At 39.0% G+C, this 138,031-nt stretch overlaps 2 protein-coding genes across 3 annotated transcripts; both read left to right on the forward strand.

The window, feature by feature from the left end:
- Positions 1-2,374: 2,374 nt before the first annotated feature.
- On the forward strand, positions 2,375-11,396 carry HAUS3 (HAUS augmin like complex subunit 3). Of its 2 annotated transcripts, none has more exons than XM_082051783.1 (5): positions 2,375-2,548; positions 4,300-5,342; positions 6,443-6,879; positions 8,401-8,629; positions 10,061-11,396. In XM_082051783.1, the coding sequence occupies exons 2-5, from the start codon at positions 4,419-4,421 to the stop codon at positions 10,325-10,327; spliced, it is 1,857 nt and encodes a 618-aa protein (XP_081907909.1). In that variant the 5' UTR covers positions 2,375-2,548; positions 4,300-4,418; the 3' UTR covers positions 10,328-11,396. The 2 variants fall into 2 exon arrangements, with proteins under 2 accessions (XP_081907909.1, XP_081907910.1); XM_082051784.1 differs by lacking the exon at positions 2,375-2,548 and adding an exon at positions 3,175-3,349.
- Positions 11,397-11,536: 140 nt separating this feature from the next.
- Positions 11,537-116,482, forward strand: POLN (DNA polymerase nu). The gene is made up of 24 exons (XM_082052182.1): positions 11,537-13,043; positions 17,189-17,208; positions 21,433-21,921; positions 22,396-22,586; positions 24,416-24,528; positions 26,311-26,468; positions 33,037-33,105; positions 34,522-34,582; positions 34,780-34,844; positions 35,645-35,728; positions 36,160-36,249; positions 38,787-38,843; positions 39,666-39,719; positions 39,947-40,012; positions 57,102-57,159; positions 58,695-58,772; positions 59,200-59,314; positions 78,946-79,028; positions 83,074-83,205; positions 86,446-86,556; positions 90,073-90,151; positions 102,713-102,780; positions 112,806-112,867; positions 114,940-116,482. The coding sequence occupies exons 1-24, from the start codon at positions 12,914-12,916 to the stop codon at positions 115,006-115,008; spliced, it is 2,502 nt and encodes an 833-aa protein (XP_081908308.1). The 5' UTR covers positions 11,537-12,913; the 3' UTR covers positions 115,009-116,482.
- Positions 116,483-138,031: the final 21,549 nt, after the last annotated feature.

The raw sequence follows: 138,031 nt of genomic DNA on the forward strand, positions 1-138,031 counted from the left end.
AAGGGCGCAATGCACTATCTGCAAGACAATTTGAAAACCTGAGATAGCTTAAATTGCAGCTGCACATCAGGCTAAAATCTGATGGGGAAGGAACTCAACACTATGGGTCTTTTTACCCATGAGAACTCACTGCCAGGTCAGGGATTAATTTAAAAGTGTCTTGCACAGACCACATTATACCAGAAATCAACATACCGCACTTTGCAGGTGATATAGGCGCTGATTTTGATTTAGAAAACCTCATGTGAATTAAGCCTCAGCTGTGCTGAGCTGCGAGGTTGCTCATTTCCCTGGGTTGATTCATTTCAGCAATTGCGTTAAGCGAGATTAGAGAAGCTGCACATTTAGGACACGTAGTGGGAGGACTCAGCCACCCACATACAGACTGGGTCAATGCCTCATTGGGGTGAACCGTAGAGATAACATTTCTGGATGAAATACATGGTTTCTTTCTAGAATAACTGGCCTTAGAAACTACTACAAAAAAAACCCCAGCAAACAACAAACCCACCATTCTGTATTTAGCGGTGCGGAAGATCTAATTCAAGAACTATTAGTGGGTGAGCTGCTCCATAGTAGCAACCACATTATAATTAAGCTTAACACTGTAAGAAGAGAGCAAGACAAATAAAGCAGACAGATACTCAATTTTAAGAAAACTACGTATGTGAAAATGGGAGGCAATGCCAGAAAACCCTAAATGAGTTCAAAAGCAAGAAGCATACAAACACCCAGAAGGCTTAAAACCCACTGTACTAGAAGCCCAGGTAAAATGTTTGACACAAACATAAACCTGTGGCCCAAACCTCCCTCCTACGTGTCTCAGTGAGAGCATCAAGGAGGCTATTGCAAGGTGAGCTGGGGAGCCCAGAAATTGTGGCACATGAAACATAAGCAGGAGACGGATAAAGGCGAGGAGTGGCTGACAAAGGATGATGCTCAGATTGCTAGTGAATTTTACATAATGCTCAGAACCAGCCCTCGCAACGCAGAATACATCCCGTGATCATTGCCCAGAGCTTTCTGGGGGCTCCGTGGGCAGCAGCAACCAAACAGCCAAGAAAATGGAGCATCGTTGGAGAGAAGGATGTTGTAGAAAACCTCGGTGCAGCCACACCTCAAGGAATGGGCGCAGCCTCATCTCTGCACCTGGAGTGAGGTGCAGTGATGTTGTAGAATGTGCAGAAGACAACTGAGATCATCAGGGAACGGAGCACTCGCTTTGCCCAGAGAAAATCATGGAACCCTCCAAGTCGGAGAGAAGAGCTGAAGGGAAATTTACCGGTGTTTTCTAAATAGCTCTGGAGGCCACAGGTAAAGTAAATACAGCAGGGCCATTCACCAACCCTGCAGTGCTACAGCCGAGGGTCATTGGATGAGATGATGAGGGGTCTGGAGCATCTTTCTTGTGAGGAAAGACTGAGAGAGCTGGGTCTGTTCAGCCTGGGGAAGAGAAGCTGAGAGGGGATCTCATCAATGTTCATAAATATCTCAAGGGTGAGTATCAAGAGGATGGACCAGACTCCTTTCAGTGGTGCCCAACAGTAGGACGGGGGGCAATGGGCACAGACTGAAGCACAGGAGGTTCCATCTGAATATGAGGAGAAACTTCTTGACTGTGAGGTGCCAGAGCCCTGGAACAGGCTGTCCAGAGAGGCTGTGGAGTCTCCTTCTCTGGAGACATTCAAACCCGTCTGGACACCTTCCTGTGTGATCTGCTCTGGTCAACCTGCTTCAGCAGGGGGGTTGGACTGGATGATCTCCAGAGGACCCTTCCAACCCCAGCCAGCCTGGGATTCTGTGGGAGGGTAGGAAAGTGCTTGTTTAAGCAGCAGGTAGTGATGTTCAGGAATTTGTTGCCTTTTGAGGTGTATCAGCAGGTTCAAAAAGAGGTAAATTCATGGACCTCAAGTCCGTGGAAACTATACTAAAAGGACTGGGCAGGGATGAATCGCTGTTACAGCCACCGTGGGCAGAGGGGGGTGGCCACCGTCAGCCATGTCGCTCCGCTCTGGGGAGGCTGGTGGCCACACAGGCCTGTGGCACCGCTTGGACCAAAGCTGAGCGACGCCGAACCGCAGCCAGGCCGCCCTCAGCCCCTTCCTCCCACACGCGGCCCCAGCACGACCCCGGCGGAGCGGGTCGGGGCAGCGGGACGGGCTGGACACCCTGAGGGGAGAAACCGCCGCCCACAAGCGCCGCCCCGCGGCTGTGGAGAGCTCCGCCCCATCGCCCGCCTACGTGACGTCACCGGCGAGCAGGCCGGCCCCGCCCAATCCCCCCGCAGGATCCCGTCCCCCACTGGCGGGCGGCGCGGAAGGACGGCGGGGAGGAAGAGGCGCTTTCGCGCAGGCGCAGTCGGCGGCGGGGCGGTGGCACGCGGGCCCTCGCGGCGGGGAGGCCGCGCGAGACTTAGCGCGTGGCGGGCGTTTCGAGCTGTTGGCGCCGCCGGCGTCCCCGCCCCTCCTCGCGCGGGCGCCTCCTCAGCCTTCCCGCCATTTTCTGCGTCTCTTCTCCCCTCAGCGCTCCGCCGGGACACAGCACTGTGGTGAGTACCGAGGGTGCGGGGCCGGGAACCGCTCGTACCGGGGTCGGGCAGCCGGCGCAGCGTGCCCTCTCCCCTCCACCTCCTCGTCCTGCCCTGCCCGGGATCGGCTCTTGGCCGGGAACGCAGCTGCCCCAGAGTTGGGATGTGGCCGGCGGTGTTCGGACGCGTTGGCGCTGAGAGAGAGCCCGTGAGGGGCCCACTCGTGTGGGCGGAGCTGGCTGTGACCATGGGGCTTCCCCTTGGTGGGGATCGTGGGTGGCTTCCTCAAGGGTCCCAAGATGCTGTGTTTGGCTGGGAGGGCGACGAAGCTGGTGAGCAGCCTGGAGCGCAAGTCTGATGAGAAGCGGCTGAGGGAACTGGGGCTGTTTACCCTGGGGAACAGGAGGCTGAGGGGAGACCTGATCACTGTCTACAGCTACCTGAAAGGAGGTTGTAGCATGGAGGGTGTTGGTCTCTTCTCCCAAGTAGCAAGTGCTAGGACAAGAGGAAATGGCCTCAAGTTGCAACAGGGGAGGTTTAGATTGGATATTAGGAAAAAAATCTTCACAGGAAGGGTTGTCAGGCACTGGAACAGGCTGCTCAGGGCAGTGGTGCAGTCACCATCCCTGGGGGGGTCTAAAAGGTGTTTAGACGTGGTTCTTAGGGACATGGTTTAGTGCTAGAGTTAGGTTAGGTAATGCTTGGACTCGATGATCCTGAGGGTCTCTTCCAACCAAAATGATTCTATGGTGTTTGATGGCGGCTCAGGCAGCAGTGTCAGCGTCCCTCAGTGATCCACATACAGAAAGCGGTGTGCACTCTGTAAGTCTGTTTCTTACATAATCTGTAACTCTAAGATAACTAAATACACAGAATTTCAGAAGGATGCATTTACTCCTTTAGCACTCATGCCCTCCAGGCCATCTGGCAAAGTAGGGTTTTCTGGTGGAATGTATGTTCTAGAAACAAAAGTATTAAGTAATACCAAACTAAAAAAAAAAACATGGATGTTACCAATGTATTGCAGACAATGCCTAACTTTCTTGATAATTTCTCCTATTCTTAGCTATCTGTTGTGCTCACTTTAGGATCCGAAAGCTGATGATTTATATGCTAGGAAACAGCAAAACAGCAAACTCTTTTATCTTATAACTTTTAAGTTGTGACTATTACACTGGAATCCTTACACCGATCTTAGTTTTATATTTTATACTTGATAAATAAAGTGCAGTATTATGTTGAGAGTTTTTTATGGTAAAGGATTTCTTGCTCCATTTTCAGAGGAAACTTTAGAATGGAGGTTTGGAAGACAAGATTCTGCTTGCTGCTGAAGTAAAAAAAATGGCTATAAGCAGTATCTCGAAGCCTAGTGTAATGTCACTGTAGTTTTGTTTTTAGAACAAACTGAAAGTTCCTCTCATTTTGGAAGAAATAAAATGATTGTGGGTGGGGGTTTTTTATTTAATGTGAGGAAACTATATAAGTAAATCACTTTTGCAGGCTAGTGAATTACTCAATATTTACACCTGTTGCTTTTAAATTCATGGTAGTATTCTGTTTTAATAGTAAATTTATATGAATTAAGGAAAAACATTAGTGTTTGCAAAGATCAGGGCTTTAATCAATGTAAAAATATGTCCCCTGATTTGATAAACAAATTCTATTAAGACATCTCTGAAATAAAAATTTGTTTCTAGTTTTCCAATAGCAACTCTAAAGCAGAATAGCATTCAGTTTTTTGTGTGATCTGACGCTTCCTTTTTCCTGTGCAGACTCTTTTTACTAAAATACTGAATATTCATTTAAAACAACAAAAAAATTACAACTGGAATAATATCCCAGATTTTTTTCATGTATTTGGATCTTTTCTGCTTACAAAAATATTTTAATCATGAGCTGTGGGAATGATTTTGTGGAAACTCTTAAGAAAATTGGATATCCCAAGGCTGATGAGCTTAATGGAGAAGATTTTGATTGGCTGTTTGAGTCTTCGGAAGAGAAATCATTTATGGAGTGGTTTTGTGGAAATGTAAATGAGCAGTGTGTGGTATCTGAAAAAGAACTGCAAGAGTTTGATAGTCTTCTTGAGTCTGGTAAGCCCATTTTGGAAGGAAATGCATTGGATGAAGTCCTTAAAACCTTGAAGCCCGTGGCTTCAAAGAACAGTAGCCAAGAGGAGGAGGATGAAGAGGAGGAACGGAAGAAATTAGAGGATGAGCTTCAAACTCTTCAGAAGTTAAAAAAGCTACAAATTCATCGGCATAATAAGCTTCAAATAATGATTTCTGAAAACAGCCATGTACTACAAACGTTAAAAAACGAAGAGGAAGAAGCACATAAAGATTTGAGAGAAGGACTGGCAGTGTTTACTGCAGCATATAATAAGCTCAGTAATGAACTGCAGTCTCTTATAGATGCAGCTAAGAAACTGGCCTGTTTCTTCACTGCTTCAGATTCAGAAGAAGGGTCAGCTTCACAACCAGTGTTTTTTTCCCAACTTTCTTTGGACAAATATTTGTCTCAGGAAGAACAAAGCACTGCAGCACTTACTTCATACTTAAAAACCCGCTCTTGTCAAGGTATGTCTGAATGGGTTGAAAATTCACATGAAGACAGCTTTCTACTTGCAGATATAAGCAAAGAAGTCACTTCTGATGAGTCTCATGAAATTTGTGAAGAAAGTCTAGAGATGACCAGGCTTCAGACAGCGTATATTTGTGCTCAGCATCAGCTAATTCAGATGCAGGCTAAAGAGGAGAGCATGAATTCAGCTATAAAGTGTGTGGAGAGCATGCTGCAGTCCTTAAATGACAAGGTAAGCTGCAGAAGGTGAGTTTTAAACAGGCAGGCATGTTCTCTGGATCTAGTAAGAGGAATTGCTGAATTATTGTGATTTCAAATATTTTTACATAGTAAAATTGCACTTCTATAAAGTTTTAGTCTTGGCCACAATATTTCTCATGTGAAATAGCTCCGGTTTCTATAGTCAGAAATTCTTTGGTATGGCAGAGTACCTTTAAGTCTGCTTTCCAGAATTACTACCTTAAAAACCCCAGAATTTAGTAGTACCTTTCCAGTTTAGTTCAAGTTTGAAATTTCAAATTCTAACCGGCTCTCAGTTTTTTGTACAACAAACAAAAGCTTAACTTTGGTTGAAATTTTGTGATATTGAGGAGTTAATATGAGAAGTGTATTCCTATCTGTATTCCATAGCATGAACTTGAAATGTTTTAGTTCACCTACTCTTTTGAAACTCGAGTATGTGTAATATGGCGATGTGTTTTAAATACCAAATAAATGAATCGGATAGTTGAAGCCTCAGAAATCTCTGAACAAGTGAGTGATGGGCAGATATGACTACTGGAATTTAAGTATGTGGAGAAATTGTAACAGAAGGCAAAATATTAACTCACGCCAGTCACGGACTAACTTGAGGCATCATGTCAGTTTGTATATTTTCATTTATGGATGACTAGCATATAGGGCTTGATTGATTAGGGTAATTTGAAAAAGATTGATTCTGATAGCAGTGTTGATAGTCATCTGACTAAATATATAAAAAAATATGTTTGCATGTGAGATTTCAGTTAGATGAGCTGTAATTTCACTTAGAACCCAGATTTCAAACATGTCTGTTTTTTTCACAATAAACTATTTCCTGGTGCTGCAATGAAATGAAATCACCATTTATTTAAATACATTTAGTTATATGTACTTTTAAAGTCTGTATTTGCCTTATGTTTTTAAGTTCTGTAAAACGGCTTGTGGCAGTTTTATTTAACTTCACAGATACAAAAGACGCAGTGATTGCAATGTGACTGAACTACATGAATCTGGTGTGAACTGAAGAAATGCATTAGGGAAGTGGCCTGGAGGGAACCAGGAAGAAATTAACAAATATTTTACTTTTTGCAGGATACTGGAAAACAAGAGAACCTTGATGCCAAAATATCTAGTTTAAATGATGAAATTTCAACAATTAAACAAGATATAACTCGGATAAACAATGAAGAGCTGCTTCCCCTTCTGAAAGAGAATGCACGACTGTTCACTGCTCCGGTGGTGAAAAGCTACTTGGATCGTCAGATTGCTCAGCAAGATTATTATGCTTCAAAACAAGATGAAATATGCAGGCATTTGGTAAGACAGAAAGCATCATTTGAACTTATCGAGCTAGCCTGTGAAATGGAGTTGAAGAAACATAAGGAGATCTACTGTCACCTTGAGAATCTGGTAGAACCGCTGAAACAGAGCATTAATGAGTTACAACAGAGACTACAGGTGATAGCTGAGCAAACTCAGCGTGCAAAACCGAGAAAAACTATTAGTTCAAATGATGGTTTCTCTTGCAGGTAAGCATTAGAGTCACTATTGAACTTTGACTTACTTTGAAATAATATTGTGGAGATAAAGCCTTAGGCAATCTAGGCCCTTTCTATTGCTGAGTTCTTAATTACTTGCTATAGCCAATTAGTATTTTGAATTCTCCAGAATTGAAGCCTTCAAGATATGAGACTTGCCTCTTGATTATCCTTTGAAATTCTTTTGAGGTTTGCCCAAGGAAAAAAATCTTCAGTTATCAGTCTTTAATATTGCTGAAGCATTCCCAAGCAATATTCAGAATATAATGAATATTCAAATTAAACCCCGTCTTATGTGGTGTCCTGATATAGGACCTCTTGAAGGTTATTCTAGAGGTATAGATATAGGGAGCTGTTAATAACAATGATTTCCCAGATCATGTGCATGGCCTCTGCAGCTTAGCCTACCAAAACCCCCATGTGGTAGGGGAGAGGAATGACTCCTTCAATATATGAAATGTGTTTAGCTCATTCTTACTGCTTGATTTGCCATCTGGCTTCAGTGTCCTGTCACCCACGTAGAAGTCTAGTTTTTCACCGTCTAAGTAATTAAGTCTTAATAATTGTTAAGTGATAGTTGAGTATGGTCTTGCACAGTGAATAACTGCATTAATCTCGCTCCCATTGTGTGTTTGCATTGGCAGCTTGTAACGTTTTTGTTCAGGTTTATCATTACAAGTCTGAATCACTAAATCAGAACACTGTCTGGCTACTTTTTCACTTTTTTTAAAAAGGCATGTGTTAGTATTCATCATTCTGAAGGGAAGTTGAAAAAGTGATAAACCCCTAAAGGGTTTGCAAGCAGAAGACACGTGAAAGAAACTCAATTACTTTTGAAACATAGCTCCTGCTCTTAGTAAAGGCAGTCGGATTCTGTATTGAGGCTCCAGCTTCCGAAGATTTTAATATGCTGAGGTGGTGGTAGCAAGTGAGCAAAAAGATCTAATCGTATCTAATCTTCTTGATGCAGGGTAAAGGTACAGTTTAGTACAGCAAATATTGCTGTCGTTTGCATGACTCATAACTAATTGGAGAATTTCTTAGCAGTCTCTTCATAGACACAAAATGGGAAATAGTCCAGGAAGCTTGAAAATGTCATAAAGATTTATCTTCTTTCTCATTGGCCATTGAAGTCTGCTGTTTTTTAGCCCTTAAAAAAGTGGGGTCTTAACTTTGTTGTATTTGCAGTGGTGGGAAATAGTTGGTAAAAGCACATTGACAATTTCTATTTGCATTCTTTGTGTACTAATTAATGGTTACTTTGGTATTTCATTGCTGTTAATTTAATATTTTAATATTTTGGAGTCCTATTGATCACATACTAGCTATATATAGATAGAATCATTCAATTAGTGGGAGATACTGCAGAGTTGTAAGAGTACCTTGAGCAGTACTGTCCTTTACTAGTCCTCCTTTACTAGACTTCTCAACATGAACATCTTATCTTGACTAATAATGACAGGAGTGCTTAGGAAACTTAAAAATGCTTGTGTCTAATTTCATTTGTTACAGGCTATATCAGCTTCTGGAAGGAGAAAATAAAAACCAACAGTTGTTTAAAACATACGAAAGCCTGGTACAGATGGCTCAGAAGTTAAAGCAGGACTGTGTTACAGCACAAGATCAGCTAGAAGCATCTTCTCAAGAACAGTCTCTCCTTTTGTCCAAGCTAGAAAGCGATATAGATACCCTTTATGATGCTCTGTATCATGGAGGAAATCAGATACAATTCCGTAGTCAGGTAAGCCATTATCTAGTTATTAAAATTATGACATTAATGTGTGCCTTATCCTTTTCATGAGAAAGATGTGGTGTGAAGGCTGTAGACACACACAGGCACCCACATATCAGCAACAAATTTAATAGCGTAATGATGATGGGCCCAGTATTTGTGTTGTTCTTAGCAAATGTTAGAATTTTGTAAATCTTGTCAGGTAATAATTTTTTTGTTTCTAAGCAAATAATTGCATTTAACTTTTAATGCCTTTCAAAGGTGTGTACAGTCCTGTATGAGTAGTAAGTTCATAGTGTGGCAAATATGTTGTCTGGAAATGGTGTCACTGGAAAATTAGTTTAAATTTCTCCTGATTGAGACAGGTTTTTTTTACCTGTTGTCTGTAACACCTGAATAGTAGAGTTTGGCCCCTTAAAAAGTCTGGTTATAGGTGGCTCATTTGGACAAAATAAGAATATCAGAATTTTGAAGGACAGTTTTAGCAGGACAGTCCTGCTGCAGAGCTCCCAAGTGTTTGGTTTAGAGCCTCTTTTAAATGGCAATAGGGTTGTCAAATGCAACCTGTTTTTTTCTTTAAGTAATTGTAGATATCTAAGAAATGAATTGAAGGAAGTCTTCTGGTACATAATACTCTACTTGGTTAAGTACAAGAAAATATATTTAACACTTCCATCTGTCAAGGGAATTTGCAACATATACAACAGTTTTTGTTTAATAATGAAACTTTGTAACTGGAACAGTACGCCTCTAGGGATAACATTATTATATCTATCAAATACCGTTATTGATCCAAGTTACTTCTTAAAACATAGTGACATCTCTTTCTATTGCTACTGTTTTTCAAGAAAAGTAGTTCCTTTAATTAGGAAATAATGTGCAAATAGATGACTAGCCTACTTACACTGAACTATCATAAGGATGACTTTTGGGAAAATTGTAGCTGGTAATTAATGATTTAATTAAAAAATTTAATTAGCTTTTTAATTAGCTTTTTTCCTGTGTGGTGTGTGGTGTTTCGTTTTTTGGTGTGGTTTTTGTGTGTGTGTGTGTGGTTTTGTTTTCTTTGGTTTTTTTGGGGTTTTTTAAAGATTTGACTAGCTACAAAGACTTGTATCGATTGAAAATCTTATTCAACCATCTGTCTAATTGAGGGGCAGATTCTTATGGTGTTAACTGGTTTAGTAAACAAGTAAATGAAATTACATTTTCATAACTTGATGTGAATACTGTTACATGGAGCTCTAAAGTTACATAAATTGAATGGAATCCTTCATCACCTGTGTTTTGATTTTTTTTTTTTTTTTTTTTTTTTTTTTTTTTTGTAATGACTTTTCTCTTACAAACAGAAGTGGCTACCAGAAGCAAAGAACTTTATTTCTAATTCAGCTAGTGTATTAACAATATAAAAGTAATGATTTTTTTGTCTTTTTTTGTTAGGAACTTACTGAGCAGTTTCACCAACTGGAGGCTGATTTAAAGAAACTGAATCAACTCCTTATGGATCTGCTTGCTGATGTGAAGTCAAAGAGAAACTTTTTAGAGTCCAATAAACTGCATCAGATGGAAAGGAACTTGTATGTGTATTTTTTCAGAGACCAAGACCACTTGAAAGAGATGGTGGAGAAGCTTGAACAGCAGGCTGAGGCTAAAGCCAGTGGTCTGGAAGATGAGAATTTTATCACCAGTGAAGTACTTAATGTTTAAACTTCAATGTACTCTTAAAAAGGAAAACATCTTCATGTAAACTGTCTATAAGTTTATGGAATGATAAGTATTAGCTTATCAAGGCTAACATTTACCTATCATTGCAATGCATGTTTAACTGCGACAGTTACCAAGTTTGGATTGTATGCTGATTTTGGCACCCACCCACCATGCTCAAATCTCAGTTTTGTCAGAATTCTGTGATATGAGGTAATACATTAGTTATTTGAATGAATTACATTCAGACTGCTCTTCTGCTAGCCTATATCTTGATTTCCACTGCACACAGCATAGCAGAAAAAGGAACATTTCATACCCTTGAGATCAGTTTTCTTCAATGCTAAGAACGTCTGATATGTGAACTGAAACATAAAGGCGGAGAAGGCATTCCAGATTTTGGAACATGGATGTAATCTGCTCCTGAACAGGAGAGTTCTGCAAGGCAGACATTCCGTAATTGTTTCTCTTACAATTCTCCTAAGAAGATTTGGTTTTGTTAAAAATGTATTGGAATATGTACCAGAATCTGTTTCAAGTACCAAGACCATCTGTTTTAAGACCATTCCCTTATCTCATAATTTAACTTATGGCCTACCTTCTCCATTTAAACCAGTATTTATTCATACTGGGCTCTTCAAAGAAAAATAAGTTTAAATTTATCTTTTGAACTTTGAGTTTGCTGTATAATTTATAGTGATAGGCATTTCAATTCAGTCCTAATGCTTTCATACTTTATGTTCATGTGCATTGTTAGACTGTTTATCAAATTTTCATATAGCTCCCCAGTGTACCAATGGAACTAAATAGGCTTTTACAGTATGATAACTTCCAGTGTTTAATACTTTGATGGAATCAGCTGTGCTTGCTTTCAAGTGGTGTACATATTGATGAGGGTTAATAAATCAGCTTTAACTTCAGTAGTCTTAAAACTTTTGATGACAGACTTAACTTATGTAAGTATAACTTATTTTTAACTGATTGGTTGGATGTCTTTTATATCTGGATTTCATGCTGCTTAACTCTCTCTATACATTGTGTTTATTATTAAATGCCAAATACTATAAATTCAGTTTGGTGTTGTCAATATTTATGGTAAATCAGTGTGTTGGTTTTAGGTGTGTTCTCATGCATTGTGTCTTGTTTGTGTTTAATCTGCTAGGTTCTCATTTTGATATGCCCCTGAAGCTTTAGGACTGCCACTTCCAACCCTGAGAAGTCAGGGAATGTTTTTACCCTGTGCGAGAAAGAAGCGTTGCTTGCTCTTACAAAAGTCAGGAATAGTTGTGTGTAGGGAAAGATTCTGACTCCTGGAGTGTGATGTGAAAGAACACCATTCTGTCTCTCTTTTGCATGCTTACTGTAAATCTAGAGCTAGAAAGATATAGCCAATGTTAATGCAGCCTGATGGATACACATGTTTGTACTTGTAAGTATTCAAACTTGCAATCTGCTTGTGGTCTTGAGCTAAGAAAAAATTTTCCCATGTAAGCAGAGGAAATATTGTTTACTTGATGGTTAAATGACTTGAAAGTCTACTCATGTACTGCATTTGGGGGTTGAAAACCAGAGTACCAGGACTGCAGTTATTAACTTGTATAAAAATAATGTACTTAACAGCAGTTTTTGGTAGAGCAGTTGACTTGTACAGCTTGAATCCTTCAACTGTTTTGAAAATCTGGGATATTTATCTTGTGTTGGTGGTAAGTTTTATGCATTGTGCTGCTCTAACTATATTATGTCAACAAGGTCATCAGTGTGGACACCGTTGTTTCTAATTCTCCTGTATGTGTTACATTTAGGGGCTAAGTATTTTGTATGTATTTTAGAATATGGCTACAGGTCAATTGGAAAAGCAACTGCTTTTCAAAAAAGGATAAAATTTAGAACAGCAATAGCTGCTGTTTAAGTTTGTAGAGACTTCAGATATTGCTGACCTGTTTCTTAATTTGACAAATAACATTAAAATAGTTACAGTTTATTAATATTTAATAGTACATGAGTACATCAATTATACCCAATTTAAGGAATATAAGTCTTTTATGATAAGTATTTTCTGAAATAACACATCACTGATGTTTGTATATTATGATAATAATTCTTGTTTCTTGCATCTTGTGTTGGCTCTATTTTGGCAGCTACTTGAAAGGTTTTTTCCTTTATAAAATCTTAGTACCAATAACATTAAATTTATGTATGCACTAGATATAGACTAGTTTAAAGATGTTTAGGAAAGGGGAAGTATTTCAGACATAAATTATAATTCTTGGTTTATTTGTCAGATTTTTTTTTTATTAGAAGTTAGTTTTACTTAACAGGACTGCTTAATTTTTGTTGGTGTATTACAACACTATTTCAAAGAAGTTTCATGTAGTTTTCATGCATTATTACAAATTGCTGATTTTTATTTACAATACTTAAAAACTGATACGCATGGCAGGGAGGAAATGTCATGTGCTGTCAGAGAATGAATGACTGAACATGTTCGCTGTATTTTGTCTTCAGTTTCAACAGAATGTGAATGCAGATTGGTGGCCCTGATATCATGCATAATATGTGTGTGTTCTTTGTTTAGGTTTTATCTTAAAAATGGAACAGTACACATCTTACATAGGATGTGAGGCTTCTCAAGTGCCTTTATCTGATATTGCTCAAAGGATTATGACAGCTTTGCAGTCTGTTCCTGTAGGAGTTCAGACTAACAGAAAAAATAACCAGAGTGAGTAAATCTTAGACTGCTTAAGTGTCTCCATTTTCAGTTGAAAAACTGAAACCAAAACAATATCAGATCTCTAGTCCCTATTTTTAAAAAGAAAAAACCTGAGACTTTATGTTTCCAGGTTTACAAGTGAAATGAGGCTGTAACTGATATCGGCTGGGACTTTTCTGATTAAGTAATGCAATATGAGGTCAAGGAACTAAGATATTACCAGTGCTCTCAATTACATTATTTTTTTATTTTTTTCTGTTCTTGCTATGTGGTATAGAAGTAAATGAGGATTTCAAACTGTTCATTAACTAATACTGTAAATTAAATGTATTTGTTAACTTTAGATACTCTAGATACTTAAAAATGACTAGAGGTAATGGGAACCTGCCAGAACTGTGAACTCTCCAGACTCATGTCTATCCTTTAAACACATGTTCATTAGCAACTCACTCCTTGTCAAATTCTAGGGAGATGAGCGAACAGAAGTCCCAGTGGTAGACCACATTAGGTAATATTAAAAGTGCTTCAGCAGGTCTTTGTTGACCCAATCTGGCTCAGAACGTTGTGGATACTAGGGAGGTTTTGTAAGATGGGATTTTTATTCTCAATTCTTTGGATTTCGTAGTTTGACAGCTTTGTAGCTCTGGAAAGAAGTAGATAAAATTTAAGAGTTTTGCTAAATTTCAGTTGTGTGTTTTTTCCTGAGAACTAGATCCTGGAATATCATCTGGTGGATGGGATTAAAATCTAGCATTTGTTCTTGTTTGCAGCCTCAGTGTTATGTAAATAACAGTTCAGGTTCTTTTTTTGGTAGTGAAGTATTGGATCAGTGGAGCCTGATGGTGTAGCAGTGAAAAGGGTGATAGTTCATTGCTGTGTAAATCACTGATACACATTTTAAGAAATGTGGGGTGGGTTCATTTTAAAATGGGACGATATTGTAAGGAAACTCAGATCTCTTTTCAAACTCAGTTTAATTGCCATTCCATTTCTGTCTTAGGCTTGGGAACTGTGTACTGTGCAATATCTATGTCGTTATGTTGTCTGCTCTTGACCCATTCACTCTATATCAAGCTGTAAAATTACAGATTCTCGTTTTTTTTAGAAAACACCATGAAGGTGCCTGGTATCTTTAGCCAAATGAGCTTGCTGTCTTTGTAGTGCTGCTAAATCTTTATTCACTGGAGAGTGAAAGAACAGTATCAGTATTTAGTGGTGGCAGGACACATGACTAGCTTTCCTTGTGCTTGTTTTCCATGTAGTAGTTACAATTGTTTCTAGTGTACAGGCTTAAGAACAAAATTATTTTAATTGCTTTTAGGAAATTGCCTGTGTATATAGATTTAGCTGCTCAGCGTGGATCTGTAGAGAAGAAAAAGTGCCTCCTTTAAAAAAAAACAAAACAACCCCATACCTGTCATGTTAGTTGATCTGTTTCAAACTGTATTGAACTATATTTTGAGAAATCTTTAAAGATTAAATTCTATTTACTGGAAAAACTGTTTGTCTTTAGAAGGTGAATAATAGTTTCAAATAGGACAAATATCTGTGAAGTTCAACTGGCAGATGAAACTCTGTGGTTATCTTGGCAGCAAAGCTTGTAATGGTTCCATCTAGCCTTAAGAAGGAGTTTGAAGGCAAAGATGGGTTTCTGCTGCCATCTGGTGAAACTTTTTTGTAAACCAGAAATTCAGGGTTGCATAGATCTTTAGGTAGCTGTCATACTGAAGGAAAGAAATGTAATTCTCCTCTCGAGGGTGAATTTGTCAAGAAATATTTAGCTGTGAAACAATTAAAAGCACCAAATGTAAACTCAGTTACTATCATTATGAAGTTATAATTTTATTGTTGTAGGAAGTCTCAAGAAAACCAAATCTAAAACGTTTGAAGCTACGAATACAGTTATGCCAGATTAATTGTTTTAACAGCTCAGGTTAGTACTCTGAGCTGGAGATAACTGATTTTACATATACACCAACATGAACCTGCATGTGATACTGTAAAGTAATAAGCTTAGTTTCTTCTGGAGACTAGGCTAGTTAGTCTTTGAAAATGTGGTGGGTGTTTTTGTGTGGTTTGGTTTTGTTTTTTAGTATCAATATTTTAAGTACAGGATCCTGGTTTGCCTAGACAAATTTTTTTTTAAAACAGTTCCAGTAAACAGAAATAGATCCCCTTATGCTTTGTTTGTTATTGGTCATCAGCACATTAGATTCAGAAGGTGTCTTGCTGCTGGTAATGCAGATTTCATAGCTGAAAATGGCAGTGGAGTGTTGTACTCAGTGTGGACTAGGAGTTAGAAGGGGACAAAATATGTATTTTACCCATGAGGTGTCTTTTGGCTGAGTAGTAGAAGAATTGAACAGTCGGACCTGATGATCTTAAAGGTTTTTTCCAACCTAAATGATTCTGTGGTTCTAATCTAGAGACAAAGGAGTCCAACTAATTGCAAACTCTGGAGACACATGTACTTCAGCAGAGTTCTGTTTTTCACTGTTCCCCTTCCTGTGCCTACCAAGTTTGTAATTACTGCTGTCCTGTTGCCCCTTGTACTTTTATCACTTCCTTCTCCTTTTCTTGGGGCTACTGCACAGCGTTGCAGGCATGTCCTAACTGTTTCATTTAGCATGGTGCGGAGTCCTGAAGTGCATTTACTAAGCCTTCCTTAAACTGCAGCATCTTTCTGCTTTCAAAGCTGTAGGGTAAATGTCAGCGGTGGTTCAGCGCTGGGCCCAGGCTGACAGCCGTGCTGCGGCACAGGGCTCAGTCTGAGACCCAGCACTGACAGCTCTCTGGCTTCTTGTAGTGTTAGTCACTACCTGACTTTTCTTTCAGTTGGATCGGTCTGAATTCTCCTTGCTCTCTGCTCTTGTCTGGTCTTACAATAGCTGTTCTACTGCGAGGATGAACGATGTAGAAAAACATATCTTTTGCAGTGAAGCATGGTCAGTTCTCTGTAGGGCATGATATCACAGAATCACAGAATCACAGAATCGACTGGGTTGGAAAAGACCTCAGAGATCATCGAGTCCAACCCTTGGTCCAGCTCTAGTCCGTTTATTAGATCATGGCACTAAGTGCCATGTCCAATCTCAGTTTAAAAACCTCCAGGGACGGCGAGTCCACCACCTTCCTGGGCAGGCCATTCCAATGCCTGACCACTCTCTCTGTAAAGAATTTCTTTCTAATATCCAGCCTAAATTTCCCCTGGCAGAGTTTAAGCCCATGCCCCCTTGTCCTATTGCTGACTGCCTGGGAGAAGAGACCAATCCCCACCTGGCTATAACTTCCCTTCAGGTAGTTATAGAGAGTGATGAGGTCACCTCTAAGCCTCCTCTTCTCTAGACTAAACAAGCCCAGCTCCCTCAGCCTCTCCCCATAGGTCTTATGCTCAAGTCCCTTCACCAGTCTTGTTGCTCTTCTCTGGACTCGCTCCAGCACTTCAATGTCTTTCCTGAACTGAGGGGCCCAGAACTGAACACAATACTCCAGGTGTGGCCTCACCAATGCAGAGTACAGGGGAAGGATCACTTCCCTTGTCCTGCTGACCACGCTATTTTTGATACAGGACAGGATACCATTGGCCTTCTTGGCCACCTGGGCACACTGATGGCTCATGTTGAGCTTCCTGTCAATTAGTACCCCCAGGTCCCTTTCTGTCTGACTGCTCTCCAGCCACTCTGCGCCATATGCTAAAATGTATATGCAAACAGGGTTTTACTGAAGAAAATTGTGGAATAATACTGCCTAAGAAAACAGTTGAGCTGTGTGAAGTGTGTAGAGTTTTTGTTGTTATTTATTTCTTGCCCATTCCCCCAGCTTTACCTCAACCAAGATGCAACGTATTTGCTTTAAAGAAAGAAATATGCATATTTACAGTATGACAGTAATGCCTTTTCTGAAAACTGTTGAAAGTGCTTGTCTGCTTTGTAGCAAATTTGAATTCATTTTTTTCTTAATGGGGACAGATCACGCTTTTGCATATGCATATGTAGGAACCCGCAGGGCCTTTTTAAGCATGCATAATATTAATTTGAGGAAAATAGTTGCCTTGGTAAATGTGTCAGTAATGGAACACTGTATGTAACCCAAGTTATATGCACTGCTTTCAGATTAATTGGAATTGTAAAATGTTTCCCATTCTTTTTTTAAAGGTACAGAGAAGACAAAGGAAAATAAACGTCTGAAAAATGAAAAGGCAAGCACACTTTAAGACTAGAGACCACTAAAAGCAGTGTTTTTGTAGAAGGTTTGAAGTTGTTATAGCCTGGGTCTTTCATAATAAGTTTTATCACAATACAGTGCATACACTCATAGTTAACTTTCCTCTGTCTTATTTTGCACTTGTCATCTACTTACCTATGAGAGTCTTGGCCCTACTTCTGCTTTTCTTGTTACAGGAAGTTAGTCTTTTGTGACAGATTGATCAGAAAAAAATGGGGTTGCCACATTTAGGTATCTAAACCAGGGTTTAAAAAGGTTCTCAGACCTCTGTCACTGAAAAAGTGCTAGCACCTCCAAAAGTCCCTCAAAATGCAGCAAGCTTCTTTTCACAGTAATAGTGAAGTGGCTTATGTTTTGTGAATTGTCATCATCCGTAATTGGCAAGGCCCATATGATGCTCATGTGCTCTACAGAAGAGCCAATAGATAATGTGGCCTTTACATAACCTGTTTGGAGTTAACACATCATTCTGTGTACTAAATGTCCTTATAACAACTGTGTGGATGAAACTTAACATGCTATTTTGTTACCTGGATATATTCCTACAGAAGACCACTCTGCCTTTTCCAGAGTTGCTATTGGCACTTCATTTTTTTTTTTTCTGCTCTGTAGGTGTTGCTTGTATGATTTGTTGTGGTTTAGCCCAGCAGGCAGCTGAACACCATGCAGCCATTCACTCACTTCCTCACACCCAGTGGGATGGTGGTGGGGGGGAAGTAAAATTTGTGGGTTGAGATAAAGACAGTTTAATAGGACAGAAAATGGAGGGAAAATAATAAAATAATATTGAGAACAAGTGATGCACAGTGCAATTGCTCATCTCCCGCTGACCGATGCCCAGCCAGTTCCTGAGCAGCTGCCCCGCAGCTAACTTTCCCCCTAGTTTTATATTCAGCATGCCATTTTATGGCCATTTTATGGCCAGTTGGGGTCAGCTGCCCTGGCTGTGTCCCCTCCCACCTTCTTGTGGTCCATCAGCCTCCTCACTGGCAGGGCAGTATGAGAAGCTGAAAATTCCTTGACTTGGTGTAAACACTGCTTAGCAACAACTAAAACATCAGTGTGTTATTAACATTATCCTCATCCTAAATCCAAAACTTAGCACTATACCAGTTAATAAGAAGAAAATTAACTATCTCAGCTGAAAACGGGACAGATTAATCTCCTTAATTGTGGGTTTGCAGCACTGTAAGCCAGTCTGTCTCGCCACCTATTCCTTCTTTTCTGCTTTTCCTTGTTTTACATTTTTGGTCCTTCCATAGGCTGGTACTTGTCATTACATAAAGTGAGGTGATTGATATGAAAAATTACTTTGTATTAGGAAATTAAATTTTTGGTTTAATCATCTTTCTGAATTTGGTTTTGGTACACACAAGTGAGTGCCAGTACAAGAATGAGACTGGATAACTGGGGTGGCCCCAGCTCAGGCTGTGATTGTAAGATCCATTGAGTTAACTGATGAGTTCTAAGTACTGCAAGTGTACTCCTGTCCCAGCTGCAAATTTCACAGCCTTCCTTAATCTGACTCTGGTGCATGTTGCACACTTCAGCAAGTCAATTCAGTTTGGTCAAGATGTAAAAAAAGTTTTCTTTTTTTGTGGGTGGCATAGTTTCCTACAAATTAAATTGGCTCACAGATTGACATGCAGCTGTGGGTACACATAGATAGTAGTGGAACCTCTTTTTGTGATGATGAGGTGCTAATTCTGACTTGCTGCATCTAGTGAAATTTTCCTACATGCACATAAATTATGAAACTATATCCTGTGAGTTGTTTTCTCTACTTCCAGCCATGTCTTTATTTCTAGTAGAAGATCAGTTTTTCCTGGAAGATGCTGCTTCTCTCTGTGGTTAATTGTAGTTCCAGCTGTATTATTCTGACTTGATAATTAAATTGCTTTGTTCTTATTTTTGAACTTTTAAAAGAGAATTGCTTGTTCCTGACTCTATAATTACTTGAGTGTCCTAATTCAAATTCTACTTTGTTAAACAGTGAAACTATTTCCAGTTTGACTGGAGAATACACTTGAGTGGATTAATTGCCCTTCTACAGCTCTTAAGCATTTGGTCCTTCTGTGCTATTATTTTTCCACTTATGGTAACTTTTTATAATGTCAACTTTTTGATTAGCATTGCCTAAGTCCAATTTATTTGTCTTCTTTCAGAACAACCACTATTCATTTTGATAGCAGCAAAAGCTTATTAGCTCCCTTTTTCTATTTACTTAGAACCTGTTATTTGTATTTTAGCTGTAGAGCTGATCCTGTGAAGTATGATCTCAAGCAGTCTAAACCTTTTTCATAGTTCTGAGGTTTGGGAATATGGGAACTGGGTTCAGGAATATTGCAACACAAGAAAAAAAAAATGGGCTTTGTCATCCTGGATTACTCAGTCAATACTGATTGAATAGAGATGGACGATATTTTTAGTCAGCGAAAATTGTCAACTTGGGGAACGGATGGGAGCCCTGCAGAGCAGTAACTTGTGGTTCTTTTGAAGTGAGAAGGCCTTAGTTTTTGGAATGGTAATGACAGCAGAGGTACCAAAGGAGACTGGCTGTGCTACAGGAGCAGAAAATACAGTAATTATGAGAGACTTCAGTTACTTTTCAGTTGAGTGAATGTTACGCTTATGTATGATGCTGAGATTTAAAATTAGGAGACAACTACTTTGTTCAACTGTTAGACAACTTAAAAGATAAATTGGTTTTTATTTGATTCTGTATGAGATCATATTCAAAATCTTCCTGCTGAAAGATGCTTTGACAGGGACTATAATCTTTCTGAGGCATGAAAAGATAGATAAGTCACCACGTCAATGCTTCATTTCAGAAAAGGAAATTACATAAAAATGAAGGAACTTTTAAAAGAAAATATATGGAGTATCCCCTCTGCAAACTGAATGTTTGTAGGTAGCATAGAGGTTTATTAAAACGAATACTGGATATTTAAAATTAATACTAAAATCTGTCTGGAAAGAAAAAAAAGTATGGCTAAGCACCATTATGAAGCAGACTGCTAAAAACACCATCATGCAAAAGGCTGAACTTACAAGACCTTGTATTCTTTTATAGTTGCCTCATTTGAGTAAGTTGAGTGTAAATATACAATAGTATAGTCTAAATAAACCCTGAGAAACAGCTTGCAAATGCATCATTAGCAATACATCATTTTTTTCAAATGCCTCAGGAGTCAAAAACTTGCCAGTTCCTATAGGGCTTGATGATGATCAAGGCATAAGAGGAGTATTGATGGAAGATACAACTCTCTACATCTGTAAATAGTTAAATACACATTTACCTTGGGGAATCTTGGACCAGTTGCTAGTCCAGAGTCACTATTTATGAAATCAAGGCAGAGACTCTATCTCAGCTCAAGAGGCTGTAGAAGAAACTAGCAAAATAAACGGCAATAAAATACTGGGGCCAGTGGCATATCAAGGAAATTTGTGAAGGAAATCAAGGATGAAAGAGTTGAATTGTAAAATTACCATGCATCTTCTTGCTTAATACTATTTAATAGCATGCTGCCATAAAGGGATCCAGGGACTATCTGGAGTAGGAAAGCTGTTCTGGGCATAGTGGGTTAAGCAGAATAGAATACTTATTCACATACCTCATAACTTCTTCATTTCATCTTTCATGTATATTTTTACGTCTTATAAGTTGTTTGAAGAAATTGGTGGAAATCCAGTTGGCTCAGTGTGCTTGAATTTCCAAAGCAGTCATTATGGTGCCCTTCAAAAAGTTCTTTAGTAAACGAAGCTGTCGTGAAAAAAGCTCTGAATATTGAAGCTGAAGATAGGAAATGGTCTATTCTCTCTTCAGGCGAAGGTCACTAATAACCAAGTCACTATAGAAGACAGGCTACTGGACTAGATGCATCTTAGAGTTGTTAATTCACCATTTTTAGTGTTGGACTAAAATTAGATTTTAAAAAATGGTGGGTTTTGATGTAAACAATATAAATCAACAAAATAATCTTTACTGATAAATAATTGAATTTTGATTTATGTAATGTGGTTCTTCTAAACTGACTTTTAGTTAGTATCAATATTTTTTTTAGTAAAATACCACTTCCTGAAAAGCATATCTAAATTAGCTTGTGTACATTTATTTGTATTTCTCCTAGTAAGCTGAATAATTTGTTCACTAAAATATTTCCAATTTTTCCAGGAGCTTCATGATTCCACAATTGGCTTATTAAAAACATCTGCTAGCCCTGAAAAAAGTACTGCTGGTCAGATAGCCAGGACAGTACATACCAATGAAATGCATGGCTGTCAAGATACCAAAACAGTGAGCTGTTTCCAGGATTTAGACTTGCCAACATGGGGATATAGAAAAAGAAATCTTTCAGTAGAAGCAAAAAACCCAAAGGATGGTGAAAAGAACATAGCTGCTCCTCTTAAAAGAAAGCAAGATGTGCCGATATGTTGTTCAGAGAAAACAAGAAGACTGCCTGTAAAGATCTACACTTCTTCACAGGCAAGAAGATACGACTGTACTTCCGGGCAAACAGAGCCTTCTGAAAATTATCCTTGTGATATCAGGAGTTTGGGATGTGAAGAAAAAAGAAAATTGCTTGAAACTATAGAAAAGGCAGTGGCTTTTGTAACTACTATGGTATTTCAAGATGGTTCTTCACAGCTCAACTCGGAGCAGGTTAGTGGATGATGTGTTTTGTTTAGTCAGTTTTTTAGAACCATTTGGACGGTGCGTGTGACTGACAAATGCAAACCCATGTTCATCGGAAGCCTAGAACCTTGATCACTTCAGTGTATTATTGCTTACCAAAATATAAATGTAAACCAAGATAAACCTTAATATTTCTGACTACATTTTATTTTTAGTTACTATGTAAAACTTGAAAAAAGAAACCGCTTGGCCTAAATGGGTATTTGTATACTTCAAGTGAGGCTGTTTAATTCAAGTGTTTTTTCCTGCTTTTTACCATGTCTATGTCTGGATTTGTGTTTCAAGGCTGAAACACTTGCATGTTCCTGTACTGTGTCAGTGATGTATGTAATAACTCCAGTGTGCATAATAGATTTCATATTGTAAAATATTTGGGAAATTTTTTTTATAAGACTGCATGAAATCTGTCAGAAGAAACACTATTGCAATTATACTTAACAGGTCTTAACCTCATTGGTAAAAGGAGTTGTTGTCTTAGTGAAGAATCAGACTGATCATTGTTGCCCTCCCAGTTACTCTTCAACTGACTGTACTTGGAATGCTGCTAATGAAGACGATAAATTAATTTATTTAAAAACTGAATGGTCATCTCTTTGGGAACAAGAACAACAGGCTCACAAGAAATTTTCTTGGTGAGAGTATGTAGGAAAAAATACTATTTTGCTTTACATATGCTTTTAGCAACAGTGGTGTTGATTACATGGCACAGACTTTAATCTCCTTATACGTCAGGCTCATTGAATTTCATATTAACTGTTTTAGTTCTGTGTCAAGCCTGGGCTAATATAAACCAAATAAGAATAGACTGTTCCGTTGGGTCAGCATATCACTAACTGCAGCCCTGCAGAACTAGATTGGGATTCTGGTAGGAGCTGCTTACATTCACCTAGAAATCCTTTATCAACAGCTTACAGCTATATGGCACCAAAAAATATTGTTTTTCCAGGTTGATCTTTCTTGTGTCTTCCCTTTCCTGAACTGCACTTCTCATCTAGTATGTTTTTGGTGCACATTATTATAGTAAACATCCTTTTGAGCTAATATTTTGTTGGGTTTTTTTGAGCACAACAGTTGTTTTTTTTTTTTTTAATGGCCTTTGAGATCCTGAATGAAGGTTCCTAGTACTGAGTAATAATGTTACAAATTGAATTTTTAAAGTAAATGAATTATGTATCTGTTTAGTAGTTGGACTAAATTTAAAAAGTTAGATTGTGTTTTAAACTTCCAGTTAGTATGAACAAAATCCATTTTTATTCCGTACTATTAACTTTGAAATAGTATCCCATAAAGGGAGAAATGAGAACTGAAACTGAGTCTTAGATATCATAGCTGCATGTTAAAACTTCATTAGAATATTTTATGGCTTTCAGTAATAACTGCTTTATTGTAAACTGCTGAATTGGATTATTAAGTTCCAAAGCATTCACTTTCAAGATGTTACACTTGGTTTTTAGTTGCATCTCTGCCACTGCTCCACTGTGACTTGAAACAAATCACTTCACTTACCTGCACTTACCCAGCTCTAATATTGGAGTTATATGGCAACTCATTTAATAACATATTGTTAGTTTGAATATAGATTGTTTTGAATTGAGAATAAAATATGAATAAAGCATGCATATATGAACAGTATAAATTCGATAATAAACAAGTTGAGTAAGTGTATTAGCATTTAGATAAAACCTATAGGTAATTATTTATTGTAAGAATAGTGCAGTTGTTTAATAGTGGATCTATACTGTATACATTAATACCTTATGGTCTACACCATTTCTAATATGTCCAAAAAACTTAAAACTTGGTACTATGGTTGCATACCATCCAAGATAAATAGACTTGAAAGCTCTATAATAATTGTTTTTCTATATTACCCAAAATAGAGCTTATAAAGCATGACACAAATAATTAGTAAAATCTATATACTAATTTATATAAAATTGGTAAAATCTATTTAAAATAGCATCAATTGGGAATTATAGACACTTTCAAGAGGAATGGAAAAATGTGACAAAGATGAAGCATACTAGATTTAAATAGCAGCATAACAATATGCAATTAAGGAAATTTAGATTGCCTAGTAACTTTGAAATCATTATTTTACAATACTACATTAATTCAGAAGCCTCTGTGATCCTATTTCAGTATATTAAAGCATTATGGGGATACCAGTTGCTGTTTCAGATAAAGATTGCATTTAATTTTGAGTGTCAAGTAAGGATTTGTTTTCTTTATGGATGTGTGATTAGGCCTATCTGCTACAATGTTTAATTTATTATAGAATGAGGCTTCAGGTATTATTGAGCTGAGAATTTAATATTCAAATACAGTATTCTGGTCTTACAGGAATAAAGAAATGTCTTGTGTTAACTGTAGTATTAGGTGCTAATTAAATGTATAAAGTAAATAGATTCACTAAATCTAGTAGCAGTATAGTGTGTGTTAATGAACTACTTCTGTGCAGGCGAGTGTTGTCTCAAATGCTACATTGCAAAGTTCCGATTATTTGCTTCAATGCAAAAGATTTCCTGAGGACTCTACTTCAAGTTTATGGTAATGAAATTAGCTGGAAACAAGGTAACTATCTAATCTAATGTATGATTTAATCCTAAAATCTCTATGCTTTTGATGTTTCTGTTAAAATCACTAGATGTACAAGTAACTAGATTGGTGGTTAAATAATATATTGGAAAACAGAGTTTTAGTACCATGGAAAAGAACACCTTTCTTGGGGAAGGTTGTGACCAGAGGCTTGGCATGCCAAGATGATGTATTTCTTCTGAGAGTAGGAATCAAATAATTGAATAATTTAAGGATAGCATCCAGTGGAAACAAAAGCTCTCAGCACAGTCCTGGCTATAGCTGAAAAGGTCAAACCGCTTCATATTTCATGTTCCCTAGAAAAACTTTCTCCACTCAGGGAAAAGGTTAAAATAAATTCCAGAGGTGCTCATTGTTGTCAGAATTAGGAATCGCTTGAATAAATGGGTCCTTGTTTTTTTGATGCGAACAAATAAGACTCTTTTGTATGGATTTAAAAGCAACTACAAACAGAAAATTTAAGATGTAAATATATTTTTTCCTTGGTTCTATGTATTGGTTTACTGCTGAGTGAATTACAAAAATGTGTGACCTTTCAGGAAGGACTTCCTATACGGAGAGTCTTCAGCTTGTGTTCAGCATCTGAAAAGTTTCATCAGTAAAATCACAGTAAACTAATGATGATTTAGAATGTGGTGTGAAGATCTACACAGACACTTAGCCCTGGGAGTGCAAAGTGCAGGAAAAAACGTTGTGATACTGGCCCTAGTGACAGTTTTGTAACCCGTACATACAGTAAATACTAGATCTAGATTATATCTTGTCTGATGAGTAGGATTTGCATCTGAAGTTTCTAGTATCCAAAAGAATTCTTATCTTTTTTTAAACTTTGGAAGTTGATGCTTCTTCATCTATTATTTGTGCTATGGTAAAAAACCAACCAACCAAACAAAAACACCAAAAAACCCCAACAAAAATAAACCACCAACAACAAAACACAAACTCCCTGCCTTGAAGGTAAAAAGTTCCATCAATTGTAAATCCAGCAAACACTGAAATTTGTGTCTACGTCATTTACTCCAATCACTTGAATGATTTATCTCATTCTCAAACTAGTATCTTAACTGGTGGAATACATACAGGTACCAGTAAAATATGGCATGCTTTGCCATTGGGATTCACTAATGTTTCAGAGTAGAGGGTCAGGACTTGAGAATTAACTCTCAATCTTGAGGAAAGCATGCTTTTATCAGCAGACTCTTCCGTTCACTTCATCCCAGCTTGAGCTGGTTTACTTCACTCCTTCCAGCTTTGTTCTGTCTCAGTTCCATGTGTCCCTCCTCATCTTGAAGGTGTCACAAGAAAAACTGCAGTTTGAAATTTTTCAGTGCTAAGAGAGAGAGGCTTTTACAGTTAATCTTAGGAACGAAAGGTTTACTTATATTTTAATACTTGTAAAAACAAAACCATGCAAAATCCCCCAAAAACCCCAAACAACCAAAACCACACAAACCCCCACAAAACCCAAAGAAAACCAAAATAATAATAAAAAATAAAATAAAAACAAAACGAAAACCACTCCAGAAGCCCCCACAAAAGATGCTCTTCAAAAATACTCAATATTGAACTTAATGCTATACAGTTATGATATTGACAGTTTGTTCCAGCTGTGAATTCAATGTTTAGCATTTTCATAATGTAAATGCTTGTCTATTTATGATGTGTGTCTGCAGGAAAGATGGGCAAAACTTACAAGGGATTTCTCAGTATGGGAGCTAATTTAAATATTCTGACTGTCAGAAATAACTTTTTTTGTAGTTGCTGATAGTGTCGTGTTAGATCCCAGGATTGCAGCGTGGCTGATAAACCCGAGTGACACAGTTCCCTCTTTTGAATGCTTAATACAGAAATATTTTGGAAAGCCTTTTTCTATGGAAACAGTAAATACAGATACAGCACCTTTGAGAAACACATCAGTAAGTAGTTTGGTTGAAATTGTGGTTGGGTTAAAAGGGGAAGGAAATGATGAAATAATTGTTTTTGCTTACGAAATATTGCAAAAAAATTACAGATAATGCTTTTCTGATGGAAGAAAATGATTATATAAATGCTACTTGTTGGAGATCTAATTTGAAAGAAAGGGGAGAAGGGAAGGGTTCACTGCATTCTACCAAGATGAGATCATGTTCTCCAGGAACAGCTGTGAAACTCTACTTCAAAACCATGAAGTTCAGTAACAATTGATATATAAACCGATCTTTTTTCTTTCCACCTTGCTGCAAACTGATTTCCAGCTTTCCTTTGCAAAGCTGACAATGCCTTGTTCTCTAATTCCTGTGAACTTCTAGCCTATACTTAGTTAATTGTAATTAATAATTTTGCTGAATTTCACATCTGATAAAGATGTAGGCTGAGGAACAGTAGGGCGTCAAATGTGAACCTTCAAGCATGTATATGAAAAATGTGTGAATTTTTGTTCTCAATAAGAGAGAATGCTTAATGATTTTTTGAGAAGTTATTCCTGCCACTATAGAAATGTCTTAATGTCTGTTCAAACTTGTATACTGTTATAAAATGTTGGTATTTGTATTTTGGGCGATGGTGATCTACTCTCTCTGCATTAGCCTTCGGAGGTCATTTGAATGATAAAAATCGATGTGCAGCTACCTGACTGGTGTTTTTTCTAAAACCTTTCACTTTTCAGAGGCCTTGGCTGTTCAGACACAAGTATTGTAATATGATGATAGGGCTTCTAGGATACAAATCCACTGATGTCCAGTGAGCTTTGAGCGTGGGCAGAGGTCAGTTGTATCAGCACATATACACATTTCTGAGAAAAAACAGCCTATTTACTGTAAAACACCAGATGTAAACTGCAGTTGTTCATGAATTAAGCTATTGGTGTAGGGAACAGACAGGCAAACAGGCAGGAACTATAAACTTGCTGTATGTGATATCCCCTCCTGTGAGTCAGCATCCTTAATCTTGTCTCTTCCCTTAACTTGACTTTAGTCTTTTGTTCTTCATATATCACATCTATTCTTAGTTATTATTTCTTAACTTCATCATCCTGATTCCCAGCTCTGAGTTAAATAGTGAAGTCTTATTTCCTTCCCACCCTGTTTCAGGTCTAGTTTGTTTCCTTGCCCCAACCATCTCCAGAGTCTTTATGCTGACTTGTTCACCCACGTCCTGGTTAATACCTCCCCCTAACATCCTGTGTTCCATTCCATTCCTCCCCATTCCTTATGCAATTAATTTGTTCCCTGGACTCTTCCACTTTCTTTTTGGCTTCTTGGTTTGCTCAGCAAGTCCCAGCTCTTTCTGTGACTCCTAGCTCTTTGCCAGATTTATCCCTTCAGCCTTCTTACTCTGACTTTACTGGTAGGTTCCTCACAGTTGTCTGTACTCCCAGAGGGTTCCAGGCCAGGAGCGGATGAGGAGTGAGTTGAGAGTGTATGGGTCAGAATTAAGGGGCAGGCTGGCAGGGGTGATACTGTTGTAGATGTCTATTACAGGCCACCAGATCAGGCTGAGGAAGCTGATGAGGCCTTCTATGGGCAGCTGAGAGTGGCCTCACAGTCACAGGCCCTGGTTGTTGTGGGTGATTTTAACTTCCCTGATGTTTGCTGGAAGGACCATTCAGCCAGCCAGCCCCAGTCCAGGAGGTTCTTCCAGTGCATTAGTGATAACTTCCTCATGCAGATGGTGGAGGAGCCGACTAGGAGAGGTGCACTGCTGGATCTCATCCTCACTAACAAGGAGGGTCTGGTCAAAGCAGTAAAGGTTGAGGGCTGCCTGGGTTGCAGTGACCACAAGATGGTGGAGTTCAGCATCTTGTGTGGCAGGAACAGAATAGCAAGTAGAATTGCAACCCTGTACTTTAGCAGGGCTAACTTTGGCCTTTTCAAGCAATTGCTGGGGGAAATCCCATGGGCAAGACTGCTTGAAGGAAAAGGGGCCCAAGATAGCTGGATTTCATTCAGAGATTGCTTCTTCCACGCTCAGGATCAGAGCATCCCCACACGTAGGAAGTCAAGGAAGGGAGCCAGGAGGCCTGTGTGGTTGAAGAGGGATCTGTTGGGTATGCTCAAGCAGAAGAGGAGAGTTTACAGGTCATGGAAGCAGGGGCTGGCCACGTGGGAGGAATATAAGGCTGCTGTTAGAGGATGTGGGAAGGCAGCTAGGATAGCCAAGGCCTCCTTAGAATTACAGCTGGCGAGAGGAGTCAAGTACTGCAAAAAGAACTTTTTCAAATACATAGCAGATAAAACTAATACCAGAGGCAATGTAGGCCCACTGATGAATGGGGTGGGTGCCCTGGTGGCAGAAGATACAGAGAAAGCAGAATTACTGAATGCCTTCTTTTTCTCTGTCTACTCTGCTGGAGGCTGTCCTGGGGAGCCCTGTACCCCTGAGACCCCGGATGAAGCCAGGTCAATGGAGGAGTTTGCTCTAGTTGATGAGGACTGGGTTAGGGAGCCATTAAATAGTCTGGACATCCATAAATCCATGGGTCCAGATGGGATGCATCTGCAGGCGCTGAGGGAGCTGGCTCAAGTCATTGCTAGACTGCTCTCCAACATCTTTGCCAAGTCTTTTATAGCCCTTTATAAGAATCTAACAAGGTGGATGGGTGATGGCAGAGCGGCGGATGTGGTCTACCTTGACTTCAGTAAAGCCTTTGACACAGTCTCCCACAGCATTCTCACAGCTAAATTGAGGAGGTGTGGTCTAGACAATAGAGTAGTGAGGTGGGTTGCAAACTGGCTTAAGGAGAGAAGCCAGAGAGTGGTAGTCAATGGTGCGGAGTCTAGTTGGAGGCCAGTATCTAGTGGAGTGCCTCAGGGGTCAGTACTGGGGCCAGTATTATTCAATATATTCATTAACGATTTGGACGAGGGAATAGAGTGCACTATCAGCAAGTTTGCTGATGACACTAAGCTGGGAGGAGTGGCTGACACGCCAGAAGGCTGTGCTGCCATCCAGAGAGACCTGGACAGGCTGGAGAGTTGGGCGGGGAATAACCTGATGAAATTTAACAAGGGAAAGTGTAGAGTCCTGCATCTGGGCAGGAATAACCCCAGGTTCCAGTATAGGTTGGGAAATTCCATATTAGAGAGCAGTGTAGGGGAAAGGGACCTGGGGGTCCTGGTGGACAGCAGGATGACCATGAGCCAGCACTGTGCCCTTGTGGCCAGGAAGGCCAATGGCATCCTGGGGTGTATTAGAAGGGGGGTGGTTAGTAGATCGAGAGAGGTCCTCCTTCCCCTCTACTCCGCCCTGGTGAGACCACATCTGGAATATTGTGTCCAGTTCTGGGCCCCTCAGTTCAAGAAGGACAGGGAACTGCTGGAGAGGGTCCAGCGTAGGGCAACGAAGATGATTAAGGGAGTGGAGCACCTCCCTTATGAAGAAAGGCTGAGGGAGCTGGGTCTCTTTAGTTTGAAGAAGAGGAGACTGAGGGGGGACCTTATTAATGTTTATAAATATATAAAGAGTGAGTGCCATGAGGATGGAGCCAGGCTCTTCTTGGTGGCAAACAATGATAGGACAAGGGGTAATGGGATCAAGCTGGAAGACAAGAGGTTCCACTTAAATTTGAGAAGAAACTTCTTCTCAGTGAGGGTGACAGACACTGGAACAGGCTGCCCAGGGGGGTTGTGGAGTCTCCTTTGCTGGAGACATTCAAAACCCGCCTGAACATGTTCCTGTGCGACCTCACCTAGGCGTTCCTGCTCCAGCAGGGGGATTGGACTGGATGATCTTTTGAGGTCCCTTCCAATCCCAAACATACTGTGATACTGTGATATATGTCTTGTGCCCCACAACGTCAGTTGAGCTCCCTCTGTATTGTCCTAGTCTTGTCCACCCAGCATAGTACTTGGAATGACTGCTGGTTTATTCTGTGTTTCGCTACTCACCTGCACACTCCTCTAGCACAGAATAGGTGCTACTTGCTGTATATTTGGTGCTGTGCCAAAAGGCTCTGTGCAAGAGGTCATAGTCCATATACCTTGAAACCTTTGCTGAAACAGGTGCTAAATATCACACTGCTCTTGTCATGGGTGCATTTGCTGGTGAGGAATCTTGGTGTCAATTGAAGCCTGTCATTGGACTCACTTCTGCCGCTAGAATGGGATCAAGTGAGCTCTCTGCTGAGAGTGCAGTATTTCACAGGCAGCTTGTTTGTTCCAGAACCAGTGGGTATGGACAAGGTTTACTGGAGACAGGTTGATGGCTTTTCACTGTGGTATGGCCCTGGGGTAGAGAGAAATCCTCACTGGCAGGACTAGACTGTTGTAAAACAAGGATGGTCACCAGTGGATCTAGATATTTCAGCTTTAAAGATAACTTGCTGCGTCCTACCTTCAAGGGCTGATTGTTTCTCAGTCTTGCAGTGTTCAAGCCTGCTGTAGGCAGAGGGAAAGCTTGTGCTGTGTCTGTATTGTCTGCTCACAAATGACCAGCACAAACAGTGCTGAAGTTGTAGAGACAAACAGCTCTTGAGCAGGTGGAGGACCTGCATGGGCTGTCAGGGGGATTCATTGAGCCGCTGTAACTCTTCTGCTGCTGGGGCTGTGCTGGGACATGCTTCCCACTAGCAGACATCAGCTGATGTCAAATCTGTTTAGTTTTGTCTGCTGTTATCCTGAGTAATACGGTAATTTCAAGACAAAACCAACTATGGTGCAGGCTTAAGTGTGTTCTGAAAGACTGCAACACTAGTGCCCTCGCTGTTTTATGATTTGTGGTAGGAAAATGTGTCTGCAGCAAATATTACCCCAGAACTGGGGTAATTCTGTTTTTAGCATGAAACATAACTTCCTGTAGCTAATAAGTGTCTCCCACACTTCTGTTACGCTCCGTACTTCTCCTCTTCTCCTAAAAATTAGTTGGACCAATATGATAAAGTTCCTGTGATGGTTCTTCCCCAGCTGTGTGCCAGAATGCTTGCCTTAGTAGCAATAATGTGTTATAATTTGTCCTAATATAAACTAATTTTCAGTCAGTTCTGGTTCTATTGTGTTTGTGCAACAGCAAGTAATTTGGATTCCTTCTGCATTCTGTTTGGATCAAATAATGGATGTGAAGCATTGCTCTTGACAGTCTGCATCTGTGGTAATGCTTTGGTTCCAGACTTCTGTTTTTCTTGAGATAATGGGGCTGTTTTGCAAACCGTAGGCCAAAATTGTGAGTTTTGTATAGAAGACAGATTTTTATACAGTTTGGAGAATGAATTATGTTTATGTGTTGATTTACAGCTGACGTTTGCACTGTGAGGGCACAGGATTAAGTGTCTACATATGCTTGTGTCTCACTCAGTCCGTACCTGCACTCACTCCCTAGAAACACATCCAGGACGTTCTGAGAGTCATCCTGAAGACAAGGAGGAGATAATGGCATCCAGCTCAGGGAGCAATTCCTGCAGAAGACCCTACTCAGCTGGAAAAAGATCTCCAGAGATCCCTTCTCACAAACTCAGAAGGGTTCTTACCTCCCTGAAGAGAGAGGGAGATCCTCCCCGTCCGTTAATTTAGATATTAATTTATTTTTTTTTTATTTTAGAAAAAACTTTAATTTGGAGATCTCTTTAGACTGTATAGACCTTCCTGTAGGAAGGATTTTGTAGATTTTTCCAACCACTTTGATTATTCTTAGCTGCTTTTGTTTCAAAAAAACTGCTGTTATGGCTGGGCAGATTGAGAGCCCTGAAGGACCATAATGTTCTGACATCAGACCTGTTCTTAAGAAAATGATCTTGGCAACAATGGCAGTCAATGGCAATCTTTCTGGTTTAGGCTACATCCAGTGTAGCAGTGTGACATCACATCTAGTTACATTGCATATACTCTTCTGGATGATAGAATCTTCATTTTGTTCTTTCAAAAATATTTCTTTGAAGCTGAAGCATTGCCTTCATTTTCTACACAATCTTAGAGGGGAGAGTAAATCTGATAACAAGTAGAAACTTCTCATTCCTTTAGTGATTGTGTTCTTGGAGCTAAAGACTGTGTTCTCAGTGTCTCTACACATTTCAAAACGGTGTTCTAGCCAATGGAATGAGGTGGTGTGCCTGTGTGCAGAACGCCTCTAGAACTGAAGGGAAGGGAATAGTTCAGGCACAGAAGGGGGGCAGTGCTGGTAGGAGAAAGAAAACAGCAAGGAATTTTTCTACATTTTACAAGTAGTAGTAGAATTCTGACTTCAGTGTTGAAGGCGGTGTAGTGGTACTATTTCTTCATACTCGAACTGTACAAAAGGCTAGAGAAAATCTTGAATATTAATGATCTGTGCTGCTCTGCTCGTTAATTGTTTGTCAGAGGTCTAAGAACATTAGTAAAATGTTAAATATAACATGAGACACACAGAAAAATGTACTTATAGATTTTAATCCCTTTAAAAATATAACAAATATTTTTATGTTATTATTTATTTTATGTTATTATTTATTATTATTATTATGTTATTATTTTATGTTATTATATTATTTATGTTATTATTTATTAACACCTGATTTTTTTTTAATTTATTTATACTCAGTATCAAAACTTAGGTGCCAACTTGGAGAAACTTTATAATGTAATGATGGACCTTGCTCATGACTTACAGGTAAGAAAGAGGAAGTAATTACTCAGATATAACTTGTGAATTATAATGAATTTTAGAGAGTTAGTGATGTGCTTCTCATTCAGATCAGAATCTCTACTCAAGTTAAACAGAAGGCTTCAGTCCTTATGGGTTTACAGTGCTGGTCAACATTTAAAATAAAGTTGTTGATCAAATTTGCCATTTTTCCCAGGAGGAGGTTAATCTTTACAAGAAACTTTTCCTCTGTAATAGTTAACAAAATATTTAAATGAAGTGTCAAAGAATGGGAAATATTTGGAATATTTTGACTTTTGATATTTTAAAGCTGTATGAAACTGTCAAAAAAGTGTTAACAGAGTTAAGACAGAGTGTAGCTGAGGTTTGTTTTTCGATGTATTCCTCAGGTACAAAAGCTCTCAGCATATCTATTGCTCTAGATTGTATTAGCCCAGTGCTGGCCAAACACTGGGACAAACTTCCCGGAGGGGTGGTTGGTGTCCCAAGCCTGTCAGGGTTTAAGAGACATTTGGACAATGTTTTAACTTTTGGTCAGCCCTAAAATGGTCAGGCAGTTGGACTAGATAATCATTGTAGGTCCCTTCCGACTGAAATATATTCTGTTCTAGGCCTCATTGCAGTTCAGAGCGCATCTCAAGATTTGTGTGTGTGTGTTTATTTTCTCCCTGTAATCACATACCTGGAAAAGTGTCAGAATTCAGGAACATGGAATTCTGGTGGAAGGTACATCACAGGATCAGAGGGGTTTTCCTTCAGATTGATGGTATCAAGTGTAGGACTTAGGCCATTAGTTGATGGAGCCACATTAATCTGGATACCTAACTGGCCCAGCAGTGTGATGAAACAATGTGGGATGGCAACAGGGAAACACCAAAAGCACAGAAACACCGAGAGCCCGTTTATGGGAGATTTTAGACAATTGTTACTGTCTGATTGCTTCAGTGGTTGGAGAAAAAACAGACTTGTTCTTGGTAACTGAATTAGGTATATAGCCCCATCATCATTTATTTTCTTCCTAATGAAAACAAAATTGTGAATTCCAAATGGTTCCTTAATTGTTCAAGTGAAGAAAGAGGGATAACTGTATTTTCTATTATAATGGAGCTTGCTCTGAAAAGAAACTATTTAGAAAAATTAGTTGTGTATTTCTTTATTACTATTCCTGTACAAAAATTATTACTATTACAAAATGTATTGCTATTCCACACAAAATGAAGTGATAATGAACTACAGCATTTAGATATTATAATTCACACTAAGTAGTATTTCATTCCACAAACAGTGTTGTCATATAAAAAGGGATTGTACAAAAAGTGAAATACTGCTTTCTGGAAAACAGATCCACATAATGACACTACTATATGTTTTAAGGTTAAAATTGGCCGATACTGAAGAATTTATTTGTATCTTGCTTTACAGGTTCAAGGTTTGTGGAAATTATTTTGCACATTAGAGCTTCCGCTTATCAAAATTCTGGCAGGTATGAGATTTCAGTTCAAAATATGAATCTTCATTTTGATGCAGCTACTGACTATGCTCAAGTAGAATGTTATACCTAACGATACTAAATATTATTGTAGCCTCATAACAGTTTGAGTTTCCATTTTACAGCCTAAGAAACATGTAAGATTAAAATTGTCAGTTTTAAGTGTTCTCAGTATATAATTTTATTTACAGTGATGGAAACACACAAAATACATGTGAACAAACAAGAACTGAAAAAAACATCAGAGATTCTAGGGGTAAATTTTGGCTTTATCTTTCTTTTGGAAATTACATAGTATCATCTTTCTCCTTTTACTGAGTACAACAGATTAAAAAAGAGGAGGAATCTTTGTTTTATCAAGTTTTACATGACAGTTTGGGGTTTCTAGTATTTTTGTTATTATGAATATAATTAACGCTATTTACATTTTAGGATACTTCTGTGTTTATGTAGAGACATTTAAAAAGAGACCTTTGCTTCTTTAGCCTTGTCCCAAAACTAAAATTACTTTGCAAAATGCACAGGTCCTTTTGGGTTGTGTGTCATAAAGATTGTAATGACTTTTTTTGAACCTACAGTTATCAGTTACCATCTTCCTGAGAAGCAAGAGATGTCTCTGTCTCTCTCTGTAAATAAAACACTCTTTGAACTCTCAGAACACATACATTTTAAAGTTTGATAAAAATAGCTACAGGAGAACCCTATTTTGTAGCATAAAGTTTGACTAGGTAATCATAGTGCTCTTGAGATTATGACTGTATCAGAAAAGTTTACGTAGGTCTGTTTTTTGCAGGTCTCTATAGTATTCAGTAACCTAAATTATTTTCCCAGAAATTTTGGTACTTTTTACTACAGTAAATCCCCTTCCCAGATAATGAAGAAATGTAGATTAATGAGTATATAAGCAATCTATTAAAACGAATGTTGGTAGCCAGTGGTAGCCACATTATCAAGTACCTAATACTTTAGTCAAATATACTTGTTAACCTAGGAAGTAGCAGAATATTAAAGAAAATAACAATGTAAACAGAATAATTCCAATGTACTAATTTATAGTTGCGACTCAAAGAGCTTGAGCAGGAAGCTCATCAAGTTGCTGGAGAACGATTCCTTTTGACCAGCAGTCATCAACTGAGAGAGGTAATACTTATACTACTGATATTGTGTAAGTTGTCAGTTCTGTAAATTGTTATTGATACAGAAGAATTAGAAAACATATAAAATAGTTCTTAAAACTTCAGAATTCTTTTTCTTTCATAATAATTATCTTATTTTCTGATCTTAATGGAGGACATACTAGTTTTCCATAAATCTGGCAATGTTGGATAATCTCTATTTGAATGGATTTACATAAGTTATGCACTTTATTTTAGCAAAAACACTACTTTGTCAATAGCTCAAAACTAAAGATTTCATCTTTTCAATTCTGTGTTAGTTCTCTTCGCCGTAGCATGCTCTGTTTTCCTTGAAATCTGTTTTTAGACTTAAGTGCAGGCACCAAATAATTTTTCTTTCTCTTTTAGCACTTGAAACACTGAAACATTTGTCTTATGGGCTTTTTCTTACTGTAGGTACTATTTGAAAAGTTAAAACTGCACATGCTGTGTGAGAAAGTTCACAGAACTGAAATACAACAACTCGTGTCCACCTCGGAAGTTGTGGTGAGATGGAGAGCGGGTTTAAAACCTTCTGCAAGATTTAGCAAAATGTCTAAGTTACATTCCAGTGAAATTGTAATTTGTCTAGAGTTTTCCTAACAATCTTGATTTATTTTTCTATTGTACTAATCATGCTTCATTTACTTATGCCAGGAATGGAAGTTGCACTCCGTGATGGGAAAAACAAACTAGCTACTGAGGCTAAACTTCAGTTAAAAATTAGGGTTAAAAACCCTGGCATGTATGACCATCCTTCTCACAGGAGGGAGAATTTCTTCCTGGTCAGATTTTGGTAGCTCAGCATGGCTGATGGGTTAGGTGAAAGAGACCCCTGGTAAAAGAAAAGAACATTAATGTAAAATGTGCTGGTGAAGGAAATAGAAACCCAGACTTTCTCTTTGCCATCAGGAGATTTGGGCTAACACCATATTGTCATCTTTTTATGGACCCTTATTCATTCATGCTAGATAAAGCAGTCTGTAAGAAATTACTTGCTACGTGCGAATTAGGAGTTGTGACATTTTTTGTGTGCTCCAGTGTTTTCTTTGTGTGTTTGTGTTGGATTTACTTTTGTGTGTTTGTGTCTGTGGAGGTGCTTGTCTTCAGTAAGAGCAGTTACATTTTTGAGTCAGATCTGGAGGATCTTGTTCCCTTAAAGCAATAATGACCAAGCAGTTTAGATACTTTGGTACACTTGTACAAGAATTCAAGTGTATCTTCAGATTCAGCGTAATAAATATTGTGCATATGAAGCTTCTCCTCTTCTTTCTGCTGTTAGTGTTGGAGCAGACAATTTTCAGCAATGCAGACGTTCGTGTGTGATCCCACACAAATGCAGAAACCTGCCAAAAACATTTATCTAAAAATGATGAAGTCAAGACTGAACTGCAGACTTCTTGGTAACTTGAGGCAAATGTGGATGCCCCTTCCTTTTCATAGAATTATAGAATCATTTCGGTTGGGGAAGACCTTTAAGATCATAGAGTCCAACCATATACTTAACACTGCCAAGTACACCGTTAGACCATGTTCCCAAACACCACATCTACATATATTTTAAATGCTGTCAGGGATGGTGACTCCACCACTTCCCTGGGCAGCCTGTTCCAATGCTTCACAAGCCTCTCTCTGAAGAAATTTTTCCTAATACCCAATTTATACCTCCCCTGGTGCAACTTGAGGCCATTTCCTCTTGTCCTATCACTTGCTACTTGGGAGAAGAGACCAACACCCTCCATACTACAACCTCCTTTCAGGTAGTTGCAGATGGTGATACGGTCTCCCCTCAGCCTCCTTTTCTCCAGCCAGAACGGCGCCAGTTCCCTCAGCCGCTTCTCATCACACTTGTTCTCCAGACCCCTCACCAGCTTTGTTGCCCTTCTCTGAACTCACTCCAGCACCTCAATGTCTTTCTTGTCCCAAGGGGCCCAAAACTGAACACAGGATTTGAGGTGGGGCCTCACCAGCACTGTGTGCAGGGGGACGATCACTGCCCTGGTCCTGCTGAGGTGATAGCAACAGTATAACCATAAAACCTGCACGCTGCTCAAGGAGAAGGAGGTTTCATAGATCAAACGTGTAATCTTGGGGAGTGACAGAGAGCCTTGGGAGATGGGAGGGGTCAGTGAAATAGAATGCATGTCATCTTTTTGTGGGAACATAAGATTTGTTGCTGTAATCAAAGCAATGCTTTTATCCGGTGCAGTACTCTCTTTCTAACAACCGCTGAGACTTGGTCATTTAGGAAAAGGTAGCCTGAAACTTTCCAATAGAAAAATACTAGATAATTAATCTTAATATTTTGTCTCTCCCTGATAGCAAGAGAAAAACCTATGCCTTTAAATCTCCATTTTGGTACAGTTGCATCTGTTTTTTCACTGTGAACTGATGTAATTCCAGATATTTTTGTTGAACTTATAATATTTTATTATTTTCATTCTTTTTCTTTAAGTTTTATGGCAGTTTACAAGCAAATAATCAGAAATGTGCTTTGTTTTATTGCTGTTGGATTTGACAATTTCAGTTTTTGTTAAAGGTCTCCTGGAACTTGTATTAGGGGACGTACTGGAGAAATTATTCTGTTGGATTCCATATGTGTGTATAAATATGCATGTGTGTATATAAGTATTATTTTGAATACTTCTATCCTGTTCTTTCTTGCCTTGGTGCTGTCTAGCACAAAGAATAAACAAAGGACCATAAATAACTCCCTCCCCTCTCTTCCCCTCTCCCATGCCCCAGTGTTTTTAAAGCTGTTGTGGAAAGGTTTTTGTGTCTGCATATTTTTTTTTGTCCTTGTCTGGGGCAGGAAGGGAAATGAAATGGAGAGAGGTAATTTCCAGCCCTCCTGCTGAAGGCAGGAAAGAATGGAGGTTTTCTTGGGCCTAGGGTGAGATTGCTTGAAGCACATTATTCTTTACCCAGTATTTTGTCCATTCAGCTTGGCAAGGAAAAGTTCTTCCTTCAAAACTTATTAAGATTGTTAAATAATGTGAATTTCTGGCTTACTTTTCTGTTATATTGTATTATTTATTTTGCAGCTAAATAAATTGCAAGATCTTCATCCTTTGCCTAAGATAATTTTAGAATACCGTCAGGTGAGCTGATATTTTTCACATAATGTAGTTGCACTGAAGCAAAATTAGCAAAAAAGATAACATATCCACAGCTAAATACATTTTAAAAAGTTGGCTCTAATGTAAATTCATTCAAATTTTCATTTAAATTTTGAAGTTGTAGGTATTAAGTGTTTTCAAATGTCATGTTTATACTTCTGTTTTGCACTATGTTAGATTGTAGCTAGCAAAAAACCCTCTTGCAAAAACAATTAGAAAACTTCACTGTTAAATTTCTTTGGTGCTATAAAACAAAGTCTGAGGGCAAAACATTTATTTTTTGAGTTTGGAGGAAATACTCTGCAGAAAATAAAGGCTATAACTAGTGATGGTTTTTCTAAGGTGACAGGCCTCCTGAAAATACCAAACGACCTAGTTAGTTTGCGTTCACACGTTTGGGTTTTCAGTGGATAAATTTTCAAGGTTTAAAAGAAATAATGAAGTGGTCGTGTGTTTTTCTTTGTTTGTTTGTTTGTTTTTGTTTTTTTGTGTATGTATGTGGCTTTTTTGTGTAGTTTATTGACCTGGGGATATAAGATGTAAACCAATAAATTCCAGTAGTTAATTTACTAGTATCTGCAAACACCTGGCCTCAGCATATAACACATGGCTTTAGCACTCACCTTACTTACACTACTAGATTAAGCTATTAGTGAGTATACATCCATTATTTACTAAGATAAAACTGTCTTTTAAAAAAAGGCTGCAAAACAAGTTAATATGCATTTGGAAATTAAGATACGTAATCTGAAAAATCTGTTATTTTTATAAATGAGCATTTACCTAAATTTTTATGGAATTTAGGTTCATAAGATGAAATCAACTTACGTGGATGGACTGCGAACATGCATGAGAAAGGTAGAAATATAAAAAGCAACCTGTAAAATATGGTAGTTCAAATAAATCATAAAAGGATGTGAAATGATTGCAGTGTTTACAGTTTGAGAACTTCTATGTATGGAAAATTATAAAGTATTTCTTTTTGGTTGCAGTGAGTTTCTATTACTGATACTTACATTAAATAAAATTTAGATGTATGCATTAATCCTTTTTTTTTTTTAATTCTGTGCTTTACTTGACTACAGGGTTTTATTTCTTCTACATGGAATCAGACAGGAACTGCGACTGGCAGACTTTCAGCCAAACATCCAGTAAGTGAGCCTATTACAAGATTTACATTTTAATTAGAATTAGGACATTCTATGATTCTGAGTTGGAAGAGACCCACAAGGATCATCGAGTCCAACTCCTGTCCCTACATAAGACAACCCCACAGTTCACATCATGTGTCTGAGGGTGGAGTAATATTACTTATTAAAGATCGATATTACCTATATAAAATATGTAATTTTAACACATGAAATGTTTGTTTTCGTTGGAGTCTAGCAATTATATTGTATGGAAATGGTGGACCTAAGAAGCTTATTAAATGGGAGTTTTACTCTAGAACATTTACTCTTACAAATATTTTCTGTTATCTGTGGAGCAGAATTTAATATTTTTACCTGGAGCAGAGGGTTAGAATTGAGAGCTATGCATGTACACTCTAGACTTCCACTGAGTACTTCTTGGTAATGAATTCCTGGTGTCCATGAACCACTCCTTCTCAAGGACTGGTGAGCCCTGGAAGGTACCCTGGGGATTATGGAAAAAAAGGAAATGCTTTTCTTCTGGAATTTGGCTTCAGGCCTCAGAGCAGCAAAGGGCTGAGCTGGTTTAGGCTGTTGTTCTGGAAGCCTCGCCAGATGCTTCTGTGGCTGTGACACTTCAGCTCTTTGTGCTTCCCCTCTTGTCTTTGGCTATAATCATTTCCATGTACCCGCTCATGGCTGGAATGTGTTTTATTTGACTTTTTGGACTGCTAGAGGCTTTTTTTTTTTTTTCAACCAAAGCGGCCTTTTAAAGGGCACATTTGAATATGCTTTATTGTACCATTTTACTTGGACTTTAGGATGAAGTGTACTGACCTTTGACTGTAGGGACTGGTGAGGACTTTTGAGTTCCACTCCTGTTGCAGCCTGCAGCTGCATGGATGAGCATGTGGGACCTGCAGGACCCAGTGTGGGAGGGTCAGGCTTGCCGGCTGCTTCAGGGGCTCAAGTCAAGGCACAGGAAACAGCAGTGACTGCCTGCCTGTGGAGATGTTCAGTTTGGTTTAATCATGGCATTTCTTAGCAAAACCTCGCCTCTGGCCCTGTGGGAGAGTGGGAATAGATGCAGAAGTGGGACATGGCTCCTGAAGGCTAGAGGGAATCCATAAGGCCGCTGTCCTTTAGCTTGTGCCCAAAAGTACTGTCAGTTCCGATCCATGCAGGCTTGAGTGCTGCTTACCTGTCTGTGCAGGTACTAGTCTGGAACTTCATGCGTACAAATGGGATTGGAAGCTTTCTGCAGTCTTAGGAGAAAGATCATGGTCTTTCAGAGCTCTATGTAGGAACAGAGATGTCAGACCTAATGGTTGTGTTGTGACCACCTTGCACAGGTGGGCTCATGTGGGTCACCATGACTAGATGGTGAATTTTGGAGTTCTGGCAGAAACCTGTTCTGGGAGGTTCTCATCCTGATAATACCAGTGACTTCCTTAGCTCTTCTTTTACCTGTCTTCACAGTTCAGGTTTCCTTTATATGTTCCTACCCTCATGGTATGTACTTCACAGAATCACAGAATGTTAGGGATTGGAAGGGACCTCAAAAGATCATCCAGTCCAATCCCCCTGCCGGAGCAGGAACACCCAGATGAGGTTACACAGGAAGGTGTCCAGGTGGGTTTGAATGTCTCCGGAGAAGGAGACTCCACAACCCCCCTGGGCAGCCTGTTCCAGGCTCTGTCACCCTCACTGAGAAGAAGTTTCTTCTCAAATTTAAGTGGAACCTCTTGTCTTCCAGCTTGATCCCATTACCCCTTGTCCTATCATTGGTTGTCACCAGGAAGAGCTGGCTCCATCCTCCCGACACTCACCCTTTATATATCTGTAAACATTAATGAGCTCACCGCTCAGTCTCCTCCAAGCTAAAGAGCCCCAGCTCCCTCAGCCTTTCCTCACACAGGAGATGCTCCACTCCCTTCAGCATCTTTGTTGCCCTGTGCTGAACTTTCTCCAGCAGTTCCCTGTCCTTCTTGAACTGAGGGGCCCAGAACTGGACACAATATTCCAGATGTGGTCTCACAAGGGCAGAATAGAGGGGCAGGAGAACCTCTCTGGACCTACTAACCACCCCCCTTCTAATCCACCCCAGGATGCCATTGGCCTTCCTGGCCACAAGGGCCCAGTGCTGGCTCATGGTCATCCTGTTGTCCACCAGGACCCCCAGCTCCCCTTCCCCTACACTGCTCTCTAATAGGTCATTCCCCAACTTATACTGAAACCTGGGGTTGTTCCTACAATTCATCATCAAACAATTTATAGGAAGTGCTTGTGCTTTTTGCTGAGTAAAAAGCAGTGTCTAGGATTCTGAATTAACAGCAGAATGCAGCAGTGTTACTGCTGCTTCCACTTCTCATGCACTCAGATGGGGGAAAGCGATGGGGAAGAATGGAAAAGGTGATCATGAAGGTCACAGTTTGCTAAATATTCTGGTGTGATGTGCAGGCATTTACGAGTCAGAGCTGAACAGGCAGCTGTCTTGAACAACCCCATACAACACAAGGTGACCTTTGGCCCATCATGCTAAAAATGGCATGAAATCTACTTTTCTTAAAGGTTGTTTTTCTCCAAAATAATGCTGCTAAATTTAGAACCCGGGGTTGCTTAAGGCTGGCTTTTCCTTATAAGGAAAAACATTGGCATGGCTTATTCTGTGTGAAATATTTATGAAACTTATACCATCTGTTTCTGAATCATTTATTGATATAGGAGATATACTGCAGTGCCCAGTCACTTTACTAAGTGTTAAAGGATTGGGAAAATTCTTGCCAGGAATCATAAATATTGTAGATATTTTTGCAATTATTATGATGTTATGTCAAATTCTAGCTGAATATTTGCTGAAGTACTTTATTTTTAACTGTGTTTTAAAATGCTTTAAGGACTGATGAATGCAAAAGAGAAGTGTAAATCAGATAAAGTGAGAATCCCATTTGCTGCAGTGGTTGTGGGAGATCAGGTTCCAAACAAGGGTTTCTTTAACTTTCATTTCTTTTGTAAAGGTAGTGGATCTATCTGTCCTCTTTTCTTTCAAGCATTAAATGGAGTCCAGGAAGGATTTACTTATAGGTTTAAGGGGAATGATCAGACAGTGAGCACAGAAAGGGATTTCTTTTTCAGACAAACCCTTCTGTGATTTGTCTTTTAGACAAATCCACCTCTGATGTATGGGTGGTGTATATTTTTTGCTTTATGTGGGTTTCTCTCAATAGATAAGTTGATTCACATGCTGCGTTGCAGCAACTTAGAAGGGGTTTCTTGGTAGAACTTTACTTCAGTGCCTCTCGATGTATGCATCTATTTTAGTTTAACTGTGCACTTGATTTCGTCTCGTTCGGCTGCTTCTTTTGTAACATGTGTGCCGCATGATTAATGCCTTTTTCACAAATAACAAAGTGTTAGATAATAATGTAGTACATCATTAAACAGGGACACATTTGAAACTGTAGTCTCCTGCTATAGCATCGTAACTGTTTGCTACTCCATGAGAACCTGTGTATCTGAAACATAAAAGTAAATCTAAACACTAGAATTCTTCAGTAAAATTAGTTTGTGATATATACGTAGGCTAGTTTTCTACTTGATGATGGATTGCTTTTGACTCTTAGGGGAAATTAATTAGGTTTATTATTTGAAGATGTTATTTTTAATTTTTTGTATAGATATATTAGTCTTGTCTACATTAGGATACTCCTTTATTATATTGCTCATATATTATAAAAGTCAGATATATTTACTGCATTCATAAAGACTTGTTTGTGTTCTCCAAACCTACCTTTCCAGCCTCTCACCTTTTAAAGCAAAAATAAGTCATGACAGAAGTAGAAAAGCATAAAGCCAATTAAGATCAAGCCTCTTTTAGAATGAACAGAGAGAAATCCTAACATCCAATTATATGAATCTTAATATCTTGAGTTATAATTTGGTTTAAGATGTAAACTTCAGTGCTTATTCTATTTATTCTATTACTCTATCTTATTCAGATATTCTATATTAATTTTTCTTTCCCCCAGGCTCCTTCAGCAGAGAGAACTGAAATGCTATTAATGAATTTACACTTCTATACCTCAGAAGATATTTGTATCATTAAGCTAAAAAGCATGAAGTGTTTGGCTTCAGGGGGCATTTCTTTCCTTTTAGTAACAAAAAGTAATGTTGAAAATAAATAATTTTTTTCCCTTCTCAGACTAAGTGAAAAAAAAAATCCTGTTTCTCCCAGGAAAAATTATTTTAGCAGCTTCTCCAAAAAGGCAAAGACATAAGATAATTTAATCTGTCAATCAAAGGAGCATGTTAGCCTTTAATTTGGAAAGCAGGAATGTAATTTGAAAGCAAAACTAATGAGGGTATGTTGAATGTTAAAGCACTCAAAGAAGCACCATAAAAAACCTGATATATTGAATATACCTCAGTCTATCCAACAGATATAAGTAATATTTTATGATAGTGAATGTATGATAGAGAATTGCGTGTGTGTTACTAATAGTGTTTGGAATATGAATAACAAATTATTATACCCGTCTGGTTTTCATTATAATGGAAGAGCTGGTCTCTTGAAGTAGAAACTGTTCTAGAGCAATTACCATCAAAAATGAGTCTGTTCTGTCAGTTAACTCAGCAAACCAGTTTTTCTGATTATCTGTATTACATCCCTTCTGGGCTGTCCGAAGGAACTAATTCTTTCTAAGATAAAACTCGAATGTAGTTTTCAAATAGTTTGGGGATCGTTTGTGAACAGTGTGGATGGGATGCTGCCTGTCTCCCTCTCACAACACCATCCTCATAGGTTTTACATCCTTGGATACCCACACGTGCACACCAGGCAAGGTGGGCTGTCAGAATCGTGCTGTCAAAACTATTGTGACAGCTCTCAAATTTCAAGCATTTTGTCCCAGGCCTCATTAAGGCTACAGGCTGATTTGTGATGCTACCAGTACTCTTTCTGAAAATATGTAGTCATGATTTGGATTCCAGCACAAAGAGGGTACTCTACAAGATGTTTCAATAATAGTGAGCTGCAGTACAAATTTGAAGTGTCCTGTTTTCCCCCCATTCTTTTCCTTCACAGCTTTTAGAAGGTGTTGGCAGAGCTGATGCAATGTTAGATGCCAGACACCAAGTCTGGGAGCAGGGCTGTGATCACATCTTAGTGGTTTTCTATTTGTTCTGTTTTTAGAAATATACCAATGCTTTGGCTGCTTTTGAAGCTCCATTAGTAGGAATATAATTTTTGTAAACTTGTTTTCATACGCTGTCCTACTGAAATGAACGTTGACTTAAAAAAGCCAGACAGTATGGGCCTTAGCATTTGCATTGAACCTTACTTGAGTGTGTTTCCAATTTTTTTTAAAGAAGTGTGTTTGTTGGAAAACACTGGAGATAGAGAGATAGAGACAAGTCAGATGTCTTACAGGTTCATATAAAACATCTTGTCAAAAGTCTTCTAAAATGTCACCTAGGCTAACAAAATCATTTTTAGGTAAGTGTGCTCTGATGTGGCCTTCACTAAAATAATTGTAGGTTGTCTTAACAGGGATGAGAATGTTTGTGTTGTCTTGGACCTTTGCATCAAAGCAATTTAGTGTCATATTTTCTAGTCAGTGCAAACAACTATCACTCCTATAAGTTGATACGCTATTAGAGAAAGTCGGAGTGTGCAACACTATTTCTTATGGTTGGTCTGTGATGTCTGAGTATCTCTTGCACTCAGAACATATTTCTGTGCGATGTTTCTTTTCAGTATATTTATTCCAGTACTCTTGAGTCATATGCTGATTATGACTGCATGAATAGCTCTAAAACAGTACCTCATATTATTAGTATTTAGAGTATTTAGTATTTGATGTTTTTACAATCTCGGTTCTTGCTTTGTGTTTTTAGAAGTATATTTTAGTGAAGGCTTTGGCATTTAAAGGAAGCACGTTTACAGTGTTGGAGACAGAAACTCTCAATTTCTTCTCTTTCTTCCTCATTCATCACAGCTTTTGTTTTGTGATAGGGAAATTTTATTGAAAAATGAGTGAATGAGCACTTTGACAAGACTTTAGTTCAACTGCATTCATGATGAAAATTTACACTACATTTACATTACAATAGGATATTCTTAGTTATTGGTGTGACAACTAGAGTGTGAAAAGTGACTGTTAGTCATATCATAACACTGATGTCTGATGCTCCAGAACATCATTGTGTTGATTTAATATCCAAATGCAGGAATAAGGTTTCTGCATCATAGAGCTTTGTTCTCTTAACATCTTGAGTACACATAGTATCCTTTTCTATGATATATACATGTATATATTCTGTAGTAACAAGAGCAGTTCAATCATGTATATACCTTCTCTGCTATTTTGGAATATCTTCGTATATATATAAAGAAAGATAATGTGCTTCTGTGCAGGAATCAACATACCAAATGCTTGCATTTTATTTCTGTAGGATAAGATAGGGAGTCTGTCATTATTTCTTCTACAAACTAAACATAAGCCCAGAAATACAGAGAGCAATTAAAATTAACAGCTCAAAAATTAAAGATTCTCTACAACTCAGAACAATATCAACTATTTTTAGTAAATTATGAAATATTGACTGTGGAGGTTGAGTTCCTCTTTCACTCTCCCTTAGTTTCTGGCTAAAAGCTCCTCAGAGAAGCTTGGGCTTGTAGAACTGGGAGAAAAATAGTTGCTGTAAAATTTTCCTATGCTAAAGAGATGATAGCACTGCATACTTCCACTTGTTTCACTAACATTTGAAGATACTACATTTCAATACACGATGTATAAATTAAATTGTCAGCACTTGAATGCCTGCTGCTGTTGAGTGGGCTTTATTAAAGCAGTTCGTTATATGCTGATTCATTTTATCCTTTGAATGGCCTTTACTAGTGATGTTTTGGGAATGCTGCTGGTAGAAGCCAAAGCTGTGTCCTGGTCACGTTTTAGAAATTCACGCTGGAATACAGCCAGTGCTACTGCCAGGTTATTGTTCTCCAATATGAATGTGTCTGGAACACATAGCTAGGAAGAAGCAAAATTAGCATCATCTTTGATCAACCCAAGTGATGTTTTAGCTCTGTAGCTTTCACTACCTATGAATTAAAAGGTGTTTTAAAGTGAAGTAATTAAAGTAATATCTATTACTTAGAATATAGTGTTACAGAAGTTAATCTATACACTGTGTGTCTCTTGGAATTTTACTGATTCCATGTGATTTTTCCAACAGTTTAAGTGCAATGTTAGCATGGTATTTTGGTTACAAGAAACTAGTGGTATTCACTTGTAACCTATCACAGCCAGTATCTTCCAGTGTTTATCTGTACAAATTTCAACTCCTGGCTGAGCACTTTTCATATACCTGACACTGGCATACACCAGCATCCCCTGAAGTCCCAATGTGGTCACAGCTGTTGTGCCTCCTTTCTGAGGAGATAAATAATGCCCGTGTCCTATGGATTCCACTTATTAGTTTAATTATTTGTGTGCCTGTTTGTTATGAAGTTGTCTGTTTGTAACTCTTATGAGTTAAGATTTTAGAAATTCTGCTTGAAGATATTCTTATTATTCATATGAAGTATTCCATTAGTGGGATTTTTAGATACACAATTTTTAGGAAAAACACTGAAAGCTTAAAGACTTATGTTCCGAGAGAACAATTTAAAAGAATTTAAAAAATCTCAGGCATACAAGTTGTATCTTGTTTTACAAACTCTCAAAAGTGAGAGCTATTAGTGTATTCCTCTAATGTCCTTTTTGCAAGGACAAATAAAAGTCTAATTCTGATCTCAGCATAGGTTTCATTATGTTTTAATGTAACAGAAGTATTTAAATAGTTTATTTTGCTATACAGTGTTCTCCTACTGTACCTTGTGCTTCTCCTCTTCTGTATCTCCGTCAGCAAAAATTGCTTCAAAAAATCTGGGAGTTCTGACAAGACAAAAGGGGGAGGAGACAGAAATGAAGAATGATAAGAATAGAATGGTTCATAGGGGAAGATCAGAAGTTAGGTGCAGCAAAAGAGACTTCGGCAAAAGAGACTTCAGCAAAAGAGACTTCTTGGGTGGTGCACTTTTCAGACAGTACTGATTTTCAAAAGCTTTGTCATGGGCATCCCAAAGTAGTTCAGGAAAATTATCTCTGTCTCTATTTATCCCTATCACATTCAGCATTCTCTGCTGACAGTTATTGTTTTTCTGTGACAATGAGTAGAAAATTTGCCAATTCTTTATTTCCTCATCATCCTTTCAGAAAACATCAGGAAATTTCACCCCCAGTTTTGAAGATGGGTGCACTCAGATTTGGAAGAATGATAAAGAAAAAAAATACTGGTTTGTGTAAGAGTCACTGAAGATAGGACAGGACAGAGGTCATCTTGTGACTCCCACATGGCCTTGTTGTCTTTCATTCTCCTGTGCAAACATGATCATCTGCTGGCTGTGGCTCTTAGGAACTTCTAGTTAAGGACCACTTCCATCAAATGAAGAACTGCCCTTTCCTCAGTGTGAGCAAAGAAAGAGACATTGGTTATTTGGGTTTCCTTTAACTCCTTCAGTCAGCCTCCTGTTCACAGTCTTTTGTAGCCTTTTAAGAGGAATTCCCTGCTAACATATGCTCAGTAAATTCCTCGATGTGTGGAACAATCTTGTATGAGATGCTAAATTTTACCGTTTTGTGAAACAACTGTTACATCTTTTCTTTAGAAAGTACATTTCCTCAGTCTGTAAATCTTGTCATTTTTCATGTCTTTAAAGGTCTAGTATTTGTGCTTTTGGGCGATGTTCACTTGACACTATTTACTTTAAAGCTATAATATACAGCTAATATACAACTAGTACAAAATTTACTAGCTCAAAATGCCACTCAAGGGGTTGTTATCTCTATGTCTTAGTCCTGTTTCTTCATCAAAACCAAATCACATCTTGGAGTTCATCCCAGAGTGTAATATCCTCCCATATTAATGAACGTTAGTTTAACAGAGCTTATGTTCAGAGTATAATTTTCTTTCAGGAAAATGAAATAAGTAATTAAACTTATTTTATATATGGGAAATAAAAGTGGTCTTTGTCTCTTTCAAAGATGCATAGAGCTGTGTTATAATACAAACTTTTCTTGCAGTGCAAAGGTCAGTTTTCTGTCAGTATATACCCAGGCATCCGGGCTGAACCCAGGATTTGACAAAACAATGTGTCACAGAACATGTCAAATCCATAACTTAAAATAACAAAAGATATTTTATTTTTCTAAAAATCACTCATCAAGTCCTTTCTCATGTGCTACTACAACAGTGTTACCTGAGGTCATTGCCAGATCTAAATTTCGAAGAATATGGCAGAAAGGAGATTAGTCATAGGAAATCAAATATGCTATGGCCATCTCTCTAAACTAAGAAGTCAGTATTTTTGGTTGCCCTTTTCTTCTTCCCTTGTTTTCACTTTGAAAGCTGCTTAAGCTTGTAGGAATTTGATGAATTACTTCTGCATCTCCCACCTGACTGACATCTAAAACCTGGATAATTCTGTGCTGCTGGGTAAGGCAAGAGGGGAGTGCATTACCTTTCAATGATTGTTTGCTGCTGAAAAGCAGTAACTGGTACCAACAATTAAGAAATCCTTTACCAGAAGTCTGTATGATTCTGTGTTTTTTTGACAAGGAAAATAGAGGTCTTTCCTTTGTAACTAGCCACTAGGTGGCAATTGCAGACAAGTCAAGATTTGCTTAGGAGTGCATGTACACACACACCAGGCTTGGATTGCTACGGTGACCTCGTTCATTTTCATTTTTTCTCTGTTTATTGAGCTACAAGCTGTATTTTAAAAATCAGATCTTCAGACTGTCTTGAAATTGTGTCTAATACAGAAGTCACGGAAAAGAACTGTTTGTTCCTTTACAGCAATAAATAAATGCTACTATGGACAATAATTAAATATGACAATTTTCCAACAGAGAAATCATGAAGGTGTTTTGTTTTGTTTGTTTGTTTTGTTTTTAAAAATTTCTGCTGTGTGATTTCTCATGTGTGAGCTGCCACCAGCTTTGGAGGTGACAGGCAAATTGAGTGAATTTGATGTTGTGAGTGCCCTCGGGGCCTGAAGTCCTGTTGTTGTGCATTGCAAGAATGCTTCTCTGGGCAGTGCGCAGTTTCCTTTGCTGTTTCTCCAGCAGCTTTGGCCTTTAACAAAGGAGCAAACAGAGTGTTGATGGTTAAGGAAGTAGCTCACTGAACCTTACTTACATTTCTTTTTCAAATCGATTAACTGAGCTATGAGAGCACAGTTTGTCAATAGGTGTGGTCCCATCGAGAGCAAGAAAAGAGAACTGAAAAAGATGAAAAAGGAGCGAGAAAATTTTGAAGAAGCAAATAAATGGGAAAAAATCCACAACAAGCATAAAGAGAAAAAAGTAATTAGAGATATAGAATATAAAGCTCAAAGGAGGTGTCAACTACCTATCTATTATCATTTAATGAAGTCTGGTCTTACAGAACAAAGTATTACTTCTTCTCCAAAAGTAATACAGTGCTAATCATCAAATGGATGCCATGAATTTAAAAGATTTGTGTTTCATTGCGTATAGCTGAGTTCTTGTTCAAACAGAACAGCTGTGGACTATTTTCGTAAACTTTCTGGAAAAGAAGATATTAACAGAAACTCCAGAAACTTTTTGACTTGTAGGACTTCAGTTTTTGCTGGATTGCAGCATTTCGTGAGATAAACTAGAATTTTATCACTCTGAACTTTTTTCAAACAGAAGAGAAAAATCTTTGTTTTTCTCAAGTATTAGGAAATGATTGATTTCCTGAAGCAATAGCTATTACACTAATCAAACTGACAAGATCACAGTCCCAGCAAATATTCTTGCCTTCAAGAAATGCAGCTAGTTTTCGCTATTTGCTGGCATTGGGAGCCACAGGGAGACAATATTTAATTTCTCTTTTGTCTTTATTTTACTCTGGTGTTTGGTACTATGCCTCAGTGTAACAGCAGGTGGATTAGTTGCCACATCAAAGGATTTATAACATCATAACTTTACCCGGTCTAACTGTTTCCTTAGATCTGTTCAGTCTGACTCCTTGGCTGCTTTTGATCTTCCCACATGACATATCCATACTATATACGTTGATGAATGGATGCTCTTATCACAGTAGTAAGTTTTGTGTCTGTTCTTATTTTTAAATAAGTCTTTAGATCAATGCAGGAATTAATCAGAATCAAATGTCAATAGAATAGTCTGCAGCCACTTACTGAAATACATGGGAATGCATGTAACTTACTGTTTCTGTATTTGTGTTTGTTTTGTTTTATTTTTTCCTGTTCCCCTCCTTGCAGTGTGTAGGTCTTCAGACAGACATATTCCATAGATACTTAGAAATGCAGATCTGGGCAGTTAGTAGATTAATGAGCCATTTTCTTGTAAAAAAAAGAATATATATATATATGGCTATAGATGACTTTGTATACATCTACAGACGTCTGTTTCTAAGGAATTACCAGGGTTGACTGAGGTTATTTGGTCAAAAAAATAGCAATTTATGCTACTGAAAATGTACATGGAGGGGAAGAGGAGAGGGAGGTATGGGTTAGCCGAATCAATATAAATAACTGAAAGGGGAATTTAACATAGGAAATATGATCAACAACCCTACTTGACATAGGGGAAGAAATTATTAAGACATACCACCAGCCTCTGTGAGTAGGTGAAGTCTAACTTTCCTCAATCAAAGGTGGTTTATCCAATATATATCTGTATAACTGTAATCATGTGAAAGGACCAAAATTATATACTGGTTTTAACCTAGGAAGGAATAAAAAAATCAATTGCAAATGTAGATGTAGAATTTTGGATACTAAAAATAGAAAGCTCAACAGAAAGTGTAACTGATTGAGAATAAACTCATTAAACCGGGAACTGTATATTCAGTTTCACTGACAACAAAAAGGTGAAAAAAGAAAACGTACAGCTGTAAGAGTGTAGGATTTTTTCAGCTTTCTACCAGTCATGATCTGAGGTTCAACAAGGCCAAGTGCTGGCTCCTGCACTTTTGTCACAACAACCCCAGGCAGCACTACAGGCTCAGGGAAGAGTGTCTGGAAAGCTGCCTGGCAGAGAGGGATCTGGGGGTGTTGATTGACAGCTGGCTGAACATGAGCCAGCAGTGTGCCCAGGTGGCCCAAAAGGCCAACAGCATCCTGTCTTGTATCAGGAATAGTGTGGTCAGCAGGACTAGAGAAGTGATTGTGCCCCTGTACTCAGCACTGGTGAGGCCCCACCTCGAATCCTGTGTTCAGTTTTGGGCCCCTCACTACAGGAAAGACCTCGAGATGCTGGAGAGAGTTCAGAGAAGGGCAGTGAAACTGGTGAGAGGTCTGGAGAACAAGTGTGATGAGGAGCGGCTGAGGGAACTGGGGCTGTTCAGCCTGGAGAGAAGGAGGCTGAGGGGAGACCTTATCACTGCAACTGCCTGAAAGGAGGTTGTAGCATGGAGGGTGTTGGTCTCTTCTCCCAAGTAACAAGTGACAGGACAAGAGGAAATGGCCTCAAGTTGCACCAGGGGAGGTATAAATTGGGTATTAGGAAAAATTTCTTCAGAGAGAGGCTTGTGAGGCATTGGAACAGGCTGCCTGGGGAAGTGGTGGAGTCACCATCCCTGGAGGTATCTAAAAAAACACATGTAGATGTGGTGCTTAGAGACATGGTTTAGAGGTGGACTTGGCAGTGTTAGGTTTACAGTTGGACTTGGTGATCTTAAAGGTCTTTTCCAACATACATAATTCTATGATTCTATGAAAACCATAAAAAATTGAAATTTTAATTTATAAAATCAGGTAGTTCTTATTAATTGTGTTGCAGGTTTACCAAAATTATTTATGAAGCTTGCATGTTCATTTTTTCATGCTTTTTCCATAGTTGAAACAATAAAATTATTTTTCTCAGAGCTTGCATTTTACAACATGATGCACCAACTGACTGCAATTTCTACAAAATGTTTGTTTCTATCTTTAATCTTTGAATTTTAATGTTATGCTAAAAGTGTAGGTTTTATATATATTTATACATATATATGTATTTTCAAATTAAAAAATGAAGCCAGAATATTTCTGTGGCTTTCCACTGCCTCATACTGTTGAAGACTTCAAGTCTATCTCAGTCAGCAATCATATGAAGTAGAGAGAAGGCAATGGGCTGTCACTGGGATGATACTTAGACTAATCAGTTACAGTAATGTTATAAAACTAGAGTAATAGAACCACAAGATAGTTGAGTTTGGACAGAACCGCTAGAGATAGTCTGATCTAACCCTGCTCAAAGCACAGTCCACTAGAGCAGGTTTCTTGGGATCATGTCTAGTCAGGATTTGAATAACTCCAAGGATGGAGGCTTCACCACCTCTGTGTGCAACCTATTCTGATGTTTGACCACTCTCAGAGTCTAAAAGTGGGTTTTTTCCTTATGTTGAACAGAATTTCCTGTGATTTTTTTTGTGACCACTGCCCCTTGTCCTGTGACTGGGCAGCAGTGAGAAGAACCTGGCTCCATCTTCTTCACACCCTCCCACCAGGCATTCTGAGCAGAGTGGGAAGATCGCCTCTCTTGACCTGCTGATGGCATTTTTTTCTTTTGCAGCCCCGGATGCCATTAGCTTGCCTACATACAAAGGCTCATTGCTGATTCATGTTCAACTTGTTTTTCACCAGGGTCCACAGTTCTTCTTCGGCAAAGCTGCCTTCCAGACTGTAAACTCTTAAGAGATCCTGATGGCCCATTTGTCCAGACTCTTGAGGTCCCTCTGAATCGCCAAGCAGCTGTCTGATGTATCAACCACTTCTGCCAGTTTTGCATTGTCTGCTGTCTTGCTGAGGTTGCACTCAGTCCTGTTACCCAGGTCATTGATGGAGGTGTTGAGCAGTATTGGTAACTCCAGCAGTGCTTGGCCTCCAGATAGTCTTTGTGCCACTCATCAAAATCCTTTGGCAGTTCAGCCAGTTTTCAGTCCGCATCACTGTCCACTTATCCACCTTGTACTTCATCAGCTTGTCTATGGGGCTTTCATGAGAGATTGTTTTGAAAGCCTTGCTAAAGTCAAGGTAAACAACATCTGCTGTTCTCTCTTCATCCACCACCACTTCATTGCAGAAGGTTCGTTAAGCACGATTTCCCCTTTGTAAATCCATGCTGATTACCCCAGATCATCATCTTGACTTTAATACGTTTGCGAATATTTTCCAGAATCATTTGCTCCATCACCTGCCCAGGAACTGAGGACAGGCTCATTGGCCTGTGGTTTTCTGCATCCTCCCTCTTGCCCTCCTGGAAGAAAGGAGAGACACTTTCTTTCTTCCAGTGCTCAAGAACCTCCCCTGATCATCACAGCCTTTCAAACATAATTGAATTGAAACACAATTAATTCAAACACAATTAATTGAAACTGAGACCTTGGCTTCATTTATCCTTCTAACCATTGGAACCTTTGGAAATGAATTCTGAATTATGGCATTTTTTAAAATTTTTATTTATTTTTTTTTTAAACAGTGCTAGGGTTTTCTTGTTAATCATTCACTAGAATAGTTGGATTTTTTTTTTCCCTCACTCAAAAAATTGAGAAAAGTATTAATATTTCACGTTCACAAACAGCTTTTCCATCACACTGTTTCCAGTATATTCCTTCTTGGTATTAAAGCATAGTTGTTCAGAGAGAGCAATTTTGTTTCTCTGTAACTTCTAACAAGGTGTGAATGCCCTTTTCCAACAATAAGGGATAACAGTCCTATTTCAGATTAGATCTGTGAAGGTTTTGCAGAAAGGTACTTGAAATAAATACATAAAAGCACAAATATGGGCTGTATTATGTAGTCCAAGATGATAATAGTCATTTACCAAAGCCACATCAGTCTTCTGTTTTTCATCCATTGAAATTGTCACCGAATTTTCAACTCTAGCAGAGGAAAGCTATCCATTTGGAAGACTCTTGAGATTGTCTCCGTATTTCTGCATCCTTTAAAATATCTAAAGTAAATTTATCTTGTCAAATTTCATAATCTAAATCTTAGAAAACATTATCACCAAGGGAATCTTAGGTCAATTGGTTAATAAGTATGTGTCATATACAGATAGATTGAACTACCCACTGGAGATTCTTTGTCCACTGACTGTGGAGGGATTCTGGACAGCCAGCTTAGGCCAACAACTCACCTAAAGACATCTAAAATTAGATGAGGGGAATCTATTAAGCTATTCCAGTAACTTAAAGATGGGCATTACCAGTTTCATGTTTCTTGAGTTACCTCTTTTCTGAAGATTTATTCAAACTATGAGTTGTTAACTAATTAACCAGTGAAAGTACATTTTGCACTTGCAATTAGTGTTTTTCAGAATTATTAGTAACACTCCTAAAATTGCATTAAAAGCAGACTTTCTGTATATGCTGTCAGTGAAAACCAGATGGCAATATAGTGATTTATATTTACCATTGTAGATAGATATAAAAATATTATTTATTTCACTGTGTTCAAGATTTTGAGCATAATGGGTTAAGGAACAAGAATCAATGACAGTAACTATAAACAACTCTTAGACCTGTGCTGAATGTTTTCTTCTTAAGTATATGTCAGTACCAGTATAGAGCCCAATGAAAGGTCCATACAATGATCTCTACCATTGAAATGGTTCAAGTCAGAATTAAAATGTTGTGATTTTTGGTTTTTAAATGTGTAAAATTAGGCTACCGCATTCATATCCAGGTACATAAGAATCTACTGGGTTCCATTTAAACTGCACATCGTTCATACAAACAAGCACTGATCCTCCCCAATATGTTATTGATACAAATCAATAGTTCTCAATAGTAATGGTAGTTTTGTGCACAGATTAAATATCCACTTATTTCAAAATATGGTTACTAACGTTACAGTAAGCATCGCCACAGCTGTATTCTAGAAACTGAAGAGTAGACTACGAAAGATGGCAAGGGTTTCTTCTGGGTCAAACTTTGTATTGATGAATCGAGAGCAGTGTTCCTAGTTTACCCATGCTGTGAAAATATTATGTATGTTCAGTAGTAGTTTCCTGTCTCTCTGTGTGTGGTGCTGTGGTGGGTGCTCAATACCTTTGATTGTAGACCTTTAAGGCTGATACCAAGGCTGGAAATGATACTGTTCTGTTTCGTAGGTTTTGTTCTTTTACTACTGCTTTAAATTTCAATGGCTTTTGCAGTGTGATTACATCCCTCTCAAGTTTAAAATAGCAATTTTGAGCTCAGAATTACATAGAAAATGATTGTTCTGATTTGGAAATTATATGGCACTATTCCCATCTCCTGAATTCACAGTATTACGTAATATCAGTTTGCTTGTCTAATTCTTGAACCACTTAAAAATTAATTACATGGAATTATGAAAATTGAGCTTGATACACATTATCTGTTGTCGTGTGTTACCTTTCTAGATGAAGAGGTATAATGACACAAAATAACACAAGGAAGCTATCGTGTGTCATGTGTCTTGCTTTACTGGGGGTGTATGAACACAGATCTTTAAAGAAACAGCTTCGTTATTCCTCATCCTGCATGTTTGTTGATAAGCTTAGTTCTCACCTTTAACCTTGACTGATGTGGTGTAGTTAATAGAGCGCTCCTTCTTTATTTTATCATGCATTTCAAAAAAAGTGGGAATAGATATTGGAAACATTTCTAGAGGCTGAAGAAGAATCTGTTCCCTTAGCTTAAGGCTGGGTTCACGTGAATTCTTTTCCTGAGAGTAAAGCACCATATATAAAAAAAACCAGATTAAAATAAGAAGAAAATTATTTTTGTTTCATTACTAATAAAGTTCTATGGTGTAGCCAGTGATTAGGATTTGGAAAGATGCTGCCAGTGAGAAATTGCTCTTACAAGCTTCCAATTTTCAAGGAATAGCAAATATTCAAAAGTACAGGTACAGAAGTGTGAAGATTCCTTTGAAAGGCAAAGTGGTTAATCTTATTTATCATGTGGGAAAAAGCTGTTGGCATTAGTATCACTAATGTTCTTGTGCTGCTTATAAACTGTTCATAAACATGTTTGTATAAACTTCAACTCACTAAGCATATTTTTTAATTCTTATTTTTAGAACATTCAAGGTATCTCTAAACATCCCATTAGAATTACAAAGAAACAGTACATAAAAGGTAAACTATGTTTTGATTAACATGACAAGGCAATTTTATCTAATTATTTTACCAAGTTATATTAGATTTTAAAGCAAAGCAATAGCTTGAGCATTGAAGAATAGATTATTGATGCTTAGTTATACATTATCATTTAAACCGTTACATTTTGCTGTTTGTTACTGTGAAAAGTGCCATTTCAGCACTGATCTAAATAGTCACAGACTCTTAGATTTCTTTTTTGTTTCTCTTGACTATCTCACTGTTCCTTTTTCCAGATGAAATTATGCATCTTAACTCCGTTAAATATCCTAAAGGTGATTTTGTGTGCATTCAGCTCATAAGGCTTCTCCGGAGGAGGTGTTAAAGCTGCGTCATTTTAATCAAACTTACAGCTAAACACCAATAGATGTGTTGTTTTTGATAACAGAAGCAGATTTAAACCAGATGATTCAGAAAGAATCAAAGTAAAGTCTAGAGAAGCGTGACCCAAGTGATAAAGAGAGAAACCCACAAGAGTAAACTCAAATATAAGAGAGATTTGCCAGCATAAACTCTCCTTGAACAACCCCTGCAGCCATACCTGAGAAATGCTGCTCATTTGTCACACTTGGTTCTCGGCTTAGGGCAGGCTTGACTTTTCACAGCTATTCACTGCCTGCATTTGGAATAATACAGATGATAAAACACGAGTCTGTTGAAGGTGACGTAAAACTTATACAGCAGTTTTGTTTTATCTACCTGAGTCATTTTTATAAGTATTTTCAATAAGTTGTTATTAAAAATGTGTGAGCAGTGGCCGCGTAAACCTGAGCTGCTGTGCATGACTGTGGCACATGGGCCTTTCTGCAAACAGTCCCATCAGTTTTGGTAATGATATCTGTTTCTCAAAAAATTATTTCTTAAGTTTTTCATTCCTGTATCAAGACACACTTATTTTTTCCACTTTTACGCTGATGGGATTAATTCTGTTGTGTTTCAAACCACCATCCCTTTCTACGCCAAGACAAGTGGTATTCCAGATGCACTGATTTTCTAATACCTTCTCAAGACACATTATTGCTTTGTGATATTTAGGGGATTTCTGTCATTAGAATTTCGATGCCTACATCAGCTGTATGTTCTCAACATTGCATTCCCCTACCACTTGTAACTCAGAATTTGATTATTAGCACATTACTGCAGTGTGTTCAAAGATAAGAAAATATATGTTTTTGTTGATCTCTATAGACCCTTCCTTATCTGAATGCCTCCTTTAAGTGATCTGTGAATAATGTTAGTTATTGTGGGTATTTGTTAGCTGACATTTTGGAAAGGGTTTGGTTTCGAAAAAGGAGGAGAAGTAAGCGGTACTGAAAGGGTGGCAGAGATAAAGACATTGTACATGACTGATAAAAGAATTGTGATGCTGGCAGTTGGTGCTCTTCTACGTTGCCTATATTGCCATTTGTGTGGTTTTAGTTGTGTGTTTCGTATGTCATTTATAACCTCCTGTGGTTTGCAACACAATATTTTTGGACTGGGGTTTGGGACTTAAAAGTCTGTCTCCTCTCTAGGTAAAGAAGAGGAAATAGTAACTATTTCCCCAAGAACATTGTTTGTTTCAAAAAAAGGATACACATTTTTAGCAGCAGGTAGGATATTATAGATTATTATTCTCATACATATTAATGTTCACAGTTCTGTCAGCTCTCTTTCTCCTCTCCTTTGGATGACATTATATTTTACAAGGCTGTCAAACCCCTTCATATCAATTAATATTGTTATAGGATGTATACTCCTTAGCGTGCTCTGGAAGTGGATGATATGTAAGGCTTACTGATAGAAGCAAAGAGCTAATAAGATTAATTGACACCTGAAGATAATGAAGTAACCAGACACCTTGTGATCTGTGGCTGGAATGCAACTTCTTCAGGATAAACTTTTTACAGGCATCTGGGTTTTTTTTGAGTGTGAAGAAATTAACAGTCCAGGGTTGCATTTTATTTCTGATAGTCTGGTTAAAATGCAGATATGTTTTTATTTCAGATAACAGTTTTATGTTAATGCTCTGTCTTCTAGATTTTTCCCATATTGAGTTAAGGATCCTTGCTGACTTGTCATCTGAACCAGAACTTTTGAAACTGTTCCAAGAACCTGAAACTACTGATATCTTTTCCTCACTGGCTTCTCAGTGGTAAGAGAAAATGTTGTGGGTTTTTTTGACAGTACTTTAGACAAAATAGTAAGAATAACTTAAACTATTGTATTACTGCGTAATAATACCAAAATGCAGGATTTTGCTATAGTATCTATTGTTAATACTGTTTTAACACTGTGAATTATAATCCCTTTCTGTCTTTCTGAGCCTTTTCTCCTCCATACTGGTAATTATTGTATGTCAAAATGTTGCAGTCCAACTGACCAGTATAAGCCTTGTGACTATAATTGGTGCAGTAATATATTGTGAACAGTGCATACTGATAACTTTCTCATTGTGTTCACCAATTCTTTTTAAAAATCCAGAGCAGCTGTTAAGTAGGTTATCCAACTGAAAAACTGCAGAACAACTTTTCTCTGTAGAAGTAAAAGCATTTTTTGAAACCTGCTTGGTTATCCAGTAGAAGTATTGGGATCAAATTATTCATGTACAAGAAACAGAGAGACTAGTGGTCATGGGTTCCTTTGAACTCATAGGGTTTAGTGCTTCCATCTTCTGATGGATGATGTGATACCTGGAAAACGTGGTACTTCAGTAATTAAAAATAGTATTTCTTATCTCCATTCATAGGTTATTATTTACTGATCTCTTCAGCAGAGGAAAGATTAACTATCAAAAAAGATGGGATATTACTTACTTAGCTATTTAACGTTGTTTCTTATTTCTGTTTGTATCATGGTGAAGCCTAAAAATCTTACTTGAGACTGGGATGCCCCTTCAACTCAGAAGTGCATGAGCATTCAATAAGTGACAGAATAGATGTCAAGAAGCTTACAGTTTGAACAGATAGATCAGAAAAAGATTGAATAAAATGCTATAACATATAAGCAGATTGAACAGAATGATGTGCTGTAAATGTCATGTACTTTTCATATTTTCTCATTCCTTTCTGTCTTTTATCTCATTTTTTTGTTGGAAGTTTTAGCTGAAAATGAAAGCAAAAATAGGTATGATGAATTCATCAGCCCTGATCTAGCTCAATTACTATCCTACAGTTTCTAAATTTTTGCAGACATAGCCTTCCCAACCACAGTATTTCAACTCACTGCAATATTTGCTAATATACTCTGAAGTAGTACAAAGAAACAAAATGGAGCTCAAATTATAATTATGCTACTACTGACAGTGCTTGAACATGGGCATTGTTGGGAGGACACAACTCCAGGTCACAAACATCCCAATGAATATAGCCATGGAAAGATCAGCTTTCTCTTTGGTGTCACTTAGAAGCTTCTGTGGACATTATAATCAATTCTTAGCTCTAACATGGTATCACTAGAACCTCGTGATGGAGTTAAATCCTTATTTTAGTTTGGAGGTATATTGCAAATGTATGCATGAATATGAGTCAAATTTTGTCTCAACTCTGGGCAAGGCTCCAGGAATACCATTCTATTCAGCAACCTCACAGCTCTTGGCAGCTGTCAACCTCTTATAGTTTCTACACAGTAACTTTAAATTTAATGAAATATTACAGGCAAATATTTTTATCAGACAGAATTGTCATGGCGTGTCTACAAAATCATTACATAATGATTCTGCTGACTCTTCTTTTAAGTTTCAGGAAAGTTGATGCTTGGAAGTAACTTTATATCAAATCTATTACGACTGTTATTAATTACAGAAACACAAAGGGTGTGTTTAATCTCATCTAACCCTGGAAAGATTCATTTGACCTATTGTTGATGTTCCCTGTGTAATAAAATCAATCACACATTAAAAGTGTTGACTTATTACCATTGAGAACAAGGTATGTCTGGGATGGCCACCTCACACGCAGACATGGGTATTTTTTCTGACAACTTCAGTTCCTCCTATGGGATCAGCACTTAGTGAACTCACCTTGGGTGCTGGAATTTTGTCCTTATTTATTTAACACCAAAGAGAAGACATAAAATCACAGGCTTCAATAAACAACAAACTTTAAATCTCCTCTTGACGTCCTGATTTTCTCTGGGTCTTAATCCTTTAAAATCTGTGCAAGTGCTATACCAAGTGGCATACTAAATGGTTTATTCTGTTTGAAGGAATTGTTCTTTGTCGCTATTTGTGAATCTTTTCTAACACATTTTGAACAATTAGAAAACTTTGACAAAAATGGCTTTTTCTCTAAGAGATCTATAAAGAAAGAATTCATTTCTGAAGCTGCCTATCAGAAGAAAAAAGTTAATATCAGTGTCTGATAGCATTCCAGCTTCTGAATGCATGTCAGTTGATATCTTTTAGAAGTTTTCTGCATCTAAAATCCTTGGACTAATGAATATTAAATAATAAATAGTAAAGAATATATTATGGACAAAAATCTGAGCCACACTCCAGAGTCAAGCCAAGTTTTATACCAGTTTATTTGCTTTTTTTTCCTAAGCTTAGTGGCTTCTCCACTGAAATGCACCTGTGTTTCTTAGCTTGTCCTTCAGGCTAAAGCCTTCTATCTGAAATTCAGCCTTTTGAAAAACCTTTACAGGCTTTTTATAACATTTGGCAACAAATACACATGGTGGGCAGTTTCTGCAAAGAGGTTGGCTGTATGAGTTTCTGATTGAATTAAGATCTCTTATGCATAAAAGCTTTCCTTTCATTATTTCGTTAGGCATGCTCTATTGTGACTCAGTCTATTCCCAGGACCTTAGAGATTCATCTCTCTTGGGAACCTGTTGGATCTGCGTTTCTATTAAACATCGTTCATCTACAATCTTTACACTGGTCAACAGTGCAGTTTAGAGATGTATAAATGTATTATGGCTGTACATTACAGCAGATGGCTGAATGGAGGTACTAAACTTCATGCTGCAATTCAGTATCTTGTGCAACCCAATCCAACAAACTGGTGTTACCAAGCTGGTGTTACCCAGACACTTAATGCGAGTTTCTGGGTCACGTCGTGTTTGGTGTCATGTGTTTTATCTGTAAAGTGCTTTTTTTTCACACAGGAATAAAGTTCATGGAATTCATGGAATAAAATTAAAATGGTGTCTGTTAGCCCCTTTGTAATAGATTTGCTTCTATTGGCGGTTTTTGTCAGTGAAAATTCCAAGCTCATCTCTGCCTTGTACATTTGTCAGGCACTGGAACAGGCTGCCCAGGGCAGTGGTGGAGTCACTATCCCTGGAGGGGTTTAAAAGATGTTTAGACGAGGTTCTTAGGGACATGGTTTAGTGCTAGAGTTAGGTTATGGTTGGACTCGATGATCCTGAGGGTCTCTTCCAACTGAAATGATTCTATGATTATATTTTCTGGTCATCTAACATAATTCCCACAGCTAAAATTAAGATGATATAAATAGATTTCAATGTTCATTGGTATATGCTTAGTACTATTCCTACTGGTATCCTGTCCTGTCTGTAATAATGATCACATGCTATTACTAGCATGATCTTACAGCAAGTACTATGTTATGACCTATTTGCTACTGAACGGGAAAGTTTCAAGACTTGCCTAAACTTTTGAAAACTCATGATATAGTGGATTCCAGCTACCTGCTAGATCACCTTGTGTTATATTGTCTTGATGTCCTGTGACAGTTATAGTCCTTTGAAAGCTAAATCGTCATCCCAGTGCTGAAGATGATGAGAGCTCTCTTGGCAGCTGTCTGACCAGCTGAGAGACATAACTGCCATGAGACATCCAAATGACAACAAATCTCAAAATGAAATTGCTCTCACTTTTAAGCCTAGTTTTTACACAATAAATAAAAAATAAGTAATTGTATTTAAAATGCCATCGATGGCCATTTCTTAAAATCACTTTCAAAGACAGAGGCTGAAAAATAAGTTTACAGTCTTTTGGGTAGTCTGCAATTTCTTTCTTAATGGGAGGTACAGTGACTAGTAATCTCTTTCAAACTGTTCATTTATCACCCTTCTCAGTAGCCTGTTGTTCCTTTGTCATAGTATATACTCATATTGAACTTATTGCTTCAAAATCCAGGAAAAATATCTTGATTTAGCTAAGCACCTAAGCACACCATATATATGTGATTTTTGTCTTACCTGACTGACGCCTACTTTCCTGTCTGAGTGCTTTTTTGAACTGGGTTAGTGCTGCCTCAGAGTTCCTGTGGCTCAAGCGTTAAGTTCTATTTAAAATATTTGGATAAGTCCTCTCCCTGCTGCTTTAGAATCTGCCTTAGAGAACTGGAGATCCCTGGTTGTGATGAGCTCAGCTGCCTCCAGCAGAGCACAGGTATCTCCATCAAGGGTCATGAGGGCAGCATGGCCATACAAATGCAGCTGTATTATTTATGGCACCGGAACTAGCTTAGTCATTTTAATCTTGAAGATGTTGTTGCAGTGTTCCAATGTTTAATACAGATGTCTCTGATATCTGCAAATTACATTTGCTTCCTATATTTTAGGCTCCCAAACCTGAAATAGAATACAAAACCCAACGCTGGGTTGCCAAGCTCCGTGTACAGTGCCAAAGTATGCATCTCCAAGAGTGAAAAAGGCCATGTGCTGACCGCAGAGCAATCTAAGAGAAGTTAATGAGAAATTCTAAACACAGAATTTTGCATTTGAACTTCTCTTAGAAAGCTGAAACAGAACGACAAGGACAGCCAGTGGTCCAAAGTCTATACCTGAAGATACCTGCTAGATAGGTAGTGTTCTTTGGAAAAATGGAGCAGGATTCACTCTTTTCAAGTGCCTGTGGTGCCCAGCTTTTACATGAGAGCTAAGGTGCTTGGAGACCTCTGTTCAACTTTCTAAATCTTAGACTCTTCAACTCTACATCTCTCTCCACCTAGGGAAATACAAAGCAAGGTTAGAACTTCTACATTGCAACTGACATTCTGTTCAGCAAATACTGTAAAGTTGAAATAATGGGATTTGTTTAGTTGGGAGAAGATATGATTTAGGAAAAACATGATAAAATTCTTAAAATTTATAAAAGGTTATTGTAGAGAGTGAACTAAGCATAATGGACTTATGCTGTTGTAAGAGATGTTTCAATTAAAGAAATCTTTTGAGTTCTAAATGTAAATAAATATGGTGATGGGTTACCTATGAAGACTGTGGAATTTCCATCACTGAAAGGAATGAGACAATTAGACAAATATTTCCAAGGACAGCTGAGGTGACTCCTTAGTCTCTCTCACAACCATATTTTTATGATGCTATGATTTTATTGCAGATTTCTCAAAACATTCAGTTGGTAAAGGTCTTTCTTTATTTCAGTGCCATTGGGGGGATTATTTGTTTTTTACTTAGTGATTGTTTAATTCTGTTTCTTACTATTAACTACAGGGACAAAAGTCAAAGATCTATGATTCTCACCTGAGTAAATAGAATAGTGAGTACATTCATGTTCGCTTTCCTTCTGAACTCATGTATTATGCTTTTTTTTGTTGCTGTTTTGGGGTGGCTTGCAGTTAGAGCATTCTTTAATGGCATGTCACTGCAAGGTGTGAATCTCACCAGGTGAAGTGGCAACTGAGTTGCTGTTCCCCAGTAGCAACTGTTTCAGGACGGTACCTCCTCCATCTTATATTAAGAAAAACCAATAAATCCAAACCTGATAGCCAGAAGCTATCAGCGTGAATAATGACGTAATCAAATTACATCTCCTAGATTGGGTCCTCCAGGAATCAAGGGGAGGTCAGGTGGGCTCAGAATGAGTCTATGATGAGCATGTCTACAATGTAGAATTTTGGGAGCCTACTGAACTGTCAGGGAGGGAATTGTTCCCTGAGGTGCCCAGAGATTTCAAGGGCATCCAGGATTAAGGGGCCACTTAGTAAAGTGAAAGGTGTTGGCTCACTGTGTTGGATCTGAGCATCCATATTCATTTCTTGAATTTTGTCTAGGCCTCACAGTAAATTGTTTGCAATATGATCTAATTGGGAACATAAATCTGTTACTACTATAAACTGTGTGTTTTCATTTCCGTGAGAGCAGAAAAATAATTTTCCCTGTGGACAAACTTTTCCAGGTGGTGATAAATTACCTAAGCATTTTCTGTCACATATTCTGTGTCACTATTTGTCTGTTGAACCAGTGTAATGGTCTGTGCCTCAGAAACATCCCTTTATAGATAAGACTGTTGGACAGTTGTAACTTAGCATTTTACCTTTTGTACTCTGTAACTCTTTTCAGTTATAGCATATGAATCGGAGAACATACAGAAAGTTTGCCAGCCCATATGCAATCAGTTTCCCATATACTATGCAGCTAAAGAATAAGAGAGTAGAGCAATTTTTATAATGTCTATTAAAAATACTTATGTAGTACTATGCAGTAGAGGAATAACTCTAATACTGTTCAATATGCAGATGTGCTGTGTATTAAAATATAATTACCTGAATAATCTGTGAACTGCCGCCATTCCACTGTGAAAACAGGCATTATCTTTAGAGTATTAATTTTTACCTATAAACTATAATTTAACCTGTACATATTAATTGCTGATGGTTAATTAAAGTAACGGGGTAATTAGTGGGTACTCTTTAACCGTGGTATTTACTCTGATTATACCAAAGATAGGATGATTTGTGACAGTTGTGTACAATGCTTATGCACAAGGCTGTGCTTGAAAGAAGGCTGGGGAATCTGATAGTCGCCTAGTTGCTGCTGTTTCACTCTGAGATCTGAGTTTTGAAAAACCAAACCACAAAATATTCCCTTCTCTCTCATCTGTCATCTGCTTCCTCATATTCATGCCAATAGTGCTTTTATTTGTGTGATGGTCTAAAACAGAGTGAATACATATCCTTCCAGGTGTTGAATTTACCTGTTAGTAAGGACTGGACATAATAAATGTTCACCTGAGTCTATGTGGCTTTCAGAGAGTTAAAAAAAAATGACTGCAGAAGAAGAATACTTATATTGTTATTGCTTTGTAGCAATGGCAGTTAATATCTAAAATAAGGAAGTGTGTAGTTGTCATAGAATTCCAAGGGATTTATAAATTCTTTAGCACTAATCGTTTTGAAAAACATTCCTTTTTTATAACGTGGGCTCAGTTGGCTCACACTTTAAGATGTGGAAGAGTCTTTAGCTTACACTATTCTTCCAGAAATAGAGGAGCTTGGACACTTTATTTCCCATAGTCTTGGGAACCGTAGGCTGTTTATAAAATGTACTGAACATGTAAGTCCATCTTTCCTCAGCTGACATGTATGTGGGATCACAGTAATATCGGTTGTGAACCATTTTAAAAAGAGACAGACATGCCAATTTTGGAAATTACTTGAGAAATAGCCAAGAGAGAAACAAAGCACAGAACTACTTGGGATGACTGTATCGGAAGGACAAAAGTGTTTCGGTTTTGTTGGTTTTGGTTCTTTTTTTAACCAGATTTAAAAGGCCACATTGCGGAAAGGTTTGTTTTGTTCTTCGCAGACTGTCTTCCTCCAGGAAGTGGGGATATTTCACTTCTCTACCACCCGCCAAGCAGGGGGCTCAAGGAACTAATTATATCTAATCATGGCAAGGTGAGCCAGACTGTTGTGCGCTGGCAGTTGGTCCAGCAGGAACTATGTGGCAAAACAGAGACACTTGTTTTTCCAGCCTCTTGGCAATTCAGGATCCTTCCTGACAATAGCTCTATCTGTTGATATCCTGCTGAGTTCTGAAGAACACAGGAAATAAGCAGAGGTATTTTGGATATTCCTAAAATAAATCAAAATAAGTCCCTGTGGGCTGAATCATACAAAAAGATAGTGTGCAGGGTCTGTTTGAAAAAGATAAGGTCAAGTATGCACAAATGCTTGGTGGTAGGCTGACTAAATATATACACACTTGCCCATACCTATTTTATACAACCTTGTTTCAAATACATTCAGTGTCAAATAGGTTAAAGATTCATCCTCAGCAAAACATTGTCTTTTTTTTATCTTACCTCATATAAATGTTCGATATAGCTGACACTGAATTCAGTTAAGCTGCCTACTCCCTTGAATAGCAACAGCAAAGGCCCATAAATCAGGAATAAGTTAAATACATTTTTGAGAAGTGAAAACCACACCTGTAGCTAAATGGTTTTTAAACAGATATGCATATTTGTGCTTCCGTATTAATTTTATGAAAACATTATCAAGAAGCTCTTGAAAGAGCCATTATTAATCAGGAGATGTCACCTGGGTGTTTGTGAGGTAATTAAGGAATAATGAAATAATCATGTTTATCCAGGTGGACTTGTAGCAAGCAGACAGGAAGCGCTTACGCTCTCCTCCCATCCCTGTTAGCAGATCTGTGGTTACGAGATGCAGCTGCATGTTTACACAGCTCCCTTTCCTCTAGTTGGACACCTCTCAATTTTGTTAATTGTCTAAATAATGTGATATACCAATTTAGGACTCTTAGAACTCCATCTTTGTCTAAAGATTTTTAGGTACCCCAGGTTCTTTAATACATTTCTTATCAGATATTAGAATATATAGTCTATTGGATTTGTTCTCCAGTTTTTATGAGCTTAATGTCAAGTCTAAAATGAATTTGGGTTAATTCATTTCACTTCATACATTGCAAAATAATTAAATCTTTGGGGTTTTTTTGAGTTGCAATGAAGAAGAGACATTCCATGCCATTGAGCACATAGGACATCATGAGATATTTTGCAATATTAAGAAAAATTGTAAGCATACCTTCTCTTCACCATGGAGTACTCAGGGTTACTTCTAGAATCCTGCCTTTGAAGAGAGCGGAGAAAAGCTTTCATGGTGTTATATGGCAGTCCCCTTAACATCCCTGCGGGAGTCTCTATTTTGAAATACACGACTGTGTTGTGATCTATTGTGAACTATTGTGTATATTTTGATATATGACTATGTTGTGATCTTTCAGCTCTGAGGTTTGGCTGTGTAACTGAGCCGGTGTTGGTTTGCTGGAAATTTGGAGGTCCTCAACTTGGCACTATGTGCTAGGAGTCTCACTAAGCGTAAAAAGAACATTTCTCCCATTATCATTGGATTACCTGGTTTTGTAATACTGTTATAATTTTGAATTAGTTTCAAGGCTTCTGCTTATTTTTCTTTTGTGTAATAGATTCTGAAGAAATATTTTTTGCAGTATTTTTAACTCAATCATTATTAGTACTCATCCATTATCTCATTGTTTGTGTTATTTCTATTCTGATCAATATCTAAAATATCTCTCATTTTGTATTTTTGTTTTAATTCAGAGTATTACTGATAAAAAGTTGAGGAATCAAGAATTTGTTTCATGTATACAGTTCAGAGAGAGACACAATTTCAATTTGAATGGAAAGGCATGCTCTTCCAAATCAAGTCACAAGTGTTCTGTGACAGAAGGTCTAATCGTCAAGATACTACTCATTATGAATATGGTGTTTAATAATAAAGTGTTTGGTAGAATGGTTGTGAGTGAGTCTGTACCCCTTGCAGCTCCTGCAGCTGCATCATTGCGGATTTCTTAGGATTATTCTTGAGAAATTTTTTAAACCTATGAGGCACTATAGTATAAGCTTAAATTCCTGGCAGAATAAATGTGGTCTCTTGTGGCAGGAAAAGACCCTGGCAAGGTAACAGCATTTATTAAGAAACAGGCATTCATAAGAGAAGCTCTAAGAAAAAGTAAGGCAGAATCCCATTGCTGGTTAGTGCTTTATGCTTGGTAGGAGTATGTCTGGTCATATATGGGAGTATGAGACTAGAAGGAACTTTGGAGCCATAAAATTGTTGCAGGTGACAATGTCCTAAACTCCCTTTTGTAGATTAGTAGGTTCTCAGCTTAGAACTAGTTTTAACCTACATAATGCTGTCAAAGAGCTGTTGAAGATCCCATTCTTCTTCTGGCTAGAAAACTCCTTTTGCTTTCTACTTTATATTTATTCCTACTGTTTGTATACCTACAATTATTCTTGCCAATGTTGCCTATTGGCTTTATTAGCTCTCCTCATCCCCGAGTGTTTGCTTTGTATGAATATTAATACTTAAGGCAAGCAATCAACTGTTCTCAACCCTCATTCTTTAAGGAAGCAAGACGCTTTCATAGGTGACCTGTCATCAAAATACCTTAATTGAAGTAGTATTAGGAGCAGCTAGTTATGACTACATGGAATTCCATGTACGCTAAACTGTATTTCTTCTTGGCAAGGAAAATGAACCTCTGTGGCACTGACTGTTTCACTCATCTGCTTCAGCTACCAAAGCAGCTTGTTTAACTACAGCTCCAAAATCTCTGCACCAGAGCACAGTCGTGGGAATACTTGTATCGCAGTCCAGGAACATAACTTAATTTTGGAATAGCCATGAAACTGTGCTAGTAGAATGATGAATGACAGAAATAACAACTTGAGAGGCTACCTTTATTCTAATTAGTGCCAGAGACGTTCCTGGTGGCTGGCACTCAAAATCGGGGTTGGCAGATCGATTGTGATCATGGTTGTGGTTCTGGGCCCAATGGTTCCTGGGCACAGTTCCTGAATTAGCAAGTGCCAGGGGTTATTATCACCAGGCTGCTGGATGCAGCACCGTGTTTAGATGGTAAGAGAGTTTTAAAATATGGATGTGTGGTGGTGTTTTCCAGGTGGTGTTTCGTTTCCCAGTGCTGCTGAATATTTTTGGGCAGGTTTAATTTCTTAATATTGATAGAGTCAGTCTCTCCTTTCACATGGTTATTTTTTTTTCTCTATTCAGTATTCTGGTAGCCTACCACCACCAAATTAATTTTTCTTGAACGTGGTAAGGAAATCCTGTTAACTACACCAGATAAAATTTCACCAGTATATTGTACAGCAGTACTAGTATTGTTCTGTCATTGGAAATGGCTCACTTGACACATTGTGAAATTGCATTTGTTTTTCTACAGCCAAATCATGCTGTTTCCCAGTTGTTCCATGATAAATTATTACATCTTTTCTCTGTTTCCAATTCCTCTTCCCCTACTTTATGCAAAAGTTCTATACTTTAATTTTTCTTATTTGCAAATAAAGTAACTTGCAGAAAAGCAATAGTCCCAATTAGCCTTTAGACTCTGTGACAAGGTTTATTTCCCAAGCTGTGCAGCAGGAAGTATCCATTCATCATTCCTGGAGTCGGGAGCGGGGAGATGGTGTCAGGCTGCTGTCTCATGTTGTTCCTCTGCTGTGTTGGAGAAGAGTTTGTTGTGAAACATCTTGGAAGACAAGCTCTAAGATCTCTGTTTATTGCATTTCTGTTTCTCGTTTCTGTCCTATTATTACACTGACTTTGGGATTAGACAGTCTCTTACATCTGCTTGAAAACACTGTGATATCAGCTGTAATGGTATCCTCAGATTATGTCTTCAGTTTTGGCCTAGGAGTATTTAGCTTAGTGTGTCATTTAGCCTGGTAAACTTCATTACTTTAATTTGCATTTTGTGAGGCTAACAGATTAAATTGTTCTGAAGAAGCACCATTATTTAAATCAGGCTTGTTTGCATTAGGCAAAAAGCACTAATTCTAGACTGAGATTTTCATCTCTCCCTTTATAAACACCACTTGTGAAATGTGTCTGTTTCTTAATGAATGATTGTAGTAACTGTTACATTTTTGCATAATAAAAGAATTGTACTAAAGGGTACTGCTCCAAAGATTCTGACAGGAAACACTTGAAAATTTTGGCATTCACATAAATAATGTGCATCATAGCTGTAATAATTTTTGTTTTGCTTTTGGAATACCCTTGTTATGCAGCTCTGCCTCCACAAATGGGGGTTTAAATACATGTATATATATTTGAACGTCTCTGTTGAGATATAGGAGACATATCTAGGGTTTGGCTTGTGTTATTATATTTAATTATAGTATGTTTTTTCAAAGAGCATTCATGTAGTTTTTTAATTAGCTATTGCTTTCTCCACCTACTCCCTTGTCCCATCCCTCATCCACCCCCCAATAACTAATAAAAATGCTGAAATTTAGTAAAAGGGAGGATTGTTCAGTTTGCCTTCTCAGAATCAGAGTTTTAAAACATTTTAAGCTCCGAGTTCAACACCTCATGGGTGTTGGTGTGGAATATTTTAACAGTTTTACTTTTGCAGCAAAGCATTTTCTATCTGTTTTGAAAGCTCGCTTGCGGTAGTTGATATTAATGAAACTTAACACTTGTCACGCTTTGCACTCTGACAGACTGTCTGTATGGCAGCTTATGGAAATTTCACCTTGTCGTTCACAGTCCCTTGGAGAAGTGCAGCTGTGACATTTGTTTGGACTAGCAGATAATGAGGCCGAGGGAATAAAGTCTTCAGGAAGCATAATGGCTCTTGTTTTTAGAAGAGCTAAACAATAGCTTTAAATAAACCAGGTTGTTAACTACAAGTTTAACCAGACAGCTTAATTCTATGTCGCTCTGGAAGCTTATTGTTATTGCACATTAAATACTTTCTTAACATTCTAAAATAAATGAAAAATAAAGTTTTAGAATTGTCACCACCACAACTAACACACAAACTAGTGAAAAACCAGGCTCCGAGGAGTTTGTTCCATGGTGTCTGATAACATTTGGCTTTGCCAGTTCCATAGAGACACTTTCTTGTGCATGAGAAACTCTCTCCAAATAATCATCTCCTTCTAGAACAAATTTGATAAGATGCTACATTTTATGAGCACCCTCTAAAGCTTGGTAAAATGTTTCAGTTTATTTCATTTAGCTCAATTAACTTTAGCATCAAGGTAAATCTTGATGGAATCAAGAATGCAAAAGCAATTAATTCTTCACTTTTACTTTTACCTTTGACTCCGTGTGATCATAGGCATATTACAAATCTAAGCTGCAAGAGGTGTTTTTAGTGAAGCTCAAAAGAGTGAAGCTCTCCAGAAGCCATTTGTTCAAGGTACCCTCATATATAGCATGACTGATTTTTCCCTCTTTTAATTGCCCTACCAAGATACTTCAAAGTCTGCTTCTTATTTTTTTACGGAACTATGCAGATGCAGTTTGACGTAGTGTGACAAGTCCTACCTTCTTCTCTTGATTGTCTTTCCTGAACAATCTGTACATTGTTGTAACAATATTATACCTCCACGTTTTGTTCTATGTGTTATGTGAGATGGCAGTGACATTGAGATTTGACTATATAATAAGAACCCTGATTCCTTCTGTTTCACTTTTCTGGTATTTGTCTAAAGGCTGCTCTGAAGGTCCATCTATTTCCTATAAAGTTTTGAGACTTCTGACAGGTCCAAGATGGGTAATTATTTGATACTCTGCTACAGCTACCTGTATCATCTCCCAGAATGGCTTCTGTTCCTTCTTAACTATCTGAAGCTTCTTACAGAAAAGCTTCAGAAGTAGGTGTGGTAAGTGAAGATAGAACTCTAAGAGCATTAATTTGCATTTGATACCTGACTTTATTGTTTTATACAAGTGGCCTCTGACATGGTTTATGTCATCCCAGTTTGTATAGACCCTTTAATCTGTTTACATGTGTTTATTCTTTCAGTGGTGGCGCCCATCACTGCTGAGGTTCACGCTGGCACCTGAGACCAGGAGTTAGTTCCCCCGACTTCCTTTTGTTCTGCACTCATAGACACAAAGACCCTAAAATAAGAATGTCACTAGTTAATTAATTCCTTCAATCACATGACTCAGAAATAAATATCACTTGTCCATGTAATTCACTATGTAAGAGAGAGTATGGATGTGACAAGAAAGGCCTTTTTTTGTTCCTGTAGGAGTGAAGGAGAGAAAAATTGAGGGTTGCAGGGTAGGATGTGCTCTTACAAGCACCTTTGTCGATGTCAGGGACTTTCTGTTCTAATTGGTGGATGTCCAGAATTGTGCATCTTTAAAGAAAAATCTCCAAATGACCTTTTTTGTCAAGAGCACTGAAAAGAAGTGCTATCTAATTTATATCGTGAGTATCCAATATCTGGGACATCAGCATGCAGGTAAATATCTTCATAAAGATAATGGATCACTTTGCTCCTGAGTGAATCTTTCAACAAATTGTTACTGATGACAGCTATAATTTATGACATGACCTTGTTGCAATTTCTTTATCTGGTTCCCTGCTACTTTAAAATGTAACAGGAGACTTCTGGCCCACAGAGCAAACTGCAAAGACATGTCTTTATCTGCTGTAAAATATATGCAAGCCAGATCTCATGCTCCTTAAAAGAAGGTTGAGGACTAATGAAATAAATCATCCTGCAATGGACTATAGATGCTACTCAGATAAATTATTTTATGATTAACCACTGGAAGGATTTTAAAATACTAAAGTGCTTCTGGAGCCTCACAAAATAGTTTTAAAGGGGTTATAAAGCTTTTTCTGGTGCTAAATAGACATAAACCAAATAAATGCAGTTTGGTAGAGTGGCATACAAAGAGAGAAAAGAGACACGATGAAAATATTGCAGAGGCATAGAAAGGATGACATCAAGCTGACAGTGCTGTAGTCTTTCATTCAAAGAAGTAGAACACAACTGAAAGCTTGCATAAAAACCTCTAAACTATACAAAACACAAATTTAAACTCCCTGAGTAGGAGGTTGTGACCCTCTCTCCTTTGTCTTTAAGTACATGACCCCTATATTTACATGGGAGATCTGTGCCAGAGATTCTCCAACATGTGCAGTGGCCACTGGAAGACCATGTGTTACCTTGTGGATGGGAGGAATCTGGTGTACTAGTTACGATATCCCAATGCCCTGGGTTGTTCATTCATTTGTTGGTGCATATCCTTGGGTGAGGGGGTTCTTCGTGTTATTCTATGATTCTTATATTAGTATCTCACTTATGCAAACCAGGTTACAATAGAGACGTGAGCACAAGCATTTGACATAACATCTGAATCAGACATGAGAAGTGTTTAGAAGTGATGTAGATAAATAAAGGAAAAAAATACTTAATATATACTTAGGTTACAGCAGAAAGGTTGATCTTTCTGTTAGCTGTTTCACCTGCTGTTTCCCTTCTGACAAGATGCTGGTCTGCATTTCAGTCTTTGTAGGTGCTGCTTCTCTTTCTTTCAAAAAGTGTCTCAACTTCATTTCCACTCTTCTGGGCCATCTAGACAAATTTAATTTTTTTATCCTGATGTCTCTATGCTCTTCTTATGAGGAGGACAACCTAGCTGCTTTTTTATTAGAACGTAGTTGTGTAAATGCCTCATAGTTATAGAAGGCATATGTATGGTTATATATCTGATTTTCACTGGACATTCTGTATCAGACCATACATTAAAACTGCATATGATAAAAATTGGCTAATTACATGTACCTTATGCCTGGCTCTTGGTTGACATGTGAGGCAAAAGTAGTGATCTATTTTGATACGACAGTGGCTTCAGGGAAACTGTTTCCCAGCCTCCTCCTTTTCTGTATTTTGTAACAGGCAGAAGTTGTTCCAAGATCACTTCCACATGTTACCTTAAAAATGTCTGAGACAACTTATGCTTGAGCCCTGTCAGCATTTTCCATTAGTCATGGAATAGCAGCTTTCAAAAAAATTGCTTATTCTTGTGCATTGCATTAACAGTGAGCAGACTAGGTTATGTGTAGCCAATCTTTTCCATATGTTCAGGATGCTCACGTACAGTGTGGTCTGTATTCTGCTTGCCTTAGGTATAATAAGGCCAATATAATTTGAAAAGTAAGCTTTCAGAATTGATGTCCTATGTGATCTATATTGATCCATATATATGACATGTTTTACATACGATACCACTGTAAAACTGAGGTTTTCTGAAGCTTGCAGTTGTCACTAATTGCTTTAACTGTCTGTACCAGTTTCACGTGCCAACACAAAGTTCCAGACACAAACTTACAAAATATACAACCCTCATCTGCTATTAAATAGCAACAGGTGATTAAAAATGAGAGATTTATAGAGTTCACTGATGAAATTTAAAAAAGCCATAAAAGCAGTCAGATGAATGAAAGTGTATGCGCTCATAAATTCACTCATTTATTAGACATTAATGACCGTGTATAAAATGACTTTAATGGCAGTCCATCTTGTTTCCCACATCAACAGCTCACAGCGAGGACTTGGATTAGTTGGCAGATGCAGGAGAGCGGCCAAGAGCTTTGTGGCTGTTATGACTGAGCTCAGCTTGGCTCAAGCGGAATGGAATGCAGATCAAGGCAACGCGTGTCTGCCAGATATTGTGTTTGAGGAGTTTGTTCTGCCTTTTCCTGTACATAAACAGACAACTTCCGTCCCCATACAACATTTCCCAGAAATGCTGAAATGCCTTATCGCATTCTTTTAAGACTGATTTCCTCCCATTTCTACCTGTTCCCAAGGTTTCAATTTGGCATTGCTCAAACTTTATGCCCTGTGACCTCTTAGATTTTTTTTTGTGTGTGTTCATATACTTTATGGTGTGTGTGCTCATTTCTTTATACTTAACTGTACGTACATTACTGGGTGAGCTGAACTCTGCTTCCGTGTCAGTCTGGGCCCAGCAGCCAAGGCTTTTTTATGCCCATTCAGCTTCCTTTTTCAGATTCAAGTTTATTAAAAAATAATGCAGCTTCACTACAGATCTACTTTACACCACAATTCAGCACCAAGTATTTTTATTAGGCAGCTTAGTGAGTGTAACTCGAAAATTTCTTACACAAGTAAGCAGATACCAATGCCTCCTTTTCAATGTCGTGGTGTTCCATGATGATTCCAAAGCCAAATAAAAGTTTTAACTTCAGATAGGTTCTCACAGTACCCATTATAACAAATTTTCAGAAATGTAAGTTTGTTTGTAGTCAAAACAGGCTGAAGAACAAAACCCACTGAGGATTTCTAACATGGCTGCTGTGTTTGAGAACTTACACCCACCCTCCCCCCGCTTTTTTAATTCAAAGGAATAAATAATCTTTACTTTGCACTACAGGAATGCCATGCTCTATTACAGAGGGAATCAAGCATCCTAGGCAGAAACCAGTCATTGTCAATACAAACAGAAAAAATATTTTCTTTATTGGGTATTTTTTAAAAAAAGGAATAGTTTTGATTAATAACATTTGTTTGCTCAAGTGCTTGTGATTTATGTGGCAATTTCATACTTTATTATTCCAGATTCTTGAATGTGGTACATAAATTTACATGTATACAGAGTGTTTCATGTGATGCCTCTCTGCCAAGTGCTCACATTTCCCACTCCGACACACTAGGAGGTGTTGACTGACCATTTTGTTTTATCATTATATTAAAAGAAACACTTCACACAAAGCTCTGAAATTTTAATAGCGTCTCCTGTATTTCATGACTAACCGAAGATCAGGAAAAGCTGAGTGACTGTTGTGGTTTCCATGATCACACGATGCATGTACATCTGCTCTGGTAACTGTGTTAGGCAAGATTTTATTTTGATTGCTTACAGTGGAAATGCAGGATCCTCCTCCTGACGCTGCCTATTGTGAATACAGCAAAAAGTCTATTTCTGTTTTTCCCAGTTGGAGCCTGGTTAATGCAAAATCATCCTTAAAACCCTAGCAGTGGGTCTCACTGTGCACATAATCAAGTTGTGGTGTCTTTTTTCACTGTTAAAGCTTCTCTACCACCACCAGTCCCCCCCAGCAAGATTTGTCTTGTGTCTTCCTCAGTACCATGATCTGATGGTGTGCATATTCCTCTACACATCTCTCTGACTTCTTACCCGCTGTGTCCTTTCCATTATAGCCCATCTTTTTCATAGTGAGCCACCAACATACTCCCTGCTGACCCCTTGGTTCTCGCTTGCCTCTAGCCTCAGACTTAAGTAAATCTGCAAGTCAGCTCTATTGCTGTACTCCTGCCTCTTGCCTTCTCCAGGCCTCTAGTTTAAATTATGCAGTATTAGGAAAGCAGTATCACGTTTTGTATTGGTTTAGTGGTTTCAGCATTCTTCAATCTTTGCTCTTCATCTCAGAAGGTCCTCAGGTAAGATCTACTCTCTTATCAGATTCTGTTTTCCCTCCTGGTTGTGGAGAGGTGCTTTCTCAAGTGTATATGTAGCTTTCTGCCAGGTTCTTCAGGAAATTCCTGTGGACTTTCTGCCAGAGGTTGCTTCAGGAAATCCTTTATGATGTCTAGTTTCCTAATTCTGCACTTATTAGCTCCAATTGCCCCTTTGTCCTCTTATTCAGGTGCATTTTGGAATCTCAGGCTACTTTATTCAAAAGAGCTGTGAACTTTTGACCTGGCTTAACTAAGGAGGGAAATTATAAGAGTCTCCAGCTACCACAACAATTGACTTAAGTGGGAATAGTCTGCATTACAGATGGAAAACACTATGTATTAAATTATCGAGTTCTTCATGTTTCTCAGCCTAAAGCGAGCAGTGAACAGTCCATTTCATCTCTGAGTAATTAGTAGCATTCAAAGAACAATGTGAGCTTCTACAAAACCGAAGACTATTTCCCCAATTAAGCTTTGAATTCATGTTCAATTTTATTTTCCTCTTAAAAAAATCTGTACTGCCATAAGGACTTGCTTAAATCTGATTTCACTTAAGGTCTACCTGTTAATCTTTCAGAGTGCCTAATTATACCAGCACTGTGCACAGGCTTGGCTAAAATCAATGTCTGAGCCAAGCAAGCAAAAATTTGTGGCTCTGCTGGTTTTCTAGGTGTTTGAATATCATAATAATGGTGAAAAACTCTTCCTCAAGAAGATACACAGAAATATATGCCATTTTCTCAAAGCTCATCAGCCGGAACATTCAGGGCAAAGCATCTTTCATGTGGAAAAAACTTTCATAACAAATTATAGCAAACCTTGCTTTTAAAAATGCAACCAAATCCTCATGAACAGACTCATGAGGAGATTTATTCACAAATCATGTGTATGTCATCAAGTATCTATGATAGGAATACACCTTTATGTTACAAATACAATTTGTGTAGGTGTTTGTTTTCACAATGCGAGTAGATGATCAAGATTCCTGCCAATACACTTCCATTTAAACCGAATGATCAATGTTCTTCAGTGTTGTCAATTATCAATAATGTCAGCATTCTTTCTGAAGCAATGTTTCAATGAGGGAAAGCCCAGGTGGCACATACCCACTGATTGCAGAGTCTTAGCTTTTTATTTGCAAATTGCTAAATCCAATAGCCCTTTCACAGGATGGTTGTCATCAGTTGGTGAGTGAATGGGAACTGGGAAGGATGATACTTTGCTGGGAGTAAGTGAGCTACACTCTTGAGTTAAGAAACAGCCACTGCTGCTGTTTTATGAAGCATCTCTGCTGTGAAATAAAATATATGGAGAGATTTAGTGCATGCTTTTATCGGTCATTATTCTTGATAACAGGTTGGATATTGCTATTAGTGAAGCCCTGATATAACCATGGTTTAAATAAACTTTATCTCAGCCTTATGCTTTGAGTCTATATGTGTCACATCTTGAAGAAATGATGTTGCTGGAAAGATTTAGTTTTTTATCATGGGTCAATATTGAATCCTCTTCAACCTAAAGAACTAATAATACAGTAGTAGGACTTTTCCTAGCCAATAATTCGATTCAAAAGGAAAAGAGAAGAAAAAGATTAAAATAGTTTCATTTACTATGGGCTATCACCACCAAAATTTGTAAAGAAGTTGTGCGTTTCTGTCTGAAAACAAAAGCCCTCAAGGGTTTCCATTCATATCTTACAAGTCTATACTTATTAAATGGTTATTGACTTTAAATGCACTTTCTGTGGGGATAAAAGCTTATGTTAGTTTTAACTGAAAATGTGTGATTTTTGTTTGTTTGTTCAGGAAGGGGATTCCAAGTGAACAGGTGAAACACGGTGATAGAGAGCAAGCAAAGCGTATCGTTTACTCAGTGGTTTATGGAGCAGGTAGGTATTTTTAGGAAAAAAAAAAAACTACGGTAGATTATACTTTATACATAACTTGTAAAAGTAGACTGAATTTCTAAAGGGGGACAAGTTTGTCAGAATATTGTATTTTTATTTTTATCAAGGATTATTAAATGATCTGCTAGTATCAAAATTCTCAAAACTAATACAGATACATTGACATATACAAAGATTACTCTGATTTTGTATTTTTTTGCTGCTGATGAAACCAAAGCATTTGTCTTTATCTAAAATGAATATAATTTTATGTGGACTTTGCATTCTGCCAGTATACAGACAGAGATGAGAATAACCGCAATGAAATTAAAAGAACTCCAATATTGTCGCAAAACACATTCATAGCATCACAGAATGTCAGGGATTGGAAGGGACCTCAAAAGCTCATCCAGTCCAATCCCCCTGCTGGAGCAGGAACACCCAGATGAGGTTACACAGGAAGGTGTCCACGTGGGTTTGAATGTCTGCAGAGTAGGAGACTCCACAACCCCCCTGCGCAGCCTGTTCCAGTGTCTGTCACCCTCACCGTGAAGAAGTTTCTTCTCATATTTAAGTGGAACCTTCTGTGTTCCAGTTTGTACCCATTACCCCTTGTCCTATCATTGGTTGTCACTGAGAAGAGCCTGGCTGCATCCTTGTGACACTCACCCTTTATATATTTATAAACATTAATGAGGTCACCCCTCAGTCTCCTCCAAGCTCAAGAGCCCCAGCTTCCTCAGCCTTTCCTCACACGGGAGATGCTCCACTCCCTGGCTGAGGTTGGAAGGGACCTCTGGAGGTCACCAGTCAGATGCAACCCCCCTGCTCAAGCCGGGACATCTAGAGCTTGTTGCCCAGGACTGTGTCCAGATGGCTTCTTAATATCTTCAAGGATGGAGACTCCACAACTTCCCTGGCGAACCTGTGCCAGTGTTGCATCACACAGTATAAATGATTGATGCCATTTATTCACAGCTGCAGAAAACATGCAAAAATCCGCACTGCTACCCGTTCTGCTTAAGTCCTGCCCAGGTCCTAGATAAGTGAACACTTTCTGCATACTTTCCAAAACTGCCTACCATTTCTTAAATGATGCCCAGCTCTCCTTATGCTTCATACATGCTTAGAATTACCTTTTCTGGGAAGACAGCTGTATATGTATCATCAGCCTACAAGCTCTTGTGAATTTTAGCGAACAGCTAACTAAACATTTTGTAGGTCTCTGGATAAATCAAAAAGCTCTCTTGCAAAACTCATTTAGGAAATTAGAACCGTAAGTTACAGTCATTATTTAACTTGAAGAACTTAAAACTACACCTGGGGTTCCTGGGTGAGAATGCTTTCTAAACCATCTTTTGCAGTGAGTCATCAACAGTCCTTGAACCAAAGGCAGAGCTGGCCAGGGGCACTGAGTTTATTGTTTAGGGCTTTCAACTGGGAAAGGGAGAAAAACCCTTCAATTTCAGCTCTCCAGAATATCTGTTCTATGTATAGAGAAGGTGTGTGTAGATTATGAAAATGCCCCGGTTACTGGGGCTGGAGCCTCCCTCCAGTGAGCCTCTGTCTACTCATGCTATAGAGAACTGGGATGATGAGATTAATCAGTGTACTGGCATTTCCTCACTTGCTCTGTACCAGGCACTAAACATGTCAGTGCAACAGCACTTGATTTAAGTATCTCCTTTTGCTTCTTTGTGCTTCAGCTCCCTCTCTCTCAAATGAGGGCAGCTGAAGCACCTGAAAGATAATAAGATGCTTCAGTTCATTAACAGTGTGATCAGATATCCTAATTAAGACATAACATGGCATGATATTAAACTATTTAGATGGGAACTGGGCTGACAAAAAATAATTGTTAGATACCTGAAAGTGATGGACTGAATTCCACCCACAGATTGTCTTCCTTCAAAAAATGGCTAACTTTTCATTAAGGAGACATTTTGATACAGCCGAAGAGCATGAATAATACTTATTTCATGTCTTTTGGGATTGAAAAATACAGAAACGTTCCATGAGGAGTTTGCCTGTATTATACTTGGCAGGAGTTACTGAAAATCTTTCATGCAGTAAATACTGGGTTTTTTTCTCTCTTTTTTTTTTTTTTTTTCTTAGCTTAAGGTTACACTTGGTTATATTTTCAAGGTCTTTTCTATAATCCTGGAAGGTAGAAAATAGTATCAAAAAGAAAGAAGAGTCTCATTATGTCTAGGAGGTGGTACTTTAATAAATACTCCAAATATTGAGACGGATGACATTATTACTGTCTTTTCCTTGATTTGGACCAATTCAATTCAATTTTCCTGCTTCTGCCTCAGTCATCTTATAAAACTAAAGTACAGACAACTTAAACATCTGCAAAATAAGGAATTAATTCCATTTAATGGCAGATTGAGAGATGTCAAGGTGTTTAAATGAAAAGCAGAGAAACTAATGATATTTTCAGTTTTGAAAGATGATGTTACAGAATGGAGGACACTAAAATTCATAGGCTGCTGCTGACAGTTCCTCTGGCGCAGATGGCTCAAGGAGAGTGCTCAGGGAAGCTTTATTCCACTCTTGAGCATTGCTTTGTGTTGCCCATGCTCCTGCATTGTGGAATGTGATCTAACACAACTATGTGGCTGTACATTCCCCTTTCTTTACTTCCCAGGAACTGCATTTCTCTGGAACTTTTCAGACTTCCTAACTGATATTGTGGCTTAATTTTCCTACTATTTTATGCAATACCTTGTTCTGTATTTAAATAGTTCTTTAGATGGATAGCATTGACAAACATAGAAGTTGCAGTTCTCTAAGGAAGCCACAACAGTCTCCCAGCTGTTAACAATGCACTCTTTATCAGATAGACTTGTGATTTGCTGACCCAAGAAGAAAACCCAAATGAATTAGATGTCAAATAAGGCCTATAATAGCTCAGCAAGAGTTGTCCTGGATGTCTTGTGACGTCTTCTAACACCTTGTCCAGACAGATGTTCCTGCAGCTCAGTGCAGATCCTGGCATGACTGAGAACAAAATGCTACAGAACTGTTTTGAAATGCACATCAGACTGACAGCGATGGCATTTACGTGGCTGAAATCTTCTCTTTCAAAAATGCTAGACAATTTTTCTTGACAGTATTACTGTGACAAAAACTATTTTGTGCCTTTGGTGCTTATGTTATTTGCAGACACAGCACTAGTTTTGTGTTGCTGTGCAGCTGACATAAATATATGACTTTCAAACGTCATATGACTAATGTTGATGTATGTTTTATTTTTACTGGAACTGTTTGGTTTATAAATGTGTTTAAAATGCAGCTCTTAGTTTATATTTTCCCACTCTTGAAAACTGTCTTCAGCTTTTGTCCATCTCATCTGCTAAATGCTTTTAGTTTCAACATAATATATATTGTGCACCCATATTCTAACCAACAACTATTATTCCTTTCTCTCTCTGTTGAAATACTTTTCCCTTCTGTTTTTTCTTTTTCCAAGCCTTTTATCTCATAACTTGGACCCAGGATTTACAAACACTGAGGAGCCTAATACTGTTTGAAATCAGGCTGCTTGCTCTGATTGCTTCAGCAGTTAAGTTTTTCTGTGACTTCTACACCAAATCTAGAACTTCTAGCCAAACCAACTGGCCACATCTCCATCCTTTTTTAGATCTTCATTCACGTTTGTGTTTCTTTAAAATTGATTTCAGGTTTTTTGCACATTTTAACACTGAACTAGTAAAGCGATACTTAAAGTGACAAACTTATTCTGTGTACAAAAGAGATTTCAAACGCATTGTAAGTATAAATTATAACCAGGAATTTCTTAATTACATACTTTTTGTATTGCTCTTACTAAGTATATTCTTAATCCAGTAACTTCAGTAAAACATTCAAGCTCAAAGTTAAACATGTGTTTTGTTCAAATAGTATTTCTGATCCATCCTCCTTCACAGAGATAGAGATAAGTAAAGCTTAACTAATTCCACTATTTGTGAATGTAACAGTGCTATAGTATGTAGTGGATTTCTGTTCCACTTTACTGCATAATAAATTTCTTTACCACCAGGTAAAGAACGTCTTGCTGACTGCCTGGGAACTACTACTCTTCAAGCCAGTCAATTTATAGAGAGTTTTATGCAAAAATACAAGAAGGTATATGAATTTACAAAGAAAACCATTGAACAGTGCCGAAATAAAGGTAATCCAAAGTCTCTAAGCATATTTTTTTTTTTACTGATTAGCGCTATATGACAGTGGTGAAGACAAAGATTCAGCTCAACCAAAATTCAGATAGTTATAGGACAAGAAAAGAGGTGGAATATCATTTCTTGTTGAATCATTTTTTTTCTGTTTTAACCCTAAGAGGAGCTGGTTAGTCCTGTCTGCCTTTTCTCAGAAAGATGCTAACAGAATAAGACGGCTGTTCTCAGAGTGAACCTTACTTAGTGACAAGTTATACTGCATGATTTTGACGTATAATGTACTCCAACACAAAAAAGCCCAAGGAGTCTTTTACTTAATAAATATGCTACATGGCTGGTGGACCGTGGAAGTTCAGTCATTTAGTCAAAGAGCCAATTTACAGAGCCATTTTTAAAATGTATTTTTCCCCTTTATTAGGCAGGATTTATATTCTTGAAGTTCAGGTGGTGTCTGTGGTGACAGGTGTGTGCACAGTGCTTCTTGGAGCCAGCAGCTGCAAATGCTTCTTGCATCAAATTTGTTGTTAGTCTACATGTTCATTTATATTTAGTGAATCCTAGGAGTACAGTAATTTGAGGAGAGAAAATATAGCTGCTTGAAATATTTTCTTTTAAAAGCTTATTAGCAGAACTGTCAAAATAGACTTTTGTTTTCTAGCACAGTGTAATGTACCAAGACATTTTGTAGGAGTAAATAGTAAATTTGCAATATAATATTACCCATCATTGTATGGGTGAGTGTCATGATAGAAACATATAACTGACTTCTAGTCATGAAAATTATAGTATTCCTGCTCTCTAGGGCTTAAAAATATACTGGAAGCATGAACTGTCATTGTGTGACACAACTGCATTCCTTCATTTGTTGATATTATGTTGTGGTTTAGCCCAGCAGGCAGCTAAACACAACACACAGCTGTTCACTCACTTCTCCCCCTGCAGATTTCCCCTCTTGGATTAAGATAAAGACAGTTTAACAGGACAGAAAGGGAAAAAAGGGAAAAAAGAAGTATATATATATATATATATATATATATATATATATATATAAAGTATATGTGTGTTTATATATATATATAAGTATATGTGTATATATGTATATATACACATATATATATATAAAAAACGAGTGATGCACACAGATCACCAACTGATACCCAGCCAGCTCCTGAGCAGCGGTTCCCCTGGCTAGCTTGCCCCACAATATATACTGAGCACGACATCATATGTATGGAATGTCCCTTTGGCCGGTTGGGGTGACCTGTCCTGGTTGTGCCCCCTTCCCAGCTTCTTGTGCACCTGGTGCAGTGTGAGAAGATGAAAAGTCCTTGACTGCTGAACAACAACTAAATCATCAGTGTGTTATCAACATTATTCTCATTATAAATCCAAAGCATAGCACTATACCAGCTCCTAGGAAGAAAATTAACTCTATCCCAGTCAAAACCAGGACATACTATTAAAGAAAAGTGAAGTTACTGAAAATCTCTTTTTAGCTATAATTAAGCCAAACACAACATATCTAGCAAAATATTACACATTTACTATATATTTCTTTGATCTATTTAAAATAACATAGCATTCTTTTCTTGAAGGTGGATGAATTTCAGTAACCAGACTTCTGTAATAAAAAAATCAGGCTTGCGAGTTTAGTCGACAAGAGTGTCATAACTACTGTCCTTGATTGGCATTGAAACACACTTGTCTAATTCGTACTTACTCCCATCTATCAACCACTGTTTTAACCATTAATGGCAGAAGAACAATCTGTTTTGGTTGCACAAGCTCAAAAAAATCTGCAGCGCGTCAACATTATTTAATATTTTTCTTGTTAATCCACTTCAGATTCCATCTTTCCAACAAAAACATTCCAACCTAGTGAGCTAATTATAATGTAACTTTACTTATCTGCAATTTGAAGGTGAACAGCACCCACCCGAATGATATTATTTAATGCAGGGGTGTCAAACTCATTTTCACTGGGGCCACATCAGCCTCGCGGTTGCCTTCAAAGGACTGAATGTAGTTTTAGGACTGTATAAATCTAATTACTCCTACATACAGCAAGACTGATGTGGCCCCCGGTGAAAATGAGCTTTACACCCCTGCATTGAATATTATGTCCTATACTCCATGTAGACATAAGCATATAAATAATATTAATTTGTGATGAGTATATTTTTGTTATAGTATATACACTATTATATCGCTTTTAAATGAAATTATTAACATATTAAAAAGGCTACATTAAGACCTTATTTAAATGAGTATTTGCAGATTAATCTTTGACCACCAAAGCAAACTCTGCCACAACTATAAGAAAGATGTTTGGGGATGCTAATCCGCTATGAGTATTGCAAGGGTGATTCTGTTGCGGAAACACACCGCACAAGGTTAAGGATATTATAGTAAATTCATTTTTTCCCTGAGAATCCAATGTTTCAAGATTTTAATCTTTAGATACTGTTCATCATGGCAAATCTCAGTTAAATTGGGAAGACTGATTTGCCAAAGAATACCCGAACCTCCAGATAATTAATCTCCTTGTTCCAAAACTGGTACTTTTGGTATCAGCGCTCCTGGAAATACAGGAAATACTCCCAAATGTAAAATTTTAAAATATCCTATATAATTTGCAGAAAGCTGTATTAATTCAGCATAGATATCCTCAGCCCCTGCACATAAGTCTGGGTATGTATTGTGGGGGAAAGGGACAGGAAAATACCACATAAAGAAAATGGAAAAAAAAGTTAAAACTTTTTTTTTTTCCTAAAAAAACTCTATTTGATAATTTTGAGAAATATTAATTAGTGATTTAATTACTCTACAAATTGATTTTTCTTTCCTTTTCCCAAGTAAACTATTCATTGCATGGAAATCCCTAATTATGGCTGCTAATAGATAGCTAATTCTGCTAGGTATTTATAGTTTCATCTCCCACAGAGAGAGTTTGCTGGTATATCAGTAGAGATTCCTAATGAAAATACAGCTTTAATGAACAGAAGTTTTAGTTGTGTAACATGTACCAATTCTCTGAATGAAATAATTCTTAGACCAAAAATACAATAAGCATTTGAGGTTTAAGTAAGAGAAGCTCTGACTATCTTCAGAGGGCAAAGTATTAAATTTACTCAGGCAGCATGTAATTACAAAAATCTATATTATCTTCAAAAATAATTTTTGAAATTTAATTTTAATCACTCTGAGAATACTAATTTCTATTTGAATCCTACAAGGTTATGTGGTTTCCATAATGGGACGTAAAAGACCGCTGGCTAATATCAATGCACAGGATTACAAGCTACGCACTCAAGCGGAGAGGCAGGCCGTCAATTTTGTTGTTCAAGGTAAAAAAATGCCTGCCCACCTTCCTGCTTACCTACCTATCTCTTTATCTGTGCTTGCCTTTAATGGACGACAGCTCATCTCAAAAGAATGAATATTCTACTACATGTATACTAGAGTAGACTACTGAGGCATGAGTTCGACTGTAAAAGAGAAGTTTAAATGCTGCATTCTACCTACCTTTAAAATTCCCAGTAAACAGTATCATGAAACACAATGTTCTAAGACACTATAATGCTCTGTGATAGTTAAATATAGGTATAGATACAAACTATGTATAGAAAAAAATATCTAGAACTCAGATGTGCTTCAGAAGTATCATCTTAAATCATTATTCTTTCTGGTTGCTTTGATAGTTTATTACCCTGAAAGGGTTTCTGTGATTTTGCTGCTTAAAGACTCTAGCGTTTATTTTGTCAGATAGCTTTAGTTTAAGAAATACAAAATATTACAAGAACTGTGCATTATTCTTATTTGTTTTGAAATCCAACTCATTCTTTGTAAGGAACATTCAAACATAATTCTGTAGGGGGCAAGAATAAATGTGTTTTTTTCACAGAAAAACATTGCAAATTTGCCATATAGGTTGGGAATGTAAAAATCAGGATAAAGTGCTTGACTGTTAGTTAATCCGATACTCTGTTTAAATCACTTGGGGCTCAGTCTTGCACAGAATTTAGCCACCTAAAGAAAAAATCAAAACTGAGCTGTCAGTCCAAAGCTGAGAGCCCTCCTACCAAGCTGTCCCTGGAAGAATTATTTCTTTAAATGGATGATGCTGAAAGGGTTTTCATTAAGTTATATTGGAAGTGTACCATTTACAGGCAGGTAAAAAGTGCTTTCTAGGCATGGAAGTGGGCTGCTCTTTGTAAAGTGACTTGAATTTTCCTTTTGGAAGGGTCATTTATGTTTTGTTTGTTTGTTTGTTTTTCTTCTTCAGATAGTATTCATTTTAATGTTTCATTTAAAAAATAGGAAGTATGTATGACATGTTTGACCCTCCTTATAATTCGTAACTGAATTTAAGTATTGTGTCTGCAAGAATATGTACAGATCTGGAATTCTGATATACACCCTGTTGCTTGAACAATAGTTGTACTATGTTGCTCTTTTAAGCTCCAAAATGTAAAATTTTAAAATATCCTTATAAAATCTGCATCAAAGCTTGCATGTTTGTAGCACTGGGCACGTCCATACCACCTTCCATCCAGCAACTTCTCCCGTTGGAGGCAAACGCTTGAGCTCAACAGCGAGTCCTGCTGAGCGTATGGTGTAGCATTAATAAAACGACGTGACTTTCCAAGCAGCACTTGCTCATGTCCATCTGTCCAAAGAGCTTGGAGCTGTGGCAGAGCTGTCACAGGACTGTGTACAAAATGCTCACTTATAGGTATCATAACCCACAATAATGAGATTATGATATTTCATTGGTGGTTCAAAAAATAGTGGAGGACAAATCTGGTGAAAAATAGTCTAACTGTTATTCAAAACATGCAATATTAGAAGGTGTGATGAACCAAGGATTGAAAACTCTAAAGTATTCAGTATTCCCAAATTTTATTAAAAATTTCCTTCTAGACCACAAGGATTTTTTAATTTCAGGATTTCATCTCTGAGATAATCTTTAAAGACTGTAAAAATGTACTAATTGTGCTAAAACATTTTATCACAGTGTACTAAACTGCATATATGTGGATTATATAATACTTGTATGGAATAGTCTTATTAATTTAAGCAGTGTGCATTTTGGCTATGTTAGCAGAAGTCTTCTGATGCATGACAATATTGAAACACAGAGTTCCAGCTTGAACTTCCTACAACTGGATTTGCCACTGGTCTTTTGTAGGGTTTTTTCTCTTTTTGAATATTTTCCAGTTCAATAGTTTTAACCAATGTACAGTGTAATATTTGTCACTTACAATTCAGCTCTGGATAACCTTATAGAACAAAGTATGTGTTGTATTAAGATATCATTAATCATGAAAACTGTCACATGTAGCTGGAAGAACTCTAGTCTGGGAGTTTGCTGGTTTCTAAGTTCCAAAGGCACTGGGAAGATAATGGAGCGCCATCCACCCGCATCTGCACTGTTATGTTATTTGACCATATTAACATTAAGGAATGTTTTAAACAAGGACTGCAGAGCTAGTCAGAAAAATATAATCAAAATACTTTTTCTGAAGTATGCTGTATCAATTAAGATTCTACAAAATTGTGGCAAAGCCAAGGATATAATTCTTTTATTTTAAAGTATTCTAAATGGTACATCTCTAAAAATCACATCTCAGAAAAAAAGAATTTTTTTTTATTTTGAGAGTTCTGTTTTATTACTTCACATTGTTTCACGAAGAATACACATAGTATTGTGGTGGATGAAATGCTCAGTTATATAATTTTGTTCTCCCAGTCACTTGGAAGACATCTACCTGACCTTTGGTGAAACATCCTTCCTTACCTTCTATATCAATGTGTCCCTTTTTGCATTGTATTGAATCAGTTTGTCACATCATTTGAACAAGAAAACAAGATAGGTAGTTGGGGTGGAACCCTCAATTAGACACAGACATCTCAGTAATCAGCTTTGGATCTGCACTTGATATAGTCAGTGAGTAAAGCAGAGTCTCAGTATGGGGTTCAGAGGAGGCAGTTTGTCACAGAAAGCCATGAAGAAAGAAGAGATGGTAAGTGTGTCTCCTCAGTCTCATAGATATTCTCTCACATCTCCCAGCAGAGCACCCTCACCATTTCCCTGCCTGGCTGCTCCGTCTCCTTCCCTGGGAGTTGAACCATTTGGAAAAAAGATCCATTGAGTTAGAGGGTGCAAAAAGGAAGATGTCTGTGTTCAAGTACATTTAGTATAACCGACGAGACAAGGACAATTGTGGCTTCCAGTCTTTGGTTAAGGGATTGTTTCTGTATTTTGTCTGATAAATCTTTATGTAAAATGTATTAAAACCCTGTTGCGTGGTTCAGAACAGACCCTCTCACCAAACTGGAGGCCTGGACAATCTTTCTGTCTCTTGATCACTAGAAATACATAATCTATTATATAACATGACACTGTTTCATGCACCACTGTTCTTAACACTGTAATGTAATGCATATACATATGTATTACATACACAGGGAAATATGAAAATGCATAAAATTAAGTTTCCAAATGTAAACGTAGCTCTGAAACAATGTTCTAATTTGTAATTCCAATATAGAGTTTGATAATTTCAGACATTTTTTATAAAAAATAATTTTTTAACTCATGGCCATGACTGATAACATTGACCTTTAATTAACACAATTTTGTATAATTATTTTCTGGTTTTAGTTAATGTGTAATTGTTCAGTTTGTTATTTATTAATCTTATTATAAGTTTCACATATTACAGAAATCAAATCTGCTAGTTTTGCCAATTCTTATAATTCAGAATCCTTGGATGTTTTTCATTCCTGTACCATAGTTCCAAGAAGAACATTTTCCTTTTGCATGCTTTAAATTAAAACCGGATCACTTTCTTTCATAGGATCTGCAGCCGATCTTTGTAAAATGGCTATGGTGGAGATTTTTACCGCTGTTGTGGTTTCTCCAACTTTAACAGCCAGGTTAGTAATGAATGATTCCAAACCTGTTGACTTTAAAACAAAATTAGTTGAAATGAATGTGGGTTTGGCATTTTAAGCAGCTGTAGAAATGTCATGTGTGCCTCTGAATCTTTTAACAAGCAAGGACTTGTGGGATGGTTTTATACATTCAGTTATATCTTTGTGCTTAAATGGTTGGATCTGTAAATCCATCCCAAGGCGATGAAGTGCCCTGGGGCCGTTTAAATTCAGTCAGATCTAGTTCAGTGGTAGTTCTGTGTCTTTGAAATCAAGCCCACTGATCATATCCTTCCTGTATTTTGAGTGTATTGTACAATGGGGATTGAACATTCAATGGGCTGGGGAAAAAAAACAGGAATCAGGAAATCAGTGCTCAAGCGAAATAAATGCACATTTTTTTAAATTCTTGTATAGATGACTTTACTAAAGAGAAGCTAGATCATCATGATTCTCTTCTGTTGTAACTGCTCATAGCTGGGTAGGTGATCATAGAATGTCCTCAAGATTTTTATGAAATAATTAAGTCTACTTTTCCTGTAATAAAGGATGGAGGGGATGCTGCAGAGAGTGAGCATTATTATTTGCTGCTGTAGAAAGATACTTTGAAAGCAAACATGGAGAAAAAAAGGCACGAACAAGATGGATTCTCATCTTTTGCAATGCTGTAGTGAACAATGAAGTAGAACAGGAATTTTTGCAGTAGAAGTTCAGATAAAAGCAGAGATAGCGGGTGGTGCAGAATGTCAGCGTTTCTGTTATCCATCCAGAAATAATAAACACTGAGCTGTGGCAGTTTTGTACTGGGGTCTTCAGTGGGAGTTTAGGTCGGTACAAAATAACAGGGTTTGGCCTTCCAAATAAACTTTACAATGATATGGAATATAATATTACATATTGTATGTAATTATACATAATGTAATATTACATATTACAATATTATTGAAATGTAATACTCCTGTAAATGCTCTGTGCTCGTGTGTATATCATTTACACACAGCAGTGTTGTCTTATTTGATCAGTGTGTCAAAATGTAATTTCTAATTACAAACCTAAGTTGTATGTGTTCAATCCAAAGGTAGGGTGACTCCCATCTGAAAAATCAAAGTGTTTTTGCAACTTTTTGAGCAAAATAGCAGTGAACTATGACCAAAAAAAGATACAAACATGTGGTTGTCTAGTATAAATCTGAACTGGTTCTTTGGTGAAGATATTGCGTGCAGCGAGACAATGATGCATTTATGTATTAAATGTCAGATTATGTACTATAACACATTGCATTGTACATTTTGGGGCAGATTCTCTACACTGATTACAATTTTTTCTGCTGCCTGAGTCGTACAAAGAGTCTAGAATTTGGCAACTGTGGCCTGGCTAAATATTTCTTTAGCAAGTGTAAGTTTGAGTTAGATTAGCACTAGAGCAGCTGCCTTCTGGGGCAATCAGCCAACAGTCTTTACTGGGGGAGGCAAGTGGATGGCTGAGAGGACAAAGAACATGCTCCCTTCTTCAGATCCTACCCAGCACACAGATCTTTAGGTTCAGTAACTAGTTCTTTGTCATATTTCTGAGAAAGCCAAAGTTTTTGTGACTAATGCCATATCTGATAAAGCTTGTGAGTGTTTTCTTCTCTCAACAGAAAATTTTGCTTGAGTGGTCCTTTCTCAAAACTATTTGTTTTAAAGGAGTAGTGTCACCAAGTGGCTAAGGGGGTAATGGATGTTGTGAAGTATTGTTGAATCTCCTTGTGTTGTGAAAGAATACGGGAATGGCTACACCAGCCATCAGAGACATACACTGCCCATCCTTCTTATTCACAGAATCACAGAATCATAGAATTGTTTAGGTTGGAAAAGACCTTTAAGATCATCAAGTCCAACTGTAAACCCAACACTGCCAAGTCCACCACTAAACCATGTCCTTAAGCATCACATCTACATGTCTTTTAAACCCCTCCAGGGATGGTGACTCCACCACTTCCCTGGGCAGCCTGTTCCAGTGCTTGACAACCCTTATGGTGAAGAAATTTTCCATAATATCCAATCTAAAATTGGATTAAAAAATCCAATTCATATCATAAATTTCACAGCTAGGAAACACCAAGACTGCAAGGACGTCTGAAAGAGGCAGATGGTTTTAAACTGGAATTTTGAACTTCTGCCAGCCATTAACAGCTGGATGGCTTTGCTAAAGGAGAACCCTTTAATAGTCAGTAATGGCTCCTTGCTGTAATATTTAGTAGGTACTTACAAGGCAGGCTTGTCAGAAAAGTACAATCAATGCCTTTATAAATTCTGTGAACATTCACCTGTTTGGACAGTGGCTCAGGCATTTGAAAACATCGCTGTGGTCTTGCCAAAAGGGTACAGGATGGCAACTTGAAAATTTGTATTTCCACTTGTCAGCCAGGTGGCATGCAGTTAGTTATTTTTTCAATGGTCTGTTTCTTAATTTTCTTATCAGTCAAGTCAGAATAATGATCCTAATATCCTTTTTAAAGCTCTTTGATAAATGTCGTGTAAAGGAAATGTATACATAATTGCTGCTGTTGTTGAAACAGTAGGAAGGCACGGGAGCTCTTACAAAGTGAGAAACATAATCAGTCTCCTATTATCATGACATCAGATCATATTCATTCTAAAGATAGCACACTACTATCTTTTCTTCTATCTGCACCCCTTATAAGCATTTTCTTTCCTATTAGGACTTCTAATTTTGGAAACAGGATTTTCACTTTGAGCAGCATTAACAAAGAAAAATATCTTTTATACATGCTTTAAAAGTGATTATGAACTCCGCATTTACATTGAGAGACAGTATCCTATAAGGCCTCACCAAGCTGGGGCTAACACTCAACATTTTGTCTTCCTTACTTTGGAAATAAAAAAAGAAAAGTAAATTCTAGATAAGGTCTTACAGTTTTTAGTGTTAGTTTGCAGGTGTGTTTGCAGCCTTCTCCACTGACAGCACTGCGTTCGTTTTGCTTACGCTGTAATGTGTTCAGCTGCGAGCAAGCTCTGACCCAACAGTGTGAAGCTTCATTTTTGTACGGCTAGTACATGTTCAGTTATCGTTTGTGCATATGATATTGCATTTGGAAGTCAGGGAAAGGTAATAAAGTCACATTTTCATGATGCTTCATTGGAGAGGCTCTCTTGACGAAACAGTGTATTCCACTGTGCCCGATCAATGGCTGTTCTGTCAACTAGCAGTCTCGTTTTTCTCTTTGTCTTTCTTCATCTTTTAATTCAAATGCCAGCCTAGCAACTTACGCTGTTGACAATAAAAAGTCAATCAATTACTTGGAAATAATTTTACAGAAATGGATAAAAGCAGCATTAAATGTAATATGTATTATAAGGAGCTGATATTAGCATGGGTTAGCTACTGCCCTCAGTGTTAACATCTCTGCATTTCGTGTGGCATTGATGAGTAATCAAAATTATTTCTTCAGACTTCTTCTGTATTACCCAGATCTCTGTTAAGATGCTGTTCTGTCACTGATGGCCAAGTTGCTTACTGAAAATTGTGCTGCTGACAAAAATTATTCAAGTGCCAGCTTTTACCTGTCCGATGCAATTCACAGAACCTCCACACAGTGTTACCTGCAGGCAGATGATAGCAAAGAAACTGAGATCAAGGCACACAGTAGCAGCTGCAACAAAGATTTATGGAATGGACGAGAGTGGAAAGGTGCTCGGTGAACTCAGATGGACAATTGTTGTCATTTGCAGTGCTTAACACATCGTGGCAGTGGCAGAAGCGTGGAAACTTGGTGAGAAAGAAGGATTCTGGCAGATTGTAGGAGAATTGCTGCCTGTAGCAATTCTCGCAAAAATTATCACTTTGTAAGCTGAAGGTGCACTGGTGTCACCTCAGTTCTACCTGGCGCTGAATGGACTTTTCAGAAAGTCATTGTAGATGATAATATCCCAACAACATGCCAATGAAATTTAACAAGTCTGCAGAACTATTGAGTAATTTGGTGTGAATCCAGCAATTCTGCTTTCTCACCAATTTATTGTTCCTTCAGCACTGGACCTGTGCCACAAACACACAGCTTTGCCTCTCAGCATGTCCGGAGCCCAGTTAAAGAGACAGGTTCAGCAATGGGCCAGATCGACATGAATGACCTGAAAAGGAGGAGCCACCAGCAAATAAGAGGACAAGGCATGGTCTAATTTTTTTTGATGCCAGTTGCTTTTCAATAGCAGTGGATGTTGGAGGTTTTGTATATCTTCTTCGAGGAACAAACACTTTAACCAACTTAATGATTTTCTGAGTTGGTGAACTGTAAATTCAGCTTGCTTCTTCACAGATCACTTAATTAGTAAGAAACAGCTCTAATCATCCCAGGAACAAGCGTTGCGTTGTGTGACCTGGATTTTTTTCAGATAGAAATCACATGATGAATCATAAATTATTTGTTTATTGGAAGTAGCTTCAGTTTTAGTTATACACAAGAACCTAGAGGCATTTTTAGAAAGTGTGTAGGGATTCAAGCATTGGTACTTTATTGTCTACTTATCATTTCTCAGATTCATACAAAAGGACAGACTAACCAAACCAACTTCTTCGTTCTGTCATAGCTTAACCAAATACATTCAGTAAACCAGTTAGTGATGCTGCCATGTGTGATGATTTTCTTTAATTCTGGGCAGAAATCTTATGTCCCTATATCTGTTTCTTCAGGAATTAAAGAATTGTTTTTAATCCTTTTTCTTCTCTAGCAGTTATCCAGGCTTTTCAAGTAAACGCTTATTGCTCTGATACTCTGCCCAGAATTCCCAGTATGTGGTTGCAGATCTGCTCTAAAGGATTAACTCTAGCAAGGCTGTCAGTTTTATCCTTATCCTAATACTGGAGAAATAGAATCATAAGGAAAAGATAAAGGCTTTGGATTCTGCTTGAGAGGAATAAGATTTTTGTTTCACAGACACGTGCTGTTTTTTCAGTAGCAGAAGGAAACATCCCACATCAAATTGCTGTGTCAGAAATCACTGTGAGCTCTCCAGAGCTGCTGTCGCCATCCAGTGTGTAGCTTTTCACTTCCCGAAGTGGCCAAATAACCTTGAATTTCTAGGTGTGCTGTGACTTAGCAAAATCCTTTATTTCCTCGAGCATACAAAGCTGTATTTTGCATGTACCCACAAGATGCTGAACTGTTATGTGAACACTTCATGCACTGTGAGCCAAAACAAGTCCGAATGATTTATTCTTTATAGAAAGAGCTAGGTATATTTAATATGCTTAAATATCACAGCGAAAAAAGAACATTGATGATGTAGCATGTTTTTCAGTATTCCTTTATGTGTCCTTTGACACAAATAAATCATTTTAGTTTATAAAAACCTTTTGTAGGTCACCTTTTAGAATGGTATGTTTTAAAACATTTTGGATACATGCAAAAATTCTCTTCTCTTTAATTAAGCATCTGTCCAGCTTCCTGCTCTTCCTGATGTAGCTGCTGAGAAAACAAATTTCATAGGTTAGCTGAATTTTTGTAGTAAAAATGCTAAGGAAACACTGAAGGAGGTAGATTAATGAAGGTCACATCTATGCAGGCATGATCTATCTTAAGCTGTAGCTTTTATACTACCACGTTAGAAATCCTTATAAATGTAGCTTCAAAAGAAACTTGAAAAAAAATCTACAAAATGTTACAAAATTATCTTAACCTTGTTACATGACAAACTCATAGGCAATCCTTCTGCTGGAATCTGTGTACTTCTGTGGGGAAACTATGATTCAATTAAATAACAGGTAGTAATAGTAGTATCAAAAAAATTAAAAATCATACAGTTTTAGTGTAGGAAAAACAGAGATTTCTAAGAAGAATTGGATCTAACATCCATCCGTTTGGCCAGTAGCAGCTGCTTTAGGAGGAAAGTGTAAGATTTGGAGTAGGGTGGTCTGTCTGTCTGCAGATCTGCATCTTGCTCTGATTGCGGGGGTGAGTCCAAGGTCTGAAACAGAAGATTTAAAAGTCCTTCCCCAAAATAATGTATGTCATAATTTCTAAATTTTCTTGAAATCCACATGTTTGTTACATAGCAGTGTGTGTCCTTTCATGCCTTGTAAACCAATATTTTGTTTTAGTAAATATGAATTTATTAAGTATGAATTTATCAAATTTTTAAGTCATTAAGTTATTGTTTTTCAGTTACAGAACATAAACCATCTTTCTATTTGTTATTTTATAAACTTTTTTCATATTCCTCCATTTATCCCATTTCAAAATATCTTTTTTGTTTTGTCTTTTTTCCTAACAGCTTAACAGCTTTTGTGCTCTTTTGGGAATTTTAAAAAACTTTTAGGCACATTTTTTTGAAACTTTGAACCAAGCTTTTACCCATGCACTGTCCTATCTGCAATTTTGGAGACTCTCATTATACATTTAGAGGTTTCAGATGCAAAAGGAAAAACCGTGATGTTCCTAGCTGGATGATTATTTTATTCATCAGGGAAGGCAATAACATAGGATAATAGACAAGGATATTAGTATTTGGAATATAAAATCTGATACTGTTTTATCAGAAAACATGATTAATTTCAATGATCAGGAACACAGCACTTTTTAAATAAGAAGAAAAGCATGTGTGGATAGAAAATGACTGATTTTTTAAAGTGTTTCTAAATGTCTATTGTGCTACCAAGTGACCATTAAGACCTTTTTTAAAGTAGTGTGCTTTTAGTAACTTTTTAAATGCTTATACATTTTTATTGTACCTATAAAAAGCTTACCTATTAACATTGTTTTATGCTCTTAAATAATGCATTATAGGATATTTTAACTAGAATTTTTACTCAAACAAATAAGCTACGATGGTTTTCAAGTAACTCGTCTTTTTTGCTCCTTATCCAAAGAGAATCCTTTGGCTTGGGAAATCTATTGTTCAGTTATAATTTCATTCTCAGCCTGTCTTCAAACTAGAAATAAGAAATTTTTCATGGAAATTTTACACTTGAGCACTCTAGCTTGGAGTCAGACAACCTGATGATACCACACCATTTTTTTTTTGAAGATGGAGAGGTAACCAACAGGAAACATTTTAACTCTTTTAATCTGGGCTCCTCAGCCTGGTTCTTAGTTGGAATAACCTGACTTTAATTCCTTATTATGCATGACAATGAGACCCTCTTATTTGAGGTTTTCCCACTTACCCAATTTTAAATCTTAATTTAATTGATTTTCTATTTAAACTCTTAAACCAGCCAGCTGGATGTACTATGTGAACTCCTGTCAGGTATGCTTTAAGAAATATACTTAGCAGCTTACACCTAGCCTTAGCCTCATTCCCTTCGTTCGTGCTGCTTGGTTTAGTTAGATCTCCCATGGGAGGGTCAGGGGCTGCGGTGGGAGAGGTGAATAGAGACAGGAATTGAGACTGAGGTGAGTTTTGAGTGATCTGAAGTTGGCAAGTGGTTGGATCTAATATATATCATATCATATATCATATCATATCACATCATATCACAGAATGTCAGGGATTGGAAGGGACCTCAAAAGATCATCCAGTCCAATCCCCCTGCCGGAGCAGGAACACTCAGATGAGGTTACACAGGAAGCTGTCCAGGCGGGTTTTGAATGTTTCCAGAGTAGGAGACTCCACAACCCCCTGGGCAGCCTGTTCCAGTATTCTGTTACCCTCACTGAGATATAGTATATATTAAAAATATGTTATATTACGTTACGTTATATTATGTTATATTATAATTATATTTGCCTGCTGCAAAATGATGGAATAAATTAACCTGCAATTAGTCTGAAGGACTTCATCAGGGGTTTCTATTTTGTATTATCATCGTGCAGACCAGTCTGGAAAACTGGACCATATTATGCTTTGGATGCATTGTTAACAGCAGTAAAAATTTCCAATGTGACATAAAAATGTGCGACAAAAATGTAAGATGGGCTGTTCTCTCTGTCTACCTTTAAGTATCGAATGTAGGTAGCTGTACTAGGAGGTGGTACCCCCACAAATTCAGTGCATAGAGATGGGGTTTTTCCAGCTGTCAATTCAGAACCTCTAAGTCAGAGCCTAACTTGGCCCCTGACTATAGAAGGAGCATGAATTTAATTAGTTTGAGCATCTTTTGGCACATTGCAATGGCCTGAAACACCACACATTGCTGTTACAAAAAAAAAGCTTCTGAGAAAGACTAATATGACAATACTGTCTTTTTTCCCCTCTATCCTACGCTGGCCTCTTCTACAGGATATCCCTACAATAGAGCCTGCAGCACGTCGTGCCACAGCACTTTCATTTGCAGTTTAGACAAAGTGTTGTTTCCTTTCATTTCAAAGAAATACAATTGCTCACCAATAAGGTAAAAGCTGTTTTGTTGAAGTCATTTCAGTAGTGTACTTTTATCTTGGCAACGCATTTGAAGTAGTCATGGAAAAACGTGCAATTCCGTACTTTTGAACAGAGAGACCTAGATCTGCAATATATTGCTTTACAGTAACAAACAAAATCCTCATCTGGTTTTAGACAAATTGGCCTGGTATTAGGAAAAAAATATACTGTAAGGAGGCAAGTACTATATATATATATCCTCATAAACAGAACATTATGAAAAAAATCTCTTGATGATACTTTAAATTGTTTTGGCATATAGCAAGTCAATAGTGAGATTATGATACAGTAATGATAACTGGGTGGATCTGTTGAAGGCTGGAGAAGTTTAGTCACTTTGTTGTTTCATAGGGAACTGGATGAATGATGAATGTAGTGTTGAAGAGAATAAAATAGATTTTCCTTTTAATATTCTATTGTGCAGCATATTGAATTAAGAAGGCTGTTGTGTGTTGAGCACAGTAAACTGGTGACAAAAGCCATATTCAGACTGGCAATCACAGAAATACTTCTGCATTTGAAGGTGCCGGTTGTAGCAGTGTCTCTGTTCCATACCACAGTCGTACTCAGACGCAGGTCGTGATTTTCAGTTAGAGAAATCACAGTATCACAGTATCACAGTATGTTTGGGATTGGAAGGGACCTCAAAAGATCATCCAGTCCAATCCCCCTGCTGAAGCAGGAACGCCTAGGTGAGGTCGCACAGGAACATGTCCAGGTGGGTTTTGAATGTCTCCAGAGAAGGAGACTCCACAACCCCCCTGGGCAGCCTGTTCCAGTGTCTGTCACCCTCACTGAGAAGAAGTTTTTTCTCAAATTTAAGTGGAACCTCTTGTGTTCCAGCTTGATCCCATTACCCCTTGTCCTATCATTGTTTGCCACCAAGAAGAGCCTGGCTCCATCCTCATGGCACTCACCCTTTATATATTTATAAACATTAATAAGGTCACCCCTCAGTCTCCTCTTCTCCAAACTAAAGAGCCCCAGCTCCCTCAGCCTTTCCTCACACAGGAGATGCTCCCCTCCCTTCAGCATCTTTGTTGCCCTGCGCTGGACTCTCTCCAGCAGTTCCCTGTCCTTCTCGAACTGAGGGGCCCAGAACTGGACACAATATTCTAAATGGGGTCTCACCAGGGCGGAGTAGAGGGGAAGGAGAACCTCTCTCGATCTACTAACCACCCCCCTTCTAATCCACCCCAGGATGCCATTGGCCTTCCTGGCCACAAGGGCCCAGTGCTGGCTCATGCTCATCCTGCTGTCCACCAGGACCCCAGGTCCCTTTCCCCTATGCTGCTCTCTAATAGGTCATTCCCCAACTTATACTGGAACCTGGGGTTGTTCCTGCCCAGATGCAGGACTCTACACTTGCCCGTGTTAAATTTCATTAGGTTATTCCCCGCCCAACTCTCCAGCCTGTCCAGGTCTCTGGATGGCAGCACAGCCTCTGGCGTGTCAGCCACTCCTCCCAGCTTAGTGTCATCAGCAAACTTGCTGATAGTACACTCAATTCCCTCACGTGTGTACTCATCAAAACTGATGCCTAGCCTGCAGACAATCAAGAAAACAGTTAATAAAATATGAGCTTGTAAATCAAAGGCATTCCTTTCATCCGTAGAACAACAAAAATACTACTCTGCCTGGTTTGCAGTCTCTAATTTAGCAGGAGGTAACGAGAGGGGCTTGCTATTTCAGTATTCCTTCAAAGCGAAGATGATTCAATTAAGCTATTAAGCAAAAGTCTAGGGATTTTTTCAAACTTCTTTCACTCAAGATGTGCTACGGATAGGTGTGTGCATGCAATGAAATGGTGAAAGCTATGAATTTTGAATATATAAATTGCTTTGATTTTTCTTTCATCTGTATTGATGTCAAATTGAATGCTTCCTTCTCTGGAACAGTGTATTGCGTGTCAGTGTTATTACTCTAACAACCCTGAACAAATACAGGTGGCCTTGTACTATAAACCTGCAAGGATAGAATCTATGAAGTAGATGTGAGGTGGATAAGAAAAAAGGAGATAAAATATCATTTAAAAAATCCGACTTGTTTGATGAACATTAAGGAGGAAATAGTGTATACTATTCCATTTTTCAGCATCAAGCTAGGAAAGCATGTTTCGCATTAATTAAAACTTATGTATTATATTTCATTTGAAAATAGAAGTGTATTTGAAATACTCATTTCTAGATCTCACATTTCTGAGATAAATATCATCCCTGTTTTCTATTCAAAAATGCATTGCTTAGCAGGACAGTAACAGAGCTGGACAAAGAACCAGCAATGCCCAGCTGGAGAAGCAGCTGCAGTAGCTGTGCTGCTTGCAGAAGGTGAACTGGAGCGTGTGGAGTTGGGTCAAGTCTGTGCTGCCCAGACAGAAATGTTGAGTTCGGCTCATGTTGGTTCCACAGGGTTTCTGAGTCAGCGCTGATCTCTGGGCCAGCCCTGCTCCTCCTGAGCTCGGTTTTACTTCAAGCGTGGAGATGAGGTGATCGGTTGATCCAGTGCTGACTGGTTTTGAAAATCCAGTTATTTTTCCTCCGTGCCTAAATCCTGATAAATTTATGATAACATTTTTAATTTCTATTGTAAATTCTTCTAAGAAAGGACTTTTCCTTACCAAATATTCAGCATATATGGTGTTCTAATCGTGACTGAAGGCATGAGATACTACTCTGGTACAAATAATAACCAGTCTGTCACATTTTTGTTGATCAGTGCAATTATTTTCACTTATTCCAATGATTCACAGTATATTCAGAGGTCCTAATGTTCGTAGTTCTTTCTGATTTTTATCTTTTTACGTGCCATTTCAATGATTATGATGAATTTCTTGCTTTAATTAGTTTACTTGCATTGGGAATTATAACTTCTCATATAACTGTATTCTCTTGCTACGATGATCCTGGTCTTTTCATCTATTTCTTTTTTGTGTCCCGTGTCCCAATTACCTATTAGAAATACGTTAATCTGTTTCACTCGGCTTCTGTGTTGTGACTAATAATTTAAGATCTATTATTAGAGCTCACCACACTGTTACTCAATGTCACATTGTAATTTAAGGCAGTGTGAAACTATCTTAGGATATTTTTCTGAAAGCTGTAAAAAGTTATTAGTACTAACCATATTGATGTTTCAGCCCTTTTGTAAAGAATTATTTACTTGAATAACTGCTAGGTATTAAGAAAAGTCTACAATGGGCATTAATTTAAGTTTTATACAAAAATTGCAAAGCAACTTGGAAATAGGTGGTACAGTGCCATGACAGACTCCCAGGTACAGTGATTAAAGAAGTAATAAAATAAACCTAGTAGAAATACAGTCTGATCAGACATACAGTATTTTTCCTTCCTGAGTAAGAACTACAATCAAAGATTAAAAGTGTTGGATTATAACTATTTTGCTGTGGACTTGATTCAATCAAATACATTTATTATTTCCATTGTGGAAGTACTTTTGCACCCAGACTAACAGTTTAGGGTCCCATTCCTCTAAGCTCTGAACAATTAAGTCACAGTCCGTATGCAAGAGACGTGTTGATATAGAACTAACACAAAGAGCAAAACAAAGCAGCAGTATAAATTCCTCACAAACCAGCTCTAACGGAAGGGCTCAGGCGTGTGGAGTTGCGTGGGTTCGAGATGTTGCTGCTTCCAGCTGTACGCTCTGTTCTTAGGAAGGCAGCAGATCCCATTGTGCCTCTGTGCCTACGTTTTCCTTCTTCAGCCCACTTGTTTGTCAGCGTGAGGACACCTGCTTTGTACTTATGTGAAAAGAGTATTTCCTGGAAAGGAGAGTAAGCCAAGTACTCCTAGGATTGACCTAACTTGCATTAGTAAAACTGCCCATTTGCAACCACATTTATTCCAGCTCAACCAAAGAAAAACGAGCTACATTAACAAAACACAGCCTATGTCTATAATTTCTTGCAATTTTCTGCAAATTGGTTTTAAGTAATACCTTGTCACATCATCAAATCCCTGAATTACATTTATAAGCTGGCAAGCACAGTTTTGGTTTACAACCATGGCCTTTGTGTTCTCAGACTATGTGGAGTGGCAATCCTTTTAATTCCATTGATGAATTTTTCATTTTCTTAGGGTCTTTATTTTCACTTTAACATATCCATTGTGTGTGTTGATGATATGAATAGAAAACCATGTTAGAAGTTTCCTGAATGTTATCTAAAACCTCTAAAATTTTCCAGGTTAATTGCCCAGATTCACGACGAGTTGTTGTTTGAAGTCGAAGATTCTCAAATTCAGGAATTTTCAGGTAAATGCCATCTCTCTCTTTTCTCCCCCACCTCCTTTTTCCCCCTATAACTTGTGATTTCTCAGAGAATAAAGAATTAATGTAATGAGAAGCAGCACATTGATGCTCATGATTAAGAAAGTGTATACTAAGCAGATTTTTCTGAATGTTTTCCACCACAGGCTCCTACGTAGATTAAATGTGATATACTCCTCATCTGGAGTTCATCAACATGCTTCTTTGTATTTAGTTTTCTTATTAAGATTCCCCCATCCAATGTGTGAGTCCCGTAAAGCTAAATGATAATACTGTCTCCAAGGTTTCAAAGGGTTTTAGAAGAAAATAAATGAGCTTAAAAAGAATGGCTTGGAAAGTAACTTCCTAAATACTTATGACTGGGGCTTGTTACATGAAGAAGTATGAAATTCTTAATGTAAGAATATAATATACTGTAATTTCTAAGTTAGTTTAATGCTTTTTTTATACTAAGAGAACTTTACGTCAGAACTTTCAAGATTAAGGGTTAGTAAAATTTCCTGCCTGCATTTTTATCCTCTCACTTGACTTACTTCCAGACACTATTTCCTAAGCCAGAATTTGTCTCAGCATCTGGTACAAATTTAGCTGGCAAACGAGGACACATAGGAGACTGTTGGGTCTCTTTATCAGTAAGTAGTGGATTTATTCCTGTAGACATCGAACATCTATTCACAATCTTTGGCCTCGTTTGAATCTCAACAATATCATTGGCTAAAACAATGAGCATAATGTTGCAATATTTTAAATGAACCAATCCAAGAAATATCTTCTATTATAACATAAGCATCTAAAAAAAAAAAGTTCATTTCACCTTCCTGTGTTGCTTTCATTTAAACAGTACAATTTGGCCTATTAGTCTCTCTTCATCACTGATCCCTCTTGTGAGTATTAGTTCATAATGAGAACATTAAACCTCCATCTAATCAAAACAGAGAACCTGGGAAATATTTGAGTTCAATATATTAGGGGCACTGTAACGAATTAGGTTAATATATTAACATTTGGCCTCTAAATACAGGAGTTCAAATCTGGTTTAAATTAAAAAACATCCCACAATTTATCAGAGATTGGAATATCTACTCAGAAAAGGCTAATGTCTAAAAGTGCCGTAGTTTAAGAGTTAGAAAGTATTGTATATTGGATGAGATCTGTAAGACAACATAGAAGAATTTTTATTATCTTATTTTACATTAATTTGCATTATATATAAAGATAATATTATACCCCAAAGACAAAAATCATTCATGGTTGCTTATACATACAGAAAATCACAGATTCCGCCCTCATCAGATCAAATTCTGGTCTCTGTTACTGATATGAATTTGTAGTAAATTCAGCAAAATCAATACTTTTCCAGTATAATGGAAAAAAACCTCTATCCATCATATGAATAGTAGTAATAATTTGTCTCACTATATAAATGTGGTGACTAGAGGCTCTTTACTGAAAACACAAGAAGTCCAGTTCAAGTACTGAAGTTGTGTTTGCTCTGCACACCACAGTGTGAGCAGTTCGCACACCTCCACGTGGAGCTGCAGCCTGCAGAGCAAATGGACCTGGAAATGGCCTGTTTGTCTTCCACGCTACCACCATGGCATTCAAGTTGCTAAGATGTCCTTTAGAAAATGGACCCGGGCAGTCTAGAGCCTGAGACACCCTGGAAATTGTTGTTGCGTTTAACAGCAGCCGCCAAGCTCAAGTGTTCAAGATGGAAGTTTGTTTCATTCTGCTGTTTGAAGATTGATATTTAGGTTTGTCTCTACTTTGCCTGAAGAGGCAAAGAAAAAAAAAGATTAAGATTCTGCATTACAGTAACTTTCAGATATAGGCACTTGTCTCAAAACAGAAGAGTGATAAAATGTCTTTTCCTTAGCACTAAAGACCAACCTAAGACATTAATTTCCTTCTTCATTTGTTCATTCATTCATTTTCTTCCCCTTTATTCCTCACTGGTGAGGCTACACCTGGAATACTGCAGCCAGTGCTGGGCTCCCCAGTACAAGAGAGATTTGGACATTGTGGAGAGAGTCCAGTGAAGGGCCAAAAGGATGATAGAAGGGACTGGAGCATCTCTGCTTTGAGGAAAGGCTGAGAGAGCTGGGGCTGTTCAGCCTGGAGAAGAGAAGACTGAGGTGGATTTTGTTAATGCATATACATACCCGAAGGGCGGGGACATAGAGGACAGAGCCAGGATCTTTCCAGTGGTGCCCAGTGACAGGACCAGCGCAATGGGCACAAACTGAAACATGAGAGGTTCCCTCAGAACATCAGGAAACACTTTTTCACTGTGAGGGTGACCAAGCACCGGCACAGGTTGCCCAAAGAAGTCATGGAATCTCCATCCTTGGAGATACTCAAAAGCCATCAGGACGCTGTCCTGGGCAACTGGTTCTACACATACCTGTTTGAGCAGGGGGGTTGGACCAGGTGGCCTCCAGAGTTGCCTTCCAACCTCAACCAGTCTGTGATTCTGTGCTTTGTGAATAATTCTGCTACTGGTAAAAGAACTAATCCAAGTTATCTTAGAAGTGACTGAAGATGGCTCTTCCTTCAGTGTCATTAACGAGGATTTCGCTTGATCTGAAGGCAGAGAAAGGGCACGTCTGCATCAGTGTGTAACCTCCAGTCAGGAGTAGGATGATGAAGCACATCTCCCTATTGTCCCCAGTCCATGGTGCAAACAGTTTTGGTTCACATCACGGAGCAGTCTGAGAGCAGTTGACCTAGATTCCTTTCAGATAAAACTAAATAGGAAGACTCTTTTCTCCTAATCTTTTCCAATTATTTCAGGAGCTGCTAGCTGAGGTAACAAATTAGGTATGTGAGTTTTAAACCAAAGAAGGAATGTCAGTAGGAGGTGTACTCCTAATTTACTCTAGTGCTTGAAAGGCCAAATATGGGTTTCATCTCTTTACCCAAAATTCTTTCTCTCTTATTTTTTTTTTAAAGTCCTTACTCTTCTTACTATTACGTGCAGATATTCTTTAGCTGTCAGCTTTATCTTTACATATTTAATGAGCTTTTGTCCATTCAGAAACTTTGAGTTGCAGGATCTGCAGACTTGCAGATTCCAGCCTGCAGTTTAATGATCCAGAGAGAAATCTCAGTTGTACAGTCACAAAGCTCAGTAAAGGGAAAGATGTGGACTTAAAGCTGAAGAGTGGTGTTTGGTGGCGCTAATGGGCTGCAGGTCAGTGCTGTGTCAGGCGCCTGCTTTTAGTGTGATCCAACAAGCACTGGCCTACTATTCAGCAGGTTTGCATTCTGATTCCAGTCATGCTTCTGATATACTTTTTCAGGAAAGTAACAACAAATATATGTCTCATTTTTTTTATTTGCAAAATGGATATGAAATCTTAAAATACTCCTAAGATTTATAAATGAAGAACATAAAATAGATAGTATTATTTCAATTAGATCGTAGTCCAGTAAGTAAGTAAGTAAGTAAGCCTTCTCAGCAGCATTTCCCTTATGGAAGTGTCTCTTCTATTGTGTTACAAGACCACAGTATCACAGGATGTTAGGGATTGGAAGGGACCTCAAAAGATCTTCCAGTCCAATCCCCCTGCCAGAGGAGGAACACCCAGATGAGGTTACACAGGAAGGTGTCCGGGTGGGTTTGAATGTCTCCAGAGTAGGAGACTCCACAACCCTCCTGGGCAGCCTGTTCCAGTGTCTGTCACCCTCACTGAGAAGTTTCTTCTCAAATTTAAGTGGAACCTCTTGTGTTCCAGTTTGAACCCATTACCCCTAGTCCTGTCACTGGTTGTCACTAAGAAGAACCTGGCTCCATCCTCATGACACTCACCCTTTATATATTTATAAACATTAATAAGGTCACCCCTCAGTCTCCTCTTCTCCAAGCTCAAGAGCCCCAGCTCCCTCAGCCTTTCCTCACACGGGAGCTGCTCCACACCCTCCATCATCTTTGTTGCCCTGTGCTGGACTCTCTCCAGCAGTTCCCTGTCCTTCTGGAACTGAGGGGCCCAGAACTGGACACAATATTCCAAACGTGGTCTCACCAGGGCAGAGTAGAGGGGAAGGAGAACCTCTCTTGACTTACTAACCACCTCCCTTCATTTAAATATCTGTTTGCTTCTAAGACTCTTCTGAGTGGTGGTTGAGAATTGCCACAAGGCAATCATAGTACTGGTGCTTTCTCTATTCCTGCTTAGGATTTCATAGGTCACAATAAGGATTTTCAGTACTTTTCAGTGTACAGAAATCCAATGTATAGTACACCTAATAATCTTTGCCCAACAGATACTTTTGAATCTTTTGAATCTGATCAACAAGGGGCAAGCAATAAGGTGTTATTTTCTTCTAATGCCTACTTTCGCACAAAATTCTGTATGTAACTTAAGTAAGGGGTTACCTGTACTTTGGAAGAATATCTGCTTCAAACAGAATCCATCACCCAGTTTTATAGTATGCATACAGTTCACTCTGAATGAACAAGGAAAAAAAAAGCATTTATAACAAGGCTTTGAGTTTCCAAGCCTTGACATACTTTGAAATACAATAAAGCACATATTACTCTGAATTGTGTGATTTTCAACAAATATATGACATGCTATTTGCCTCAGTTCTCTGTTTTGGGCAAGAACAGGACAGCAAAGAGCTTTTTAAAAATCCTCATTTTCTATTAGAGGGTGTCTGGAAAGATCAAATCAAAACATTTGGCAGAAATTGTTTTGGTTTTGGCAGAAGACTCTCAGCTTTACCATCAATAATCTGCCTGGTTTCTAGCCAGCTTGCCTGTCTGGTTTCCTCACATCCTGAGCTCTCCAGCAACCCAGGAAGCAGAAAGGCAGATGATATTTTGGGAATGCCAAAAACTGGGCTCTTGGATCCACGAGGACTCAGCATCTCTGAAGTCTGTGTCATCAGGTAGACAGACTGTCCCCACATTGAACTGGGCGTCTGTCTCGGGAGGAATTGCAGAAGCCAATTTTTCATTTTGTGAAGTCCATTTCTAAGACTACCTCTCCATATTCTGTCTGAAATGCCTCTTCACCCTTGGATTATTCTGAATACATTACTGCTAAAAAGGAGAATACACTTTGGGGTGAAGAAATGCAGAATAATTTCTTGTTACAGTACAAGGATAGCTGTAGTTACAATGATGGGCTCTGACTCCTGATGCATATTCCATATATACCTGGTGGCTTTGAAAGCTGAATTTTGCCACTGGTGGTTACTGCGGATTGTTCCTTGTCACTATGCTTGCTTAATTGCATCCATTAGTGAGAGGCATAATTAAATGAGAGACACTTGCTACTTGAAAGAACATATTTTTGTAGAAATATGTGTATTCCTGTACTTTCTGTTAGACCATTCAGTATCACAGTACATTAGGACAATTTTCAAAGGTGTAGCTTTTTTTAGAACTCATTTAGAATCACATATTACTGATAGAATTAAAGAAGTTAATTTCTGCATCTGTTCTTGTATTTGGTACATATAGGACATACAGTTTTAAACATTTTTCTCTGATATTCTTCCAGGTATAAAATACTTCAGTTGAAATACTTAGCGCCCAACCAACCAACCACCAGAATAGACTAAGCCTATTAAAATTATTATTACCTAAAGAACAAAATGTAAGGTGTGTTTTTTTTTTTTTTTAATCTGCCAGTATAAATTTTTGGCTCCTGTAGAAGTTCCATGAAATTTCATTTTATTCTGCTACAATTTCCCCCTTACTGGGTACTGAGGCAGCTGCATTAAAAAGTGCACGTGTTCAAAAGGGGACTCAAGTAACAGAAGAACAAAAGAATGAACTGTCTATCACAAGTTAGTGGCATTTTCTGTTCTCTGGGCTGCCTTTTTCTGACTTGAAAAACACTGGTGCATAAACTAAAGATGCCTCCAGATAGCTTTCAATTTGCAAAAATCCCTGTTCCATAGATCATACGTCTGGCCAGCTTTGACATGTTTCTGGAGTCATAATTTCATAGGTGAATGAGCTTGAAAAATGTCTTCAGTTCAACAGGGACAAATAAGCTTTTCTTCCACAGCAGGCATGCGTGTCTTTTCTTCGCTCCTATTCACAACACTTGCAATAAGCATATTTATTCTGGCCAGTAGCAAGAAAATCTAATATATGTTAGAATATAGGTTAAAACTTCGGTTCCTCTATGATCTCTTCACTTTGTTGTTATCATATTTTTTATATGTAATATTTCAACATGACATACTTAGCACTCACAGAACACTCCAAGATGAGCATCATCAACAATTCCCGTAATTGCTGACTATGGGTTTTGAGAGTAAGTTGCAAAGGTTGAGAAAACAGCATTTTACAGATGCCATTGCAGTATATGGCTGGCTGCAAAGGAACATTTTAAAATTAATAATTTATGTGCCCTAGATATGCTAGATTCTTGACTGAACAGAAATAATCATTGCCTCAAAAGCCTCCAATCTAAATCTTAGAAAAGAAACAAATAAGGTTTGTAGAGACAGGTCTATTTAAACATTGTGGTCACTTTTGTTAGTGACCACACTGTATAATGTGTATGAGATAAAGAAGATACAGTTGTGTCAGCCTGGATTGTTTATTTTGAGCCTTGTGAGAGAGGAGAGTTATCAAGGAGATTTGAGAGAGTAGTGGGAGAAGCCAATATTATATACACAAGACTAAAGGGGACCTCTCCTGTGATTCCATACCACCATGCCATATGGTCCTTTTTATAAACAATCATCTCTATATGAAAAACTATTCCCACTGGGAGACTGTTCCAGAATTTCATCTCTCCATAATCTAGAACTTTAAATTTCCAGCCAAAATGTATTCAGCCAGTTTACCTATTTATTTTTGTGCAAAAATAGTCATTTAGTTTAAATACTTCCTACTTCACTGTTTACTCAGCAGACTACTGAACAGGAGTGGTAATCCAGCTGCTTTTTCTTGATATTTTTGTTACCATTATATATTTATTACTTAATTCAAAATCCATTTTCTAAAATATGCATAGGCAATTTTTTTTTTATACTTCCAACGGTATAATATCAAAAGGCTGAAATACAGGCAAAACAACTTCAGATTGCTTGCAATGAACGGTATTACTATGCCACCCACTAAACTCTGGGAAGTGATGCAGAAGTCAGTGTGACATGAGAAAGAGAACAGGGAGCCCAATTGACATGGAAAGAAAACAATGAAGAAAGTGGACCAAACCCATGCAGACATTTTAATGGGTTGTCAAAGTGAATGAGGCACCATTAGGTTTGTTCACTGATGTGGCCACTTTAATCTGTGCTGTCTGAAATTCTGAGCAGTTAAGGATGCAGCAGAATTCTGATTGTGCCAGATGCCTTAAAGTGAAAACTGTGTGAACCAACAGAAAGGTGTTACGATCATCACTGCCGTCATGAATCCCCTTTTGGAGACAACAGTTACATGGGAGAGAACTACTCCAATTCAGAGGTCTGGAGAACTGGTCTAACTCAGTGCATATGCAGCCAGCACCTTTTGTCACACCGCTCACATCTTTCAACCCATGAATCGATGCCACTGACTCATGCTCCATCTTTTGTTGTCATTTGGAGCTCTTTTTGTCAAAAAGACCTGTTCCTCCCACTGCCCTGGTGATCTCCTGCTGTTTAATTGTCTAACAGCTCAAAAAATGTTAAGTTGCACAGAGATGAGTGTGTCTTTAGGTTCTTCACAAGTGCTTTGGTGGAACATACAGGCCTGAGGGATCCTGCATGAGACGTGCAGGATCCAGATGTTACGCTCCCACAACAGCTGTGTGCAGTCATAGCCTGGTAGGGAGTTTAGCGAGGGAAAAGATGTTTACCTGGGGGTGACTGGGGATGCACTCAGCAGTATGAAGCCAGGCCACCCGTTTGGAGTGTCGCAACATCTGCTGCGTTGCTGACCTCCTGGAACTGGCAACGTGTTTAAATTCAGAGTGGGCTTCTCAAGACAGAGGCAGTCCTGCACTCCTCTATTAACAGCTGTGTTGACTTGGACTGGATCTTAAATGGATAATTATTTAGGCCAGCATTTCCCCTTTCACAGTCTGTTATGTTTGTTTCTGCTCTCCAAAAACAATTCTGCATCCTACACTGGACCATAAACTACCTCAAATCTAACGTGAATACTGTGTTCAGTTTTGGTGCCTGCTGTACCAAAAAGATGTAGACAGGCTGGAGAGGGTCCAGAGAAAGGCCACAAAGATGATCAAAGGACTGGGAAGCCACCGTGTGAGGAAAGGCTGAGAGAAGTGGGCTTATTCAGCTCTGATAAAAGAAGACTTAAGGGAGACCTCATCACATTTTGCAGTATTTAAGGGGTGGCTACAAAGAAGATGGAGACTCCCCTTTTTACAAGAAGTCACATGGAAAAGACGAGGGGTAATGGGTACAAATTACTCCTGGGGAGATTTCAATTGGATAGAAGAAGGAAATTTTTCACTCAGAGAACAATCAGCCATTGGAATCATCTCCCCAGAGAAGTGGTGGATTCCCCAGCATTGGACACTTGTAAGACTCAGCTGGCCAGGCTGCTGGGCCATCTTGTCTAGACTGTGCTTTTGCCAAGAGAGGTTGGACCAGATCATCCTTGATGTCCCTTCCAACCTGGTATTCTATGATTTTATGAAGCAAATAGAAGGTGTATCTGTACCTAGACATGTCAACAAATGTCTCTATTTCCTCAGCCTTGGCACTGCAGCTGCTGATCTTTTGAGTTGCTGCATAATTCGGCCTTCATGAAAAGTCTTATGACAGCTCATTAGCACACAAGTCTGAATGAGCCAGCACGCTCTGAGCACCCCGCTGCTGTTCAGGCAGAAGCTGGTTATCATCGTTACTGTCAAGCCCGCCTCAGTGTCACAGATATGAGACAAAACATTAACGTACTACTCTCCATTGCCGGCATCGTTAGAAGATTCAGCCGCAGCCAGAGCAACAACCACATGCAGCTTCTTAGAGTTCTTGTTGCTCCTTTGCATCTAACCACAGCTGCAAAAGGACCACAATGTGCATTGAGGGACAAGTTCAAAGAATGCTTCGGAGTCATGGTGTGGGTTTCAGTCGAGCAGTTATCACCACGTATTGCATACCCTGAGATTTCTCAATTCTCTGAGGCACATGGCAACAAATTGTCTAGTCAGCCATCCTGAGCAATGGAGGTTGCTCAATAACTTTTGCTCTGGGGCTGCCTGGTACTTCTATTTCACTTTCACTAGCCAAAAGTTATTTATTTTTTAAAAGCCATTTATCCATTGGATCTCTCTTTGATTTTTATTAGAACCATATTGTGTTGCAGCAGTGATCTTTGTCAAGCTAAACACTAATTGGCATGACCAAGGATGACAAATCTGGTCCCAGATGATTGATTTGGAACAATTACAGATGCATTTTCACAGTAATAGTGAGCATAACATTATGACGTGATGAGTTGTTAAGTTACACAAATCATGCTAAAGTTTAATTGTTTAGATTCTTGATAGCTCCACTATCCCACAGGGAAGATTTATTATTTTTTTAATTTGGCCCAGATCTTTTTATTTGGAGAATAAGATATTTTAGATAGTTCGGACTTCTAGTATTTTTTGCCTTCTTTTTCTTTTCTTTTCTTTTTTTTTTTTTTTTTAATAGATTGAGTTTTATGGCTGCACAAGAATATTAAAAGATATAACGTGTCCCCAAAGATATAGTTAAGAGTAATGAACTTGGAAACTGGGAAATACAGCACTCAAGACATCCTGTACATTTATAAATATATTAGTGCTGCACTTCCATATTTATGAGATATACAAGTTAAGTAACTCTCCCAATTTCACCCTAAAATTCAATATAAAATAAGAAATTGAACCTTCCACAAGAGATAAATTTTAACTTAAAAAAAAAGTCTGAAAATATGGTAAATGGTTACTTTTTTTTTCCCCTAATGCAGATATTATATAACAGGATATAAAGCATGTGATTTTTATTTCTGTGTAGCAATTCTAACATGGAGTATAAAGCTGTGGGTTTTCAAATTTACCTTACAGCACTGGTAAAAAGAACAATGGAGTCCCTGCAGCAAACCACAGCCTTGGAAGTGCCACTAAAGGTAGAGACAAGTCTGAATTTGCATTACTGTCTCAGGCATACTTAGTTTTGTATGTTATTGTCATCATATTAAGAATCTAGAGACAGCTATTTTGCCTTTCACTTCAGTAGTTTCATTTTGATAGTTGCGGGTAATTGCTTTTTTTAAATTACTATAAAAATTCTAAAGGAAAATAACCAAAAGTAACTCAACCTCCGTTTTGGAAAGTATGATTGTTGTCTACTCTTTGTCTTAGCAATGTACTGTGATAATTTCAAAATCAATTTCGTTTATTGCCATGAAATTCCTGTTGGGTGTGGTAGAGTGAGAAATATGTGTCTTTAATAGGCTTTCTAAATGTGCCAGGCATTCATTACTGCTGAAAAATTATTGCAAAAGATCTTTCTTCAGTAATTTTCACTTAGAAAATTGGTCTTTTTAACATTTTTGTGTGAATACCTAACATCTAAGGCAGACAGAATCATTGGCTGCTGTTTAAAATATAGGACGTCATCTATGGGAACAATATCTGTAAAAACTGAGTAGATAGCTGCACAGCTATTGGATCTATCTGTTGTATCCCATTGTAAATATTTTATAAAATAATCACATTTTTCTCTGCATGAGAGTAGTACCCTCTACTGTTAACCTACTGCTCGGCTTTTGTTGCTTAACAAAGGACTGTAGTTCCTGGCAGTTCCCAAACTGATTAAGTGAACAACAGTCCAAGGGGTTCTGGTTTCCTGAGAAATGGAGTATTTGGTGTTGCCAGGTCACTCACTCAGCACTACTGCCAAACAAGATTCAGGGACAGAAAAAATGTTTATTCTGTTTATTTCAGAAATGGTTACGACATACAGACTTGCACTAATGGAAATGGTTTCTTCCACCTCTGTCTAAGGTGTCAGCTACCACATACTGACAAATTCATCTCGACGATGAATTTAATGTGTTGTTCCTGTGAGAACAGCAAGTCTCTGTTAAATGACAACTACATTTTAATAGGTGAAAAGAAACTCATTCTTGGGCACTAGGGACGTGTCTGGGGATTTGAAAGATTAGGACTTTTTAATAGTCAGTAAAAGTATTTGGAGGAACATGTTTTATTACCCTTGTTATTTCTCTTCTTCCTGAGCAAATTGCTGTGGGAGCCATGACATACTTTTACTCCTACTGCACATTAGGCTGCATGTGTCATGAAGATATTTCATCTTCCTCTGAAGCATCATGAATGGATTGATGGCAGAGGCCAGATAGAAAACATAAGTACCAACAGCTTGATCTCAGAGAAGACGTTGAAAGTGTTCTTTTAAAAAAAAATCTGTATTTTTGTTGGTGGTGTTTACTCTTCTATACAGTAAGAATATGTCTGCTAGGATTAGAGATGTTGAAGATGAAAAGATTTTTGTGAAATGCTCCTGCTCTCCTTCAGCACACTTGCTTCAACTAAATATGTATTATGTGCTCTGTTAATATAAATATGATTTTTTAATATGGAGAAAAAGTGTCACTAAAGTAGAGCACATATATAGTCTTATTGGGGAGAGACTTCTTTTTCTTCTTTGAGGAAAAAGATGTCTTATCTTTGAAGTAGCTTTTTTTTCCAAAATATAGTCCTTGCTAATGAGGCAGCTTTCAAGTCAGAAAATTCACTGTGTAACAGAACACCAGTGACTGCAAAACAAACTGAGGGAAAACAAAAACAACGGCAAAAATACCCCAGAACTGGAAAAGTGGATGGTAAAAAAATACACCCTAGTATCTTTATGCATTACTGACAAAGTTGCTCATTATAAACACTGATTTTGTGGCTCTTCTGAAAAGCATGATAAGCTTAATTTTTCTTCAGCATTTCCTTGCAGTTCAGTAACATGTATTTGCAATTTCAAAACTGAAAGTTAGTCTTGATGGTTAAGGTATTTTAATCAAAATGGTAGCGATAATTAAGCATTAATAGATATGAAGAACATTTCCTATTGGATAGGCATGTAATTTAGAGCAGTATCAACATCCAAAGGGAAAAGCAAAAATAGTAATCTTGCTGTATGTGATGTGTTTGTTTAATTTTTTTCTTCTTTCTTCTTTGCTGACAGGTTCCCTTGAAAGTGATTCTTACCACTGGGAAATCATGGGGGTGTATGACAGAATTGCAGGAGATGTAAAGCAGCCATCGGGGATGTTGTTCGGTGCCGTACACCTCATTGGCCTGTGCTGATTCCTCGCTGGATCACTAGGCAACAGCGCTGCTGGATCTTTCATAAGCACCTAATACTCTGCATGTGAATTTTTTTACTTCATTTTGTCTGTAGCCCTGGGCAACAGCAGTCAGATAAAACTGGTTTTTACCAGTTCATCGTGTTTCCTTTAGCCAAGGTAACCAGCAGGGAGCTGCTTTTGTTCAGAGCTAAATTACTACATGTAAGAAATGAAGCAAGACAATATTAACCCTTTGGGAATGCAAAAAATACATTTGAGTTATATGGATGTTTAGACTTTAATGTTAAATATTTTGTGAAGTGCCAGTGTAAAAATACTTCTAATCTGGCATTAGAAAGATTCTATTTGAACTGCAACAGCAAGTGCTTAACTGTTGTGTTCAGCTTATTTTATAATTTGTGAGTAGAAGGCAGCTGCTTGGTTTGCATCACATATTAAATGTCATGTTCCACAGACTTAGCAGGAGTTCTTTGGAAATGAAAAGTTTCCACCTTAATTTCTATTTAGGATTTTGGAGCAAAACAAATGAACAAAACTGGATGCCTAAATACATTAAAAATAACCAGATTGTTGTCAAGTTAATTAATTTCAAACTGAATTAGTATACTGTAGCCTTAGCATACTTAGAGGGAGGATTATAGTTTTGTCTAATCTATTATTTTTGTTACTGATGTAATACTAAATTTTAGGATTCAGCCTTATACTTTTTAGGATTTAGGTTCCTACTTTAATGTTAGGATTTGTTATTGATATTTTGTTTTTTCTGTAGAGTTTATTCTTTAAATGCGTTTGTTTCATAACTTTACTGGTTGCCAAATTCTGCCTCTGTGCTTATGGAATATGAAACTGTCCTCAAAGTCTACTAGTTATTTAGAAGTTGAAGTCAAGCACAAAACTTCTAAGAGGTGCTCAGTATATTTCAGCATTAGTCCTCAAGTGATCAAAGAAATATAATTTAAATCTTAAAAGTGTATAGTTATAGAGATTTTGCAGCAGTTTTAATTTGTATAATTAAAGATTTTGCATTGTACTTAAAGGCATTAAATTATTAAACATTGTTTTCTTACATTGCATATTAATCATATGTAACCTGTCAGCTGAAGTGAGTCAGTTGTTTATAAAAATTGCTTCTTATGGTTTTAAAATTAGCAGTGGTCATGTAAGCAAAGTCTGAATCTTCTACACATCAGCTGGGGCTCAGCTCTTGGTTGGCTGTTCATGGCTGTGACACTGCGCTGGGAAGAGATGGCATGAATTTTCTTCTGCTTTTTACTGTTTTTCAAGCTTTTTGTGTTTGCGGTGGCACTGAGTAAGGGTGAAATGTTCTGTTCTCTCATCCGTTGCACTCCTTTTGAAGACCTACTCTTTTCAAGAGGGCTGTACTAATTAAGCTGTGCTTCTCTAAGGCTACATTTCTAACCTTACTGCTATATTAAAGAAGTCGACCCTTTTTGTACATTTCCCAGCTGATTTCTGCCTTGCGTGTGTTTCTTAGGATGCATACATTTAAAAGAGGTAGATAGTAAATTGCATCTGCTGTGAATTACAAATACTGGGACATGTTCTCTGATTTTTTGGCTCTGTTTTCCTTGGATAGCCAGGTGAGTATCTAATCCTCACTATCTGCCCCGTGCCACTGTGTTCAGGTATAGATTTTTGAGGATTATTAGATTTCTCAGACCTCACTGAAGTGCTTTGGCTTCAAAGTTCCTCAGCTTTTAACCCATAAGATCCCAGAAACTGAGAAGAGTCCTGAGTCTTTAGGACAATTTCTTTTACTTCACAATCCATTCTCACTGCCTTCCATGCTGTATGGCCATATAGGTTTTGGAAACTGTTGTGTTTTCAAATTGTGGAATTGTAGAAGTATGTATCTCTTTAGCATGGCAGTCGTTTCCTCAGACGAGCTGCCTGAGAGTAGTGTTTGCTCTTCATTTCCCAGCAAGGTCCTCTGGATGAGGCATCAGTTTTACCACACTTGTGGTATGTATACCTATAGGTATGTATACCTATAAAATCAGGGCAGTGCTGTTTTTCCAAGCCCTAGGCAAGCTGCCCTGAATCTAAAGAGCCATTATAGGGAAGCTTGACCAGTCCTGACCACAAATTTCCTCCCAAAGAAATGCAGGTGAAAATATTCTGTATTTGATGATCGCCAGGAATTCTTTCTGGGTGGTACAATAATTTCACACAAGAGAACTCAAGAGCCTTATTATAATAAATGGCCACCTTTTCAGGTTATTTTGGTTCTGCGTGAAAGGGACTGTAAAATATGGGTAGGCTGGAGCAGGAACAATCACAAGAGCCCTTTTCAATCCTTAAAACTCTCAATTTGATCTCTAAAATTATTCCCTTTTTCTCACAACCTATGAAGAGGTAGTGGGAGAGCAAGAACCAAAACTTCTGTTTGAAGAGCACAGCCCTACAAAAACATTGATCAATGAGTGTGGGAGATCACAGAATAGATGGGGAGGCGTGAATAGCTGGCTCTGCTTAGCTTCTGTTTAGTGGGCAGAAACTTCATTAATTGATATCTGAACACAGTAATAACCCCTTTTGAATGGGTGTGTGTCTGGGTTTAATGTCAGCTGTGTCTTTGGTGGCCTGAGCCTTCCATTAGGTCATCTGTAAATCTCTTCTTTTGCCATGTGGAGTAGCTCAGAAGGAATGCAGTTTGAAAACACTTTAACCCAGTGTCTGTGAGGAATGGAACAACACAGCTATTTGTTGGTGTTTGCATGGACGTGGCACAACCAATAGATATCTGCTCAGGACTTGAATCTTTGAATGTCCATGTATCACTGTGGGACAGCAGGACTCTGATCTTGAATGTTGGTCCAACTTGATAATAACCGTAGTTCAAACACTAGTCTCAGGTGTGATGGGGGGGAAGAGGGGAGAGAAAACCTCTCCATTTTTAAAAACAGAATAGATTAAGAGAATGCATCTGCTAGGGTATCCAGGACATCATTTGTTCTTGGTAATGATGAAGAAAAAGCCCTTAAAAATAAACGTGTTTCATTTTTTCGAGTCCACAGAACCTGATGTCTCATTTTCTTGTTTAATCTGATTTGAAAAAGGAGGCAAAAAATGGGTTGAAAGTTGTATTGCACCTTCCTGATATATCTTCTCAATGGCCTAGCACGTCTCTTCTCTCTTCACCATTACAAGACCAGACTGGATAAACCCCCGAGCAACCTGGTCTTGACCTCAGAGCTCACTTTACTTTGAGCAGGAGGTTGGACTAGAGACTTTCTGATCCCCCACCCAACCTGAATTTTCTTATCATCTTATGTCATTCTCCAGCTGGACAACAGCAACCATTTGCTTGAAAGACAAACCAGAAAATCCCTTTGAATATTCTGCTGTATTGCATCAAAGTATGCAGTCCCTTACCAGAAGAAGGCCCAGAAATATTTTGGGATTTCAATCCTCCTTCCCACCTGTGTTGCCTCATTCTGTGCCAGCATTTACTATATTCCTTGGCTCCCGGGCTCACTTTTGGCTGGCACGCTTCCTTCTGGGATTAGCAGGTTGTCAGAAGCATTTGGGGAGTGGAAAGGAATCAGTTTGTATTTCTGCCATTCTGCAATGGCTTTAGTAGGCAGGGTGTCTCCGGGGTTTCAAATAAGTTCTAACCACATCCTATCTTTACATTCCTGAGAAGCTTCCCCAGCCTGATCAGCTCATCTCCACCGAAAACAGCAGCCTACAATCAGCTGGTTCTCCCGTGGCATCTTTGAAGTGCCACCCATTTTTGTATGACCCTCTCATGTTATCAAGTGTGTCTTTATTATCCTCTGTAAGCCCAGGCAATTTGTTGTCTTCTCTGCTCTCCCGACTGTACAGAGTGTGTTTCGAATTCTGGAGGTCCACCTTCCAGACAACCTTTCCACATTTTTGGGATGCATTTTTTTCGTGTCACCTTCTTCATTCAAGACTAATTAGCTGGGTAACATCTGGGTTATTCCTTCCTCACCTTTTGCTATCTACACTGGTAATTTAATCCATTGCCACTCTTTCATCTGCACTTCATAGATACTGTTATTATTGATAGTAAAACTCTCACTATTAATTGTCCACAAGTTAAAAGAAAAAGTTGCATATCTTGCTGCCTCAGATTGCTTCCCTTTACCATTTGGCATGGCATATATGAGACTGTTTTCTGGCTAACTATATTTTTACTGTTGTTGTTCATGATCATTTTTTCTATGGCATCAAAAATTTATTGTAGAAATTCTCTCTTGCTCCCCCCCTTCATTTTTTGGCAGATTCATCTGCTGCACACACTGAATTTCTGACTTTCTAATTAATTGGAAGTGTCATGCATTAGATTACAACCCCATTTTCCAATTTGTGTGTTGAGCAGAGAACTGTACTCCTGACAATCATCCTCCATCCTCCCCACAAGTGGCTGCCGCCTCTTACTCTGCATTTCTGCGCAGAATTGGCTGAGGCAAAATTAAATATCTCCCTGATTACCTGGGCCTCTTTGCACTGGTGCATTAGTCCTCATCCAGCTGAGGCCAGAAATGAATTCATTGCTGATTTATCCTAAATTGGTGTCTGCTTAGGTGAAGAAAACAAGTCTCCTCAGGATGTCTGCCAGAATCTGGTGTTTGTTTGGTCTTTTTTTCCCCTTCTCCCTTTTGACTCCAAGCTGGGCCCCAAAGCCAGTTCAGGTTGATGATTGACTCCAAACTGCACGTGAGGGACACCTGTAAGAAGTTCATTCCTTTAGAATGAATGAATTCTGCATCAATTTGAAAGCTGGGCCACCCTACTCGCCTGCCAGCGATCCCCATCTCTGTTTATCTTCCTGTCCATTCATTTGAACCGTGATGTTAAATTAAATAAGCTTCCCAGGGAGGTTTTCCTTCAGATATAATGAGCTTTTGTAACACTTGAGCTGGGAGAAGTCAACATCTTCCCTTGGGGCCTCTGTGGGTCACAGATGAGGTTAAAAAAAGTGTTGTAAATGTTGTGCTTTAGTCAAATTCTCTGTCCATGTTTTGCTTCCTCTGATACTGGGGCTTGTGGTACATTTGATTTTTGGTTTGGAGTTGATTATTTTTTAAGTCTCTTCTCATACGTGATCTAAATCTTAACCTTTTTGTGGCATTCTCCATATCCCTTAACACCTTCCATTCCCTGGAAATCAGATTGATAATCACCTCTTTAATTCTCCTTACCCTTCCAGCCTGCACCGTTTGTTGTTCAGGCATTTATAATTGCACAATAAAACAAATGTTTCCCGATAATGAGCTTCTGAGTCTTACTTATATTGCTTTTGTAGAATTTAAATCTTGGTTTAAATCCTTCTGGCCAACAGGTTTATAATTCAAAAGGATTTTAACACAGTGGAGTGATAGTATAAAATGAATAAAATGAAGCAATTCAGTGATGGTAAGTACAAAGCTTCACACACAAGCAAAACCAGTTGTCTACCCCAATGTAGGCAACATATTTCTCAAAATGCAGGAAACAGCCGGTTTAGTATCAGTTTCAGGAAAAGACCTGGGGATTTGTAGGTGTTTGCATAGTGATCAAGAACGGTATAATCAATCCTTCCACTCACTTCAGCCCCAACAAGGGCTCAATTGAACGCTCTGCCCAATTTTCAGAACTACGTTTCAGAAAAGAGGTGAAGCAACAGGAGAGCAACAGGAATGGTTTGAGCTACAGACAATATCACCTGTGGGGAAAGACTGAAATGATTTACGTCATTTAACCTTGAGAAGACTGAGGAGAGATCTGAAAGCCATCCTCCACTATGAAATGGGCTGTCATAAAGATGGTAATAAACTGCTTTATAGGTCCCCTGGAGATAGAGTGAGAAGTCAGGGGCTTAAATTTCAGCAAGGTGTAACTAGGGAAGATGTTAAGCAAGCCTGTTGAAAGAAGGCCAGTGATAATTAAGCATTTGAAAGGGCTTGAGTAGAGCTTTTGGAATCTTTATTGCTATACATTTCTCGAACACGATAGAGAGATATTTGTAAGAACATGCTCATGCTTAGTTGATTCTGCTTTGGGACAGGGACAATGACTGAGTAGAATCCAACTCTAGTTCTGGCTTCTGAGGTTAAGGCCTTGACAACAGTTCGCACAGCACCAGAAATGTGCCCTTGGCTCTCTGATGACACCAGCAAATCAGACCCTCCGGTTACATCTCCACAGCGAAACAATGGTGCTTCCAGTACAATGTATGTTACTTGTTCTGGACAAGCTCTGTACTAAGTAAAAAGAAATAAAGCTCCCTGCCGTACCCGTCTTTGAAAATGGCCTCTCTTTGAGCAGGGGCTTGGAGCAGGTGACCATCAGAGACCCTCACCAACCTCAGCTACTCTGTGAGCCTCAGTAGTGGCTGCAGCAGACCCAGAGCACCCTGCTTTCCTGCTGAGATACTCCCAGGTAGAAACTCCCCAGTCCAGCTCTGCAGCCCACCTGGGTGACAGTGTCAGGTTCTAATACGCATTAGGGAAAGAGTCCATAATGATATTTTTTATCACTGGAGTTTTAGTGGGATGGAGAAGCTGGAGTTTGCTGATGGAGTCTGTCTCAACTACTGCAGGTAGATTTTCCTAAGGGTTTTTGTTCTGACCCACTGTTGATCTTTAAAAGATCTTCTTGGGCAATGAAGCTGATGAGGGGCCTGGAGCACAAGTGTGATGAGGAGCGGCTGAGGGAGCTGGGGCTGTTCAGCCTGGAGAGAAGGAGGCTGAGGGGAGACCTGATCACTGTCTGCAACTGCCTGAAAGGAGGTTGTAGCATGGAGGGGGTTGGTCTCTTCTCCCAAGTAGCAAGTGATAGAACAAGAGGAAATGGCCTCAAGTTGTGCCAGGGGAGGTTCAGATTGGATATTAGGAAAAAATTCTTAATGGAAAGGGTTGTCAGACACCGGAACAGGCTGCCCAGGGCAGTGGTGGAGTCACCATCCCTGGAGGTGTTTAGATGAGGTTCTTAGGGACATGGTTTAGTGCCAGAGTTGGGTTATGGTTGGACTCGATGATCCTGAGGGTCTCTTCCAACTGAAATGATTCTATGATTCTTTCGATCAAGCAAAAAGATAGCAGTGGTCAAGCTCTCCGGGTCTCTGTTGTTTCCCTTTCTCCCTGCACATCTCCCTACTTGCCAACAACTGCTCATTGCCCATTCCCTGTGGATAATGTGTTGCAGCAATGTGTTGCTGAACAAGGTTTATTGGGACCTTGGAAATGGGGCATATCTTGATCAAAAAGCTCTTGGACAGGATGGGTGGTCACTGAAGAGACAGGAGTCCCCTCCACAAGTCTCAAGGAGGCATCTCCGGTTGGGTAAGGGGAAACTCCACCTGAACTGGGAACCTTTATCTGTATCTTTGTACGTGACTGTTCAGCTGGGTGAGGTTTTGACACATTCCCTTACCCAATGTCACTCCTTTTATATGTAAAACATAAACTATATGATTGTTTAAACACAGCAATTTACAAATTAGGGTCTTTTCCCTAGAAAGAAGTTACAAGGTCAATAAGTCATAAAGACATAAACCACTGTTCCCAGGTTGATTTGCAGACAGCTTCTTAAGACTGGGCAGGGAGTAAAGTGTGTGTCTTCCATTAGAAATTGCTGGGTTTCTTTCCAAGTTGGGCAACACCTAAATGTCTTAAAATATTATTTCCATATATCCTAAAATGTTTAAGCTACATGATTAAGACTTAGAGTATTTTTTTCCTTACTTCAGTTTTGATAAAAACTCTGCAACCTACAAGCTCCAATCACAAAATGGGCTCAAAGGCTCATGGTACCAAATACTGTGCATGGCGCATCTAGCAGAACTCATCACATCACTGTGAGGCATAGATGGGTTGATTTTTTTTTCTCTCTTTTCAGCCCAAAACATGGAACTTTTTCTGTCTGAAGACTATTCAGGACAGAGCACCTTGAACTTCCAGCTGGCCACAAGCTGCCAGTTTGTGTATCCCACCCCAGACCCAGCACTCTGGTTCCTGCTCATGCATTTGGCATGTCCATCCCTGCCTTGCAGGGAGTTTTTCCACTTTGCAAGTGACCTACTGAGCTGGGTAATTTATCTTTGCTTATCTAGAAGTCCAGCTTGGGTCAAACGAACTACTGACCTCTCATTTCATCAGCTGTTAATATCAGGCTTACTCAGCGTTGCTCAGCCTGGCAGGAGTAGCGGATCTGGCAGCCTGTTAGTGTCACGTAGCATTTTTAGGATCAGATTTACACTTAGCACTCCATAAAATGCTTAAGACCTATCTCGTGTTTGCCAGCCCTCTAAATACCGAAGTATCCTGCACAAAAAAAATCCCTGTGCACAGGGCAGAGTAACTGATTCTGCCCCTCTGGGATTTAAGTGCTGCCTTCTGGAATTCACCTGCTTACAACCGATATTCGTGCCTTTTTGTTCCAACACTTAGGAGGCAATTCCTTCATTCAAAAGTCAGCCAGAGCGATGGATGTTGCTGTCGCTCCTGTCCTTTTATCTACAAAGTGTAGGAAACCTTTCCCCCTGAAACGCTTTCAACATCCAACAGGAATGCGTGAACCAACAGATTACAGGATGTTCTGCTGAGGAGCTTTCTGTGCTCCCCCTTGGGGCTGGCCACTGTATGGGAACGGATCAGTATTCATTCTGCCAGAGAGCTGGGGAAAAAAAGAGAGAGAGAAAAGAAAAGTTGAAAGATCCTCCAAGTTACTGTGTCCTACAGAAGAGCCCAGACTCTGGTTCCAGCCTCCAAGTTACTGTGTCCTACAGAAGAGCCCAGACTCTGGTTCCAGCCTCCAACCTGGGGGATGCTTCACCTTTTTAAACATGTCATTGTACGTAAATCGGAACAAAGCAGAATTAACTCTCTGTTGTGTAACTGCCCTTAGGTAAAAACCCAGTGAAATGCACATTTTTTTTGCCCTTGAGCTGGAAGATTTTTTTCCCTTTAAAAATCACTCTTGCATTATGCATTTTCCATGTCCTTTTTCTCCACACTAATGGTACGGAGACAGAGGTGCAGCTTCTTGTCCCCGCTTCCCCTCCATCGCCTTCTGACTCAAAAGTGAGAATTTCAGCTATTTTTTTTGTGATCTCTTGGCCTTAAAACTCATTGCTGGTTTCCTTATATTCCAGTTATTTCAATAAATTTTCTTGGCAGTAGATGTTATTCACTCCCTGCTCCACTCCACCTCCTGCTCTTTTTTCCACATTGGTACTTCTATACCTAACAGCTGCCAAGGGCTTTTTTTATCTCTTAGCCCAAGGACATTCTTTCCCCAGCAACCATAAATTCTCCTTTTATATTTTTTTTCCCCCAAATCTGCCAGCTTTAGTATTGTCCTGTTTGTGATGTAGCTAAACACATTAGTAATAGTGGGAAACTGTGAAACTGAAATCCTTTTACTGCCTACAAGAACCTCACATTGTACACTAAGTGTTTAATCTCCAGATGTCTTTCCCTGCCTTGAAGAAATGGGGACGCAAACCGTCCTGTTGCCTGGTGCATAAAGATATTGGACCGAAAGTCAGTTTTGAAAACTCTTCTTTGATACACAATTAAAAAGAAATGTGTGTTCCCTTCCCCAAAGACCAGTGATATGAGAGAATCCAGCAGGTAAAACAGCAGCCAAAGGAAATCTTCATGGGAAAGACTCAACTCAGAAAGCATCAAGATGCTGTAAAGAAGTCTATGTCTTTCTGCTACCCACAGTTAAGCAACTAACAGGAAGTTTTTAAATCCTTTGGTACTGATAATATTAAACTTGGACGTCAGTGCAGGGATCCAAAGGCTCAACCCTCCCTCGTAGCTGTAGCATCAGCAAGAGGTTTAGAGAAGAATCACAATGTACAATTTACAGCAGCTCTTCCAGTGCGTCATGATTTCTTGCCTGAGGTTGTTTGGAATTTCATCTGAGCCACCAGGTGTGTGTACCACTGCTCCTCCAGACACCTCATTGCTTAAAGGCCAAGACGTTCCTCCTCACAGTGTATGTTGGGATAGCTCTTGATATTTTGCTTACAGAGAACCAAGGTTTTTGGATCAATTCCTTATGGAATGATCGAGTGGTCCTCTCATTCCATCAGGGTATGGCCTTGGACTGTGAAAAGTGCAGCCTCTGGCAATGACAGTAGTCAGGACACAAGCTATTACCAAGGCAGGTTGTTTCAAATAGATTTTTATGGGAAATGGTCACATAGCTCTTGTTTTCCTTGGACTCTGAAATGCCTCGTCTCTAAAGACTATTTTGGACTCACCTGCACTGAATGTGACCTTTGACGGTCCATCCCAAAGAACCCCAGTGCCAAACAGATGCTTCATCTGCTTGTAAACTAAGTGAGGGCTGCAAATGGAACTGACCCACTTGAAGTCTTGGACTTGTCCTAATTGGAATGGTCTGTAGGAGAAAGTCATAAATAGGTTTTATTAGACTGAGCAGGAGTGATAGAATGCTTGGCATTTACAAGTTAAATGTCTAACCCTGGTAGCACTACCAGAAATAAAGACTAAGTAGGAATAAAATGGCTTTCATTAATTAAAACATTTTACCAGGGAAATAACACTGAGATAGGCATCTCACTTCCAAGAATTTCATGTTGCAGTAAACTAACCAAAAAGTTACTGTACTGAATTTCAGCAAGTCCCTCCGTGCTCATAACAAGAATCCTTTCTCGGCAGAGTTTGGGTGGCTCGGTGGGGTGACAGTGGGGAGCACGGCGGGGGTGGCAAAAGCCATTGGTGAGGGTAAGTGCTCCAGCGAAGGTCCCATAGGAACCTCTGCGCCATGTTGCTCCCTGGCCGTAACGCATCCATCGGATTCACAGACCCAGGTGAAGCCCTTGAAAGCCTCGCTCTGTGGGTATTCCTGAAGGAAAGGTGGGAAAAGAAGCAAAGATACTCTGGCCCATCTCTTAAAGTGCCTGTAGCTGGCAGAGTCAGTCTCACCGTGTCACAGGGATCTGCACGCTGAAGACCATGGCAGCTCCAACCACGCTGGCTGAGAGCATCGTGTCCAAAGCTGGATGCACGACAGTGAAATAGCCTGAACATGTCTTCTTCAGCTCCAAAACACGTAAATCACACCACCTTTATTAGCTCATTAGTGGTAAAGTGAATGTAAACAGATGTGTGTAACATTCTCTCATTTAGTGGGAGGGGAACAAAGAAATCACCTTGAATGTTGTCCCTTACCTTGACATCATTCTCCACCCAACACAGATTTTTATGCAATAATATACAACACTGCAAGCAATAGCTCTGTAACCTCTGGCCAGTCACCCAGATGCTTACAGAATGAGCTTTATAGCTTACAATTAAACATATGGTGGTTTACATACAAGGACTATGAGGCTATTGCACATCGATAAAAAAACATTTCTTCAGTTTAATCATATAGCTTCTAAAAACAGGTCTGTAAGAATGAGTTTTAGAGTACAGGGAGGAATATAAGACAGATTTAGATATATTATTCTATTTTAGCATGCTCAAAGTATGTTAAATTCACAGCTCTTACACTTCTGACTTGGCCTTCTGTAGGGCCTGAGCTTCTGTGCTGTTTTCCTTTAAGACTTCTTTACTTATGCAAAAAAATACTGAAAATCTGTGCAGAAGCTCTGGTGACAAATCCTTTGACATAGTGACATGATGAAGTAACAAACCATCTCGATGAATAACTTTGCAGTTTATTAGCGTATTGAAGTGTTGTGATTAATTTTGCTAAAGTGAATGACAAAGGAACTGTTTTATCATGTACCCTGTTCATCTCGCTATTATTTGTCCTATTGAAATCTATCTTTATTTTTAATTATGCTTAGGCAGTGCACATTCCTAGGACCAGAGGTGTCATGACACTGATATTAATTAAAATGCTTGCAGTAGAAATAGTAGATAATCATGGGATTGGGTTGTGCTTTTCAGACGTTCAGAGTCAAGATATACAGTCCCTTAGAGAATAAACAATATTTATTTTTTAGGTTACTTAACTTGCAAGTGCTCAAGCTATCTGTGTGACTGGGTGCATTTGCTATGCAAACATAACATATAATAAACCTAAATGACTCAGCAGGAGAGTAAGAGAGAAGACAACAATATTGCTTCCCTCTCCAGGTTTTTAGCTCTCCCAAAGCAATGCACAGTCTGGTTGGACCCACTTCAGGTCCTCTAAACACAGGGTGTCTCAAACGCTACTACATCCTTATGTTTAGCCAGCTGAATCACGTCCTTTGTATTTCTAGACAGAATTACTATTCATATCAAAGTCTACTGTGTTTGTGTTTGCTGGAATGAGAGTGAAAAACCGGCATCTGCTTTCACTAAATGCAGTTATTTCTGCAAGTCACAGGGAGGGAATCTTGCCAAGATCCCAAAATCTCAAATATTGGTTTTGAACAGAGCATAGACCTGAAGCACGAAGGGCAATTGCAGTTCTCCTCCCGATGGCCAGCCTGAAGGAGTGTGTGTGTGAAGATCACGGGTACGAGCTGACATTTAGGAGACTAATATTGCAGCGACAAAGAGTTCAGATCCAGCATCAGCGAGAAACTCCTCAGCCGCGTGAAAATTTAATAGCGTATCAAGGACGTTTTTGCTGCAGTCCAAGTCCCAGCCATGCAAGTTTTTGCTGCCTGGGAGCCAAAGTAGAACTGCAGCTTCTGGAAGTTTTCACACAATCACATTTGCAGAAATTAGTTTTCTGTGTGATTTTTGGTTTTTTGGCTTGGCTATTCATTTTTTCATTTGCTTACCCTTTTGTTTCAGCTCCCCACCCTTCCTAGGACCTCGACATCCCATTTACCCTTATCTGAAATAGATGCTGATGAACAGTTAATTTATTTCTTCTGTGTATAACACCTGCAAAACTGAAGGGGAATGCAGGTAGTGGTAGGTCAGTGTAACTGTCCCTGTCACTTGAACCCCATACAACATGCTTTGTGAGGCAAAAGGAGTATTTCCAGTTGGGTTCTTTCTTACAGTGGATTCCATGGGAGAGGTGGATGTATAATATACACCTATACATTAGTAAGGGAAAAATGGTGGCTTTGTTATAGAAATACGCACATTTTTATGGGTTGTTGGGTGAATTGACATACACAGTCTAATAATCACAAAGGCAGACACAGCCCTGCATTGCGCACACCATGCATTCAGCTTTGAGAGGCTTGGCACAAAGACTCCTGGTTTTGGTTCCTCTCACCCACCTTCTGAGCTGGAGCGAAAATTTAGCTATTTGTGCAGTTTTACATGCAGAATGAGGTCATTTTTACAAGGCAGGGGGCTTTTGTCAGACCAGAGCTGTCCAAACAGGACTAACTGCCCTGCAAGCACCTCTTGGATTGAGCAGCTGCTCCATATCCATGAAACAAAAAAAAAAAAAAGAAAATCTGTATATCTAAAGAAAACATCCAATCCTAAATTCATCTTTTGGTGTGATCCTCTTGGGTTTGAAGCCTTGACCTTCCCTTTTAACTGGAGTGCAGCAGCCCTGAGAGCTCCCAGCCTTTAAGAGCAGGAGGAGAAGCTCGTCACCAATGGGACACCTGAAGGGACACTTCTCCACTTTGCACACTAGACAAAGGCCGAGAACGAGTATTTGTAACCATTTGCTTATCTCTTCCCTAAACACTATTTGATGCTTCTAGTGAGAAGAGCCTTCCAGAGGACCCACCTGGTGGGTTCTGCTTCAGTACTGAACCTTCTTGCTCTTCCCCTTGATGCTCTGTCAAAATGCCCACCTAGTGCACGATCACTTAAAAGTTGGGTTGTTTCTTTTTAAGGTCCATCTTCTAGATTTTTTTCTTCTGTTCCTTAAAATATTCCAAAATAAGCCACAACCTGTAAGACTAAATTTCTACTTTTATCATGCATTTCTTTGCCATTCCACAAAGAAGAGAGCACAAAAGATTAAGCTTGGAAGCCCATCTCATCATACAGACCATTCTCTCCTGTACTTGAGAAACAAGGTTTCTTCAGCTTACAAGGCTGTAGGAGCTTTTCTTACAAATAAGCCTGCCAGATGTAAACCAAAGTTGTCCCTAAACAGCTGAATCAAAAGAATGATCCCATATTTTTTTTTAAGACTATTATTCAGGGTTGCTGCAGGATAAAATATGAGTCATAACATACAACAAATCAAGAGGAATCAAAGGTTATTCAGCTTGCTGTGGTCTTCCTGTTCTCCATCCCACCTACCTGTCTGCAGAGGAACACAAAGCGGCTGTTTATTCTTCTTCTCCTACACTATCAGTTCTCTTCTGCTTAGGAAAAAAAAATCCAACTAAGTAATTAGGTTGTAATATAAATATTGCTGGTGAGCAATTAATTCCACACTTCTGTCTAGTAGATGTAACCACAGTGCAGGTAACCAACGCAGGAGGTGTTGGAACAGACCATAGACCAGCTGAGTTTTTGCAATTAATTTATCTTCACCTCACCAAAACTTTTGATTCTTTAACAACAATTTCAGATCATTTTTAGGAGCGTAGTTCACTGTTCAGGCTTGAAGTTTTGATGACTGAATGCAAATACAAACCTTAAAAGCCCAAATTAGTATTTGCTTAAAAAAAGTGACATTGTTTCTCCTTCAGCTTCCCTGAATTCTCAGGTACAGTTAAGCTTTTCCGTAGAGACATCGTGCTAGGATTCATCTCCCCTTGGGTGTCTATAGGATAGACATCTACTGCTGGGTTGGTCTAGACTCACCTTGGACTGGCCATTAGTGGAGAGAAACAAACACTTGTAGAGCATGATTCATCTGACCCTGCCTCCGACATCCAGACGAGAAGATTCATCTCTCTCCAATGCTCTCTCCTCTTCTGTTATAACTGGCCTCAGGTGTTTAATTTACTCTATTGATTTTGCAAATGCAGCCAAGCACAGAAAAGAACAAAAATGTACCTCAAAGAAATTAATAGGTTAATTTCTTGACAAATTTGACACATTTTATAAGAAATCGTATTAGCACACATGACCATAAACATGAAACCTTCAAGCTCCATCTTTCTCCCATACCAATAGCGGACATTCCTGCATTTTATACACAATTGCTGCTAAGCGACAGAGCTGACAGCTCTACAGATGTCACCCCGCAGGAAGATCAACCTGGAAAACTTTGGTGGTGAGAACTGCCAGGGCCTGAACGTATCCTGGCAATAACATGCCAGTGCTACGCCAAACCGTGGGCTGTGGGGACTCCAGGGAGCCAAGCAGACGTCCTGCGGTGCCTGAGCCTGCTTGGTGAGGAGTCCCTTTCAAAAGGAAGCTTTTTCCAAGGTCTTTCCTTCCCGGAGGAGAGTGGCTGTATCTTGAGATGATGGGGAATTAAAAAAAAAGAGGGTTTGCTTTGCTGTTCTTGGCCACTGAGGTTGTAAATGACCGTGACACAGAATAATCTTTGGGAAGGGACACTCATCTTCACTGGAACACGTGAGGTTTTTTTCCTATCTATTAAAACAAAAAGAGCTGTTAATTGTGGTACTTACACTCCTGTAACAGAAATGAGGTGGCTGTGTGTGTGGTGGTGTGAACCAGGGACAGGCCTGAGGGAGCAGAGGTGGAAATGTTGCAGCAAGCTCAGCGAAAGACTCCAAACAGGTGAAGGAACCATCAGGTTGAACCCTGCACACCCCCAGGAGCACTCCAAGCAGATGATAACTCTGTTCGAGTTAGCAGTGGCTCCTTGGCTGAAGCCAAGCAGATGTCTGAGTGCTTTCTGTGAGGTTGGCACACGGTGGTGGGATGTCTAGTAAAGGGGAGCAGCCTGGAGCAGCGAGGCTGGATGTCCTGCTGCATGACCAGACCATGTCCCACCAAGGTGAGCCCACTCACCACATTCACTGCTACAAGAGCATCGTGTCCCAAACATATCCTGCTTGTTGTGCTCAGAATACACCTGTACTAAAAGAAATGCAACCATAAGGTCACAGAAGTCACCTTGCTGCTGACCAGCTCTTGCTGCTGAGATAAGCATAAGAAGGTCTAGTTTATGGCTCCTGGTAAAGCCCAGATATGAAATGACCCCCAACCCCTGGAGTTGTGGGGACATGGTGAGGACTGGAGGAACCCCAGAGCTTGCCATAGCACTATTTTCTTGGCCTACCTGATAGACAACACACAGACCACAGTCAGGAGCTGCCTGGGGGGTAGTGGGCTTGTGGTGGAGCATGGCTGGGAACCCACAGGTACAGACTTCACAGCTCTGTCCCTTGCAAAAGGATGGCCAGCATGGATGGATGGATGGATTATAGGTGGATAGATAGGTAGACAGAACGTTTTGGTGGCTGTTTGGCCAAGCTAAAAGCTGTTTCGTGGGCTTTATTTGCTCAGGATGTGTCAGACCCAGGAGCTTCCCTGCCCAGCTCCAGTCTCAGCCTCCCTACTTTTTGGCAGAGGGACAGCTTGTGGTGGGTTTGCTTTGGCTTTTCAGGAGGCATTAGGTGTACATGGGTAGTGCTTGCGCTGGGAACCCGCAATGAGGGGACGGATCTTGAGGTCCTGTCTTATTTAGAGCATGAGGCACATGTTGGGGGACACAGGGCATGGGCACAAAGTCCTTGTCCCCAAGGATTAGAATTTTTTATCCAAATAACCAGTTAATTGAGGTGCTTTAAGGCACACAGCACACCCACAATACAGCTTCTAAAACTAACAGCTCTTGTTGCCACTTTCCTGTTATTTCGCTAAAGCAGTTCTGAGGTGAGGGCTTTTTGGTAGCTTTCGTATAAAACAAAGCTCCTGCACGTGAGAGAACTTAGAGCTGTTTCCCCTCAGAACCCCACAAAACAGTACTATCAGTTCCAGAGGTGTACTAGATACGCCTCCTCTGAGGGAGATGCTGCTGTTGGGTGTCTGCACATCTGGATAAAGCAGAGAAGTGACAGGGGCTGGATCTGTACTGCAAAGGCATTAACCTCACACGGCACATCCCTGCCTGGCTGCTCAGCCAGATAATCCTGCCCAGCCCAAAGCCTCAGCCCCCACCCCCGGGAAGGTGACGGAGGCTGGAACCCCATCTCCCCTCCCTACATGGGAGGTCAGGGCTTCCCTGCGTCCCAGAGCTGCTCAATGGGGAGGTGTCACAGCCCCAAGCCTGACAGCATTCAAGAAGAGACTGGACAACACCCTCAGACACATGGTGTGAATTTTGTGGTTGTCCTATGCAGGGACAGGAGCTGATGATCCTTTGGGTCCCTTCCAACTCAGGACATTCTATGATAAGAGGTGGCCAGAATCAGCCTTGTAGAGGTCTAACAAACAGTAGGGAGTGGCCCATTTGTCCTCATTTTTACCTACAGAAATGCAGAGATGTAGGGAACAGAAAGAGGTTTGTGTAGCTTGGGGAGCCTGCACAGATGTACCTTCACCACAAAAATGTCCTCACTGATACCACTCACTCTGTCTCTCCATGTGGTTTTGTTTGGTCTTCTGCTCCGATGAGACATCTCTCAGGGCTATCTCCAGTCTCAGGTGGGATCTCAAGCAGCAAGTGAGGGCACGTGGCCTCAGGCAGATCGGGCACAGTCCCATCACGGGGCAGCACCAGCAGTGCAGTGACCAGGGGTGGCTATATGCAGCTACTACTATATGCAGCTCCAAGAACATTGACACTTCTGAGCTTGTTATTATTAGTCAGCGAGCTGGAACAGCATGGAAATATAATCCAAGGACATGCATGACACACGCATAAAGATATTCCTATTTATCAATGAAAACAGAATGAGTAGTGTTTGCCTGTGCTGGCCTGGGAGCTGAAGAAGATGGAGGCACCATCTGCACTGTGGTGTGAGTAACTCGACAGCAAAACAGTTTAGGAAAAAACTGACATAAGTTTTAGATTTTATTCATTCATACATTATTTACAGCAGTTGCTTTCATATTACAATTCTCTTTCATCTTTTCAGTTTTCACTTATAAAAAATTAACCAAATAAACCTTATATAACCAAATTTATCACAGCAGGTCTGGTTAATTTTCACAGTTACAGCGGCCATCAGGAACAGAACTTAAGTACCTACAAGTCATTTGCCCAGAGCACCTCGCCCGGCCCTGCCCGAGGACACCGAGCTGTCCCCGAGAGCTGGTGGCCCCCAGGGCTCTGCCGATGGCCAATAAGCCCCCATAACAGCGGTAACGCTGTGCAGGTGGGAGCTCGATCGCCTAAAGCACACCAAGGGCTAAACTCGTGCACATCAACACGTCCTGCCATGCCAGAGGAACTACTTCGTGTCGATATGCCTGGACGGTACGCAAACAGCTTTCCGACTGAGCTGACTGCTGCTTCCCTCCATCGGAAATTATATTAGTTTATTCTATTTTCTGCTGTTGTTGAGCCCCAGCGGCGCGGTAGCAGAGCACGCCGGGGTACGAGACTGTGGCAATGAGCATCTACTTTCCTCTGAGCCGCTCTGACAGCTCTTCCTTGGGTCTGTCTCTCCCTCCAGGAATGGCATTTGCTGTAACTCGCCCTTAAAACTAAGGTGAAACATCTGTGCCATGCAAGGACTTAAAACATCAAAGAACGACTCGAGCAGAGGGATCCTTCATGGGCAAGTTCTCTGCCAAGGTGAGGACCCACCCCAGAGACCGGTGGCCTTTCCTAGTGCTTCACCTGCTCACCAGGTGCAACAGCAGCGCTGATGTAGCATGTTCCTAATGGCACCATCCTCCTGAACCACCTCCCTGTGCTCTCCCCCGCGTGCTCATTTGCTTTACAGTGGTAATTATTGCTGTTTTAAAATATGTTCGTATTTCTTTGAGGACTTGTAGCCACTTCCCGTGACGAAGTACAGTACATACCGGACGTAGAAAATGCGAGACTCATTTCACATCGGTCTTGTACAACGGTGAAGAGATGCAGAGTAAGAGGCTGCTTGGGGGAATCTGAGTTTCTGTTTAGGCAGGAGTTTAGCCTGAACCCATGAACTAAAAAAGCCACTGCCTTAGAGATGAGCAGTTCTGGTAAGCAATTTAGCCCCAGTTTTGTTTGTTTTTTCAACTGACATTGGACGTTTTCCAAATGCATACCACACATCTGCTTAACACTACCAAAAATATAATGATTATTTTTCCTTTACCACGTTTGTCTCAAGAAGACTTTTGCTTTAATAAAATAACACAAGCACACAAACTGCTTAAAGCTAACGGCCCAGCACAATCGTAAGTACAACTCACAAAGCAACGGATGTTTTGTTAAACCTAATTAGATTTTAAAAAAAGCAAATATACATATTACAAGTCAAAAGGACTAAGCTTTGGAGAAAAACAAACTGAAAACAATGTTAGCTATATGTTCATTATGCTTACATAGCAGTGGCTGCTTCTGCATTCAAACGTTTTACTCATGAATAAATTTACAGTTGCATTATGTATTTGTTATGCTCTTGGTCTCAATAAGTCCATCTGCTACCACTAGATGTTAAAAGCATATTCTCTCCCGCAGCTGACCATTGTGTAATACAAAGACAGCACTGAACAGCGATTTTAAACAGTGATCAAACTCCAAATGCTGACTTAGAACTTGTTTTAAATTATACTGTATTTTAACTAAACCCTCTGTTGTTCAAATTATCCTCTTATTTTCTTTTCAATGAAAGGTACTCCAAATGACCACTCAGGTAGCAGTTTTTCAGTGGGAGATAAGCATAATCTCTGTGCATTGTTGCTATTACTGAGGGATGCAAGAGCACACAATTTTTTTGCTCAAGATTCTGTGTGGATCTATCTCGAGGGAGAAAAAAAAGATAGAATTATCCTTTTGCATGGTAAAGCTTACTTAACAGTTTGCACCCCTTCATTTTCTTTATGTGGTACACTGTACTCTACCACAAGACTCCAGTTAGCCTGGAATTAAAATTCCTTTATTAAGCTTTAACTAGAGTGCATACCAAGAGCATCATGGTAGTGCTAATGACACACAGCACGTTAAAAATGAGACTGTTAATTCAGAGGTAACTGGAGCTGGTTCCTGCCCTCGTGTGTTTGGCAATTCGGAAATCCCTACAGTCAGTAACTACCCATTTGCACCTCGGCCAGCAAATCTGGCAAATTAAAAGGCAGCAGCGCTGCACCACGGCCGGGGACGGGTCAGTGAGCGACGGGCAGCAGCACGGATGGCAACGTGGTTTTGTAAAACCACAGTTCCGTGGGGAATTCTGACCAAGGGACTTTCTGTTCTCGCTCTCCAGAGCCTTATCCTGCTTTCCCCAGCACCGAGGTGCAGCTTGCACAGCAACGAAGGGGCCTGATCCTCACCCAGGCTCCGAGCACGTTCTGCTCTGGCTGCAGGAGTGCGGCACAGAGACCCCAGCGGGCACATCCGAACTCGGACAGACACCTGCCAACCCTCGGTCCTGCTCCTCCTACACAGGGACTAATAAATTCAGTTGTCATGACATAAAGAATCATCCTCATTTCACATGAGGACAAAGACAGAGGGGAAGCAACTGTCCAGGTCCCAGCCCTGAGGCCAGATGTCCCTGGGGTCGTTTAGCTGTATATGCTGAAAGGCGATGCTGAAGTGAGTCCAGATGCAGAGATGGCCCTTGGGATTTTAAGGATTTATGTGCATCCATCCTGCACAGAGCAGAAGAGCAACTATTTGTACCCTGCGGGCTGTGATGTTGTCTTTGGGCGCACAACTACCTCTGCAGCATCCCAAATGCTGGTCCTGCCTCTACCACCGCCATTGCACCCCACCTGCAATGACCAACCAACTCACCACCGCAACGCTACCACACCTGAAGGACACAGGACATCCTTACAGCCTCCTTATAATACCATTAAGCTTATCTTGCTTCCAACAAACACCTTTTAAAACAAGCCTGCTTCTCCCTGACAGGGTTGACTACGCTGCCAGCTATCTCCTTCCACGACGCCCAGCCTGAAACACCCGACACCCAAGGCACCCCATGGCCATGGCTCCCCACAGCCATGTATCTCTCCTCCCTGAGCAGCCTCCACCGCTGCAGCTGCTCTCTGAGTCTTACACGCCACAGAGACGGGAGTGGATGGACCGCGTGTCACCTGCAGGTGACAGCTCAGCTCCCGATGCTCAGTCCTGTGCCAGGGTACAGCCTGGCACTCGGGGAGAGGTAAAGCCTTGCGCAGAAATACCATCCCACATACTGCACGGTAACAGCAGCGTAGGGGAAAAGATCAGTGCTGATGGCAGCGCCCCAAACTCTTCTGCAGCAAGAAGCGCTGCAAAGGGCATCTCCCAGCAGAGATGAATTGTGGCTGCCGTTTCCAGGCATTTTGCAAGTGCTGTCTGCTTCGTATAGGGAAAACACTGCACGATTTTACAACAAATACCAGTCCAAGGGTTTCAAGTAAGATTAGAAATCACTTTCCTTGTTGCTTTGATTGCTCAGCATTACTGGTCAGGGACCGTTCAGGGGCCAAGCTTCACACAGAGCTTATTGCCAAATACTGTGCGTGCTTGGGATGCCAGTTTGCTGAGGATGCGCAGGGCATTCCCACTCACTCCATGGGGAATTGCCCAGGCTGTGCTGCAGGGCTGGGGGAGCCCCGAGGCTCTGGACCTCAGCCACTGCAATGCAAAGTTTCCCCCTCTTTTAAAATCTTTTAAAAGTTTTTTTTGAAGAGAAACATCTACGTGCACATCACAGCCTGTAAGGTGCCTTCTCCAGTAAGCAAGGGCTCTGCGCCAGTCCCCTCCAAGCAGAGGACACTCAAGCAGTGCCCACTACCCAGGGATCAGAAGAAAAAGCCACCATGCCAAGGAGAGAGTTGGCAGCTGAGGAAACTGTGTCCTTGGTAACACCACAGAGCATGCAGGACAAGGGCAGTGGGCTGTGACAACCCACATGCGCAGCAAATGAAAAATAGCATCTAGCACAGCTGGGGGAAGCTCCTCCGCATCTCCAACACATGCTCTGCCTAAATCTGAAGCAGTCTTACTAGCCATGATGTTTACCAACTGAGGCTAAGACCCAAGAGAAGCTCTATTCATCCCAAACTCCAGCTATAAGTGTCCTTGGAAGGAGAAACCACCAAAATAAGTTAAGAACCACCTCATTCTGATGGCAGTCTGTGTTGGAATTAGACTTGACAACTGGCAATAGGCTCTCAATGGGTTTCTGGCAGTAGGTCCAGATGGCAAGTTCTTCTGCTCAGGACAAACCCAGAACCACTTTGTGCTGCTCTGCACAACTCGGATGCTGAACCGGGATGGGAGCATTCAGAAGGTGATGCTCAAGACCAGAGAAAGGGAAATGGTGATGGTCCTGATGCAGGACTGTGTCAACCATAGCTGCATGGTGCAGGAAAAGCAAGAAGCTCCCCAGGGGAGGCTGCAAAACCAGTGGTGAGGATACAAGTGATGAGCTGTGGGATCTCACTTTTCCATGCAATGCTGTTTAAACCAGTGCACCCTGAAAGAGACACCACGGATGGATGGACCCACCCAAGGCAGGTCAGCCTCAGCACATCACCCTGTGACCTGCGCTGTGGTCTCTACCAGCACACTGGCCCAGGCAGCGAGGACAAGGCAGGCTGGACCCCGAGGACAGCAGCGGGTGAGCCCAGCACAGTCCAGAGCCTGTGGGTCACAGAGAGCAGCACAAAGAGGCTTTCTGTCCCCAGACCTTCGCCTGAGCTATCACATTTAGGGAAGCTTCCCGTGAATGCAGATGACAGGACAGTATCACTCAAAGCTTTTAAGCCCAACCTTGCCTAATCCTATTCAGAGCAGTTCTGGGTGGGGATGCAGCAGCAACGCCCCAGGTCCTGCACCCCATCCCACTGCTGCCACCAGTGACACAGCTCTGGCAGCCACGTGGGTTCTCCAGTAAAAACCAGGGCTGGGATCAGCGGCGTTCCACCCGCCAGCCCTCTCCATCACCCGAGGAAAGCAAACCCAACCCATCTGGCAGCCAGCCCTCTCCTCCAGAAACGAGCTGTCCCGGCTGGAGAGCTGGGAGCAACCAGCTGGATTTGTGCCAAAGAGCCCGGTCACAAAGCAACT

The sequence above is a fragment of the Streptopelia decaocto genome (genome assembly GCF_964273445.1).
Source record: "Streptopelia decaocto genome assembly, chromosome: 4".
NCBI lineage: Eukaryota > Metazoa > Chordata > Aves > Columbiformes > Columbidae > Streptopelia > Streptopelia decaocto.

What these genes read in the sequence shown, in the direction of transcription:
- HAUS3 (XM_082051783.1), top strand. Translation starts at nt 4,419, where the DNA reads ATGAGCTGTGGGAATGATTTTGTGGAAACTCTTAAGAAAATTGGATAT. An exon ending in TGCAGTCCTTAAATGACAAG is followed by an intron (nt 5,343 to 6,442) that starts GTAAGCTGCAGA and finishes TACTTTTTGCAG; the next exon opens with GATACTGGAAAACAAGAGAA. An exon ending in AATGATGGTTTCTCTTGCAG is followed by an intron (nt 6,880 to 8,400) that starts GTAAGCATTAGA and finishes CATTTGTTACAG; the next exon opens with GCTATATCAGCTTCTGGAAG.
- POLN (XM_082052182.1), top strand. Translation starts at nt 12,914, where the DNA reads ATGGAACAGTACACATCTTACATAGGATGTGAGGCTTCTCAAGTGCCT. An exon ending in GCTCACAAGAAATTTTCTTG is followed by an intron (nt 22,587 to 24,415) that starts GTGAGAGTATGT and finishes ACTTCTGTGCAG; the next exon opens with GCGAGTGTTGTCTCAAATGC. An exon ending in TGCGAACATGCATGAGAAAG is followed by an intron (nt 39,720 to 39,946) that starts GTAGAAATATAA and finishes ACTTGACTACAG; the next exon opens with GGTTTTATTTCTTCTACATG.